Below are 144179 nucleotides of genomic sequence, written 5' to 3' on the forward strand. Positions count from 1 at the left end.
TGTTAAACCTCATCTGCCACTTATCTGCCCAAGCCTCCAATCTTTCCAGATCCATCTGTAGCAGTATACTGTCCTCTTCCATGATATTTTACTGTGCAAGCCTTCTACAAGATCATTAATAAATATATTGAAGAGAATAGGGCCGAATACTGACCCCTGAGGTACTCCACTAGTGACAGTGACCCAATCTGAGTATGTACCGTTAATAACCACCCTCTGTTTTCTATCATTGAGCCAGTTACTTACCTACATACGTTTTCTCCCAGTCCGAGCATTCTCATTTTATATACTAACCTTTTATGTGGTACAGTGTCAAATGGTTTGGAGAAGTCCAGATATACAACATCCATTGATTCGCCGCTGTCAAGTCTAGAACTTACCTCCTCATAGAAACTGATTAAATTAGTTGGACATGACCGATCCCTCATGAAGCCATGCTGATATGGCATTATTTGCTTATTTTCATTGAGATACTTAGATAGGTTTTCGAAGAAATGCTTCGAACAGTTTACCCACGACCGATGTTAAACTTACCGGCCTATAGTTATCGGGCTCTGTTTTTGGACCCTTTTTGAATATTGGCACCACATTTGCAATGCGCCAATCCTGTGGAACACTCCTGTCAGTATAGAGTCCTTAAATATCAGAAATAAGGGTCTGGCTATGACATTACTTAATTCTCTTAGGATATGGGGGTGTATGCCATCCGGTCCTGGCGATTTGTCTATTTTAATCTTTTTAAAACGCCGCTGTACTGTCACGGATGAAGTTAGCAGATAGCTGGAACATATAAATAAACGAGCGACTGGCTTGATCCCAAACTAAGGAGCTTATAGGTGAGCCCTATAAAACCCTAAGACCTCTCCCTGACTGCTATGCACATGCAAGGGTCTCTATGGTAGACGATTGCATGCCCGCGTACCTAATACTGTGTGACACCTGAAAACCCTATAATAGTGAGGGGACAAGACCACCGGCTCCCTGCACTTAACCACTTAAGGACCACAGGTTTATACCCCCCTAAAGACCAGGCCCTTTTTTACGAATCGGCACTCCACAAATTTAGCGGTTTATTGCTCGATCATGCAACTTACCACCCAAATGAATTTTACCTCCTTTTCTTCTCACTAATAGAGCTTTCATTTGGTGGTATTTCATTGCTGCTGACATTTTTACTTTTTTTGTTATTAATCGAAATTTACCGATTTTTTTGCAAAAAAATGACATTTTTCACATTCAGTTGTAAAATTTTGCAAAAAAAACGACATCCATATATAAATTTTTCTCTAAATTTATTGTTCTACATGTCTTTGATAAAAAAAAATGGTTTGGGTAAAAGTTATAGCGTTTACAAACTATGTTCCTAGAATTTTTTATTTTTTGTCACAAGTTAGCGGAAAATGATTTTTTTTTTTTTTTTTTTCTTACAAAGTCTCATATTCCACTAACTTGTGACAAAAAATAAAAAAACTTCCATGAACTCACAATGCCCATCACGAAATACCTGGGGGTGTCTTCTTTCCAAAATGGGGTCACTTGTGGGGTAGTTATACTGCCCTGGCATTTTAGGGGCCCGAATGCGTGAGAAGTAGTTTGAAATCAAAATCTGTAAAAAATGGCCGGTGAAATCCGAAAGGTGCTCTTTGGAATGTGGGCCCCTTTGCCCACCTAGGCTGCAAAAAAGTGTCACACATGTGGTATTGTCGTACTCAGGAGAAGTTGGGCAATGTGTTTTGGGGTGTCATTTTACATATACCCATGCTGGGTGAGATAAATATCTCGGCAAAAGACAACTTTTCCCATTTTTTATACAAAGTTGGCATTTGACCAAGATATTTCTCTCAACCAGCATGGGTATATGTAAAATGACACCCCAAAACACATTCCCCAACTTCTGGTATCGCCGTACTCAGGAGAAGTTGGGGAATGTGTTTTGGGGTGTCATTTTACATATACCCATGCTGGGTGAGAGAAATATCTTGGTCAAATGCCAACTTTGAATAAAAAATGGGAAAAGTTGTCTTTTGCCGAGATATTTATCTCACCCAGCATGGGTATATGTAAAATGACACCTCAAAACACATTGCCCAACTTCTCCTGAGTACGACAATACCACATGTGTGACACTTTTTTGCAGCCTAGATGCGCAAAGGGGCCCACATTCCTTTTAGGAGGGCATTTTTAGACATTTGGATCCCAGACTTCTTCTCATGCTTTAGGGCCCCTAAAATGCCAGGGCAGTATAAATACCCCACATGTGACCCCATTTTGGAAAGAAGACACCGCAAGGTATTCAATGAGGGGCATGGCGAGCTCATAGAAATTATTTTTTTTTTGCCACAAGTTAGCGGAAATAGTTTTTTTTTTTTTTTTTTCTCACAAAGTCTCCCTTTCCGCTAACTTGGGACAAAAATTTCAATCTTTCATGGACTCAATATACCCATCAGCGAATACCTTGGGGTGTCTACTTTCCGAAATGGGGTCACATGTGGGGTATTTATACTGCCCTGGCATTTTAGGGGCCCTAAAGCGTTATGGACTTCACAATAAATGGGTAGCTTATTTGAATTTAAAACATAACATTTATTAATGTTTGTAGATAAAATAATGGGCCCTACTATACTTGACAATACTAAATAGTTGCCACTAGTTACACTGTTCTCCTATAATAAATGGGCGGAGATGGGAAGGGACCAAAAAGGGACAGTAATAATGTGATCAGATAGGGTGAAGGGTAGCCAGGTACCAAGGTAGAAAGACACAGCGCTGGGTCAATATCCCTAAACAGCCCTGTCTCTCACTATATCCTCCCTCCTATCTGCCACAATATCCCTATTTGCACCCTCCCTAGTTGTGGACTGCCCAGCTTTGCCCGATAGCCAGAATATGGTCCTATAGATGGTATCCTTAACCACAAGGGGAAAGGAAGGGAAAGCTGGCAAAGGTGAGTGTGCTGAAACAAGAACAGGTGAAATCACAATGTAACGTCACCTGTGATGCCTAAGCAGATTCATACACGATAAAATATATAATCAAATATCATGATGTACCAAGAATGTACATATTCAAATGGTAGTAACGTCCCGACGCGTTTCCTCAGTGCAACCTGATTCGTCAGGGGACAAATAGATTATATCAAACGAGCCCCTCAGTTGGGCTCAGTCATTCAGACAAAACAGAGGGGTCATAGAGGACACACTAATATACCATACCCAATAAGCCTATACAGTCTCCCTGGTAATGGACAACTGTGCAGCAAATAGAGTATATAGGTAGGTTATTATGTGGCCTCCAATCAGCCAAACGTTATAATAGTAAAGGCAAAAATCACCCTCTATTTTGCATGGCCTGTGGTAGTTCCTGATATTTAAATTCAATAGTGTGTAATGTGTTCAGTGTTCAATACACACCAGTATCCAGGTTAGGGTGTCTAAGCCTGGAGATTAAATCAGGAATAACCAGAGGTCACCAGTCTCTATTTAGACAAGATGGTACTTGTCAGTAGGACTACAATCCAAACCTAGCAAACCAATGGTAGTATATTCATGAATGCATCACAATGACTAGAAGTATCTATTCAGTATACCTCCAATGATAAATGCATCGCGTCAATTGATAGTATCTACTTAGTGTACATTGTAGCCGATCTCCCACTAGTGGTGTCACTAGCGGACATTAAAAAAATCAGCGCAACGTTGCTCATCTAGTGCTTATGTCAATCTGATATACAAGCATCAAGAAATAAGCGGCTTATCTGTCCAGTCGTGATGATAACTGTCTCCAGATGGGAATGGATGGAGGGTGCTCCCTGGCGTCCCGCGTGTAGCAGTGGCAATGAGGCCATATTCGCGGGTCATTTAAAAAGCCGAGAAGCCCCGCCTCCAATCAACGCCCCCTCGTTGTCAAATCGCGTCATAGTCACGTGATGCATCGGCTGTTCCGCCCATAGTCACGTGCTTCTATAGAAGGTATACTGAATAGATACTTCTAGTCATTGTGATGCATTCATGAATATACTACCATTGGTTTGCTAGGTTTGGATTGTAGTCCTACTGACAAGTACCATCTTGTCTAAATAGAGACTGGTGACCTCTGGTTATTCCTGATTTAATCTCCAGGCTTAGACACCCTAACCTGGATACTGGTGTGTATTGAACACTGAACACATTACACACTATTGAATTTAAATATCAGGAACTACCACAGGCCATGCAAAATAGAGGGTGATTTTTGCCTTTACTATTATAACGTTTGGCTGATTGGAGGCCACATAATAACCTACCTATATACTCTATTTGCTGCACAGTTGTCCATTACCAGGGAGACTGTATAGGCTTATTGGGTATGGTATATTAGTGTGTCCTCTATGACCCCTCTGTTTTGTCTGAATGACTGAGCCCAACTGAGGGGCTCGTTTGATATAATCTATTTGTCCCCTGACGAATCAGGTTGCACTGAGGAAACGCGTCGGGACGTTACTACCATTTGAATATGTACATTCTTGGTACATCATGATATTTGATTATATATTTTATCGTGTATGAATCTGCTTAGGCATCACAGGTGACGTTACATTGTGATTTCACCTGTTCTTGTTTCAGCACACTCACCTTTGCCAGCTTTCCCTTCCTTTCCCCTTGTGGTTAAGGATACCATCTATAGGACCATATTCTGGCTATCGGGCAAAGCTGGGCAGTCCACAACTAGGGAGGGTGCAAATAGGGATATTGTGGCAGATAGGAGGGAGGATATAGTGAGAGACAGGGCTGTTTAGGGATATTGACCCAGCTCTGTGTCTTTCTACCTTGGTACCTGGCTACCCTTCACCCTATCTGATCACATTATTACTGTCCCTTTTTGGTCCCTTCCCATCTCCGCCCATTTATTATAGGAGAACAGTGTAACTAGTGGCAACTATTTAGTATTGTCAAGTATAGTAGGGCCCATTATTTTATCTACAAACATTAATAAATGTTATGTTTTAAATTCAAATAAGCTACCCATTTATTGTGAAGTCTATTACTTATTTAAGGGTTTAGCCATATGGTTTAATCATAGTTTGACCAACTACAATTGGTTGTGTAACAATAGCCCTAAAGCGTGAGAAGAAGTCTGGAATATAAATGTCTAAAAAATTTTACGCATTTGGATTCCGTGAGGGGTATGGTGAGTTCATGTGAGATTTTATTTTTTGACACAAGTTAGTGGAATATGAGACTTTGTAAGAAAAAAATAAAATAAAAAATTTCTGCTAACTTGGGCCAAAAAAAATTCTGAATGGAGCCTTACAGGGGGGTGATCAGGGAGTCTATATGGGGTGATCACCCCCCTGTCATTGATCACCCCCCTGTAAGGCTCCATTCAGACGTCCGTATGTTTTTTACGGATCCACGGATCGGATCCGCAAAACACATACGGACATCTGAATGGAGCCTTACAGGGGGGTGATCAATGACGGGGGGGTGATCAATGACAGGGGGGTGATCAGGGAGTCTATATGGGGTGATCACCCCCCTGTAAGGCTCCATTCAGACGTCCGTATGTGTTTTGCGGATCCGATCCATGTATCAGTGGATCCGTAAAAATCATACGGACGTCTGAATGGAGCCTTACAAGGGGGAGATCAATAACAGGGGGGTGATCAAAGAATCTATATGGGGTGATCAGGGGTTAATAAGTGACAGGGGGGGGTGTAGTGTAGTGGTGTTTGGTGCTACTTATTACTGAGCTGCCTGTGTCCTCTGGTAGTCGATCCAAGCAAAAGGGACCACCAGAGGACCAGGTAGCAGGTATATTAGACGCTGTTATCAAAACAGCGTCTAATATACCTGTTAGGGGTTAAAAAAAATCACATCTCCAGCCTGCCAGCGAACGATCGCCGCTGGCAGGCTGAAGATCCACTCGCTTACCTTCCGATCCTGTGAACGCGCGCGCCTGTGTGTGCGCGTTCACAGGAAATCTCGGCTCACGCGAGATGACGCCAATCGGCGTTAGTGTAGCCTGGGAGCGCCGCAGCAATGACGCCTCGGCGTTAGCGTAGCGGGAAGTGGTTAATATGGACGGAGTCAGGGTCACCTAGAATCAAGCCAGCAAGGAAACACAATAAAGTAAATGACTTATCTGAACAAACAGCAGAAGCAGCCTCCAGCAGTGAACACCTCATCAAGGAAGTAGTATAAACCGCAAAGTGAGGCAGTATGGGAGGGATTATAAAGGAAGACGATTAGTCGAAATAAGTGACACCTGGCAGAAAGAAAGGAGATGAGAAAGTGAAACCAAAACAAAGAACATCATACAAGAGGTAGAGATGTAGTCTGCTAGATCTTCTCACAGAACTGGCGGTGACATGTACTTCTTCCTGGGTCAGACAGGGCACTTTTAATGGGGAATTAACTTTTACATTCTGCATTTCATCTGACAGTTTTTTTTATCTTTAGTGAATACAGTGGAGAAAAAAATATTTAATAACTTTGCTTTCTCCTCATCGCTCTCTGCAACTCCCCCTCATTACTCTGTAGGGGGCCGACACCTTCAGATTTATACTTTTTACCATTTATATCATTGAAAAACATTTTAGGGTTAGTTTTGCTCTCTTTGGCAATTAATCTCTCGGTCTCTAGTTTGGCTGTTTTTATTTGTTTTTTACATATTCTATTTTTTTCAGTGCTTCCTTGCCACTCTCCCGTTTTAGTGATTTAAATGCTTTCTTTTTCTCATTTATTGCTTTCTTTACAGTTCTATTTATCCACATTGTTTTTTTCTTGTTCCCTAACCTTTTATTCCCATAAGGTATATACACTGCTCAAAAAAATAAAGGGAACACTTAAACAACACAATGTAACTCCAAGTCAATCACACTTCTGTGAAATCAAACTGTCCACTTAGGAAGCAACACTGAGTGACAATCAATTTCACATGCTGTTGTGCAAATGGGATAGACAACAGGTGGAAATTATAGGCAATTAGCAAGACACCCCCAATAAAGGAGTGGTTCTGCAGGTGGTAACCACAGACCACGTCTCAGTTCCTATGCTTCCTGGCTGATGTTTTGGTCACTTTTGAATGCTGGCGGTGCTTTCACTCTAGTGGTAGCATGAGACGGAGTCTACAACCCACACAAGTGGCTCAGGTAGTGCAGCTTATCCAGGATGGCACATCAATGCGAGCTGTGGTAAAGTTTGCTGTGTCTGTCAGCATAGTGTCCAGAGCATGGAGGCGCTACCAGGAGACAGGCCAGTACATCAGGAGACGTGGAGGAGGCCGTAGGAGGGCAACAACCCAGCAGCAGGACCGCTACCTCCGCCTTTGTGCAAGGAGGAACAGGAGGAGCACTGCCAGAGCCCTGCAAAATGAACTCCAGCAGGCCACAAATGTGCATGTGTCTGCTCAAACGGTCAGAAACAGACTCCATGAGGGTGATATGAGGGCCCGACGTCCACAGGTGGGGGTTGTGCTTACAGCCCAACACCGTGCAGGACGTTTGGCATTTGCCAGAGAACACCAAGATTGGCAAATTCGCCACTGGCGCCCTGTGCTCTTCACAGATGAAAGCAGGTTCACACTGAGCACATGTGACAGACGTGACAGAGTCTTGAGACGCCGTGGAGAATGTTCTGCTGCCTGCAACATCCTCCAGCATGACCGGTTTGGCATTTGGTCAGTAATGGTGTGGGGTGGCATTTCTTTGGAGGGCCGCACAGCCCTCCATGTGCTCGCCAGAGGTAGCCTGACTGCCATTAGGTACCGAGATGAGAGCCTCAGACCCCTTGTGAAACCATATGCTGGTGCGGTTGGCCCTGGGTTCCTCCTAATGCAAGACAATGCTAGACCTCATGTGGCTGGAGTGTGTCAGCAGTTCCTGCAAGACGAAGGCATTGATGCTATGGACTGGCCCGCCCGTTCCCCAGACCTGAATCCAATTGAGCACATCTGGGACATCATGTCTCGCTCTATCCACCGTCACGTTGCACCACAGACTGTCCAGGAGTTGGCAGATGCTTTAGTCCAGGTCTGGGAGGAGATCCCTCAGGAGACCGTCCGCCACCTCATCAGGAGCATGCACAGGCGTTGTAGGGAGGTCATACAGGCACGTGGAGGCCACACACACTACTGAGCCTCATTTTGACTTGTTTTAAGGACATTACATCAAAGTTGAATCAGCCTGTAGTGTGTTTTTCCACTTTAATTTTGAGTGTGACTCCAAATCCAGACCTCCATGGGTTGAAAAATTTGATTTCCATTTTTTAATTTTTGTTTGATTTTGTTGTCAGCACATTCAACTATGTAAAGAACAAAGTATTTCAGAAGAATATTTAATTAACTCAGATCGAGGATGTTATTTTTGTGTTCCCTTTATTTTTTTGAGCAGTGTACCTCTCACAATTAGATTTTAGGATGCTTTTAAAAATATCCCATTTTGTGGCTGTATTTTTTTTTAGGACTTTGTCCCAGTTAGTTAGGCCTATGGCCTCTCTTAGTTGGCTAAATTTAGCTTTTTTGAAGTTTGGTATTTTTGTTCCTCCCTTAAGAAACACGCTTTTGAGTGATAATTGGAAGGTTATTACTTTATGGTCACTATTTCCCAGGTCTATTGGTTAATATTAAGTCTAGTATGGCCATCCCTCTAGTCGACTCCTGAACCAGTTGGGAAAGGTAATTGTCTTTGGTTATTGCCAAGAAGCTGTTTCCTTTATAAGATATACAAGTTTCAGTTTCCCAGTCTATATCTTGGTAGTTGAGGTCCCGCGTAATAACCACCTCATTATGATTTGCCGCCTCGTCTATCTTGTTGAGTAGCAGATTTTCTGTGGACTCTGGTATATAGGTGGTTTATAAAAAAAACTCCTATTAGTAATTTATTATTGTTTTTGCCTCCATGTATTTCTAACCACAGTGACTTCACATGTTCATGTCCCTCACTTATATCTTCCCGAAGAGTGAAAGGTGATCCTTTCTAAACAGACTGTAACCCTATACATTAACTGCCCAGTCATAGCCATCATCCAGCCATGTCTCAGTTATTCCCAATGTCATAGTCCTCCTCACACATCACTAATTCCAGTTCCCCAGTTTTATTAGTCAGGCTTCTGGCATTAGCATACATACATTTAAGAGGTTTATGTATATTTTGTACCCTACACTATTCCTTCTGAGCGGTTCTAGTTCCTCCTTCCATTTCTTCCCCAGTCCCATTACCTTGCCCCGGTCTTCCCATTCTATAACGTAATTACTAGTGTGCTCGGGTAGAACACTTTGCGATGCTCGGGTCCTCTACCGAGCACAATGGAAGTCAAGGGGAGAACCCGAGCATTAAACCAGGCACCCCCTGCTCTGAAGATATATATATGGACTCATACTGAGGGATTCCCTCGCTGTACAAAGATCTTCTGCATAGAAATAGAGGCTAAATTAAAATTAAATACACTGACTCGAGCATCGTGCTCGAGCACAAGCGGTGTTCGGCCGAACTCCGCGATGTGCCGAGCATTGAGATGCTCGAGCCGAACTGCTGTTCGGTTGAGCATGCTCGCTCAACACTGGTAATTAAAGCAACCTTCTAGCCATCTTCTCCCCCAACACAGCTTCCCCATTGAGGTGCAACACATCCCTACGATAGAGCCTGTAGCCAACAGAGAAGTCGGCCCAGTTCTCCAGGAACCCAAACCCCTCCTTCCTACACCAGTTGTTGAGACACTTGTTGACCTCCCTAATCCCCCATTTCTTCCCCAGTCCCATTACCTTGCCCCCGGTCTTCCCATCCTATAACGTAATTACTAGTGTGCTCGGGTAGAACACTTTGCAATGCTTGGGTCCTCTACCGAGCACAATGGAAGTCAAGGGGAGAACCCAAGCATTAAACCAGGCACCCCCTGCTCTGAAGATATATCTGCATAGATAGTCACTAAAAAAAAAATAATATATAGAAGACCCCTACTGTATAGATCTTGGTAGAAGTACAGTAGAGTAGTAGTCTATATATATATATATATATATATATACACTCACACTGAGGTATTCCCTCACTGTACAAAGATCTTCTGCATAGAAATAGAGGCTGCCTTTCTTGTGTGGCTCGTGGTACCGGTAGTATTTCGGAAAATACTACCTTTGAGGTCCTTGCCCTAAGTTTTTGACCTAAATCCCTAAAATCATTTTTAAGAACGTTCCACCTACCTCTAAGCTTGTAATTGGTTCCGATATGGACCATGACCGCTGGATCTTCTCCAGCCCCTCCCAGTAATCTGTCAACCCGATCCGCGATGTGTCGAACTCAAGCGCCAGGAAGACAACACACCGTTCAACAATCCCGGTCTTTGTGACAGATTGCCCTATCCGTACCCCTAATATTTGAGTCTCCCACTACCAGCACCTGTCTGGCCTGCCCTGCTCTCCTGGTCCCCTGCTTACTGGAGCTGACATTTGCCTGACTGGCAGAGGAAGTGTGTCCGGCTGCAGCAGTGCTTTCCCTGAGCTGACATCCCCCTCATCTGCCAACCGTGCAAACTTGTTGGGGTGTGTCAGATCAGGGCTAGCATCCCTGGCACTCTTCCCTCTACCCCGCTTTCTGTTACCCAGCTAGCTACCTCATTTTCCTGAGCTTCCTCGCTACCACCCTTCCCCACATCTACCCTATAGAGTGCTTGCTCAGTGAGAAGCAAACTCTTTTCCAAATTGTTAACGCTTCTCAGTGTTGAAATTTTCCCGTTTAGGTACTCGATGTGTGATTTCAAACTGGCAATTTGCTCACATTTTCTACAAATATATGCACCCTCAAACGGCTGTTCCAGGACAGCATACATTAGACAAGATGTGTACTGGACTGCGCTGTCAATAATGGAACACATACTAAGTGGGGAATAAGCAAGAAAAGAGAAATATACAATATAGTGCAGTGAAAAGAATCTAACTTACTGTAGTCCCCTCCTAAAGTCCCTGAATCTGAAGTCACGTAATCTAAAGTCACACACTTAATACAAACACACACTTGAAATCAAACACGCAAACAAGGAAAAATTCCTATTTAATCCAGATAACATAGCAGAGCTGAAAGAGTACAGATATAGCAGAGCCAAATGTGTTTGCCTGCCATTTTCATGCCAAAACCTGCTGATGACCAAGATAAAGTTGGAAGAATGTTTCCTGATGGAAGTTTATTCAAGTAAAGCTGTGTTCAACGTTAATAAAAGTCTGGACTCAAATTCTTTCACCACTTATCACTACTATGACCCTATTACTGTCTAGACACAGTCCAATCAGCCATTACAACAAAACATTGAAGATGAAGTGAATAACATTGATTACAACAACAATGGCAACTATCAATATGTTGAAAGCAAGAAAAATGGGCAATATTATGAATCTAAGTAACTTTGACAAGGGCGAAATTGTAATAGCTACAAGTGGGCATGCTTAGGGGTCAAGTTGCAATACTGTGGGGAAGATTTACTAAAACTGGTGTAAAAGAAAACTGGCTTAGTTGTCCATAGCAGCCAATCAGATTCCACCTTTCATTTTCCAAAGGAGCTCTGAAAAATGAAAGGTGGAATCTGCTATCTTGCTTTGGGCAACTAAGCTATTTTCCATTACACCAGTTTTGATAAATCCATCCCGGTGCTCTAAAATTGCGACACAATTTTGGTGTAAAGTTTTGTCAGGCCAATAGGTGGTATTAATGTGGTTGTCAAGGTCAGTTCCCAGTGGGTGCCATGAATTTTGATGCCTGTCGTCAGCAATTTAGCCAAGAGAATTTAGACATGCTTAGAGAAAATCCAGGAGACTTCTATTCTCAAATTATTGTGGGTGATGAAACATGGGTCCACCACCACGATTCTGAGACCAAACAAGAGTCCATGCTTTTTTGGGATACAGAAGGCGTTTTATTACTAGAATTCATGCCACACAAAACAATTATTGGAGGCACCCAAACAGTTTTTGATTGAGAGTATTGTGCCTGACATTTTATTTAGCATCACAATTGTATTCTACTGTGTGTGGCCCTAATGGATCAATGGACAAACCCATATTCAGGAAAGATGCTGGAGTCAGGGCAGGCAGTGTACATTCAATCTAAAAATCAGTGCAAAGAGGCAGGCAGTAAAGGGTCAAATCCAGAAAACAGACACGAGTTCAGGCACAGGCTAACAACGAACTATAGTGCACCTTCGCAGAACTAGCAAGTTAGACAAACCCATTGCTCAGGCTGGGAAGATGTAGAGGCAGATATGCAGGTGCAGACTGCTGAAGCAGAACTAGGCACCAGAAAAAGAAAGGACTAGAGTTCTACCTGGCAATCTGCAAAGGGAAAAAAAATAAAAGGATTCCTTTTTTCAGACAAGTCCTCCCGCCCGTCCACCCAATGACGACAGAAGTCCGGTCAGGGGAAGGTTGAAACATTATGTTCAGGCCTGGGAAAGTATTCACACCTCTCCGTGGGCACTGTCTACAATAAAATCAGAATACCGGATGGAACTAGCAAACATTAACAACTCTTAAAACATTTTTTCGCCTGGCAATTGCAACAACCAGAAGAGTAATGAGAAAAAGAAAGGACGTTCAGAAACTAGGATGTAAGAAGATGTGTCCTTCAATATTTAGATACAACTAACACCTTCAGAAAAACAAATCAATTATTGGTTTTAATACCTCGGGTGAATCGGGGTAGAGCAGCTAGCAAAGTGTCCATAACAGGTTGGATTGAGTCTTGTATTATTTTGTGCTACAATGAGAAGATTGCGCCCCCTTTAGGACTAAAAGTCCATTCTACCCAGACCATAGCTACCTCATGGGCAGAGGGTGCCTCTGTGTCACTAGAAGACATTTGCCGGGCAGCCACTTGGTCAAACCCTTCTACTTTTTTTCAGACATTATAAACTGGATGTGCTATCCAACAAAGACTTTGCTTTTGGTAGGCAGGTTTTGTATGCGGTGGTCCCCCCTAGCCCCCCCCCCCCCCCCCCCAGGGGTTTCTTTATTATTCCTCCAGGTGGTGCCTTTGTGGAGGCCTGGGGAAAAGATGAAAATTACTTTTATCTGTAATTGGATTTTCCTTTAGCCTCCACAATGGCATGGGGAATTCCCACCCCCCTTTTTTTTTTTTTTTTAAACTTCTTCAATTTGCATATTTTTTATACTTCAGTTTACAATGTTATGTTGATTCACTTTATTAAACTGTACATCTATTTTTGAGTCCTAGGCTATTAACTGGTTAAGGTAAAGGGGAGGGGGTTTTTATACGCTGATCTCTGTTGTTTTCCTCTCCCTGAGGAGGCGGGGTAACCTCCAGATGGTGCCGTTGTGGAGGCTTAAGGAAAAATCCAATTACCGGTAAGAGTAATTTTCATATTCTTTTTTTCCACTAATCCTGGCCCAACAGTGTAGAAACCCAACTTGTGACACTTTGTGGTTTTTTTTTTAAAGATTTTTGGCACAAACATATTAGTAAATCTGGGCTAGTGTTTACAAATGGGTAATGTAAAACAAAAGACCCATGCCACATCATTTGCCAGGCTGGGTGGCAGTAGCGCAAGTAGCAGCAGCAGTACTGTCAGTACCAGCTGGAAGCAGCAGGCCACAGCTGTACTTCACCTTCAGTAGTCAATGGCGTAATTTTGCAGAGAAAGTCAATGACATTGTGGACTCGATGAGTTACTCATCAGATCAGTCATAGGTGAATGATGTTGATGCTACCTCTGAGTTTGATACTGACTTTGAGCCAGTGTTCAGCACATTCCTTCTACATAACAGTTAATTTGATTGACAAAAGCATTTCTTTTCTGTGTAGGAACCTACAGTCGTGGCCAAAAGTTTTGAGAATTACATAAATATTGGAAATTGGAAAAGTTGCTGCTTAAGTTTTTATAATAGCAATTTGATTATACTCCAGAATGTTATGAAGAGTGATCAGATGAATTGCATAGTCCTTCTTTGCCATGAAAATTAACTTAATCCCAAAAAAAACTTTCCACTGCATTTCATTGCTGTCATTAAAGGACCTGCTGAGATCATTTCAGTAATCGTCTTGTTAACTCAGGTGAGAATGTTGACGAGCACAGGCTGGAGATCATTATGTCAGGCTGATTGGGTTAAAATGGCAGACTTGACATGTTAAAAGGAGGGTGATGCTTGAAATCATTGTTCTTCCATTGTTAACCATGGTGACCTGCAAAGAAACGCGTGCAGCCATCATTGCGTTGCATAAAAATGGCTTCACAGGCAAGGATATTGTGGCTACTAAGATTGCACCTCAATCAACCATTTATAGGATCATCAAGAACTTCAAGGAAAGAGGTTCAATTCTTGTTAAGAAGGCTTCAGGGCGTCCAAGAAAGTCCAACAAGCGCCAGGATCATCTCCTAAAGAGGATTCAGCTGCGGGATCGGAGTGCCACCAGTGCAGAGCTTGCTCAGGAATGTCAGCAGGCAGGTGTGAGCGCATCTGCACGCACAGTGAGGCGAAGACTTTTGGAAGATGGCCTGTTGTCAAGAAGGGCAGCAAAGAAGCCACTTCTCTCCCAAAAAAACATCAGGGACAGATTGATCTTCTGCAGAAAGTATGGTGAATGGACTGCTGAGGACTGGGGCAAAGTCATATTCTCCGATGAAGCCTCTTTCCGATTGTTTGGGGCATCTGGAAAAAGGCTTGTCCGGAGAAGAAAAGGTGAGCGCTACTATCAGTCCTGTGTCATGCCAACAGTAAAGCATCCTGAGACCATTCATGTGTGGGGTTGCTTCTCATCCAAGGGAGTGGGCTCACTCACAATTTTGCCCAAAAACACAGCCATGAATAAAGAATGGTACCAAAACACCCTCCAACAGCAACTTCTTCCAACAATCCAACAACAGTTTGGTGAAGAACAATGCATTTTCCAGCACGATGGAGCACCGTGCCATAAGGCAAAAGTGATAACTAAGTGGCTCGGGGACCAAAACGTTGACATTTTGGGTCCATGGCCTGGAAACTCCCCAGATCTTAATCCCATTGAGAACTGGTGGTCAATCCTCAAGAGGCGGGTGGACAAACAAAAACCCACTAATTCTGACAAACTCCAAGAAGTGATTATGAAAGAATGGGTTGCTATCAGTCAGGAATTGGCCCAGAAGTTGATTGAGAGCATGCCCAGTCGAATTGCAGAGGTCCTGAAAAAGAAGGGCCAACACTGCAAATACTGACTCTGCATAAATGTCATGTAATTGTCGATAAAAGCCTTTGAAACGTATGAAGTGCGTGTAATTATATTTCACTACATCACAGAAACAACTGAAACAAAGATCTAAAAGCAGTTTAGCAGCAAACTTTGTGAAAACTAATATTTGTGTCATTCTCAAAACTTTTGACCACGGCTGTACACTAAATACTACCTCCACTGGTGCCATAACGGCCTCCACTGAATTCAGGTTCCACATACTGTACATGCTGAGCCCATACTGTAGTATACCTTTTTTTTTTGCCACTAATGCATTAGCATTAGTACCTTTTCTCTAGTATGGCACTATGGTGTTTACTTTATGATTTGTGTTTGCAGAGTGCTGTTGCATTGTGTTTGTTTTTGCTTTTGTTTGTTACCATTGGCTATCCTCACTTTACCTGTACCCAAGCACGACTAATGCGGTCGTGGATTTTAAGAGCTTGAAAGGGGTAAAGAGGTAAGATACAGTGCTAGGGGGACCCCAGAATGTCATATATAACTTTTCAGGGCAACTGCGGCACTTTTGGTTTGGAGGTGAATTTATTTGTACTGAATCAAAATGTGACAGCTAAATTGATAGAATCAGAAACTAAACATACTGTTTTTCAGGAAATTCTCTTATCTCTAGTAATAACCATTTATGACCACCATATTCCGCATTTTTCAGTCGCTGTGGACTCAAGTTTTACCGGAGATGAAAGCCCCTGAAAGCACAGAGACTTTCTATAAACTGCACACACAGAAGAGGAGCCTCAGCTGCCCTGTCTTTATCTCTGACACACAAAGAAGTGCAGCATAAGTGACATTATACAGGAGAACAGCACAGTGCTGTGGTAAATCCAGCCCTGGGGTATCATGATAACTTAATTCTGCAGAATGATTATGGCAATACAATATTTACATAGTTTTATATTTTTGCATAATTTTAAAAAGTTTTAAATTAACCACCTCAGCCCCCAGTGCTTAAACACCCTGAAAGACCAGGCCACTTTTTACACTTCTGACCTACACTACTTTCACCGTTTATTGCTCGGTCATGCAACTTACCACCCAAATGAATTTTACCTCCTTTTCTTCTCACTAATAGAGCTTTCATTTGGTGGTATTTCATTGCTGCTGACATTTTTACTTTTTTTGTTATTAATCGAAATTTAACGATTTTTTTTGCAAAAAAATGACATTTTTCACTTTCAGTAGTAAAATTTTGCAAAAAAAACGACATCCATATAGAAATTTTGCTCTAAATTTATAGTTCTACATGTCTTTGATAAAAAAAAAATGTTTGGGTAAAAAAAAATGGTTTGGGTAAAAGTTATAGCGTTTACAAACAATGGTACAAAAATGTGAATTTCCGCTTTTTGAAGCAGCTCTGACTTTCTGAGCACCTGTCATGTTTCCTGAGGTTCTACAATGCCCAGACAGTACAAACACCCCACAAATGACCCCATTTCTGAAAGTACACACCCTAAGGTATTCGCTGATGGGCATAGTGAGTTCATAGAACTTTTTATTTTTTGTCACAAGTTAGCGGAAAATTATGATTTTTTTTTTTTTTTTTTTCTTACAAAGTCTCATATTCCACTAACTTGTGACAAAAAATAAAAAGTTCTATGAACTCACTATGCCCATCAGCGAATACCTTGGGGTCTCTTCTTTCCAAAATGGGGTCACTTGTGGGGTAGTTATACTGCCCTGGCATTCTAGGGGCCCAAATGTGTGGTAAGGAGTTTGAAATCAAATTCTGTAAAAAATGACCTGTGAAATCCGAAAGGTGCTCTTTGGAATATGGGCCCCTTTGCCCACCTAGGCTGCAAAAAAGTGTCACACATCTGGTATCTCCGTACTCAGGAGAAGGTGGGGAATGTGTTTTGGGGTGTCATTTTATATATACCCATGCTGGGTGAGAGAAATATCTTGGCAAAAGACAACTTTTCCCATTTTTTTATACAAAGTTGTCATTTGACCAAGATATTTATCTCACCCAGCATGGGTATATGTAAAAAGACACCCCAAAACACATTCCTCAACTTCTCCTGAGTACGGGGATACCAGATGTGTGACACTTTTTTGCAGCCTAGGTGGGCAAAGGGGCCCATATTCCAAAGAGCACCTTTCGGATTTCACTCCTCATTTTTTCCTGAATTTGATTTCAAACTCCTTACCACACATTTGGGCCCCTAGAATACCAGGGCAGTATAACTACCCCACAAGTGACCCCATTTTGGAAAGAAGACACCCCAAGGTATTCCGTGAGGGGCATGGCGAGTTCCTAGAATTTTTTATTTTTTGTCACAAGTTAGTGGAAAATGATGATTTTTTTTTTTTATTTTTTTTTTCATACAAAGTCTCATATTCCACAAACTTGTGACAAAAAATAAAAACTTCCATGAACTCACTATGCCCATCAGCGAATACCTTGGGGTCTCTTCTTTCCAAAATGGGGTCACTTGTGGGGTAGTTATACTGCCCTGGCATTCTAGGGGCCCAAATGTGTGGTAAGTAGGTAAATGACCTGTGAAATCCGAAAGGTGCTCTTTGGAATGTGGGCCCCTTTGCCCACCTAGGCTGCAAAAAAGTGTCACACATCTGGTATCTCTGTATTCAGGAGAAGTTGAGGAATGTGTTTTGGGGTGTCTTTTTACATATACCCATGCTGGGTGAGATAAATATCTTGGTCAAATGCCAACTTTGTATAAAAAAATGGGAAAAGTTGTCTTTTGCCAAGATATTTCTCTCACCCAGCATGGGTATATGTAAAATGACACCCCAAAACACATTCCCCAACTTCTCCCGATTACGGAGATACCAGATGTGTGACACTTTTTTGCAGCCTAGGTGGGCAAAGGGGCCCATATTCAAAAGAGCACCTTTCGGATTTCACAGGTCATTTTTTACAGAATTTGATTTCAAACTCCTTACCACACATTTGGGCCCCTAGAATGCCAGGGCAGTATAACTACCCCACAAGTGACCCCATTTTGGAAAGAAGAGACCCCAAGGTATTCGCTGATGGGCATAGTGAGTTCATGGAACTTTTTATTTTTTGTCACAAGTTAGTGGAATATGAGACTTTGTATGAAAAAAAAAATAAAAAAAAAAATAAGCATTTTCCACTAACTTGTGACAAAAAATAAAAAATTCTAGGAACTCGCCATGCCCCTCACGGAATACCTTGGGGTGTCTTCTTTCCAAAATGGGGTCACTTGTGGGGTAGTTATACTGCCCTGGCATTTTCCAGGGGCCCTAATGTGTGGTAAGTAGGTAAATGACCTGTGAAATCCTAAAGGTGCTCTTTGGAATATGGGCCCCTTTGCCCACCTAGGCTGCAAAAAAGTGTCACACATGTGGTATCGCCGTATTCAGGAGAAGTTGGGGAATGTGTTTTGGGGTGTCATTTTACATATACCCATGCTGGGTGAGAGAAATATCTTGGCAAAAGACAACTTTTCCCATTTTTTTATACAAAGTTGGCATTTGACCAAGATATTTCTCTCACCCAGCATGGGTATATGTAAAATGACACCCCAAAACACATTCCCCAACTTCTCCTGAGTACGGCGATACCAGATGTGTGACACTTTTTTGCAGCCTAGATGCGCAAAGGTGCCCAAATTCCTTTTAGGAGGGCATTTTTAGACATTTGGATACCAGACTTCTTCTCACGCTTTGGGGCCCCTAGAATGCCAGAGCAGTATAAATACCCCACATGTGACCCCATTTTGGAAAGAAGACACCCCAAGGTATTCAATGAGGGGCATGGCGAGTTCATAGAAATTTTTTTTTTTTTGGCACAAGTTAGCGGAAATTGATATTTTTAATTTTTTTCTCACAAAGTCTCCCGTTCCGCTAACTTGGGACAAAAAATTCAATCTTTCATGGACTCAATATGCCCCTCACGGAATACCTGGGGGTGTCTTCTTTCCGAAATGGGGTCACATGTGGGGTATTTATACTGCCCTGGCATTCTAGGGGCCCTAAAGCGTGAGAAGAAGTCTGGAATATAAATGTCTAAAAAATTTTACGCATTTGGATTCCGTGAGGGGTATGGTGAGTTCATGTGAGATTTTATTTTTTGACACAAGTTAGTGGAATATGAGACTTTGTAAGAAAAAAAAAAAAAAATTCTGCTAACTTGGGCCAAAAAAATATCTGAATGGAGCCTTACAGAGGGGGGGGGGGGGGGGGGGATCAATGACAGGGGGGGTGATCAATGACAGGGGGGTTGATCAATGACAGGGGGGTTGATCAATGACAGGGGGGTGATCAGGGAGTCTATATGGGGTGATCACCACAGTCATTGATCACGCCCCTGTAAGGCTTCATTCAGACGTCCGGATGCGTTTTGCGGATCCGATCCATCTATCAGTGCATCCGTAAAAATCATGCGGACATCTGAATGGAGCTTTACAGGGGGGTAATCAATGACAGGGGGGTGATCAGGGAGTCTATATGGGGTGATCACCACAGTCATTGATCATGCCCCTGTAAGGCTTCATTCAGACGTCCGGATGCGTTTTGCGGATCGGATCCATCTATCAGTGCATCCGTAAAAATCATGCGGACATCTGAATGGAGCTTTACAGGGGGGTGATCAATGACAGGGGGGTGATCAGGGAGTCTATATGGGGTGATCACCACAGTCATTGATCATGCCCCTGTAAGGCTTCATTCAGACGTCCGGATGCGTTTTGCGGATCGGATCCATCTATCAGTGCATCCGTAAAAATCATGCGGACATCTGAATGGAGCTTTACAGGGGGGTGATCAATGACAGGGGGGTGATCAGGGAGTCTATATGGGGTGATCACCACAGTCATTGATCATGCCCCTGTAAGGCTTCATTCAGACGTCCGGATGCGTTTTGCGGATCGGATCCATCTATCAGTGCATCCGTAAAAATCATGCGGACATCTGAATGGAGCTTTACAGGGGGGTGATCAGGGAGTCTATATGGGGTGATCACCACAGTCATTGATCATGCCCCTGTAAGGCTTCATTCAGACGTCCGGATGCGTTTTGAGGATCCGATCCATCTATCAGTGCATCCGTAAAAATCATGCGGACATCTGAATGGAGCTTTACAGGGGGGTGATCAGGGAGTCTATATGGGGTGATCACCACAGTCATTGATCATGCCCCTGTAAGGCTTCATTCAGACGTCCGGATGCGTTTTGCGGATCGGATCCATCTATCAGTGCATCCGTAAAAATCATGAGGACATCTGAATGGAGCTTTACAGGGGGGTGATCAGGGAGTCTATATGGGGTGATCACCACAGTCATTGATCATGCCCCTGTAAGGCTTCATTCAGACGTCCGGATGCGTTTTGAGGATCGGATCCATCTATCAGTGCATCCGTAAAAATCATGCGGACGTCTGAATGGAGCTTTACAGGGGGTTGATCAATGACAGGGGTGTAATCAATGACAGGGGGGGTGATCAGGGAGTCTATATGGGGTGATAACCACAGTCATTGATCACGCCCCTGTAAGGCTTCATTCAGACGTCCGGATGCGTTTTGCGGATCTGATCCATCTATCAGTGGATCCGTAAAAATCATGCGGACATCTGAATGGAGCTTTACAGGGGGGTAATCAATGACAGGGGGGTGATCAGGGAGTCTATATGGGGTGATTAGGGGTGATCAGGGGCTAATAAGGGGTTAATAAGTGACGGGGGGGGGGTGTAGTGTAGTGTAGTGGTGCTTGGTGGGACTTTACTGAGCTACCTGTGTCCTCTGGTGGTCGATCCAAACAAATGGGACCACCAGAGGACCAGGTAGCAGGTATATTAGACGCTGTTATCAAAACAGCGTCTAATATACCTGTTAGGGGTTAAAAAAAACACATCTCCAGCCTGCCAGCGAACGATCGCCGCTGGCAGGCTGGAGATCAACTCTCTTACCTTCCGTTCCTGTGAGCGCGCGCGCCTGTGTGCGCGCGTTCACAGGAAATCTCGCCCATCGCGAGATGACGCATATATGCGTGACTCTGTGCAGGGCTGCCACCTCCGGAACGCGATCCTGCGTTAGGCGGTCCGGAGGTGGTTAATGTGCGTCACTGCAAGACCCATAAAATTTCAGTTTTTTCCAGCCAATAGAGCTGTGTGTAGGCTCACCTTTCCTAGACAAGTTGTATTTTTAATTGGTGCCATTTCATTAGTACAACTTTCTAATTATTTTTATTGCCTTTTTGAGAGATGGAATGAATCATTTTTAATTATTTTTTAAGTTTACCATACAAAGATAATGTGATCATTTTATTGTATGGCTTAAAACACATAAGGGGATACCAATTATGTATAGTGGGGTTTATTTGGGGGGGAGGGGGGGAGTAGTGAAAAACAGCAGAACAGCAGTCTTTGACATTACCTCATTTCTTTTCCCTACTCTTTTTTTCTTTGCTTTGCTAAGTGCCAGAAGGGAACATGCAGTTTTTCTGATTGCCCTTATAGTAATGCCCTGCATTTCTGACAATATAGTATGTTGTTAAGCATTAACAACCTGTCCCCAGTCGTGCAGATACAACATGCTATAACGCCCCCCCCTCCCTTCTTGATCCTTCTTTCACCTCCTTCATGGCCCTTTATTTTTTTGCAGCACACTGGAGTGTAACTGTTATGCTGACATCTAGTGATCAATGTGAAAACTGCATTTCAGTATTCTTTTATAGTACTTATTTTACTCACACAGCACTGACATAATCTGCAGCGCTTTACAGAATATGCCTAAAATATTACCTTATTCTCTTTTACTATTAAAAATACTGAAACATACCTTTTTTTGTAATCAGTCTTTTCCTCTGATTTTTTGTTATTTTATTATAAAGCTGGTGCTAATCACCTCTCGCACCACTTAGCTTCCAGCGAAATAGAACTGTACAGGTAAATCTGACTTGTCCTATACACTGCCCCTTGGCGAGAACCTACAAAGCTACATAAACAGTTTTTCAATGGGTCTACACAAATCAGTACTATCTGACCAATCTAAAGTACAATAGTAACAACAATGTACATTTTCCATTGCTTAATTTTAAGATATCATACTTGCCTTTTGCAAATGTGTAATAGTATACGTCTAAGCAAATGGGTATTCTTCTCAAATAAGAGAACTTTTGGAGAAGTTTCACTTTATACTTGTGTTTTGTGTATTGTCTTCCTACCACAGCATGTCTTGATAAAGAAGATAGATACTGTTATATGCAGATAAAAAAAAAATACTTTTCATACTTCCATGTTATTTTCGTTTTTTATTATTATCATCATCATTTGTTGTTTTCAATCTGACATTTCTTCTTTGGCAAAATTCCCTTGCACCCATTTTTGGCATCAGCAGAATGTGAATACACACACATTTAAGAGTAGAAATACACAGAACAAAGGCTTTGCACAAACACAATGACCTCTTGCCTGTCCGAGAAAAACTGCAGTCAACAAAAACATTTATTGATTTGTAATAAGGATCTTTGGTGCCAGAATGGCCGACTCACAGGTATAGTAGAAGAATAATACACAAGACGGAACCGTAGTTTCAAAATATACATAGCAAATGGTCATAAATGAATAGGAAAATAAACCGTCTCAAAGCAAGACAAGTAAGTGATCATCGTGGGCAGGGTGCATCAAGACTACCAGCTAGAGCATTTGGCAGAAGTAGATTTCAAAAAGCCCCAAGTTTTTTTAGGGTCTAATTCACACTTTTTATTTTTCATAGCAGCATGTTTTTCTTAGAGCATGTGTAACGATGGAGAGTGAGGCAGACATATTTTTCACAATATGATGTTTACTACATAATACACACACTGGGGCCTTTCTTTTAATGCATTAAGAAACCCAACATGGCCCACTTTGGATGCACATTATTAGCATAATCAAAATCTACTTGACAGTTCCCACAAATATCAGTGTGCACTAGTGTATTATATAATCCATACTTTATTTTAAAAGGGTTGTCTCACTATTAAATATTATATTCATTACAGAGATGATAAGAGTGGAAAATATTTGGCCGTTACATGCTGTTGAAAAGAAAAATGATCCAGTGAGGAGTTATGACATTTTACCAAATGCAACCTATTATTGTAAATGTGACAGGTCCACCAGACAACTTAATATTTGTACTGATGACCTATCCAGTATCCGTGGGGGTCTGACACCTGGGACCCCTACCGATCTGCTATTTGAGAAGGCACCAGCTCTTGCAGTAGCACTGCGGCCTTCTCTCCGCTTTCCCTAGGCCATTTGAGGTCACAGACATTGGTCACATGGCCTAGGGGCAAATCAACACCCTTGAAGTGAATGGGGCTGAGCTGCAATACCAAACACAGCCACTATCGAATGGACGGCGCCTTCTCAAACAGCTGTTCAGTGGGGGTCCCGGGTGTCGAACCCCCACAGATCAGATACTGGATAGGTCATCAGTAAAAATATCTCGGAAAACCCTTTTAAAAACTACTGAACCACAGTGGAACCTACCAGAGTAGATGGTTCTGAGAAGAGTAGACTGATCCTGGGGCGTTTCTTCCTGTATAAGAAAATACCCACAGCGCCGGCGGTGTCAGATACAGTTCCAGATAGTCTTGGGAGCAAGCCCTGGCCAGCAGCACGCTTCCCTTACTCCAAGCTCGTGCTCTGTAAAGTGACGTTACCAGCTAAGCACTAGCTACAGATGATCAAAAAGTAATCCAACGTGTTTCAGAAAATACTGTAGTTTTCCGTCATCAGGGAGCTATGAAATTTACTTACATAGTATGATATCACCTAGTGGTCAGAGTAAATAGCAGTGTGCGCATCCATTTACTATGCCGAGTGCTACTGGTCAGACATGCTCAGTCACTCTCTCCACCGCCAGGTCTCTGCATAGTGATCCGCTGTTCACTGCAGAGCAGCTAATAGAAATTGCCCAGTGTCCCTACAGAGAAACTTATAAAAATGTCTCTCTTCCCTGCAAAAAGATGATTTTATTAGCCAATAGGCAGCAAACAGAGGATCAGAGACCTGGCTATGCTGGAAGGTGACGGAGGTTGCCTGACCACTCATTAGATGACTATGCACTTTTCTACACTCTTACCAGCAAGCAGCGCTATACCATATAAATAAATACCATAACTCTTCACTGGATTATTTTAACAACATGCAAATGGGAAATATGCTTCATTTTTTAATGATCTATACAATGAATATGAACGTGTTATGGTGGGACAAGACCTTTATGTCTAGCCTTGTGCATTCAAGTTGTACAAAGTTATTCTATGCTGGTAGGAGAAAGTAAATAATTGGGGAGAAATCTGCCCCCACCTTGTTTTGGGATTTGCCAGAAATAATTTCAAATATCTACATTACATTTGAACAGACGGCCACTCAAGTGACCTAAAAGTGAAATGGGCCAGGTGCTTTAGTCAACAATAAAATGCATGAAGAGAGGGCCAAAAATGTCACTTAAAGGGGATGTCCAGAACTGAAATATTGATGACCTATCCTTAGGAGTCTGACCCCCACCGATCTGACACTGATATACTATCCTGGGGACAAGTCATAATCAATATTTCAGTCCCAGACAACCCATTTTTAATCGGTTTTCCCACTTTAGTAAGTTATGACACATGAATAAGTTATGGCATATAGTAGAGTAAATGCTCCACCTGCTGCACATCCATGGAAACCAAAAATGAAGAGAACATAACCCATACAGCTTCTTCTCTGAATAGCTTTCTTTCCAACCCTTGCTGTGCTTAAAATTGCAACACAGCCTAATTCCAGGATTCAAGTGAATTGTGGATGCTACACAGCACTGGGTGTACAGTGGTACTGTGCTTTAGGGGCCTTGCACACGACCGTATGCCCTCCGAGACATGCGGTCCGTGAGCTGGCCATATGTTCCCGAGCGGCATTGATAGTGTACACAGCATCATAGATTACAATGATCCTGTGCATGTCAGGCCGCCCGTGGTGCTATTGTCCTGCACTCATAAAGATCATATGGGTGCAGGACAATAGTCCCGTGGGCTGCCCGACGTGGCCAGTATCACAGTAACTTATGATGCCGCTCACGGACCGTATGTCTCGGAGGGCATACAGTCGTGTGCAAGAACCCTTATTAGCATAGTGGCCCATTTTGGCAGCAACTGATGGGGGCCCTGAGGTTGTACCACCATGATCAGTTATGACATATAATATTGCTATGCACAACTTACTATAGAGGGAAACACAAATGGATATACCACTATGCTGAGAGAAGTAAAACTGTATATACAACCCTATCTTCCCTCTCTCCATTTCTGCTAAACACAAAATAACATGTAAAAATTATTATTATAGAAATTGTACTTCCTATGTTTGCCTGGACTATACTCCTATTCTGTCAAGCACCAGAAATCAAATAAATCATACAAAGAACAGACCGATTAAGAACCTTTTAGCATAAAGGAAAAAATAAAATAAAAAAAAGAATAAAAAAATAAATAACTCAACTGTATAAATCTTTCAATGCACTTAAAAATGCAACTTATTCGATGGAAAAGGATGAATACAACTGGAGTTTTTGTTTGGCCTGTTGATTGATTAGTCAAAAACTATGACATATGATAAGGAAGTGAAGAATAATAAGAAAGGAAATTAAAAAATTATAAAAGTTATTACAACAAAGTAATACAACCAAGAGAAACGTTACCAGGTCTTCAACCATATTATGTTAGCATTTCCCTGCTCCTAAAAGACAGGGACCTTGTCTAGTCTGTTAATATAATAATAATGGATTCCAAAGAGCTGCCTTTGATAAATGTTTATAATGGCAGTTTTTCTTTTTTTAATCCTTGGTGCAGTCTTCTTCTTGGACAATAAAATGTAGACATTCAGGAGGTAGAGAGGATGCAGAGAGGAGCTATACACTCAAAATCAATAAAACGCCTAGGGTTTTCATGGAAATGGTTTATCGAGAGTGTGTTGTAGAGTGCCTCTTGCTACTGCTAAAGGCCTATTTAGTGCTTTTATCAAAAACAACCAGGCTAAACATAATGGCTTAGTTCCACAGACCAACAGTATGTATGTATATATATATATATATATATATATATCTATCACAGGGGAAGCCATTTCTGGAAGTGCCTTGGCAATATGCAGAAGAAACTCACAAGGAGAAAAGTGTATCAAGCTGTCTCCATGTAGTGTAGAAGATTCAAGCAACTTAAGAAGCACCCAAGTGCTAGATACTGTTATTGACCAGTTGAGTAGGGCCAATTAAAACTGCTTCCAGAAAGAAGCATGTCTCGAATAAGTGTCTCTATGGGAGTTTTGCCAACAAGCCTCATAAAAAACAGCTGGGAAATGAGGGAGGCAGGTACAGCTCTGAGGGCAGGCAAGCGCAGAAGCAGCCTTCCAAATCGTTGAGGTTGAGAAGGGTACTGAGCACGGACATACTCTGTGAGAGCAACTTGGGCTTTTTCCTGTAAACTCTCCACATGAGCTGGATCTGTAAGACCACAGGCATCTAAAGTAAAAGGAAAAAAAGGTAAAGAAATGATCATTTATAAAAAACTAAATCATTAAATTAAGCAAGAGAAAATGCACTAAAACAAAACGAACTGTATTGGAAGCAATAACTCTGGTATTAATAGGAACTACATTACCAGAAGTGAAGAGAGCGATGGCTTTCAGACAGGCATACTCCGCAGAATCCACTTGGAGACGATTTAGCTTTTCTACCTGGTCCTGAAAAACACGTATCTGGTCCATAAAGGAGACCACCCTTTCAGCAGACATTGGAGAAGCATGGAAACCAGCAGCAGCCAGCAGTGGAGCCATGTGTAGTGGAAGGGCTGACTGTGCTGCATTTAGGACAAACAGTTCGCTCCAACTTAATCTCAGCAGGGAAACTTGATCTGCCATGGTAAGCTCTGGAAAGTAGGGGATGTTCCGGGACCACTCCACTGTGCTAAAAAGTAGTCTGGCAGCCAGCTCACAGATGTTGTCAATGCCCATAACACTGCCCTGCTGAGCATACTGTGAACCATAACGTGATGCTGGGTAAGGCTCTGCTCGAAGAAGCTGAGAGATAAGTTCAGAAACTGGCTGTCCATTAAAATATTCAGCTCCCCCAGGTGCTGTAGTGGGGCTTGCACTGGAGTGAGAAGGAGGAATCCGTCCACGCTGGACAGCTAGAAACAAAATAAAGGGTAAGTGGAGAAATTCAGTCAATCTGTAAAACAATCGATTTTCTTGTTTCATTTCAGGTAAAATGAAGGTTTAGCTTTAGAGCCACACTATAGTTTAATACAGTCATGTTCCCTATGGCTGCCCTGTTAAGGGCTCTTTCACACTTGCGTTCTTGTCTTCCGGCATAGAGTTCCGTCGTCGGGGCTCTATGCCGGAAGAATCCTGATCAGGATTATCCTAATGCATTCTGAATGGAGAGAAATCCGTTCAGGATGCATCAGGATGTCTTCAGTTCCGGAACGGAACGTTTTTTGGCCGGAGAAAATACCGCAGCATGCTGCGCTTTTTGCTCCGGCCAAAAATCCGGAACACTTGCCGCAAGGCCGGATCCGGAATTAATGCCTATTAAAAGGCATTGATCCGGATCCGGCCTTAAGCTAAACGTCGTTTCGGCGCATTGCCGCATCCGACATTTAGCTTTTTCAGAGTGGTTACCATGGCTGCCGGGACGCTAAAGTCCTGGCAGCCATGGTAAAGTGTAGTGGGGAGCGGGGAGCAGTGTACTTACCGTCCGTGCGGCTCCCCGGGCGCTCCAGAGTGACGTCAGGGCGCCCCAAGCTCATGGATCATGTGATCACATGGATCACGTCATCCATGCGCATGGGGCGCTCTGACGTCATTCTGGAGCGCCCCGGGAGCCGCACGGACTGTAAGTATACCGCTCCCCCGCTCCCCACTACTACTATGGCAACCAGGACCTTAATAGCGTCCTGGGTGCCATAGTAACACTGAACGCATTTGGAAGACGGTTCCGTCTTCAAATGCTTTCAGTACACTTGCGTTTTTCCGGATCCGGAGTGTAATTCCGGCAAGTGGAGTACACGCCGGATCCGGACAACGCAAGTGTGAAAGAGGCCTAACTTACCCCAAATGCTTCCTCTCCAAACAGAATAAAATGATATAATTATTATATATATAGCAGGTTGATGTACAGTTTTATGGGAAAAGAGTCAGTAAAACTTGCAATTTATTCAAATAATTCTCTTCTCTGTCTGGGCGCAACAGCCAAGTGGGCGTCCTATCAGTGATTGGCTGCTATCTAAGTACGCACACTTTTCCAGGGAAGGCTGTCAATCACTTGGCTAGTGAACCCAGAAAAAGCAGAGATTTTCCTGAATCTTTTATTTAAGGGTGCATTTTTTCAATGTAGGTGTATGAGAACTTGTGTTCCCAACTGCACTATTTTACTTCCCTATTACTTACTGATTAGTTCGCATAGACTTTTTTGTGTGTGGGGGTGAAGGGGGTAAAAAATAAATAAATAAAAAAAGCACTGTTTAACGTTTTATACTTAGTGCCATTCCCCAACCATAAATAGCATGTTAACCTTTTTCTATGAGTCAGTACAATTATTGCAATACCAAATCTATGTAGTTGTTTTTGCATGATAAACTTTAGAGAGAGAAAAAAAATAATGTTTTTCCGTATCGTCATATTTGGAGAGCCATAACTAGTTTGTTATTCAGTCGACGGAGCTGCGTGAGGGTTTTTGGTGGGACAAGCTGTAGTTTTACGGAATTTACCAGGGTGGATAAATAGCTTAATATAATATAAAGGGCTTTGACGGCAAAGCTAGAACCGTTATTTTGAAGGTGTTTTCCAGGATTTCGATATTGATGGCCTATTCTTGGGAAACCGACTATTAGCACCCCAGGCGTTCAGCTGTTTGAAGAGGTGGAGTTGTCCAACTGGACAACTATACAACACAGGACAAGGGGTTAATGACAGCAAGCAGAAAACCAGAAAAATTACACACAAAAAAAAACTAACTAAAAACAGCACAACTTTGCATAGTTCAATAAATAAACTTTATTTGCTGAAAGTGGAATATTCCTATCAAGTAGCTTTATGGACAAATACTGAGTTAAAATATGCCAATGAGGTTGGAAAGCAGTGGTTCACTGAAAACGACTTTCTAGTATTAATGGCATTATTTAAAAGGGGTAAAACACCCTTTGTTGTATCGCTCTACAAAGCAGAAAGAAACTCAAAAAACTTTGCATCAGTCTTTTCCCTGATCCTGATCTAAATGAACAAGCCTATGTTGCATTAATGTTTTGCCACACATCAATGACACCAAACACTAGCCCTCATTAACAGGCCACAGGCAGAAACGTTCCCATTGTGAGAGGATTATTAGCAATGAATAAGACTGGCAGAAGGGTTCTGATGGAGGAAAAGGATTACAGAGTAACAAACAACTGAGCAAGTTGAAATCTGTGAGCAGTGATGGTAAAGTTAAAAGGACACTTCTGTCAAAAAGGTGTATCATTTCTGAACACAATATTCATAGGAAACAGTTTTTTAGAACCTTTGGCTACTTTTCAGCAGAACAATACACTGAAAATTATATGCAAAATGTTTTCCTTCTGTAGCACCGAGATAAACCTCTCATTCTGCTGTGAAAGATTATCTGATAGTATAATAGTAGACTGTAGAATGTGGATAACAGCATGACAGCTCTATTCTCTTGATAAGCCTAGCTAAAGATGCCAACAGAAGAGCATTGCACATATCAGTGTAATGCTCTAATTGAAGCTACTCATCTCGCTTCCCTCTCTGGTGGGAGTGAATGGTCTGATTGACAAAGTCAAGTGAGACTATCTGCCGTGCTAACAGTCCAAACAAAGAAGGAAGCTGAAGAGCCAGGACAGGATGTAAAATACAGTGGTCAGATTTACTAATGTGCCTGTGCCAAAAATCTAAAAATGGCACATCTAGGGTTTCTGCACTTTTTCCCCCAACATGCTTGACAAGTGGACGAGGGCCTAGTAGGAAAGGGGAAGCCTGAGATGTGCCATAATTTTGCCACAATTCTAGGGTACAAATTGGCCTTAAAATAAGCCGACCATTAGTTGGTATATAGCTGTGATGGCTACTCTCCGGCACTCCAGCTGTGGTAAAACTACAACTCCCAAGATGCATACTTGCTTGGCTGTTCTCAGAACTCCATAGAAATGAATGGAGCATGCTGGGAGTTGTAGTTTCACCAAAGCTGGAGTTCCGGAGGTTAGTCATTAGTGGTATAGAGTAAGAGAAAAGTGTCTATCCTTACACCAGATTTATCATCCTGCCTGAGCCCCTGTGATAAATTACAAGTATGGCATCCTCATTCACTTCTATGGGACGGCTCTGTAGTATTCACTTGAACAGACGGAGCCGTCCCAAAGAAGTGAATGGTGATGCCATACTTGTAATTAACCTGCTCACTGCTGCAATTGCAGCGTTGAGCAGGTAAACAGAACAGAGATGGCAGTGTTTGTACGAGTGCTGCCTTCTCTTCACACAACTGATCGGCAGGGGTGCTGGATATCAGGCCCCCGCCGATCTGAAATTGATGACCTGAGGATAGGTCATCAATAGTGAAAAAGCAGACAACTCCTTTAAGGACCAGTAACATTTCTCATCTGTGTTCTGGCAGTCACAACTTTTTTATTTCTTCTTCAATGTTGCAATAGCAGACCTTGGATTTTATAGGACGTGTTGTTTTTATTTGGAACCATTTTTGGGAACATACAGTTAAATGACTATTTTTTAGGAGGGAAGATAAAAGATACCAATTTTAACATTTTGCAGGATTATTTTTTATGCCAATCACTGTGTGGTCAGTATGATTACAATGATGCCAAATTTATACAGTTTTTATTAGGGCTGCAAGATATGGGAATTTTGTGCGATTGCGATTAGGACCCTAAAAATTGCGATAACGATATGCGATGCGATATTTTAAGGGAATTGTGATAGAGGTCTATTTGCTTGGATTTTCCCATATGAGCCGCTGACGCGGCTGGGTATGACATAGTTATGGGGGATCCGTGGATGATGCACTGTTATGGGGGACCCGTGGATGATGCACGGTTATGGGGGACCCGTGGATGATGCACGGTTATGGGGGATCCGTGGATGATGCACGGTTATGGGGGATCCGTGGATGATGCACGGTTATGGGGGATCCGTGGATGATGCACGGTTATGGGGGATCCGTGGATGATGCACGGTTATGGGGGATCCGTGGATGATGCGCTGTTATGCGGGAGGATCCGTGGATGGCGCTGTTATGCGGGAGGATCCGTGGATGGCGCTGTTATGCGGGAGGATCCGTGGATGGCGCTGTTATGCGGGAGGATCCGTGGATGGCGCTGTTATGCGGGAGGATCCGTGGATGGCGCGGTTATGCGGGAGGATCCGTGGATGGCGCTGTTATGCGGGAGGATCCGTGGATGGCGCTGTTATGCGGGAGGATCCGTGGATGGCGCTGTTATGCGGGAGGATCCGTGGATGGCGCTGTTATGCGGGAGGATCCGTGGATGGCGCTGTTATGCGGGAGGATCCGTGGAGGGCGCTGTTATGCGGGAGGATCCGTGGAGGGCGCTGTTATGCGGGAGGATCCGTGGAGGGCGCTGTTATGCGGGAGGATCCGTGGAGGACGCTGTTATGCGGGAGGATCCGTGGAGGACGCTGTTATGCGGGGGGATCCGTGGAGGACGCTGTTATGCGGGGGGATCCGTGGAGGACGCTGTTATGCGGGGGGATCCGTGGAGGACACTGTTATGGGGGACCTGTGGAGGACACTGTTATGGGGGACCTGTGGAGGACACTGTTATGGGGGACCTGTGGAGGACACTGTTATGGGGGACCTGTGGAGGACACTGTTATGGGGGACCTGTGGAGGACACTGTTATGGGGTGGATCTGTGCTATGACACATAGGGCCATGAGGGGGCCAGCATAAGACACACATATAGCATCTTATGCTGGTCCCCCTCATGGCCCTATGTGTCCCCTCATGTGTCCTAAACTGCGCACATAACTCTCCTATTGATAAAATGGCCAGCCTCTGTACTCACTTTCACTATGAATGCACGGTAGCGAGCGGGCCGGCCGGCGCGTGACTGACGTCACTGTCACGCTCCTCCCACTTAATTCAGGAAGCAGGAGCATGACTAAGTGCCGGCCGGCTTGCTCGCTCGCTGCATTCCATTCATCGTGAAAGTGAGTACAGAGGCTGGCCATTTTATCAATAGGAGAGAGGCCATTTTATCAATAGGGGCCCCTTCATATATAATCGCGGCATTTTCGGGTCAGCCAAATCGCCATATCGCATTATTATGCGATTATTTTTTCAATATATCGTGCAGCCCTAGTTTTTATTATGTTCTACTACATGCACAATAAAACAACTTGTTTTTACTAAATAATTTATTTTTGTGTAAATGCATTACAAGACCCAGAACATTTTTATTTTTCTAACCGACACAATGTATTAGATTCCTCTCTAGTGATGATCATTATCGCCATTACTGTAGCGTGTAATGGATATCACTAGAGAAGTTAGATAGAATATGGACAGGAGAAGCAGTGTAAAACATAAGCTTCATTAAAGTTTGTGTGTGCATGGGGGGAGAGAAGAGTGTTTGGTTTGACTTATTTGATGCTGTGATCCAGACACTGGTAAACAACTGGGTCATAGCTTCAATACATAACCTAATTTGGTGCAGATGGGAAAGCACAAATCTTCTCACTCCTTTCCTGGAAAAAAAAAAGACCCCCCCATATATGACAGACAGCAAGTATTCTTTCTGATTTAATGGAGGAGAGGGGAGATATGTAGTATGCACACCCAGGGGTTAGGAGAGGTTTTTTTTTTCACTCTTCCCTGTAGGTTCCCTAACGATCTCCCTCTCCTCCTCCATGCTGGCTAAGATCATAGCCAGCTTGGGGGTGGGGGTGGGTGCTTTAATCCTTCATATATCAGGCTAGTCTTGTTTGAAAGCTGTCAATCTAAGTTTTAAAATAAGACCAGGATCATAGCATTATATCTTGTATGTCGGGAGAGATACCCTTTAGAAATCGGGTCGGGAGTGATAGCAGCTGTAACTTGCTGAGATTGCCAGCTTTCAAACAAAACCAGGCCCATACGTGTAGCTAGTACACAGCCAGACATATGAAGGGTTCAACCAGCCCTCTACTCTTCAACCTGATGATTGGGCTGAACTATTCTTTTCTCAAAGCCCAAGACGAGCTCGGGCAAAACCGCTAGGGCCCTTGCAGAAGAGCGTTGGTCACGCTGCGAGTCCGCAGTGCAGCTCCCGGCCTGAACTCCCAGCACTGACGGGGTCATATAGCATTATATTGATTTATGATGCTATGTAACCCTTACAGTTCTGGAATGTATTGTACAACACTGGCATGATGCTGTCAGTTATATACAATACATTCCAGAACTGTAAGGGTTCAATATAATGCTATGTGACCCCCGGCAGCGCGACCAACGCTAGTCTGCAAGGGCCCTTAGGGTTAAATTTAACCCCTTCACAACCACAATGGGGGAGGTTTACTAAACAAAATGCACCTGAATTATACCTTAATTACACCTGCCCTGTGTATCTAGTCATGTCCTATTTGTATGTGTTCCATGCAGCTAGTTTGCAAATAAGAGTGCCTCAGGACACATCTTCTAATTGTAGGCTCACTAAAGATCAGCTGAATGCCAAAAGTGCATCAGCTTATACAGAGAGTGATTAGCTGATATAGCCGGGTTACTCTGTGGGCAGTCACACACCCCCTGCCAGGAAATCTAGCATTATATTCACCCAACTAGGCAACAATGCAATATCAGGATGTGCTGCATCCTTAAAGAGAACCTGTCACCACAAAATGAAATGCAATCTGCAGGCAGCGTGTTATAGAGCAGAAGGAGCTGAGCAGACAGATTTATGAGAAGATTCAGTAAAAAAAAAATAATCGGTAAGCCTCTGCCCTTTCTGAACTCCCCGCACCACTGCGATCAGCAGTTTGGAGGGGGCTGAGGAGCTTGTGCGAGCACGGCTTCCTCTCAGAGTTTACCTGTGCTCATCTCCTCTGTAGTGGTAGTGCAGGGTAATTGCACCTTCCTCATAATCATAATGCAAGGAGTGTATGAAGCAGGCTCAGAAGCGGAGGCTGTTCTATATGCAACTGTGCTGGCTGTCTAATATAGCTGACACTGGTTGGGATTGGAGAGAATGCTGATCCTGGCTATTTAACCTCAGATGCTGCAGCCAATTTCCACCACAGCATCTGAGGAAATAGAGGGAAGGTAATCTGTCTGTTCCTCTGCCACACACTTGCAGCATTTCCATCAGTGCTCATGGTGGGCCGAGACCTAAGGGTAGGGCTACACGCCAAAATGTCTCATGCAACAGCAAGTTGCAGACTGGATAACCTCTTTAGTCAGAGATAAAATATATACCGTATTTTTCGCTTTATAAGAAGCACTCCCCCCCACCCCCCCAAAAGTGGGGAGAAAATGTCTGTGTGTCTTATAAAACAAATACTAGTAAGTGCTTCCATTATGGAAGCGCTCACTAGTATGTATTAGGAGCGGGGAGCGAAGCGCCGCAAGTGCAGGTAATATTTACCCTCCCTGGTCTGCACCACGGCTCCTCTTCAGCTGTCGCGCTCACATCTTTCTGGCCTGCGCTGCACTGTCCTGACCCTGTACAGCGTCAGGACGTAGTGTGCGCACTATGACCTGACGCTGCACGCAGTCATGTGACAGTGCAGCGCAGGCCGGGAATATGGGAGCGCGACAGCTGAAGAGGAGACGCGGAGCAGGACAGGTAAGGTGATTTTTTTATTTTAGTCTAATCTGAGGTCTGGGGGTACTGATGGGCTAATCTCAGGTCTGATTGGGGGTACTGATGGGCTAATCTGAGGTCTTATAAGGCTCTGAGTGGGCTGATATGAGGTCTGATGAAAAATATTTTTTCTTATTTTTCTACTCTAAAATCTGGGGTGCGTCTTATCATCGGATGCATCTTATAAAGCGAAAAATACGGTACTTGCTCAATCTACCTCCTGTGCTCACTTTGATACACTTACGACAAGCTGCTCATAAATATAACGTTGTTACACCAGTCATTTTGTATAACTGGACCACAAATTATCCATCCAGAAAAATCACTGCACAAAGTTCAGAAGGTTTACGTTCCACCTTAGAAATCTAACCACTGCTTGAAAGAACGTTTTTCATATATATGTTATAGGCAAATGGCTATTTGCCGCATTTGTGTGAGGGGAGGCGGGGCTATACTGCTTATAAGCCGCAGCCTCCTCTTCACCTTACCGGCGGCTCGTTTCTGCGTCACTTCCAGGCGCCTGTACGCATGCGAGTATACGATCTCTGCCTCTCATCGGCATCGACGTCTACATCCCAGCGTTCACGTCTTCCAGCGGTAAGATCGGGGCCTTGCGGCTTCATTCGGCCTTGCGTCTTCATTCCTGGGCAGGGGGGGAGGGATCGGCACCGACACGCTGCACATTGTTACCTGCACATCTTGGCGGGCGGCAGAGCCGGCTTCCATGTGTTCAGAGCCGCGCTCTGCTGCCTTAGGTTGTCCCAGCATGCCATCTGCTGGTCGGCGGTGTTATTACAGCTTACATTTGCCTGTCATGTCTTGATACCATCTGTTTATGGTTATTTAGTATTACAGTGGTAAAATAAAAAAACTAAAAAAAGGGGGGGGGGGAGGTGTGTTACAGGAAAAAAATAAGATAAAATAATAATAAATAAAAAGGGGTTAAAAATGATGGAGTGTTTTATATGTATATCCGGTATTGTTACATCATAGGACGGGGCAGTACATAGGCTATAGTCAGTCCCATCAGTCTTATGTCTGGCTGCACAGGGACCTTGGTTGCATTGCTTTTCCTGATTCATGAATGTAAGTGACTTATTGCGGTCTTTCGTCCTCTCAGTCTGGCCGGCGGTGTGTCGGCTCCTTTAGGTAAGGGAGCACCACCGCACCGGAACGTTTCTGCCTGGCAGCATCAGCTCCCCACGTGGCAGTCTCTCAGGTTGCAGGAGTCAGCACGACTCCGCTCTCGACACATTGTAATGTATAGCACGGGCCGCTGTGCTCGTAGTGAGGCAGGGATGCACACAAGGCTGTTTTGCTTCTGGTAGGCTCTTGATTCATCTGGTCTGCTAGAGCCTCCAGGCAGCAGGTGATAGCGGTTCAAAAGAAGAAGAAAAAAATAAAATAAAATTGGGTGTGGGTTGAGAAAAAAAGAATAAGTGGCAGTTTAATAATAAAAAATAAAAAAATAAAAAGAAAATAAAAATAGGCTCCCCACACGGCAGACTCTCAGGTTGCAGTCAGCGCGTCAGCGCGACTCCTCTCTCGGCACATTGTAATGTAACGCATGGGCCGCCGTGCTCGTAGTGAGGCAGGGGTGCATGCAAGGCTGTTTTGCTTCTGGTAGGCTTTTGATTAATCTGGTCTGCTGCAGCCTCCAGGCAGCAGGTGATAGTGGTTAAAAAAAAAAAAAAGTGGGAGTTTGGGTTGAAAAAAAAAAAAGGGGCAGTTTGAAGAGGAAAAAAATATACACTGCTCAAAAAAATAAAGGGAACACTTAAACAACACAATGTAACTCCAAGTCAATCACACTTCTGTGAAATCAAACTGTCCACTTAGGAAGCAACACTGAGTGACAATCAATTTCACATGCTGTTGTGCAAATGGGATAGACAACAGGTGGAAATTATAGGCAATTAGCAAGACACCCCCAATAAAGGAGTGGTTCTGCAGGTGGTAACCACAGACCACTTCTCAATTTCTATGCTTCCTGGCTGATGTTTTGGTCACTTTTGAATGCTGGCGGTGCTTTCACTCTAGTGGTAGCATGAGACGGAGTCTACAACCCACACAAGTGGCTCAGGTAGTGCAGCTTATCCAGGATGGCACATCAATGCGAGCTGTGGCAAGAAGGTTTGCTGTGTCTGTCAGCGTAGTGTCCAGAGCATAGAGGCGCTACCAGGAGACAGGCCAGTACATCAGGAGACGTGGAGGAGGCCGTAGGAGGGCAACAACCCAGCAGCAGGACCGCTACCTCCGCCTTTGTGCAAGGAGGAACAGGAGGAGCACTGCCAGAGCCTTGCAAAATGACCTCCAGCAGGCCACAAATGTGCATGTGTCTGCTCAAACGGTCAGAAACAGACTCCATGAGGGTGATATGAGGGCCCAACGTCCACAGGTGGGGGTTGTGCTTACAGTCCAACACCGTGCAGGACGTTTGGCATTTGCCAGAGAACACTAAGATTGGCAAATTCGCCACTGACGCCCTGTGCTCTTCACAGATGAAAGCCCGTTCACACTGAGCACATGTGACAGATGTTACAGAGTCTGGAGACGCCGTGGAGAACGTTCTGCTGCCTGCAACATCCTCCAGCATGATCGGTTTGGCATTGGGTCAGTAATGGTGTGGGGTGGCATTTCTTTGGAGGGCCGCACAGCCCTCCATGTGCTCGCCAGAGATAGCCTGACTGCCATTAGGTACCGAGATGAGAGCCTCAGACCCCTTGTGAGACCATATGCTGGTGCAGTTGGCCCTGGGTTCCTCCTAATGCAAGACAATGCTAGACCTCATGTGACTGGAGTGTGTCAGCAGTTCCTGCAAGACGAAGGCATTGATGGACTGGCCCGCCCGTTCCCCAGACCTGAATCCAATTGAGCACATCTGGGACATCATGTCTCGCAATATCCACCAACGTCACGTTGCACCACAGACTGTCCAGGAGTTGGCAGATGCTTTAGTCCAGGTCTGGGAGGAGATCCCTCAGGAGACCGTCCACCACCTCATCAGGAGCCTGCACAGGCGTTGTAGGGAGGTCATACAGGCACGTGGAGGCCACACACACTACTGAGCCTCATTTTGACTTGTTTTAAGGACATTACATCAAAGTTGGATAAGCCTGTAGTGTGTTTTTCCACTTTAATTTTGAGTGTGACTCCAAATCCAGACCTCCATGGGTTAAAAAATTTGATTTCCATATTTTAATTTTTGTGTGATTTTGTTGTCAGCACATTCAACTATGTAAAGAACAAAGTATTTCAGAAAAATATTTAATTAATTCAGATCTAGGATGTGTTATTTTTGTGTTCACTTTATTTTTTTGAGCAGTGTATATATATCAAATACAAGGGGAATCTAAGGTTCCGCACCGTGTGTCGCAAGTTAATTGCCCATTTAGCATCAGGGTCAAATCAAGCTATTGTGCATCACGGGAGTAGATTTAAGACTAGGGGGTTGGTACAATTGCTAATACTGCGTTTTTAACATGTTCAGCTACGTTCAGTCATTTCATCAGCAAGGTAGCAGTTGCCAGGTACAGTAGCATTGTGTGTGCGTTCTCACATTCCACTTACAAAGTTGGTTATGGCAAGTCTGTCTGTCGGACAGGTCTCTCACGTGTCTATTATATCCTCGGTTAGGCTCTAGCCTGTCACGGCCACAGACTCGCTAAAAAACCCAAAAACAAAAAAAATAATAATAATTAAGTCCTGTCACGACTACAGGCATGAATTCGATACGTCTGTCACGTCTACAGACACGTTTAAGTCCTGTCACGTCTACAGGATACTGTCCTACACTGTATGCCTCGTCCACTCATGTCTCAGTCTACACTCGTTCGGGGCTTGCAAGGCTACTTAGGTCACATTCTATTCTGCTATGTACACATCTTCCCATATTCAGTCACTTCGGTGAAGGGGTGCTCCGCATGCTGGACGGCATCTCGTGTGCTGGTACAGCGGTTCTTGGCACATCGGTGGTCCGTGATACTGGTGAATTGCACAAACTGGTATTCATCTTCTGCATTAATCATGTTGTGTTTTAGTAGGATGTCTCAAGAATCATTGATGGGCAATACAACATCATCCCGTGGGAGCGTGGTGTCACATTCCGCAAGAGACTCCACAACATCATTAAGGTCATGGACTGTGCCCAAGTTGATGGCAGAGGTATCCAAAAGAGGCATTCCATTTCCAGCTTCTGCAAGGAAGGCGGAACTGTTCAGTCTTCTGTCTTTAGTTCCGGAGGTCCAAAATCCACACTATTCAGACCTCGCTTATGCAACTGCACGCGGCCATCAACTCCATGGCGTCATCAATGTTGAACTTTCAGACCAGGCTACAGTTGGTTGAGGCAGGCGATACAGCTGCCCGTTTGGTGTGCCAAAGTCCGGCAGGTTCTTCTAGCCTCCAGGCTAGTGTTGCTGGTGGGTCAGGTTCCGTACCCCCTATCGCACCGTTCCACTTCGTTCCAGCAAACATTCGACAGGAAATAATTGACGGCAAGGACGTGAACTTAGCGTCCTTACTCATAACAGCTCATGAGGCACCAGACAACAAGACCATAGTCTGTGGGGAGGTCTCGGTGGTCCTCAAATCTAAGGACGTGAGGTTGAATAGAAACTCTGCATACCAGAGTTTGCCTTAGCCTTTAGTCTGTACAGGGATGTTGTCTTATCCTGTTAGGGTCCCATCCACATGCAGACTGGGTACAGTATGTTATCAATGGTCTTTCCGCAGGTTTCCATACAGGGCTATTGGCTCTTCTCTTTTTGCAGGTCTCTCCACAAGCAGACCGCGTACCATCACCAGTGCCCAGGCTCGACCAGCTAGTGATGGACTAACGGTTCATCTCGCCACCGCCAGGTCCCTTATGACTAAAGCCCTGTCCTTTAACACCCTGAGGATATATAAGAAGGCATGGACCTCGTTCTATAATTTTGAGAGAACCCATTCTTCGGCAGGAGTGGGCAACATCTCTTACCTACTGGCCTTTACCGCATTTTTGCCACTCTCACCACAAGCTGTCATTTAGCACTATTAAGTTATACCCAGCCAGGATTCAACATCATTTGTAACTACGGCATCCTAATCAACCCTCCTTGTTTTCAGCCCATCCAATTAGAATGCTACTGAAGGGTATCCAGAAGGGGTCCGCTGTGGCCCGCCCTACATTTACAGGGTCAATGTTCAGATTGCTTTCAGATAAACTACGCAAAACCCCTTCAGTAAGCACACTAGTTTATTGATCAAGACAACCATGTACCTAGCCTTCTACGGCTTCCTCAGACCAGGCGAGTTCACCTGCGCCACAACATGCAAGAGCTATCTGAGGAAGAATCAGCTGTCATGGGATGGCTCATGCTAAGTTCTTACTTTAACGTCCACAAAGATGGCCCGAGTGGTCAGCTCACAGAGGTTAGATACTTCCCCACTGGTAATAAGTGGTGCCCAGTTATGGCAGTGCAGGAATAGACGCGCTTTACCGAAGCAACCTCAGGGGATGCTCTTCTGCTAAAGCTGGGTTCTGCGCCTTTGAGTTGTCAGAACTTTCTCAAATTCATCCGAATATTATTGAGGAATGTTGGGGTCAGTCCCAGTTCCATCACAGGGCATTCCTTTCGCATTGGCGCGGCTTCGCCGCCTCCAAGCACAACGTCTCGGTGCATGTTATTAAGAAGTTGGACAGATGGCAGTCGGCTTGTTATGCACGATATATACCAAATCCGCAGTGTGAAATGTTTAATGCTTTCAGGAATCTGGTATTGTAAGGGCTCTTTCACACTTGCGTTGTTGGGTTCCGGCATAGAGTTCCGTTGTCGGGGCTCTATGCCGTAAGAATCCTGATCAGGATTATCCCAATGCATTCTGAATGGAGAGAAATCCGTTCAGGATGCATCAGGATGCCTTCAGTTCCGGAACTGAACGTTTTTTGGCCGGAGAAAATACCGCAGCATGCTACGCTTTTTTGCTCAGGCCAAAAATCCTGAACAATTGCCGCAAGGCCGGATCCGGAATTAATGCCCATTGAAAGGCATTAATCCGGATCCGGCCTAAAGCTAAACGTCGTTTCGGCGCATTACCGGATCCGACGCTTAGCTTTTTCTGAATGGTTACCATGGCTGCCAGGACGCTAAAGTCCTGGTTGCCATGGTAAAGTGTAGTGGGGAGCAGGGGAGCAGTATACTTACCGTCTGTGCGGCTGCCGGGGCGCTTCAGAGTGACATCAGTGCGCCCAACGCTCAGGGATGACGTGTCGCATGGATCACGTCATCCATGCGCATGGGGCGCTCTGACGTCATTCTGGAGCACCCCGGGAGCCGCACGGACTGTAAGTATACTGCTCCCCCGCTCCCCACTACTACTATGGCAGCCAGGACTTTAACCACCTCCGGACCGCTGTACGCACAGACGCGTCCTGGAGGTGGTTGATTCATTCCGCCTGGACGCATATACGCGTCCTCTCGCGAGACGCGAGATTTCCTGTGAACGCGCGCGCGCTCACAGGAACGGAAGGTAAGAGAGTTGATCTCCAGCCTGCCAGCGGCGATCGTTCGCTGGCAGGCTGGAGATGTGTTTTTTTTAACCCCTAACAGGTATATTAGACGCTGTTTTGATAACAGCGTCTAATATACCTGCTACCTGGTCCTCTGGTGGTCCCCTTTGTTTGGATCGACCACCAGAGGACACAGGTAGCTCAGTAAAGTAGCACCAAGCACCACTACACTACACTACACCCCCCCCCCCCCGTCACTTATTAACCCCTTATTAGCCCCTGATCACCCCATATAGACTCCCTGATCACCCCCCTGTCATTGATCACCCCCCTGTAAAGCTCCATTCAGACGTCCGCATGATTTTTACGGATCCACTGATAGATGGATCGGATCCGCAAAACGCATCCGGACGTCTGAATGAAGCCTTACAGGGGCGTGATCAATGACTGTGGTGATCACCCCATATAGACTCCCTGATCACCCCCCTGTAAAGCTCCATTCAGATGTCCGCATGATTTTTACGGATGCACTGATAGATGGATCGGATCCGCAAAACGCATCCGGACGTCTGAATGAAGCCTTACAGGGGCATGATCAATGACTGTGGTGATCACCCCATATAGACTCCCTGATCACCCCCCTGTAAAGCTCCATTCAGATGTCCGCATGATTTTTACGGATGCACTGATAGATGGATCGGATCCGCAAAACGCATCCGGACGTCTGAATGAAGCATTACAGAGGCGTGATCAATGACTGTGGTGATCACCCCATATAGACTCCCTGATCACCCCCCTGTCATTGATTACCCCCCCCTGTCATTGATTACCCCCCTGTAAAGCTCCATTCAGACGTCCGCATGATTTTTACGGATGCACTGATAGATGGATCGGATCCGCAAAACGCATCCGGACGTCTGAATGAAGCCTTGCACGGGCGTGATCAATGACTGTGGTGATCACCCCATATAGACTCTCTGATCACCCCCCTGTCATTGATCACCCCCCCTGTCATTGATCACCCCCCCTGTCATTGATCACCCCTCTGTAAGGCTCCAGACATTTTTTTGGCCCAAGTTAGCGGAATTATTATTTTTTTTTTCTTACAAAGTCTCATATTCCACTAACTTGTGTCAAAAAATAAAATCTCACATGAACTCACCATACCCCTCACGGAATCCAAATGCGTAAAATTTTTAGACATTTATATTCCAGACGACTTCTCACGCTTTAGGGCCCCTAGAATGCCAGGGCAGTATAAATACCCCACATGTGACCCCATTTCGGAAAGAAGACACCCCCAGGTATTCCGTGAGGGGCATATTGAGTCCATGAAAGATTGAAATTTTTGTCCCAAGTTAGCGGAACGGGAGACTTTGTGAGAAAAAAATTAAAAATATCAATTTCCGCTAACTTGTGCCAAAAAAAAAAATTTCTATGAACTCGCCATGCCCCTCATTGAATACCTTGGGGTGTCTTCTTTCCAAAATGGGGTCACATGTGGGGTATTTATACTGCCCTGGCATTCTAGGGGCCCCAAAGCGTGAGAAGAAGTCTAGTATCCAAATGTCTAAAAATGCCCTCCTAAAAGGAATTTGGGCACCTTTGCGCATCTAGGCTGCAAAAAAGTGTCACACATCTGGTATCGCCGTACTCAGGAGAAGTTGGGGAATGTGTTTTGGGGTGTCATTTTACATATACCCATGCTGGGTGAGAGAAATATCTTGGTCAAATGCCAACTTTGTATAAAAAAATGGGAAAAGTTGTCTTTTGTCAAGATATTTCTCTCACCCAGCAAGGGTATATGTAAAATGACACCCCAAAACACATTCCCCAACTTCTCCTGAATACGGCGATACCACATGTGTGACACTTTTTTGCAGCCTAGGTGGGCAAAGGGGCCCATATTCCAAAGAGCACCTTTAGGATTTCACAGGTCCTTTACCTACTTACCACACATTAGGGCCCCTGGAAAATGCCAGGGCAGTATAACTACCCCACAAGTGACCCCATTTTGGAAAGAAGACACCCCAAGGTATTCTGTGAGGGGCATGGCGAGTTCATAGAATTTTTTATTTTTTGTCACAAGTTAGTGGAAAATGCTGATTTTTTTTTTTTTTTTTTTTCATACAAAGTCTCATATTCCACTAACTTGTGACAAAAAATAAAAACTTCCATGAACTCACTATGCCCATCAGCGAATACCTTGGGGTCTCTTCTTTCCAAAATGGGGTCACTTGTGGGGTAGTTATACTGCCCTGGCATTCTAGGGGCCCAAATGTGTGGTAAGGAGTTTGAAATCAAATTCTGTAAAAAATGACCTGTGAAATCCAAAAGGTGCTCTTTGGAATATGGGCCCCTTTGCCCACCTAGGCTGCAAAAAAGTGTCACACATCTGGTATCTCCGTACTCAGGAGAAGTTGGGGAATGTGTTTTGGGGTGTCATTTTACATATACCCATGCTGGGTGAGAGAAATATCTTGGCAAAAGACAACTTTTCCCATTTTTTTATACAAAGTTGGCATTTGACCAAGATATTTATCTCACCCAGCATGGGTATATGTAAAAAGACACCCCAAAACACATTCCTCAACTTCTCCTGAATACAGAGATACCAGATGTGTGACACTTTTTTGCAGCCTAGGTGGGCAAAGGGGCCCATATTCCAAAGAGCACCTTTTGGATTTCACAGGTCATTTTTTACAGAATTTGATTTCAAACTCCTTACCACACATTTGGGCCCCTAGAATGCCAGAGCAGTATAACTACCCCACAAGTGACCCCATTTTGGAAAGAAGAGACCCCAAGGTATTCGCTGATGGGCATAGTGAGTTCATGGAAGTTTTTATTTTTTGTCACAAGTTAGTGGAATATGAGACTTTGTATGAAAAAAAATAAAAAAATAAAAATCATAATTTTCCACTAACTTGTGACAAAAAATAAAAAATTCTAGGAACTTGCCATGCCCCTCACGGAATACCTTGGGGTGTCTTCTTTCCAAAATGGGGTCACTTGTGGGGTAGTTATACTGCCCTGGCATTCTAGGGGCCCAAATGTGTGGTAAGGAGTTTGAAATCAAATTCTGTAAAAAATGACCTGTGAAATCCGAAAGGTGCTCTTTGGAATATGGGCCCCTTTGCCCACCTAGGCTGCAAAAAAGTGTCACACATCTGGTATCTCCGTACTCAGGAGAAGTTGGGGAATGTGTTTTGGGGTGTCATTTTACATATACCCATGCTGGGTGAGAGAAATATCTTGGCAAAAGACAACTTTTCCCATTTTTTTATACAAAGTTGGCATTTGACCAAGATATTTCTCTCACCCAGCATGGGTATATATAAAATGACACCCCAAAACACATTCCCCAACTTCTCCTGAGTACGGAGATACCAGATGTGTGACACTTTTTTGCAGCCTAGGTGGGCAAAGGGGCCCATATTCCAAAGAGCACCTTTTGGATTTCACTCGTCATTTTTTACAGAATTTGATTTCAAACTCCTTACCACACATTTGGGCCCCTAGAATGCCAGGGCAGTATAACCACCCCACAAGTGACCCCATTTTGGAAAGAAGAGACCCCAAGGTATTTCGTGATGGGCATAGTGAGTTCATAGAAGTTTTTATTTTTTGTCACAAGTTAGTGGAATATGAGACTTTGTAAGGAAAAAAAAAAAAAAAAAAAAATCATCATTTTCCGCTAACTTGTGACAAAAAATAAAAAAAGTTCTATGAACTCACTATGCCCATCAGCGAATACCTTAGGGTGTGTACTTTCCGAAATGGGGTCATTTGTGGGGTGTTTGTACTGTCTGGGCATTGTAGAACCTCAGGAAACATGACAGGTGCTCAGAAAGTCAGAGCTGCTTCAAAAAGCGGAAATTCACATTTTTGTACCATAGTTTGTAAACGCTATAACTTTTACCCAAACCATTTTTTTTTTACCCAAACATTTTTTTTTTATCAAAGACATGTAGAACAATAAATTTAGAGCAAAATTTATATATGGATGTCGTTTTTTTTGCAATATTTTACAACTGAAAGTGAAAAATGTCATTTTTTTTGCAAAAAAAATCGTTAAATTTCGATTAATAACAAAAAAAGTAAAAATGTCAGCAGCAATGAAATACCACCAAATGAAAGCTCTATTAGTGAGAAGAAAAGGAGGTAAAATTCATTTGGGTGGTAAGTTGCATGACCGAGCAATAAATGGTGAAAGTAGTGTAGGTCAGAAGTGTAAAAAGTGGCCTGGTCTTTCAGGGTGTTTAAGCACTGGGGGCTGAGGTGGTTAATAGCGTGCTGGGTGCCATAGTAACACTGAACGCATTTTGAAGACGGATCCGTCTTCAAATGCTTTCAGTTCACTTGCGTTGTTACGGATCCAGCGGGCACCTCCGGCAAATGGAGTGCACGACGGATCCGGACAACGCAAGTGTGAAAGAGCCCTAATTTTGTTAATAACACTATGGCCCTGAGCTATGTTTCTTATTTTTGGCCCCTTTAGCCTACCCTCTGTACAGCAGTCTCGGCATACCCCTACTGCTTAGCATTGTAGGTAGGTAGGTGTACTTATCTTGAGCCGACCCGAATACAAAAAATATATATATATATATATATATATATATATATATGTATTAAAAGGTTAAACTTTATTTAAATTCTCATAAAAAAACGGAAAAGGAGTAACTCTATGGTCAATCGAACTTAACCCTTAAGGAGCCAGGGTGGTATAGGTCTGGTATCAGGTATGTAGCTGGAGGTCACCGCACTTGCGTGGTTGGGGTTCGTACAAAGTGAACCTGAATTGAAATAAAGTTTAACCTTTTAAATAAATATATATATATATATATATATATATATATATATATATATACACACACATATATATATATATATATACATACATACATATACATACACACACACACAAAAACAAACAAACATTCTTTTAAGCTGCCAGAACCAGAAAATAAACCATTAAAAGTGTTATCGCTATAATTTCAGCACATCCTTTCTGAATCTTCACCCAACATTAAATTCGGAAACATTCTTTTTACCTTTATTCACTCCATTTGTGGAACACAGCTAAACTATACCACTAGTAACCCCTGGTTTAGGACAATATGCATAATACGTATTTCATATATACTTTCAGGGGCCAGGCAACAGGCATTGTGAGAGCAGCTGTGGCCTACACCCCCTCTAATCTAATGTTCTTGGAGATGACCTTCCACCTCCTTGTCTCTGGGCAGATGCAAACAACTCCCATCCCTTCCCATCGTTACAGAAGTCGTTTTTTCCCACCATATTATGTGCAGTTTGAAAGCTAACAGTCTCAATACAGTTATGGACTTCATCCCTGAATAGATACAATGAGCCCCACTCAATAGGGCTTCAGACCTCTTGTATAAACACATGCAAACAGTGCTGAGGTTTTTTCCATTCCAGGCTGACCACTCCCCTGTGTGCACACAGGCAGTGCCTGCCTCCCCCTCCTCTCTGTACACAAGCAGCCCTGACCCCTTTCTACACTCCTCTGGGCTGATAAAAGCAGCAGTGACCTTTCTCTCCCTGCACAGATGCACAATATCAGCCTCCAGCAATTCTACAGTGTGCACCACCATGCTGCCAGCAGACATGCACCATCTCTGAATAGAAATGTGGAGACCCCATCTTCTCTCACAACCCCCCCCCCCCCCCCCCCCCCCCCCAAAAAAAACTGCCTAGCGATCACTATGATCTACCTGTATTCATAATAAAAATAGAAAACACACACACACACACTATAAAATATAAACGTACCATATATACTCCCCTACTATTATTAATATTGCTGCAACTCCCGGCATGCAAATATATTATAGGAAGAAGGTACAGGGATATAGTCTGCAATCTTTACACAGAATGCTCTCTTCTGTCCATTCAGGTCATGAGTATCCCCCCCCCCCCCCCCCCCTACAGCTCAGCGCTTGGTTCACTCCATGTTTGCTGAGCCCTGTGAGGAATGTGCTGAAGTGAGGAAGTGGCAGAGGAATGAGGGTGGCGAGGGGATAAGAAAGAGCTTTTATTTGCTTTCTGATGCCTGAACTGCCGCTTAGGATTCACTCAAGCAAAGAAAAGGGCACAGAGCGTTAAAGCTCATCAAAAGAAGGGCCTAATGAAAGAAACAGAGGCTTGGGTTAATGAGAGCAGCATGGACAGATAGCTGTGATGCTGGAAGACCGTGACTGGTGCAGGGCAAAACTGGGAAAAGTCAGAATGAGAACAGAGACCATGTGGGTCGTGTACTAACGTTCTACACCAGTTCTTCTGGTGTCAAAATGGAGCAAAATTTTAAATGTTTTTGTTTTTTCCCAAAAAATGTCCAGGGTGTGAGCAGTAGGAAGCGGGCTGCTGGAGGCCCAACTCATTTTACCAACATGTGCACCAGAAAACTGGCGCACAGACACCAGAAGATGCAACAAATTTCTTAAAAGGTCTGTGCGCCTTGTATTAAACTGGTCGCACCTTCAAAACACCCCTCCCCAAAAAAACTATGGTCAGGCTTTGCTCACATTAAGTATGCCTCCACTCCAGCAGAAGTCTTCCATGTATGACACAGCATACATCGCCCCCTGGTCAAACTTACAAAGTGCCTTTGTATATTATGTAGCATAGTATACTATTAAAAAAAAAAAGTATGCTGTCACATTTTGCATACATAAGGTCAATGGCGCCTTATGGATATCAAGATGCTGTTCCTTCACTACCAGCAAAACTGCAGTCACATGTGACTCACTGCCATGACCTTATCTGTAAAAAGGTCATGTGATCATGTGAGAAAGTGCCATTCCTGGTTGTCACCTGCCCCTTCCAGTTCATCTACATTAGCAACTCTTTCACCTTCCAAACAAGAACATCTAAAACACAACTAAAAGATCCTCAAGTGATATTGACATATCAACAAATACCCATTGCTGAGGAATGAGAAGGGAACATAAGGAATAACTACAACTTTATTACTGTTTAGAGCATAACATTCCTGGTTTGTAAAATAGGAGCACAACAATATAATGATAGTGTGATGTCCGAGTTGTATAGAGCAGTATTTCTGAGCCAAGCACTAAATCAACCAAACTGTCTCAATTAGGGATGTCCCGATACCATTTTTTTAAGACCGAGTACGAGTACCGATACTTTTATTTAATTACTCACCGATACCAATTATAACAGCGGCGCAGTTGCTGATAGCAATGAAAAAAATTAAAGCTGGAATTTGGTTGCTATGGACAACTGCTTTACTTTTCCTTTGTACAAGGGTTAATAAATTAATAAATGGGCATATAACAGTGCTTCCCAACCAATGTGCCTCCAGCTGTTGCAAAACTACAACTCCCAGCATGCCCGCACAGCTTTTGGCTGTGTGGGCATGCTGGGGAGGTGTAGTTTTGCAACAGCTGGAGGCACACTGGTTGGGGATCACTATTATATGCCCATTGCCCCCCACCCCACCACCACCTTATTTTATTATTCACTGTTTGTCTGTTTTAACATGAAATGGAGAGAAATTAACTGGATTTCTTCTCAATTTCATGCATCATACCCACCTGGCCACATGACCTCTCCAATATTCTTTACTTCATTACATATTTCCGGCATAAATCTGTGACAACCCCTTTAATGGCCAGCATAATGAAGGCGACTGAGTAGTGCTCCCAGTCTGGTAGATCCTTGGTGACAACCACAGCAGCCAGCATCACAGCAGTCATAGGGGTTGTCACCCACTTTCCCTGAAGTTCTCAATGCCAGCTCCTCCCACTTCTGCTCTGGATGGCTCTGCTTATGAGAGGCGGCCATATTGGCTGTCACACAGCTTTCTCAGAATCAGATGTGGCTGGCAGACATAAGAATGGACTGCAGTACCTGGGCTCCGGCAGCTCCTGCCATCTCTCCACCTCCGGCCCAGCTTCTTGCAGTCCCCTGAGGATAATATCCAGAACCCCAGCCAGAGGCGGCCTCCTCCTGCCGCTGCCAGGCCAGCACGTCCCCAGGTGTATAATATCCGCTGCCATCCCCACGCTGATCAGCTGGGAGCAGCGCCACCGCCGACCGGAAGAGAAGATGGGACATGCCGCTGCCCGGAAGAAGATGGGACACGCCTCCGCCACCGCTGATCTAGGGCCATGAGGTATCGGCCGTGGTATCGGCGACATTTGCACGAGTACAAGTACTCGTGCAAATGTCCGGTATCGGCCCCAAAACCGATACTGGTATCGGGACATCCCTAGTCTCAATGTACCCCCAAAAGCTATGCTCCTACTCTATGCTGCCTAATAAAGTCATGTGCAAAGTGTGGGTACTTCCTAAAGACAAAATACCTACCCTCTGGGGTATATATACAAAAGGTTAAAAAGCTAGGGTACTGAAAAAAAAAAAATCCTAATTTTATCGAATGGAGAACTGAAAAGCAAGATAAATATAAGAAATATATATAGTGCTCACTCTTCATAATATATGTTGTGTTAATATATGTACAACCCCAATTCCCAAAAAGTTGTTTCTTTGTGTAAAATGTGAATAAATGTACATAAAAACACAATATAATGATTTACAAAGGAGACATTTTACCATTTCAGGAAAAAATGACTAATTTATAACTTGATGGCAGCACCGCAGCTCAAAAAGGTTTGGGCCATTGTGTAGCATCCCCTCTTCTTTTCACAACAGTCTGTAAACATCTGGGAAGTGAGGAGACCAATTGCTGGAGTTCTGGGAGAGGAATATTGCCCCATTCTTGTCTGTTGTAGGATTCTTGCTGCTCAGCAGTCCTGGGTCTTCTTTGCTGGATTTTTCATTGCATGATCCACCAAATGTCTTCTACTGGTGAAAGGTCTGGACGGCAGGTAGGCGATTTCAGCTCCTGGACTCTTCTTCTGTGAAGCCATGCACTGCTGGGATGGATGTAGTATGTGGTTTAGCATTGTCTTGCTGAAATATACAAGGCCTTCCCTGAATGGGAGCATATGTTGTTCTAAAAACTCTATATACTGTTCAGCATTGATAGTGCCTTTCCTGATGTGTACACTGTCCACACTACAGGCAGTAATACAACTCCATACCATCAGAGATGCAGGCTTTTGATAAGCTGGATGGTCCCTCTCCTCTTGAGCTCGCAGACCAGTTTCTGTGGTTTTTAAAAATGATTTCAAATTTTGATTCATCTGACCACAGAACAGATTTCCATTGTGCCTCAGCCCTAGGGGCATTTGGTGATTGTTTTAACATATGGCTTCTTTGCATGATAGTGTTTTAACTTGCATTTGTGGATTGCACAACAAACTGTGTTCACGGATACTAATTTCTGGAAGTGTTCCTGACCACATGCAGTGATTTCCAGTACAAAATCAGGCCTGTTTTAATGCAGTGCTGTCTCAGGGCCCATAGATCACAAGCATCTAAGGCCTAGTTCACACAAACGTTTTTCTTTGCGAGTGTACGGGACTTTTTTTGTGTTCCGTATACGGAACCATTAATTTCAATGGTTCCGCCAAAAAAACGGAATGTGTTCCGTATGCATTCTGTTACCGTTTTTCCGTTCAAAGATAGAACATGTCCTATATTTGGCCGCAAATCACGTTCCGTGGCTCCATTAAAGTCAATGGGTCCGCAAAAAAAACGGAACACATACGGAAATGCATCCGTATGTCTTCCGTATCTGTTTCGTTTTTGCTGAACCATCTATTGAAAATGTTATGCCCAGCCCAATTTTTTCTATGTAATTACTGTATACTGTATATGCCATACGGAAAAACGGAACGGAAACAAAAAACGGAAAGGATCCGTGAAAAACGGACAGCAAAAAACTATAAAAGCCATACGTTCGTGTGAACTAGGCCTAATAATGACCATTGGCCTTGTCCTTTGTGCACATGGATTCCTCCAGATTCTCTGAATGTGTTGAAGATACGTACTCGAGATGGTGGGATATTCAAAGTCTTCACAATTTTACATTGAGGAACAGACAGTTTTTCACAGATTGGGGAATCTCTGCCATCTTTGCTTCTGACAGTTTTCCTCTCTAGCATGCTCTTTTCATACCCAATCATGTGACTAAGCTTCCTTTTACACAGATGAACTGGCAGATTATCGGGAACGAAGCAGCTGCTCCCGATAACTGGCAGATCATCAGCGGAGAGGAGGGCTGCATTTACATGGGGACAGTACGATCTTCTGCATAGGAACAATGGATTTTGGTGCCGGCAGAACACAGTCACCCAATAAACGAGCATTCTCTCATTTATCAGGTGACTGGTACCTTTTACACAGGCAGATTATTGGGAATGAGCATATATACAAACGCTCATCTCTGATAATTTGCCAATCAGTCTGTGTAAAAGGATGTTTAGTTGCAAATTGCTCCTCCAGCTGCTTTTTAGTACCACTTACTATTCCAGCCTTTTCTGGTCAGTCCTAGCTTTTTCTGAGATGTGCTGCTGCCATCAAGTTGTAAACGACAAAAAAAATTTCATGAAATGTTAAAAGGTCTCACTGTCAACATCTGATGTGTTTCATGTTCTATTGTAAATAAAATGTGGGTCTATGAGATTTCCACTGTTTTACATAGCGCCCAAACTTCTTTTGAATTGGTGTCTATATATATCTATATAGAAAGATATATAAAATACACACACACACACAAAGGCTGCAGATACAGTACCTTCTTTCCTCATGCCCACACGGAAGCATTTCTTAAGTCGGCAGTACTGGCACTGGTTACGGTGATGTTGGTCTATTTGACAGTCACGATTTGACCTACAAATTTATATAAAAAGAAAGGTAAATGAAGGGAACAATTTAGTTTACTATGACCTATGTTGTCCAAAATATAACACAGAGGTACAAAACCATAGTAGGTTCCATGCAATCAAGCCAAGCCATGGGAGGAAAATACAGCCATGCACACATTTTTCATAGCTGTCGAGTGATAAATAAATTACTTTGTGGCTTATTAAAATTTCATAGGTGATGCTTGCATAAAAATCTTCCCATTTCACACTGGGTCAGACATGCCCAGCATCTGTGCACAGGAGCATGCCCACACAAAGCCCTCTGCGTTCAAAAGAACTCAATAACCACTTGAAGTGTTATTTCTACAATAACATACTGGGGCCTCATTCAGGCAGATTGCAGCTGTATTTCACTACCCATACTCCAGATCTAACACATGGACACCCGGCGATTCTACTGGACAAAACCTACAGCACCATATAGTCCTCTAAAGTAGAACCATGGAAGAATCATCATGTTATATCCAGAATAAGGACATGGTCACACAGTTCCAACAGCTGCTCTGAATAAGACCTAACAGCTGGTTAAATGTACAATACGGCAAGTTATTCACTGTATATACACTGCTCAAAAAAATAAAAAGGAACACAAAAATAACACATCCTAGATATGAATTAATTAAATATTCTTCTGAAATACTTTGTTCTTGACATAGTTGAATGTGCTGACAACAAAATCACACAAAAATAAAAAAATGGAAATCAAATTTTTCAACCCATGGAGGTCTGGATTTGGAGTCACACTCAAAATTAAAGTGGAAAAACACACTACAGGCTGATCCAACTTTGATGTAATGTCCTTAAAACAAGTCAAAATGAGGCTCAGTAGTGTGTGTGGCCTCCACGTGCCTGTATGACCTCCCTACAACGCCTGTGCATGCTCCTGATGAGGTGGCGGACGGTCTCCTGAGGGATCTCCTCCCAGACCTGGACTAAAGCATCTGCCAACTCCTGGACAGTCTGTGGTGCAACATGACGTTGGTGGATAGAGCGAGACATGATGTCCCAGATGTGCTCAATTGGATTCAGGTCTGGGGAACGGGCGGGCCAGTCCATAGCATCAATGCCTTTTGTCTTGCAGGAACTGCTGACACACTCCAGCCACATGAGGTCTAGCATTGTCTTGCATTAGGAGGAACCCAGGGCCAACCGCACCAGCATATGGTCTCACAAGGGGTCTGAGGATCTCATCTCGGTACCTAATGGCAGTCAGGCTACCTCTGGCGAGCACATGAAGGGCTGTGCGGCCCTCCAAAGAAATGCCACCCCACACCATTACTGACCCAATGCCAAACCGGTCATGCTGGAGGATGTTGCAGGCAGCAGAACGTTCTCCACGGCGTCTCAAGACTGTCACGTCTGTCACATGTGCTCAGTGTGAACCTGCTTTCATCTGTGATGAGCACAGGGCGCCAGTGGCGAATTTGCCAATCTTGGTGTTCTCTGGCAAATGCCAAACGTCCTGCACGGTGTTGGGCTGTAAGCACAACCCCCACCTGTGGACGTCGGGCCCTCATATCACCCTCATGGAGTCTGTTTCTGACAGTTTGAGCAGACACATGCACATTTGTGGCCTACTGGAGGTCATTTTGCAGGGCTCTGGCAGTGCTCCTCCTGTTCCTCCTTGCACAAAGGCGGAGGTAGCGGTCCTGCTGCTGGGTTGTTGCCCTCCTACACGTCTCCTGATGTACTGGCCTGTCTCCTGGTAGCACCTCCATGCTCTGGACACTACGCTGACAGACACAACAAACCTTCTTGCCCCAGCTCGCATTGATGTGCCATCCTGGATAAGCTGCACTACCTGAGCCACTTGTGTGGGTTGTAGACTCCGTCTCATGCTACCACTAGAGTGAAAGCACCGCCAGCATTCAAAAGTGACCAAAACATCAGCCAGGAAGCATAGGAACTGAGAAGTGGTCTGTGGTCACCACCTGCAGAACCACTCCTTTATTGGGGGGGTGTCTTACTAATTGCCTATAATTTCCACCTGTTGTCTATCCCATTTGCACAACAGCATGTGAAATAGGAAGCAACACTGAGTGACAATCAAAGTGGACAGTTTGATTTCACAGAAGTGTGATTGACTTGGAGTTACATTGTGTTGTTTAAGTGTTCCCTTTATTTTTTTGAGCAGTGTATATCATGGCAGCAATTCGAAACATAGGATAGATATCAATACATACCAATTTTATAATACAATGTGTAATATTATATTACCCAAAAATTAATTTGTCCATATTTTTCAAAAGATGCCTATTTACAACAATACCAAGTTACTGATAGAGTAGGAGTCTAAAACTACCCATATGCCTGAGATAAAAGTGGGGCTCAATTTTGTTTAATTGGTCTGCCTATCATTTGAAAAATGAAGTCTTGTGCCATGGCCAACTGCAGATTGCCATGGCCAACTGCAGACTTCTGCCTGGTGAAAACGTGATCTGCCTGGTTGGAAACTTTTGGCCAAATCTATACGTGTATGGAATGATTGGCCAAATACAGTCAACTATTTGCCATTTTGAACAAGCCACAGGAAGTCAAGAACCTAGTGTCAGGTGAGTCTTTCATGGTCTCTAAACATAGAAGGTCTACCCCAATATACACGGATAGTGCTTACTGAATGAGTTCTATCGACAACACAGACAACTTCACGTGTTTACCATGACTGTCCAGACAATACCAATAGCAATGAAAACTTTATAGCGCCATGCTCTAAGACCATAGGCTATAATGGAATTCATTAGGTTTCCGTTCAGGGGATCGATTTTGTAGCGGAGACAAAAGTCCTGCATGCACAACTTTTGTCTCCGCTACAAAAACCTTCCCCTGAACGGAAACCTAACAAATTCTATTATAGTCTATGGGGTCCGTAGGCTCCGTTATGTGCCGAATCCGTCCTGTATGTAACAGAAGAAATGATAGGAGAATGCAGATGTGAAAATAGCCTTAGTTGTCGGCAGGGACAGCCAAACGTCCTCATTCTCAGGCCTCTTTCCCACGGGAGTGTGCGCCCCGTTGCCGTATTGCGGACCGCATATACACGGGCGCCGTTCCGTGGGCATTCTGCATCACGGATGCGGACCCATTCACTTCAATAGGTCCGCAAATCCGGAGATGCGGAACGGAACCCTATGGAAGCACTACGGAGTGCTTCCGTGTGGTTTCGTCCTTTACTTCCGTTCCGCAAAAAGATAGAACATATCCTATCTTTTTGCGGAACGGCCGGATCGCGGACTCATTCAAGTGAATGGGTCCGTGATCCGCTGCGGCTGCCCCATGGACTGTGACCGTGCATTGCGGCTCACATCTATTGGGGCACACACGCCCGTGTGAAAGAGGCCTCAATCAGTGCCCGTACAGTCGGCAAAAGTATAAGTGAAGTTCCCTCAATAGATCAAAAGAAATACTAAAATAAAGCAGACTTTAGACAGTAAAAGGTCAAGACTTTATAATAAATGAAGAACACAGTGTAAAAGGAAGCTACTGGATAGTTGAAGGCTACATGCTACCCTCTGAGAAAACAGGGGGAGGATTGCAAAGTTGGCTATAGAGCAATTATTTTAGGTGGCCAAAAAAGGTAGGTAGATTTCAGAGCAGGGATGATCTGATCCTGTGTGCAGGTGGCCTTAAACAGGCTTTGAGACATAACTTAGCATTACAGCCAATCAAGTACCTCATAAATGTATGTATCAAGGCCTGTTTAAAAGGTTGAACATTGAGTTATAGGATAGCAACCTTCCAAATAGTGGCACCAGATGCACAAGCTAATTTGCATACAGACTCCTTATGCCTACAAGGTGATCTCTGGCAATTAGTATGGGGGGGGAAGGGGGGGGGGAAGGGGGGGGAAGAAGAAGAAGGTGTTCATTTCTATCCACTAAACTAAATCTGGCTGTGCATCCTCCAGCAGAACTGGGACATTGAGCTGAATCTATGACCTGCTTGGCCATAATCAGCAATTTGGTTGCATTGTGAGAAATGGTAAGCCCATATGGGACCTAAAATCTGCTGCAGATACACAGCAGAACCAGACACAAACTAAATGCAGATTTTGCTGTGGATTTGCCACAAACTTTACCCTCAGCAAAAGGGTGAACTCTGCAGTGGATATTCGTAACATACATTGACATCTCTGGTGACATGGTGTGCATTTTGAGCACGGAAATCCATTGCGGAAAATCCACAGTCTATCTGCTGTGTATGGATGTAACCAAAAGCAGGATATCTAATCAGATATGTCCTTTATTTCCATTTTATGATTTTTTTTTCCTTTACTTTTGCATGATGTACACATCGACAATCACTAATATACTAATATTTTTTCATCTTAGTACAATAGAAAAAGTGTATAACAATATAAAGATTAAAAGTTCTACCACCCCCCCCCCTTTCTCTTCACACCTTATGGACCTGTTGATTGTCAGCATCAGCGTCCCTGACAGGGTTAATCCATTCTTCCACATAGGTAAAGGTAAATAGAGCAGGAGAAGGAAAAAGGGCAGGGTTGTATTTTAAACAAACACTGCAAAGGTCAAGAGGAATAATGCTGCTCCTCACAAAGGAGAATAGTGCCGCTTTATAACACCACACTTACCTATTTACAACACAGATTAAACTGCCATTTCAGCTGAGTACATAAGCAGAAGCATGGAGGACATTACACATCAGTAGGGAGAAGTGTAGCTGCGAACCTAGCACTGGGGTGATATATTAGAAACTGCTGAATTTCTGTCTCTCTGATAACTTTTTCACCTCCTCCCCTCTGCATAATTGTCCATAAGCAGCAACTGTAAACTGATCCCTCAGTGTACAGACTCCTGTCTATGGACTTTATCAGTGAATTCAGAGAGATCAGTACAGGAGGTGGGGGAGGAGAAGAGGAGGAAATTGGAGAAAGACTTTTTTCCAAAAAGTTTCATATCTTTGTTTATCTTGATCTATGGGAAGAAATGTAAACTTTATTCTTTAAAGGCTATGGACACCTAAAGATACTAGTTGGAACCAAAGCAGAGTTCGGTTTCAAGTTTTAAAGTGGCTTTCCACTTTAAAAATCAACTACTGAACTTATTCAACAAAGTCACCTGCGACTTTGTGAATAACTTACTTAGGCTCATCGGAGCCCATACATTCTAATACTGTACAGGGATGAATCTCCATACAGTATTATTCTGAAGTTTTTAACAAAGTGACTTCGGATGTAGTATCCCAAGCTCGCTTCGCTCAACACTAGTCATGACCACCCTACAATCCAGCAGTGGTGGCTGTACCTGCACACTATAGGAAAATGCACAGGCCTCTCTAGTGGCCAGGAACATGGTAGCGTGCATAGGCTGTCCCTATTTCCTATACTGTGCAGGCATGGCCACCGCTGCTGGATTGCAGTGTATAATGTGATGGAAAAACGAATGAAGCCAGCAAAGGAAGCAATAAGGACAATCACAGTACAATAGCAAGTGGCTTGTAGTAACTCTCTCTACATGATAAATGCCATTTGCTGAAGTGAGACAACCCTTTAATATCAATATCACTGTCCTTTTCAGATTAACTGCACACCATCTCCCTTTCAGCGGCACTGCGGCTACAACTGCATATCCCATTCAAGTGGCAGGATAAGGATGCATTTACACCAACAGATTATCTGACAGATTTTCTGACCAATAATTGGTCAGATGGCCGTTTACACACAGATCTTTTAAACCTCTGCTCTTTCTGAACTTAAGAACGCCCCCATGCATAACTATCAGCGACTGACATAGGGATGCTGAAAGAAATAACACTTGAAGACAGCAACAGCGTCCAATTTGTATTCCAGGATGCATGGCTATCAGTGGGCAGGTTCAAAAAAAAGTGTATGTAGCCAGAATCTTCACCTTGCATCTTTTATTTGATACCCACACCCTGTTGGTGTATTGATGGGTATGTGAAGATGCCAGTTTTCTTTTTTTACTTTTCATTTTTGTCCCACTAGGGGACCTCAACTTTTGGGGATCTGACTGCTTTTACAATGCAATATAGTACATGCTGTATTGTACTGTCAGTTTTAGGCATCCTGCACATGACCATATCCTAGGGATCGACCGATATAGATTTTTTAGGGCCGATACCGATAATTTGTGAACTTTCAGGCCGATAGCCGATAATTTATACCGATATTCTGGGAATTTTCATTTTTGAGAAAAAAAAAATTTTCCTACACAAATCTGCTGAAAATTAATATGTTTATTGTTAATGTGTATTTTTTTTTTTTTTTTTTAAATCTTTTTCATTTATACTTAATATTTTTGTGTTTTTTTTTTTTTTTTACTAACTTTTAACCCCCTTAGGGACTAGAACCCTTGTCCTATTCCCCCTGATAGATCTCTATCAGGGTGAATAGGAGCTCACACTGTCCCTGCTGCTGTGTACTTTGTGCACACAGCAGCATGGAGCTTACCATGGCAGCCAGGGCATCAATAGCGTCCTGGCTACCATGGTAACCGATCGGAACCCCAGGATTACACAGCTGGGGCTCCGATCGGAGGAGCAGGGGAGAGGGGATCCTGTGGCCACTGCCACCAATGAGTAATACTGGGTGGGGGGCGCACTGCGCCACCAATGTTTTTACTATTGGGATTGGGGTGGGGGTGGGGGGCGCACTGCGCCACCAATGATTAATACTGGGGGGCTTGGGCGGGGCGCACTGCGCCACCAATGAAGATAAGTCTCTCAATCATTCATATACAGGAGGCGGGAGCTGGCTGCAGAATCACATAGCCGGCTCCCGACCTCTATGAGCGGTAGCTGCGATCTGCGGCACCTGAGGAGTTAACTACCGCAGATCACAGCTACCGCTCATAGAGGTCGGGAGCCGGCTATGTGATTCTGCAGCCAGCTCCCGCCTCCTGTATATGAATGAATGAAAGGCTTATCTTCATTGGTGGCGCAGTGGCCACAGCCCCTCCCCTCCTCTTATGTTCTCTCATTGGCGGCAGCAGCAGCACAGGGGGAGGGAGACACTGCTTCCTTCTCCCCTGTGCTGTGGAGGGAACACAGAGAGCGCTGAGAGCAGCGCGATCTGTGTTCCCAATATGTTATCGGCATATCGGCAAAATAGATGCCGATAACGTTCAAAATCCTCAATATCGGCCGATAATATCGGCCAAACCGATAATCGGTCGATCCCTACCATATCCGTTTTGAAATCTGCAAAATAAGGCTGCAGTCCATGTGCATCCCACACTCTTCACGGGCCACGTTGTAGAAATGCCTATTCTTGTCCACAAAATGGACAAGAAAAAAACACGTTCTATAATTTGCAGCACGAGTGCAAACAGCACATGGATGACCTATGTGTGCTGTCTGCATTTACTGCGGCCCTATAGAAATGAAGGGATTCACAAAAAATGTTTAGAGAAAGGAAAACACTGCAACATAAAAACATGAAACCAAGTGGTTTGGTATTGTTTGGGCCCATTTTGCGGCATCTGGGCCAGGACTGCTTTCCATCATTGATGGGACCATGAACATCTGATCTGAATCTCAAGAGAATGTGGGGCATGCAGAAAGACAATGACCCTAAGCACACAAGTCGTTCTACCAAAGAATGGTTAAAGAAGAATAAATGGGATGTAAAGTAGAACTGGCTTAGGGTACTTTCACACTAACGTTATTCTTTTCCGGTAAAGGGTATCAATACCGGAAAAAAAACGCATCCGTTTTGTCCTAATGCATTCTGAATAGAAAGCAATACGTTCAGTATGAATCAGGATGTCTTTTGTTCTGTCCCTTCTACAGTATTGGAACGGACAAAATACTACAGCAATACCGCACAATTAATTGCCATAGAGATGTATTAATGCCGGATCCGGTACCAAGTGTTCTGGAAAACACCACATCGCCGGGATATAGGAGGAGCTAGTTTCACTTTTGATCTTTGAAAAAAATTCAATACCGGATCAGTGATTCCGGATGAGACTGATCCAGTCTATCACCCGATCTGTCTAACGGATCCGGAAAAAAAAACAATTTCTATACGGCTTGCCGGAACTGCCTGCCGGATTCTAACACTAATGTGAAAGTACCCTAAATTGTCCATAGCAACCAATAAAATTCCTCCTTTAATTTTCCAAAGGAGCTGTCAAAAATGAAAGGAGGATTCTGACTGGTTGCTATGGGCAACTAAGCCAGTTCTACTTTACACTAGTTTGCAAAAGTTTTGCAATGGCCAAGTCAACGTGTTGAACTTAATCCAATAGAAATGTTGTGGAAGGACCTGAAGTGAGCAGTTTATGGGAGGAAACCCACCAACATAACAGAGGTGAAGCTGTGTTAGGCCTCATGCACACGAACGTTTTTTTTCACGGTCCGCAAAAACAGGGTCCGTAGGTCCGTGATCCGTGACCGTTTTTTCGTCCGTGGGTCTTCCTTGATTTTTGGCGGATCCACGGACATGAAAAAAAAGTCATTTTGGTGTCCGCCTGGCCGTGCGGAGCCAAACGGATCCGTCCTGAATTACAATGCAAGTCAATGGGGACGGATCCGTTTGACGTTGACACAATATGGTGCCATTTCAAACGGATCCGTCCCCATTGACTTTCAATGTAAAGTCCGGAGTCCCTTTTATACCATCAGATCGGAGTTTTCTCCAATCCGATGGTATATTTTAACTTGAAGCGTCCCCATCACCATGGGAACGCCTCTATGTTAGAATATACTGTCGGATATGAGTTAGATGGTGAAACCTCATTTCCGACAGTATATTCTAACACAGAGGCGTTCCCATGGTGATGGGGACGCTTCTAGTTAGAATATACTACAAACTGTGTACATGACTGCCCCCTGCTGCCTAGCAGCATCCGATCTCTTACAGGGGGCCGTGATCAGCACAATTAACCCCTCAGGTGCCGCACCTGAAGGGGTTAATTGTACTATCATATCCCCCTGTAAGAGATCAGGGCTGCCAGGCAGCAGGGGGCAGACCCCCCCCCCCCCCCCTCCCCAGTTTGAATATCATTGGTGGCCAGTGCGGCCCCCCCCCCCCCTTCCTCCATTGTAATAAATCGTTGGTGGCACAGTGTGCGCCCCCCCTTCCTCCCTCTATTGTAATAATTCGTTGGTGGCACAGTGTGCCCCCCCCCGCCTCCCCCCCCCTTCCTCCCTCTATTGTAATAATTCGTTGGTGGCACAGTGTGCCCCCCCCCCCCCGCCTCCCCCCCCTTCCTCCCCCCCCTTCCTCCCTCTATTGTAATAATTCGTTGGTGGCACAGTGTGCGCCCCCCCCCCCCCCTTCCTCCCTCTATTGTAATAAATCGTTGGTGGCAATCATTGGCCCCCCTCCCTCTATAGCATTTTCAACATTGGTGGCCAGTGTGCGGCCTCCCATCTTGCGCCCCCCCCCCCCCCCCCCCGATCATTGGTGGCAGCGGGTTACTAGCAATAGTACAAGATTCATACTTACCTGGGAGCTGTGATGTTCGTGTTCGGCCGGGAGCTCCTCCTACTGGTAAGTGACGGTTCATTTAGCAATGCGCCGCACAGACCTGTCACTGTCACTTACCAGTAGGTGGAGCTCCCGGCCGGACACGAACATCGCAGCAGCAGGTAAGTATTAATCTTCTACTATTGTACTATTGCTAAGTAACCATGGCAACGAGGACTGTAGTAGCGTCCTGGTTGCCATGGTTACCGATCGGAGGCCCAGCGAATAAACTGGGACTCCGATCGGAACTCCGCTGCCACCAATGATGATGGGGGGGAGGGGGGGGGGGGAGATGGGAGGCTGCACACTGGCCACCAACGTTGTTAATGCTATAGAGGGGGGGGGGGGGCAATGGGGGGCGCACACTGTGCCACCAACGATTTATTACAATAGAGGGAGGAAGGGGGGGGGGGGCGCACACTGTGCCACCAACGAATTATTACAATAGAGGGAGGGGGGGGGGGGGCCGCACTGGCCCCCAATGATATTCAAACTGGGGGGGGGGGGGGGAGGGTCTGCCCCCTGCTGCCTGGCAGCCCTGATCTCTTACAGGGGGATATGATAGTACAATTAACCCTTTCAGGTGCCGCACCTGAAGGGGTTAATTGTGCTGATCACGGCCCCCTGTAAGAGATCGGGTGCTGCCAGGCAGCAGGGGGCAGTCTTGTACACAGTTTGTAGTGTATTCTAACTAAAAGCGTCCCCATCACCATGGGAACGCTTCTGTGTTAGAATATACTGTCGGTTCTGAGTTTTCACGAAGTGAAAACTCAGCTTTGAAAAAGCTTTTATGCAGACGGATCTTCGGATCCGTCTGTATAAAAACTAAACTACGGCCACGGATCACGGACACGGATGCCAATCTTGTGTGCATCCGTGTTCTTTCACGGACCCATTGACTTGAATGGGTCCGTGAACCGTTGGCCGTGAAAAAAATAGGACAGGTCATATTTTTTTCACGGCCAGGAAACACGGATCACGGATGCGGCTGCAAAACGGTGCATTTTCCGATTTTTCCACGGACCCATTGAAAGTCAATGGGTCCGCGAAAAAAAACGGAAAACGGCACAACGGCCACGGGTGCACACAACGGTCGTGTGCAATAAGCCTTAGGCCTCATGCACACGACCGTTGTGTGCATCCGTGGCCGTTGTGCCGTTTTCCGTTTTTTTTCGCGGACCCATTGACTTTCAATGGGTCCGTGGAAACAACGGAAAATGCACCGTTTGGCAGCCGCATCCGTGAGCCGTGTTTCCTGGCCGTGAAAAAAATATGACCTGTCCTATTTTTTTCACGGCCAACGGTTCACGGACCCATTCAAGTCAATGGGTCCGTGAAAGAACACGGATGCACACAAGATTGGCATCCGTGTCCGTGATCCGTGGCCGTAGTTTAGTTTTTATACAGACGGATCCGAAGATCCGTCTGCATAAAGCTTTTTCAAAGCTGAGTTTTCACTTCGTGAAAACTCTGAACCGACAGTATATTCTAACACAGAAGCGTTCCCATGGTGATGGGGACGCTTCTAGTTAGAATACACTACAAACTGTGTACAAGACTGCCCCCTGCTGCCTGGCAGCACCCGATCTCTTACAGGGGGCCGTGATCAGCACAATTAACCCCTTCAGGTGCGGCACCTGAAAGGGTTAATTGTACTATCATATCCCCCTGTAAGAGATCAGGGCTGCCAGGCAGCAGGGGGCAGACCCTCCCCCCCCTCCCCAGTTTGAATATCATTGGTGGCCAGTGCGGCCCCCCCCCTCCCTCTATTGTAATAATTCGTTGGTGGCACAGTGTGCCCCCCCCTTCCTCCCTCTATTGTAATAATTCGTTGGTGGCACAGTGTGCGCCCCCCCCCCCTTCCTCCCTCTATTGTAATAAATCGTTGGTGGCACAGTGTGCGCCCCCCCCCCCCCTTCCTCCCTCTATTGTAATAAATCGTTGGTGGCACAGTGTGCGCCCCCCATTGCTTCCCCCCCCCCCCCTCTATAGCATTAACAACGTTGGTGGCCAGTGTGCGGCCTCCCATCTCCCCCCCCCCCCCCCATCATTGGTGGCAGCGGAGTTCCGATCGGAGTCCCAGTTTAATCGCTGGGGCTCCGATCGGTAACCATGGCAACCAGGACGCTACTACAGTCCTCGTTGCCATGGTTACTTAGCAATAGTACAATAGTTGAAGAGTCATACTTACCTGCTGCTGCGATGTTCTTGTCCGGCCGGGAGCTCCACCTACTGGTAAGTGACAGTGACAGGTCTGTGCGGCGCATTGCTAAATGAACCGTCACTTACCAGTAGGAGGAGCTCCCGACCGGACACGAACATCACAGCTCCCAGGTAAGTATGAATCTTGTACTATTGCTAGTAACCCGCTGCCACCAATGATCGGGGGGGGGGGGGGCGCAAGATGGGAGGCCGCACACTGGCCACCAATGTTGTTAATGCTATAGAGGGAGGGGGGCCAATAATTGCCACCAACGATTTATTACAATAGAGGGAGGAAGGGGGGGGGGGGGCGCACACTGTGCCACCAACGAATTATTACAATAGAGGGAGGAAGGGGGGGGGCACACTGTGCCACCAACGAATTATTACAATAGAGGGAGGAAGGGGGGGGCACACTGTGCCACCAACGAATTATTACAATAGAGGGAGGAAGGGGGGGGGGGGGCGCACTGGCCACCAATGATATTCAAACTGGGGGGGGGGGGGGGGGGGTCTGCCCCCTGCTGCCTGGCAGCCCTGATCTCTTACAGGGGGATATGATAGTACAATTAACCCCTTCAGGTGCGGCACCTGAGGGGTTAATTGTGCTGATCACGGCCCCCTGTAAGAGATCGGATGCTGCTAGGCAGCAGGGGGCAGTCATGTACACAGTTTGTACACAGTTTGTAGTATATTCTAACTAGAAGCGTCCCCATCACCATGGGAACGCCTCTGTGTTAGAATATACTGTCGGAAATGAGGTTTCACGATCTAACTCATATCCGACAGTATATTCTAACATAGAGGCGTTCCCATGGTGATGGGGACGCTTCAAGTTAAAATATACCATCGGATTGGAGAAAACTCCGATCTGATGGTATAAAAGGGACTCCGGACTTTACATTGAAAGTCAATGGGGACGGATCCGTTTGAAATGGCACCATATTGTGTCAACGTCAAACGGATCCGTCCCCATTGACTTGCATTGTAATTCAGGACGGATCCGTTTGGCTCCGCACGGCCAGGCGGACACCAAAATGACTTTTTTTTTCATGTCCGTGGATCCGCCAAAAATCAAGGAAGACCCACGGACGAAAAAACGGTCACGGATCACGGACCTACGGACCCTGTTTTTGCGGACCGTGAAAAAAAACGTTCGTGTGCATGAGGCCTTATACTGAGGAATGGGCTAAAATTCCTCCAAGCCGATGTACAGGACTAATCAATAATTACCGGAAACATTTAGGCCTCTTTCACACGGGCGTTGCGGAAAAATGTGCGGGTGCGTTGCGGGAACATGCGCGATTTTTCCGCACGAGTGCAAAACATTGTAATGCGTTTTGCACTCGCGTGAGAAAAATCACGCATGTTTGGTACCCAAACCCGAACTTCTTCACAGAAGTTCGGGCTTGGGTTAGGTGTTGTGTAGATTTTATTATTTTCCCTTATAACATGGTTATAAGGGAAAATAATAGCATTCTGAATACAGAATGCATAGTAGGTGATCAATTGAGGGTTAAAAAAAAAAAAAAAAAATTAACTCACCTTCTCCTCTTGTTCGCGTAGCTCCGGGTCTCTTCTTTACTTCTCAAAAGATAAACTATCGGCTAGGACCTGTGGTGACGTCAGATCACATGCTCCAATCACATGGTCCATCACCACAGTGATGTACCATGTGATTGGAGCATGTGATCTGACGTCACCAAAGGTCCTTTAGCCGATAGTTCATCTTTTGAGAAGTAAAGAAGAGACCCGGAGCTACGCGAACAAGAGGAGAAGGAGAGTTAATTTTTTTATTTTTTTTTTAACCCTCAATTGATCACCTACTAAGCATTCTGTATTCAGAATGCTATTATTTTCCCTTATAACCATGTTATAAGGGAAAATAATACAGTGAATAGACAGTCACCTAGAAACCATGCGTGAAAATCGCACCGCATCCGCACTTGCTTGCGGATGCTTGCGATTTTCATGCAACCCCATTCACTTCGATGGGGCCTGCGTTGCGTGAAAAACGCAGAATATAGAGCATGCTGCGATTTTCACGCAACGCATAAGTGATGCGTGAAAATCACCGCTCATCTGAACAGCCCCATAGAAATTAATGGGTCGGTATTCAGTGCGGGTGCAATGCGTTCAACTCACGCATCGCATCCGCGCGGAATACTCGCCCGTGTGAAAGGGGCCTTAATTGCAGTTATTTCTGCACATGGGGGTCACCCCCAGATGCTGAAAGCAAAGGTTCACATCCATTTGATCCAAGGTCGCAATAACGTCTGTACAAGTGTCATAGACGCCTTTTCAGGCCATTTTACTCTAAAGCCTTCCAATACACCTTAGGCCCCTTTCAGACTTGTCTGACTGAGCACTCGCAGCGAGGCACGCGTCCTGACCTCCCAGCACTGATGGGGTTGCGTAGCAATCTATAGATTTATGATGCCATGTAAACCTTACAGTTCTGGAATGTATTAGATGACACTGACATAAGGCTGTCAGTGTTATCCAATACATTCCAGAACTGTAAGGGTTACATAGCATCATAAATCAATATAATGCTGTGTGACCCCTTCAGTCCTGGGAGGTCAGGCTGGGTGCCTCTCTGCCAGCTCGTCTGAAAACTTTTATAAGCGCAGGGAGCACTGTGAACTAGGGATCGACCGATATAGATTTTTTAGGACCGATACCGATAATTTGTGAACTTTCAGGCCGATAGCCGATAATTTATACCGATATTCTGGGAATTTTCATTTTTGAGAAAAAAAAAATTTCCTACACAAATCTGATGAAAATTTATGTTTATTGTTAATGTGTATTTTTTTTGTTTATTGTTAATGTGTTTTTTTTTATTTTTTTAATCTTTTTCATTTATACTTAATATTTTTGTGTTGTTTTTTTTTTACTAACTTTTAGCCCCCTTAGGGACTAGAACCCTTGTCCTATTCCCCCTGATAGAGATCTATCAGGGTGAATAGGACCTCACACTGTCCCTGCTGCTCTGTGCATAGTGCACACAGCAGCATGGAGCTTACCATGGCAGCCAGGGCTTCAGTAGCGTCCTGGCTGCCATGGTAACCGATCGGAGCCCCAGGATTACACTGCTGGGGCTCCGATCGGAGGAGCAGGGGAGAGGGAATCCTGTGGCCACTGCCACCAATGATTAATACTGGGATGGGGGGCGCACTGCGCCACCAATGATTAATACTGGGGGGCTTGGGGGAGGGGCGCACTGCGCCAGCAATGAAGATAAGTCTCTCAATCATTCATTTACATGAGGCGGGAGCTGGCTGCAGAATCACATAGCCGGCTCCCGACCTCTATGAGCGATAGCTGCGATCCGCGGCACCTGAGGAGTTAACTACCGCGGATCGCAGCTATCGCTGATAGAGGTCGGTAGCCGGCTATGTGATTCTGCAGCCAGCTCCCGCCTCCTGTATATGAATGAATGAAAGGCTTCTCTTCATTGGTGGCGCAGCGGCCACAGCCCCGCCCCTCCTCTTATGTTCTCTCCTTGCATTGGCGGCAGCAGCAGCACAGGGGGAGGGAGACACGGCTTCCTTCTCCCCTGTGCTGCGGAGGGAACACAGAGAGCGCTGAGAGCAGCGCGTTCTGTGTTCCCCATACGTTATCGGAATATCCGCAAAATAGATGCCGATACCGATAACGTTCAAAATCCTCAATATCGGCCGATAATATCGGCCAAACCGATAATCGGTCGATCCCTACTGTGAACGGCACAGGCAGCACAGTGTGCCTGAAATATCCAATAACAAAGCTCCGTACAGCAAGAAGCTTCGTTATTGGTTGGTTTGGGCAGGCTGCCAGAGCGATAGTGTCCTGCAGCAGGGGGAGGGGTCTGTAAGAAGGAGGGGCTAGCTCCCGAGAGTTGCTGTAGTAAGGGCAGCAGTGTGCTGTGCCCGAGGATTCCAGCAAACATGGTGGCAGTGGAGCTGGGACCTGCACCTATCTCTAAAACTAATCCAAACACAAAGCTGGCTGTTCCAGGTCCTGCCACCACCAAGACTTCCTATTGGCTCGCCCAAAATAGGCAAGTGATGCGCTCGGCTTTTTTCGGAATCCCCATAGAAATTAATGGGAGCGCACCGCGCTAGTGGGACCATCGCTCCCATTCATTTTTATGGGGCAGACAGAAAAGGCCGAGCCAGCACTCGGCTATTTTTGGTGGTCCCACAGAAATGAATGGAGGGAAGCTGTGCATGTACGGTGGGCCCTCCTAGACTTTGCCGGTCCTGTTTATAAGGCGGGACCCCAGACCTATCAGACAATGGCAAAAGCCCCAATTATCTGAGATGACAACCCCTTTAATTACAGTGATCCAGATACCATGAGGAAAACATTAAGGAGGAGATTTAACAAAACTTGTAGAAAAGCTAAGGTGTAGTCACACGGTTGTGTCTGTTTTGTGGACAGCAAAACATGGACAATGGCTGTGTGCATACTGCATTGCGGTTTGGACCCATTGACTTCAAGGGGTCCATGATCCGCATGTTACAGCCAAAAATAGGACATGTTCTATCCGTGTGCTTCTGGGTCCATGCAGCTGTGCCACAAAACATAAGGCATGTCCTATCTTTGACTGCAACATGCAGATCACGGATCCATTGAAGTCAACGGGTCCACACTATAATGCGTGGTGCACACGGCCGGTGTCCGTGTTTTGCAGATAAGCGGTTTGCAGTCTGCAAAACGGACACAGCCATGGGAATACACCCCAATACAGTATCAACTAAGTAGATCGGATTTTCAAAATCTCATCTACATGTTGTTGACATTTTCCAAGCAGTAATTGACCTGCGTTGTGGATTCTGAAATCCGCAGCATGTCAATTGTTTGTGCAGATTTTCAGTGCAGATCTAGGGCAAGTAACACGTGCGGAATTTGGTGTGGAAATGCAGCAAAATGTGGGTACCATAACTCTCCATAGAAACCAATTAGAGTGCAGTGCAGATCTCAATGAATGCTCCATATTCCATATATATATCACCAGTTTTGATAAGTGTATGTGCACACGTGGCAGTTATGCTCAGGATCTTCCGTCACAGAATAAATAAATTCTGCGTTGTGTTACAGTACCAGCAAAGTGGATGAGATTTTACCCGCACTAGCAGTAGCAGAGTCCTTTTACATGGGGTATCACAGTCCAAACACTAGCACTGATTCACGGTAGGCAAATTGAGCGGACACTCGCTGTTACACTGCCCTATGCAAACTGAATGGGGGACTAACAATCGTCACTACGATATTTTCTCCCGCTGGGCTATGCACTGCTAGCAAAAGATAAGGTTTAGGCTACATTCACACGTCAGTATTTTTCTATATCCCGATTTTCGGTCCGTTTTTTGCGGATCCGTTGTTCCTGAAAATGTTTCCGTATGTCATCCGTTTTTTGCGGATACGCAAAAAACGGAAACATGTATAAATTTCAATAAGCAAATAAAGTTGTTTGGATTTCTTTGAAAAAAAATAAAATAAAAAATATTAAAATGTAATTTCCAGGAACGGAATCCGCATAAAACGGATGACATACGTAATGACATCCGAATGTCTTCCGTTTTTTGCGGATCCATTGACTTTGCGGATCCATTGACTACCAGGATCCGAATTTTGCGGAAAAGAATAGGACATGTTTTATATTTAAACGGACATGCGGAACAGAACAACGGAAACTGACAGCACACATTGTGCTGTCCGTTTTCTTCCAGGAACCATTGAAAATGAATGGGTCCAGATCTGGTCCAGATCTGTTTTGCAAAAAACGGAACAGATCAGGAAAGAAAAAACGGACGTGTGAATGGACCCTAAGTCCAGCATAAAATGTCCAGTCAGGATTGTCAGAGGAGTGGTGGTCCTTCTACATGGGCCAATGATCAATTCCTTTCGGCTCAACATCACGTAAAAGGCCCCATAATGCTGATACTATAACTACCCACATAAGTATGTTTGAAGAAGTTCTCCAGGACTCCTACCAAACACCAGGAGTTTTGTAGACGCCTAATGGACTCCACCGACTGTAATGGCTCCAACAGGTTTCCGTCGGCACTGTTGAAGGAATCTGTAACATGGCCACTAACGAAGCAACCTAAACAGGAATCAACATATCAGACTGTAAACTGAATGACTACTGGCACCAGCACGATCAGTCCCATTGCCTTGCTGAAAACTTTGGGTGTACAGGACGACTTGCAGGCTCCACACACAGCACTGCAGATGCCCGCTGGTCACCTCCTTAGCAGCTGGTTTAAATTTTAGCAATGTACTGTGGGGGGAAGGGGGTCTGAACACAGGTCAGGAACAGCTGCACCATTTCTAAGTGACAGCATTAGAAGCGTCATGGGAATTATGTACAGCATAATCTTGTGCCACTTTGCTGTTTATACTCTCCCCTATAAAACCACATAAAAATGCTGGAAAAAAAAAAATCAAATATTTGTAAAATTATTGCTGAAAGTTGCTCTGCTGACACCACAATGGGCTGCTTGTCATATGACGCGCATGTGAACATACAGTAGTAAAAGCGCTCAGTTTTTGTTGCTTCCCTCTCTGCAGACGAAGCTGGAGGACATTGCCCCTGTAGGGCATTTGCAGGAAGCAATTTTTAACCAAATGATTAACAGGTACCGGCCCATAAAAACAGTTCAGAGCATTTTTTTGGGCATGTAAAATAAAGCCAGAAAATTCAAGCTTTTTTATTTTTTTAGTTACACATTTTAGCCACACCTTTTTGCTTCCTATAAGGCTGTCTGCACACGATGCGGATTACGTGTGGTTAAGTTGCAGTGCAATACAGTACGAGTAAAGTGAATGTGATCAGACAAATCTCATGTACACTTTGCTTTTTTCTTAGGTGCAGGAATGGACCTGCTGTGAGGATTTTGAAATCTGGAGCATGTCAATAATGCCTCATTCACACATCAGTGTTTAGGTAAGTGATTTCCATCAGTGATTTTGAGCCAAAACCAGGTGTGGCTCTAAACACAAAGCAGGTACAGATCTTTTCCTTATACCTTATGTCTGTGGAGGCTCCAGTCCTGGTTTTGGTTCACAATCACTGATTGTAATCACTGACCAAAACACTGACGTGTGAATGAGGCTTAATTGTTGCATTTTTCTTGCGCAGATCTCACACTTTTCAATGGAAGGGTGAGGCGTGCAACAAAACCGCAGCAAATACACACCAAAAACTGCATTAAAAAAAAAAACACACCAAAAAAACATAATTTGACTTACCGGTAATTCTGTTTCCTCGAGTCCCCCATGACGGCTCTTACTATGAGATTGACCCCTTGACCTCTGTAGGGGCAGGAACACAGAGTTTAAAAGGCCACCACCCACTCTCACCCTCAGTGCTTTCCAAATTACCAAGTGGGTGCAGCCTTAATTTAGGCATTTTTATATTTTGTTTGTATTAATTCATACTCAACCCCTCCTTACTTCTCAGGGGGGAATCTGGGCCGTCATGGTGGACTCAAGGAAACAGAATTACCGGTAAGTCTAATTACGGTTTTTCCATTTCGTCCACCATGACGGCTCTTACTATGAGAGCTACCAGATTACTAAATAGGGTGGGCAACTGCTTGCAAAACCTTCTGACCGAAGGCCAAGTCTGCAGAAGCCGAAACATTAATGCGGTAATGTTTGATGAAAGTATTTATACTTGACCAGGTGGCCGCTCTACAAATTTTGTCTAAAGGAGACACCCCCTTTTTCTGCCCACGAAGAAGCCATAGCTCTTGTAGAGTGGGCTTTTATATTTGTAGGGCTGTTTAGGCCCGATTTTTGATAGCAACAGACAATGGTAGACCTAATCCATCGTCCAATGGTGGCTTTGGATGCCTTTTTTCCCCTTGTTTGGACCTGCATATTGAACAAGAAGATTATCATCCTTTCTAAATTCCTTTGTTGAATCTAGGCACTGTATGATAGTATCCCGAACATCCAGGAGCTGGAACTGATCGTGTGATGGACAATCTTTGGGAAAAAATGGAAGGACAATTTCCTGATCTCTGTGAAAGTCCGACACGACCTTTAGCAGGAAACCCGGATCCAGACGTAAAACTATTCTGTCTGGAAAGATAGTGAGGTATGGTTCCCGGCAGGACAGTGCCTGGATTTCGCCCAATCGTCTGGCTTAAGTTATGGCTACTAGGAAGGCCGCTTTTAATGATAGGTGTTTGAGTGAGATATCCTGAATAGGAGAAAATGGTTATCTTGTAAGACTTCTCCGGACCAAGTTCAAGTCCCATTGAGGCATCCTAGGGGTTAAGGATGGCCTTAACCTGGAGGCGGCTCTTATAAACCTCCTTATCCACCTATGACTGGCTAGGTCAGTATCATAGCAAGCCCCCAAGGCCGAGATCTGTACTCTAAGAGTACTTGGTCTCAGACCCAGATCTAATCCTCGTTGGAGAAAGTCCAGTACTTTCTCAATATTTGGGGTAGAGTCTACCGACGGGCTCTGGCCTAGCCAGCTACAGTATTTCTTCCAGATTTTTAGATAGATCGCAGAGGTGACTTCTTTCCTGCTGGATTTGAGGGTATTTATAACCTTCTCAGATAGCCCCCTGCTTTTTAGGACTTCGCGTTCAGGATTCAGGCTCATAATTTGAACAGACCTGGATTCTGGTGAAGAATTGGGCCCTGAGAAATGATGTTCTCCTGTGGGGGAATTCTCCAGGGTTCTTCCAGAGCTAGTTCCCTTAGTACTGGGAACCCATTTCTTTTTGTCCAGTATGGGACAACCAGTATTACTGTTACTGGGTCCGACCTTATTTTTTGCAGCACTCTGGGTATTAGCGGCCAAGGGGGAAAGGCATAGGCTAGACCCCAAGTCCACCTGACTGAGAATGCGTCCACTGCCCAAGGATTGTCCCTAGGGTTTAGAGAGCAGAAAGATTGGACTTTTGCATTTTTTCTTGACGCAAACAGGTCTATCTGGGGGCCCCCCCATCTCCTGGTGATCTGATGGAATACCTCTGAGTCTAGGGCCCATTCTCCTGGATCTATGGTCATCCTGCTGAGGAAGTCCGCCTGTATATTTTCTGTACCCTTTAAACTGGATAGCTGTGATGGAGGGAACATTTGTTTCTGCCCAGAAGAATATTTTCTCTGCCAGATTTTTTAAGCTTGGGGATCTTGTGCCCCCATGATGCTTCAGATATGCGACTGCTGTTACATTGTCTGACAGGATTTTAAGGTGTTTTCCGGATACCTTGTCTTGTGACGCTTTCAGAACCTCCCAGATCGCCCTCAGTTCTCTGTGGTTTGATGACTTTGTTCTTATGATGTCCGACCAAGTGCCCTGGTAGCTTAGCGAGCCTATTTTTGCTCCCCATCCTGTGCCGCTTGCATTTGTATATATTTGTATTTCTGGATTCTTTATCCAGGGTACACCTCTTAGCAAGTTTGTTTTCGTCCACCAGTTTAAATCTGATCTTACGTGGTTTGGAATGGGGACTCTTTTCTAGAGAGCACTGCCTCTTGTCCCAGTTTTTCAGGATCCACGACTGGACAATCCTGGTATGAGCCTGTTATACAGAAAGTCATCATACCCAAGAGGCTCATGGCACTGCGTATGGAGCACTGAGACTGACTCTGGAACTTTCTTGTTTTGTCTACAAAGGATGTTATTTTCTCCTGAGGGAGGGATGTAATCTGGGAAACCGAGTCCAGGATAACTCCTAAAAATTTCATTCTGGTTGATGGGATTATGAAAGATTTCTTTAGGTTTATTATCCAGCCTAGGTCTGAGAACCTGTGTATCAGGTCGTTGGTAAGGCTGGTTGTTTCCAGTTCTGAGGATCCTAGAACTAGGAAATCATCCAAGTATGGAAATATTTGTATTCCTTCTGCTCTCAGGGGGGATATCATTTCCACTACGAGCTTTGTGAATACCCTTGGGGCAGAGGAGATTCCAAAGGGTAACACTGAACTGGAAGCGTTTTATTTCTCCCAAGCTGTCCACTAGGGTGAATCTGAGGTACTTCTGAGATGTCTTGTTTATGGGGACATGATAGTAAGCGTCCTTTAAGTCTATGGACGTCATGAAGTCTCCGGCTTTGATCAAAGGAATGATGGATGTTAAGGATTCCATCCTGAACTTTCTGTATGTGACAGCTTTGTTTAGTCCCTTTAGATTTATAATAGTGCGGAAGGTACCGTCTGGTTTCTGCACCAGAAATAAACTGGAATAGTAACCCCTTCCTCTTTCCATACTGGGGACTTCCGTTACCACTCCTGAATCTATAAGCTGAAGGACCCCTTGCCAGATTTTTTCCAGAGTTTTTGGGCTGTGTGATGTTATTTTGAACTTTTTTGGAGGGGCTGAGGAAAATTCTATCCGGTAGCCATTTTGTATGATGTCTAAGGTCCACGGATTTTTGGTGACAGATTCCCACCAGGACAGAAAATTCTAGTAGTCTTCTGCCTACTCTGGCGTCATTGTTTATCTGACTGTTTATTCTGGGGGTTGAGAAGGAAACCTCTGCCTTTCCCCCCCTTCTGGTAACTCCACCTACCCGACTTTCCTTTGCCCCTATAGGGTCTAGTCTGGGAATTGAAGGAACTAAAGGGCTTCTTTTTATTTTCCTCCGGAAAACCCTTCTTTTTATCAGCAGCCTTCTCAAGAATGGAGTCTAACACGGGTCCAAAAACGTATTCCCCGTTAAAAGCTATAGAACATAGCCAGGCTTTTGATGTCCTATCCCCTCCCCAGGCTTTCATCCACAATGCCCTTCTAGCTGAATTGGTGAGGGCAGCATCCTTGGCGGCGAACCTCACCGACTTCGCCGAGGCATCCGCCAAGAAGGCAGTGGCTGATCTGAGGAGTGGAATAGAGTTTAATATTTCCTCTCTTGGGGTTTTGTTTTTGATATGGTCTTCCAACTCATTGAGCCAGAAACACATGGACCTAGCAACCGACGTCGCAGCTATGTTGGTTTTAATACCAAACATAGATGCCTCCCAGGATATTTTTTAGAAGTGAGTCAGCCTTCCTTTCCATTGGGTCCTGTAGTTGTGACGAGTCCTCGAATTGAAGGGAGGTCTTCTTGACTACCTTGGCTACCTGGATGTCAATTTTTGGGGTCTCATTAAACAGTTTGACGTCCGCCAGATCGAATAATAGCCTATTCCTGAATTTTCGGGATACCCCCAGTCTTCTTTCAGGGTCCGTCCACTCATCCAGTATCATGTCTTTTATGTTTTCGTTCATTGGAAATACTTTTAGTTTTTTGGCTCTGAGTCCCCCAAACATCTCATCCAGGACAGATAGTGTTTTTTTCACCTCAATACCCATGGTTGCTCTGACAGCGCCCAATAGCTCCTTCATGTCCTCGAAAGAGAAAAAATATTTTTTACTATCTTCCACAATTTCACCCTCTGATAGAGCGTCAATATCAACGTTCTGTCTAGAGGTGGAGGCCTCCTCGTCCATATCCTCTGAATCAGAGGAGGATGGGACAGACATTCTAGGTTTTTTCACCGGAGGTGTAGGAGGGACTGATCTGAGAGAGGCCAGGGAGGACTTAATTTTGTTTTGAATTAGTGATTTGACCTCCAACAATATGGATGGTTGCTCCTCTTTTACAAGATCATTGATGCAAACTTGGCAGAGTTTCTTCTTATGATTTTCAGGAAGTCTCTTGCTACAAGTCGCACACCTATGAACTTTAGTTCTTGTTCTGGGCTCTTTAACTCCCTAAAAGAGAGGCGCAACCAGGTATCAATAGACATGATAATGAAACAAGTCAATATGATACATCATTTTTCTCTCTCCCCACAGGGGAACACGGTTGGAGTAGCCGAGGGGGCTTCAGATTCCATCTGGGCTGCATGGGCGTTCGGGGACAGACATCTGTGGTTTGTCTGCTCCAGGAGGAAGACCGGTTGTATGCCAAAGCTATTCAAACTTACCGCTTTTAATGCTCAGCGCAGCGTCTGACGTCATCGCGGTGTGCCCCGGTCCAAGCTCCGCCCCATTCCGCCTCCTGCCGGCCCGAAGCAGAGTGCAGCGCTGAGGCTTTATCCAGGAGTCGGCATGCAGCGTGTTCTGCTACGCGTGGTCAGCTTCCTCAATGCAGGGAAGGGGGACCGACGCTATGGGGGAGAGATGCAGGCTCCTGCAGACAGGAATGGGATCAGCTCCGCATGTATCCTCTGCCCAGCTTTGGACTCGACCGCAAGAGGGCAGAGGAAGAGGACACAAATCCCCAGGTATCTTTTAAAACAATAAAAAATTCTTCACCTCCATCAGGAGGGCTCTCTGTGAGGTGCCCCCGCAGGGACAGGAAACACTGAGGGTGAGAGAGGGTGGCACTGGTGGCCTTTTAAACTCTGTGTTCCTGCCCCTACAGAGGTCAAGGGGTCAATCTCATAGTAAGAGCCGTCATGGTGGACGAAATGGAAAATATGATAAAGGCTACATGCACACCACCGTATGTGATTTGCATGCATGAGGCCAAATAGTGTGGATTTATGCATGTTTTTTTGTGTAGTTTTCTTGTGCATTTTCTGCACATAAATCTGCTCTGTCTGCGGTCACCCTAAAAAGGTCCAAGAGAACAACACTACACCCAGAGCATGAGAAATCAGGTAACATCTGACTGAAACAGTTTTTGCAAAATAAATTTAAAGAAATACCGACAAAAAAAAAGCTGCATTTTTCAATAAAAAGTATGAAGGCACCACTACAGCTGTGAAATGTATTCAAACTATACACGCACATATTCAATAACAGCAGCAATCGAGAAAATCTGAGATAAAAAAAGATAAAAGAAAATTGCTTCTAAATGGCCCACGGCTGGCTGTTCAGAAGCAATGACCTGATGCATACCTTCACCATAATGTTGGTGCCATTCACTGGCCTCTGATCACATGCTGTTCATGCGCAGGTGACTAACTGGCCTCTGCAGTCATGTAAAGGTGAATGAGATGTCATAACTTCTGGACGATGAGGACCAGAGTGGTAGGCCTTTTCAAAACGTGAGGTAATAGCTTATTTCACAATTTTCTAAGGCTTCCTGGTTATAGCCTTTTTTAGTATGGTGACCAACTACTTTAAATTTTCAGTGAGAAATACTGTAAAGGGAATCAGTCACCTAATTTTATTCTATGTAACCCGTGGCAATGCTATGTAGTACTGCCTAGCACAGTGGTCGGCAAGCCGCGGCTCGCGAGCCACATGCGGCTCTTTACACACTTTAATGCGGCTCTTCTGCAGGGCTCCAGATGCCATTTGCGACTGGACCCGCCGCCGCAGCTCTGCTCAATACAGCGGCGGGCACAGGAGATGATCGTTCTCAGCAGCGCAGGAGGAGTCTCTCCCTCCCCCCTGTGCTGCTGCTGCCCCCGCCGCTGCCAATAAGAAGAGACGGGAGGAGGAGGGGAGGGGCTGTGGCCACTGCGCCACCAATGAAGAAAACTGACCTGTTAATACAAATACAGGAGGCGGGTGCCGGAATCAAATAGCCGGCACCCGACCTCTATGACAGGGAGCTGCGATCCGCTGCAGTTGAGTTAACCCTTCAGGTGCGGTACCTGAGGGGTTAACTGCCGCTGATCGCAGCTCCCTGTCACAAAGGTCGGGTGCCGGCTATTTGATTCCGGCACCCGCCTCCTGTATTTGTATAAGAAACGTTGGTGGCACAGTGCGCCCCCCCCCCCCCCCCCAGTATAATAAACGTTGGGGGCACAGTGCGCCCCCCCCCCCCAGTATAATAAGTGCGCCCCCCCCCCCCCCAGTATAATAAACGTTGGTGGCACAGTGCGCCCCCCCCCCCCCAGTATAATAAACATTGGTGGCACAGTGCGGTTCCCCCCCCCCCCCCCCCCCCAGTATAATAAACGTTGGTGGCACAGTGAGAAGTGCCAATGAGGGTTAAAAATAATAAAAGAAAATTAACTCACCTCCTCCAGTTGATCAGGTAGCTGCCGGTCTCCTGTTCTTACTTCTTTCTAGTTTCTTCAGGACCTGTGGTGACGTCACTGAGCTCATCACATGGCCCATTACCATGGTGATGGATCATGTGATGAGCACAGTGATGTCACCACAGGTCCTGCGTCCTGAAGAAACTAGAAAGAAGTAAGAACAGGAGACGATCAATTGGAGGAGGTGAGTTAATTATTTTTTTATTTTTTAACCCTCATTGGCACTGCCCACTGCGCCACCAATGTTTATTATATTGAGGGGGGGCCGCACTGCGCCACCAATGTTTATTATATTGGGGTGATGGGGGGGCGCACTGCGCCACCAATGTTTATTATACTGGGGTGATGGGGGGGCGCACTGCGCCACCAATGTTTATTATATTGGGGTGATGGGGGGGCGCACTGCGCCACCAATGTTTATTATATTGAGGGGGGGCACACTGCGCCACCAATGTTTATTATATTGGGGTGATGGGGGGGGGCGCACTGCGCCACCAATGTTTATTATATTGGGGTGATGGGGGGGCGCACTGCGCCACCAATGTTTATTATATTGGGGTGATGGGGGGGCGCACTGCGCCACCAATGTTTATTATATTGAGGGGGGGCGCACTGCACCACCAATGTTTATTATATTGGGGTGATGGGGGGGGCGCACTGCGCCACCAATGTTTATTATATTGACCTTCTACTATGCATTCTGTATTCAGAATGCTATTATTTTTCCTTATAACCATGTTATAAGGGAAAATAATACAGTGAATAGACTTTCATCCTAGGAACCATGCGTGAAAATCGCACTTGCTTGCGATTTTCACACAGCCCCATTAACTTCTATGGGGCCTGCATTGCGCGAAAAACGCACAACAGAGCATGCTGCGATTTTCACGCAACGCACAAGTGATGTGTGAAAATCACCGCTCATGTGCACAGCCCCATAGAAGTGAATGGGTCCGGATTTAGTGCGGGTGCATTCCAGTATTTTGAATGCCGGATCCAGCACTAATACATTCCTATGGGGAAAAATGCCGGAGCCGGCATTCAGGCAAGTCTTCATTTTTTTTCGCCGGAGATAAAACCGTTACGGTTTTATCTTTTGCCTGATCAGTCAAAATGACTGAACTGAAGACATCCTGATGCATCCTGAACGGATTACTCTCCATTCAGAATGCATGGGGATAAAACTGATCAGTTATTTTCCGGTATAGAGCCCCTGTGACGGAACTCAGTGCCGGAAATGAAAAACGCTAGTGTGAAAGTACTTTAAAATATTAAGTTTAAATCCCCCCTTTCCCAATTTTACATATAAAATATATAAACAATAAATAAATAAACATATTACATAGCCTTTTTAGTCACCTTGTCACCCCAAAAAATAGGATAGGACTGTTCTATTATGGGCCGAATGTTTCATAAAATGCGAAATGCACGTGGCTTTTTTTGGTGTTTTTTTTTTTTTGCACGGTATTGAGTATCACAATACTTTTTTATGGTGACGAAAGCGAATCAAAATTTTGGTTTCAAAACAACCCTACGCCGATCTGATCGGCGTAGCGTTGTCACGATACCAAAATTTTGATTCAGTTTCGATTTGGCGACTAAAAATTTGATTTGGCTCCTAAATCTTTCAGTTCAGGAGCCAATGGCTACTAGGAATTTTTTTTAGTCTGGAGCACTGTTCTGTGTGCCGGGCGCCCGCTGCCCTCCCTCCTCTCGGGGGCGGCAGCCTGCGGCTGTCCTGCCTACATGTGTGCCGTGCGGCGCTCAGGCCAAAGGAGGCGTCACTGACTGTATTTTCGGTTTTAAAAATGTGGCTCTCAAAATAAATTTCAATCGTGGTTTTGGCGAGATTTGGCTCAGTTGAAAAAAAAGGTTGCCCACCACTGGCCTAGCACAATCAAAACCATAACTTTCCTGAACTTCAGAAAACAAAGTTTTATTGGTATGCCAATAAGGCCTCAAAGTGACCAGCGGGATGAGGATGACAGTTCCAGAAGCCCCATCCCGCCCCCTTCAATCAACCCAGTACCTACTCTTGTACCATCCAGTCTGCCCCCTCCTCAGTGACGTCACGAATCATCATACAACTCCGTCCACCTTGACAGCATGCTCCTCAGCGAAATCTTGTGCAAGTGCAGAACTGGAAGCTGTCTGCGCTTGCAAACGAAAGTAGATTCAATGCAATTTAATAATTAGTTGATGTTTTACATCATTTCATATTCCATATGTTCACATATATAATCAATACATCCGGGTAGGAGCAGTGTACAGTTGTATAGTGTGTCGGGACACACTATACAACTGTACACTGCTCCTACCCGGATGTATTGATTATATATGTGAACATATGGAATATGAAATGATGTAAAACATCAACTAATTATTAAATTGCATTGAATCTACTTTGGTGTGCCACGAATTTCTTCACTTACTACGTGACGACCCCTCGTCCTCCGTGGGCACCCTTCACTTAATAGGGAGTGCGGATCTCATTACCTCCTATGCGCTTGCAAACGGACTTCCCTGCAGTGGGAATCGGCCTCACTTTACTTAAGATGCATGCGCCGAGCCACAGGACAGACTGACCAGGAGGGCTTAACATTGAAGAGGGAGGGTGCAGACTGGATGACACAAGGGGAGGTACTGGGATCAAGTGAGGAGTCGGGCTTCTGGAACAGTTATTCACGTCCTGCTAGGCACCTTGAGGCCACATGAACATACCAAACTGTTTTCTGGAGTTCAGGAATAGGGGCAATCAAGGGTATGGTTTTGATTATGTTAGGCAGCACTACACAGCATAGAGTAAAATCAGAGATAAAATAAATAAACTTCACTTACCTCCCCTGCTCTGACGGTCTCTTCAGCAGTCGCGCTACCTTGTCTTCTTCGGTCCGCAATGCACTGTTACCAGATTTCATGCAGCACAAGGTCATAGTGCGCACACTACATCCTGACGCTGTACGAGGTCAGGACAGCGCAGCCCCAGGGAGGGTGAGTACCAGCAGCACTTCACTCCCTCTTAATGCATAATGGAGGCGCTAGCTAGTATTCGCTTTATAAGACACACTGTCATTTCCCCCCCCCCCCCCCCCACTATGGGGGGAGTGTATTTTAGACAGTAATTCTCTACCAAACCGCTCCCACTACTATCAATAAGCTAAATCAATGTATATATCACATTGTACATGAAGTACAGGCCAGATGTTATAGAAGTTAGACTTTGTTCACATTTGGGTCAAAAATATGTGACGACAGAGCAGCATCCGGCTCTATTTTGTCTGGTAAAATGCCAGACTCCCAAAATGAAATACGGGGACCCCATTAAAGCCAATGGGGCAGGAAAAAACAAAACAAGATTGGTGTGAAGTGAACTCATGCTTATAACAAATCTATTTATCATCCTGCTCAGCTCCTCCTGTTCTATACTATAAGGCCTGCAGAAGGCGCCACATTTTCATGGTGACAGGTGCCCTTTACTGGAAATGCAGCTTGTCACATTCAAGAGAAGAATGAATGGGATGAGCTACGGCATCAGTACTGCTGTTTTTTAAAGCTCTAACTGGCAAACCCCCACTGATGAAATGCTGATGGTGGCAGGATCCCAGAGGTCAGACCCCCACTGATGAAATGCTGATGGTGGCAGGATCCCAGAGGTCAGACCCCCACTGATGAAATGCTGATGGTGGCAGGATCCCAGAGGTCAGACCCCCACTGATGAAATGCTGATGGTGGCAGGATCCCGGAGGTCAGACCCCCACTGATGAAATGCTGATGGTGGCAGGATCCCGGAGGTCAGACCCCCACTGATCAAATGCTGATGGTGGCAAGATCCCGGAGGTCAGACCCCCACTGATCAAATGCTGATTGTGGCAGGATCCCGGAGGTCAGACCCCCACTGATCAAATGCTGATTGTGGCAGGATCCCGGAGGTCAGACCCCCACTGATCAAATGCTGATGGTGGCAGGATCCGGAGGTCAGACCCCCACTGATCAAACGCTGATGGTAACAGGACAGTCATTCTCCGCAATTTCTAGATAAAGGGGCATATCATTTCATTAGGGCTCATGCACATGACCATATGTATTTTGCGGTCCGCAAAGAACACGGACAACGTCCATGGAAATGGAATGCACACTGAGTACCTTCCGTTTTTTTGCGGACCCGTTGAAATGAATGGTTTCACATAAGGTTTACCAAAAAAAAAAAAAAAAGACGGATTGGAAACGGAAAGCAAATACGTTTCTGTGCATGAGCCCTTACTGGTAGCTTGATAAGCGAGTGCCAGACACTTCTATAATCCAACTTTCAGATTTAAACAAACCCTCATAAAAATGATGCAGCGAAAAAATACCATTAAAATTGTCAACAAATATCTTATATGCGCAAATTGCAGATCCGCAAAACACAGAAGCCGCCCATGTGCCTTCTGCAATTTGCGGAACGGAACAGAAGACCCATTGTAGAAAGGCCTATTCTTGTCCGCAAAACGGACAAGAATAGGACATGTTATATTTTTTTTGCGGGGCCACGGAACGGAGCAACGGATGCGGACCAGATCAACGGTCATGTGCATGAGGCCTAATTAAGATGCATGTCTGAAACTTTTATGAACATTTTTAAAACGTTAAAATCTGGCACAAGTGTTGAGCGAACTTGTGTTTTAAGTTTGGCGTCTAAAGTTCGGGTTATCGAAGAATCGCGTTATGGATTCTAAATTCCGTTATGGTCCGTGGTAGCGGAATCAATAACGCGATTCTTCGATAAACCGAACTTTAGACGCCGAACTTAAAGAGGACCTTTCACTAGAATAAAACATCTAAACTAACTATACAGACATGTAGAGCGGCGCCCAGGGATCCCCCTTCACTTACTGTTATACCTGGGCGCCGCTCCGTTCGCCCGGTATAGCCTCCGGTATCTTCATAGTTAGGCTCCATCCAGGGGAACCTGCCGGCATCCCATTCTCCCATGCTGTAGCGCTGGCCAATCGCAGCGCTCAGCTCATAGCCTGAGAGAAAAAAAAGCCTCTCAGGCTATGAGCTGAGCGCTGTGATTGGCCAGCGCTACAGCATGGGAGAATGAGACGCCGGCAGGTTCCCCTGGGTGGAGCCTAACTATGAAGATACCGGAGGCTATACCGGGCGAACGGAGCGGCACCCAGGGATAACAGTAAGTGCAGGGAGATCCCTGGGCGCCGCTCTACATGTCTGTATACACTGCGTGCAGAATTATTAGGCAAATGAGTATTTTGACTACATCATCCTCTTTATGCATGTTGTCTTACTCCAAGCTGTATAGGCTCGAAAGCCTACTACCAATTAAGCATATTAGGTGATGTGCATCTCTGTAATGAGAAGGGGTGTGGTCTAATGACATCAACACCCTATATTAGGTGTGCATAATTATTAGGCAACTTCCTTTCCTTTGGCAAAATGGGTCAAAAGAAGGACTTGACAGGGTCAGAAAAGTCAAAAATAGTGAGATATCTTGCAGAGGGATGCAGCACTCTTAAAATTGCAAAGCTTCTGAAGCGTGATCATCGAACAATCAAGCGTTTCATTCAAAATAGTCAACAGGGTCGCAAGAAGCGTGTGGAAAAACCAAGGCGCAAAATAACTGCCCATGAACTGAGAAAAGTCAAGCGTGCAGCTGCCAAGATGCCACTTGCCACCAGTTTGGCCATATTTCAGAGCTGCAACATCACTGGAGTGCCCAAAAGCACAAGGTGTGCAATACTCAGAGACATGGCCAAGGTAAGAAAGGCTGAAAGACGACCACCACTGAACAAGACACACAAGCTGAAACGTCAAGACTGGGCCAAGAAATATCTCAAGACTGATTTTTCTAAGGTTTTATGGACTGATGAAATGAGAGTGAGTCTTGATGGGCCAGATGGATGGGCCCGTGGCTGGATTGGTAAAGGGCAGAGAGCTCCAGTCCGACTCAGACGCCAGCAAGGTGGAGGTGGAGTACTGGTTTTGGCTGGTATCATCAAAGATGAGCTTGTGGGGCCTTTTCGGGTTGAGGATGGAGTCAAGCTCAACTCCCAGTCCTACTGCCAGTTTCTGGAAGACACCTTCTTCAAGCAGTGGTACAGGAAGAAGTCTGCATCCTTCAAGAAAAACATGATTTTCATGCAGGACAATGCTCCATCACACGCGTCCAAGTACTCCACAGCGTGGCTGGCAAGAAAGGGTATAAAAGAAGAAAATCTAATGACATGGCCTCCTTGTTCACCTGATCTGAACCCCATTGAGAACCTGTGGTCCATCATCAAATGTGAGATTTACAAGGAGGGAAAACAGTACACCTCTCTGAACAGTGTCTGGGAGGCTGTGGTTGCTGCTGCACGCAATGTTGATGGTGAACAGATCAAAACACTGACAGAATCCATGGATGGCAGGCTTTTGAGTGTCCTTGCAAAGAAAGGTGGCTATATTGGTCACTGATTTGTTTTTGTTTTGTTTTTGAATGTCAGAAATGTATATTTGTGAATGTTGAGATGTTATATTGGTTTCACTGGTAAAAATAAATAATTGAAATGGGTATATATTTGTTTTTTGTTAAGTTGCCTAATAATTATGCACAGTAATAGTCACCTGCACACACAGATATCCCCCTAAAATAGCTAAAACTAAAAACAAACTAAAAACTACTTCCAAAAATATTCAGCTTTGATATTAATGAGTTTTTTGGGTTCATTGAGAACATGGTTGTTGTTCAATAATAAAATTAATCCTCAAAAATACAACTTGCCTAATAATTCTGCACTCCCTGTAGTTAGTTTAAATGTTTTATTCTAGTGAAAGGTCCTCTTTAAAACACAAGTTCGCTCAACACTACTTGGCACAAGTCTTTCATGCTGCACAGGCTAAACCTGGAAATTTTGGCAGGACCAGACCAGCTGACCCTCTATTGTGTATCGGAGTGTCTTGACTCTTCCACGACAGCAGGTGTTGGGGGTAAAAAGGATTGGACATGTTGTATTTGAACATACCCAAACCTATGTTCTCACAGGAGGGAGGGCCTCATACTGAAGAGTGGAATGCCAACCAAACATGTCAAAATGACCCTCTCATGGCATAACGCTGGCACCATTCAATGCTATTAGACTATGGTGTGAAGATAGCCTAAATAAACACAGGCTTTGCCAAAGGCCATGGTTCCAGGATCTAGCCGAGAGGATTGAATTTCTAGGCCTGATATTAAAGGGGTTGCTCAATTTTTTTCTTTTTTCTTTTATGGGGGGGGGGGGGGGCAAACCTGCAAAGGGAAGCATACTTACCTGCCTCCCACCGCCAAATGGCAGGTCATCGCTTTGGCGAGTTTTCGGCTGTAGCTGCGTCAAAGCGGATGTTGACAAGCATGGGGTCTGAGTAAGGGCTGTTTCACACGAGCGAGTCCATTGCGGAAATCGCGCTCCGTGTGCGAGTGTCATGATTTATAATGCTATGTGCCTCTGCTTGACCTTATTTCTACAGAATCATACTGACAGCTTTATGTCACTATGATTCTGTGGAAAAAAGGCCAAGCAGAGACACACAGCATTATACATCATGATAATGCCGTGCGGTCCTGAAAGTCCAGAGCGGAGGATCACACTCACACACTGAGCGCGACTCCAGCAATGGACTCGCTCATGTGAAACAGCGCTAAGGCTACTTTCACACTTGCGTTTTGGCTTTCAGTTTGTGAGATCTGTCATGGGCTCTCACAAGCGCTCCAAAACGGATCAGTTTTGCCCTAATACATTCTGAATGGAAAAGGATCCGCTCAGAATGCATCAGTTTGCCTCCGATCAGTCTCCATTCCGCTTTACTGTCCCCCTGATGAAGCGGAGCTAAACGGATCTGGCACACAATGTAATTCAATGGGGGCGGATCCGTTTTCACTGACACAATAGAAAACGTATCCGTTCTCCATTGACTTTCAATGGAGTTCATGACAGATCCGTCTTGGCTATGTTACAGATAATACAAACGGATCCGTTCATTACGGATGCAGACGGTTGTATTATTGTAACTGATCTGCCCAAAACGCGAGTGTGAAAGTAGCCTAAGGCAGCGGCGGCTGGAAAGCGAAGGAGCCTGGACCCAGCAGCGGAGAGCGGGTAACAATGCTTCCCTTCACAGGTCCGGCCAGGCTGGGTGTCTGCCCACCCCCAAAAAAGGTGAACAACCCCTTTAAACTATTATATTAGATAACAGGGTTTTTGCAGAGAGCAAGATATCACCTGATCCATCCTTATCAGCTTATTTATAGGTCTTGCCACTTCTCACCCTATAGATGAAATAAGGTACTGGCACTGGACACATCCTAGCACCAGAACCAATATACCTGCAGCGGGCATGTAACGCGAGTTACAAGGATGATGTGGTGGCGGCAGAGATCTCATTCTACGGCGGGATACATGCCAACATATAGCCGCTCTTCTGTAATACTTAGACCGCTTTCACACAGTCAGTGTTTGTGAGCCCAAACCAGTAATTAATACACAGAGATCAGGTATAAGGGAAAGATCTGCACCTGGTCTGGGTCTTTGACCCGCACCTGGTTTTGGCTCACAATCACTGATGTGTGAAAGCGGCCTGTCACATTACACAGAGTCTGACACAGTTTCATAGGTTCAGGAACCGCCGACACTCCAGCTGTTGTGAAACTACAACTCCCAGCATGCTTCATTCACTGCTATGGGAGTTCTGAGGACAGCCGAGCAAGTGTGCATGCTGGGAGCTGTAGTGCCCCTGTTCTAGTGTACCGTATATAGTGAGGATCACAACACACAGGTTGAGAACGTGACAACTGTGACCCTTCCCTAGATGTCTACACATCACACCCTTTGTATACTGGTACTTATTCTGGATACACACGGCTGTGTATTTTACGGAGATTATCCACGCGGATCTTTGCACCAACATCTGCGCTGAAAACCCGCACAAACAATTGACGAGCTGGAGATTCCAAAATGTGAGACTTTGAAAAACGTATCTACTTAGCTGCTACTGTATTAGGGTACATTCACACGACCGTATGTACTTTGGGGTACGCAGATGACGGACTACAAAGAGTCCGCGAACCATATTTTACTGCCAACTATAGAACAAGTTACGTCTTTTGCTGAACTGATATGCGGAAAGCACATGGATGCCTTTTAGCATCCATATGTCAGTTCCGCAAAAAAGATAGAACATGTCCTATTCTTGTCCGCAGATGTGGACCACTGCTCCATCGAAGTCAATGGGTCTGCAAAAAAAGAAAAACTGACCGTATGGTTTTTTGTGGACCTCAAAATACAATGACATCCGTGTTGCATCCATTTTTTTGCGGATCCACTGTAACAATGCCTGTCCTGGTCTGCAAAACGGACAAGAACGTGACATATTCTCTCTCTTTTGCGGAGCGGACACGGAGAGAACACAGTCATTTCAGTTTTTGTTGTTATTACAGTGAATGGTTCTGCAAAAAAACGGAATGGAAACCAAAGACGTTCATGTGCAGGAGCCCTTATGCTCGCCATATGCCCTACAGCAGAGAAACAACCTAGCACAGAGGTACTTACCTGCAGGTGTAACTAAGATTTCGGCGAATACTCCTTTTGAAGAAGCTCTTGCACCCCTCGCAGGTGAAGACGCCATAGTGCTTGCCACTGGATTTGTCACCACACACCACACAGTCCACCTGGATGCCAGGGCGCTCCTCATCAGCTTGCTCTGGGTCACTCATACCCCCGGGCGGTGAGGCCTCATCCTCCTCTGAGTTTCTGGGGTACCCCTTCCCCATCCCATTAGTGTCACCGTTGGGGTCTCCCCAGCCCCCAGACACCATGGCCATAACAGCACCAAAATCAAGGAAAGTTAGGAAAGGAGCAGAAGAGAAATCCGGGTGATGCTTCTAGCCAGGTCTGGGCATTATGTAGAAAATGCCAGGCTGCCAGCACTTGTGCCCTTCTCCTTTGGGACTGTCTGGGACACAGGAACAGGACAGACCGGTTGTGTAGGACCGAACAGAATGAAATGCCCTGAGGGGCGGTGAGGGCAATGACAGAGCAGCTGTTATGGCGACTCTGTAAAGGTGAAACCAACGGCGGCGAGGAAGTTTAGTGTGTGCGGAGTGTCCTGTGTGCCCCGGATGTGCCGGACTGCTCCAAGTGCTTGGGGGCAGCGGACGAGACTGGCGTGCTGTAGACAGATGGATGCGCGCCCTCTGAGGCAGTAACGCCTGCCACCCGATAGAGGAGTGTGTGAGGCCCCCTGCGGGGTGCAGTTACCCAGCAAAGCCCCCTTCCGTTCGCCCCATGCCCAGTGCCCGGTCCGGAGTGCGGCCGATGGGAGCGGGGAGGGCGGGCAGTTGGGGCCCCTCCTACCATGTGACACCCGGGAGGAGGGTCCTGGACAGAGGAGGGATTCTGCGGCCGGAGGTGGGGGCGGAGGGGAAGCAGGAATTACCTCACAGGACAGGTGCCTGTGTGCGCGCCGGGACTTCACCTCACACCGAAGTCGTGGTTCCCTCATAGGTCTCCAGCTGTCTCTAGTTCTGGGTAGTGGAGGGCACAACGTGTGAGGGGGCAGTTATACCAGAGGACATGGCATAAGACCGAGGTGAACAGGGGCGTAAGGACTAGCACCCGGCCATGATGCCTGAGGGAGACCAAAGTCTACTCTGCGGTGTAAGAAGACACGAGTGGTGGAAATGGGACGTGATAATGTCGTTTCTGAACTGACAACATAGTGTAGATCCATCCCCTGAGGGAACCTGTTCTAGTCTAATGGCCGCTCTTGGTTTCAGTTATGTGCCAACCAGGGGGCATACTAAAAGGAATGACAGAGTGGAATGCCCATAGAGAATAATGGACCGGAGCGGAATGCCCATAGAGAATAATGGACCAGAGTGGAATGCCCATAGAGAATAATGGACCAGAGCGGAATGCCCATAGAGAATAATGGACCAGAGTGGAATGCCCATAGAGAATAATGGACCAGAGTGGAATGCCCATAGAGAATAATGGACCGGAGCGGAATGCCCATAGAGAATAATGGACCAGAGTGGAATGCCCATAGAGAATAATGGACCAGAGTGGAATGCCCATAGAGAATAATGGACCAGAGTGGAATGCCCATAGAGAATAATGGACCAGAGTGGAATGCCCATAGAGAATAATGGACCAGAGTGGAATGCCCATAGAGAATAATGGACCAGAGCGGAATGCCCATAGAGAATAATGGACCAGAGTGGAATGCCCATAGAGAATAATGGACCAGAGTGCAAGGCCCATAGAGAATAATGGACTAGAGCGGAATGCCCATAGAGAATAATGGGCCAGAGTGCAAGGCCCATAGAGAATAATGGGCCAGAGTGGAATGCCCATAGAGAATAATGGACCAGAGTGGAATGCCCATAGAGAATAATGGACCAGAGTGGAATACCCATAGAGAATAATGGACCAGAGTGCAAGGCCCATAGAGAATAATGGGCCAGAGTGGAATGCCCATAGAGAATAATGGACCAGAGTGGAATGCCCATAGAGAATAATGGACCAGAGTGGAATGCCCATAGAGAATAATGGACCAGAGTGGAATACCCATAGAGAATAATGGACCAGAGTGCAAGGCCCATAGAGAATAATGGACCAGAGCGGAATGCCCATAGAGAATAATGGGCCAGAGTGCAAGGCCCATAGAGAATAATGGACCAGAGTGGAATGCCCATAGAGAATAATGGACCACAGTGGAATGCCCATAGAGAATAATGGGCCAGAGTGGAATGCCCATAGAGAATAATGGACCAGAGTGGAATACCCATAGAGAATAATGGACCAGAGTGCAAGGCCCATAGAGAATAATGGACCAGAGTGGAATGCCCATAGAGAATAATGGGCCAGAGTGCAAGGCCCATAGAGAATAATGGACCAGAGTGGAATGCCCATAGAGAATAATGGACCAGAGTGGAATGCCCATAGAGAATAATGGACCAGAGTGGAATACCCATAGAGAATAATGGACCAGAGCGGAATGCCCATAGAGAATAATGGACCAGAGTGGAATGCCCATAGAGAATAATGGACCAGAGTGGAATGCCCATAGAGAATAATGGACCAGAGTGGAATGCCCATAGAGAATAATGGACCAGAGCGGAATGCCCATAGAGAATAATGGGCCAGAGTGGAATGCCCATAGACTTTAATGGAAATGTAATATTTGAATGAGAGACAAAACCATTTGACATATCTAATAATTATTTAGCAGGCTTACTCTCCAAGTTTAGTGGGATTATTTAATGTTCAGATTAAGTGGAAGTATCACTGTTTTCTGCAGAATGACGAGGGTGAATGGCACAATGGAATGCCCATAGACTATAATGGAAAGTGGAATGCCCATAGAGAATAATGGACCAGAGTGGAATGCCCATAGAGAATAATGGACCAGAGTGGAATGCCCATAGAGAATAATGGACCAGAGCGGAATGCCCATAGAGAATAATGGACCAGAGCGGAATGCCCATAGAGAATAATGGACCAGAGTGGAATGCCCATAGAGAATAATGGACCAGAGTGGAATGCCCATAGAGAATAATGGACCAGAGTGGAATGCCCATAGAGAATAATGGACCAGAGTGGAATGCCCATAGAGAATAATGGACCAGAGTGGAATGCCCATAGAGAATAATGGAAATGTGATATTTGATTTAGAGACAAAACCATTTGACATATCTAATAAATATTTAGCAGGCTTACTCTCCAAGTTCAGTGGGATTATTTAATGTTCAGATTTTGTGGAATTATCACTGTTTTCTGCAGAATGACGAAGGTGAATGACACAAAGGAATGTCTATAGACTATAATGGGAAATAAAATATGAGCTTATTTGCAGGTAAATCTGTGTTATGTAGGACATTAACCTTTACCGCAAGTGTTCCCTGGGTAGAGTAGCATATTGTAAAATTAAAAATTACCTTGGATTATAACAGTTTTCTATAGAATGCAAAGGTGAGTGACATAATGGAATGCCCATAGACTATAATGGGAAGCAAAATTTTATTTGGAGCCTGAACCATTTAATACATCAAGTAAATCTTTAGCAGGCTTACTCTTCAAATTCAGTGTGATTATTTAAAATTGAGATTAAAGGGGTTGTCCGGGTTCAGAGCTGAACCCGGACATACCCTTATTTTCACCCAGACAGCCCCCCTGAGGCTAGCATCGGAGCATCTCATGCTCCGGTGCGCTCCCTTGCCCTGCGCTAGATCGCGCACGGCACGGGTTCTTTTGTTTTCAATAACACACTGCCGGGCGGAAACTTCCTCCTGGCAGTGCGTTCGGTGATGTCACTGGCTCTGATGGGCGGGCTTTAGCGCTGCCCTAGCCATTTAACTGGCTAGGGCAACGCTAAATCCCGCCCATCAGTGCCGGTGACATCACCGGGGTTCCTGGCAGCCCCATGGAGAACCCGGTACGCCACTGGATCTCCAAAAAATGTCTTTGCCGCGATTTAGCGCAGGGCAAAGAAGAGCATCGGAGCATGAACTGCTCCGATGCTCAAGTCAGGGGGGCTGCCGGGGGGGAAATGGAGGGATGACCCCTTTAAGTGGGATTATCATTGGTTTCTATGAAATGACAAGGGGAATGACACAATGGAATGCCCATAGACTATAATGGGAAGTAAACTATGAGCTCATTTGCAGGTAAATCTGTGTTATGTAAGAAATTAACCTTTACCACAAGTGTTCCCTGGGTAGAGTAGCATATTGTAAAATGAAAATTAACTTGGATTATAACCGTTTTCTATAGAATGACTGAACACAACGTCAAATCTACAGCATCAAATATGTGCAGGATACAGTACGGTTGAATACACGCTTAGGGTAGGGTCACACAGAGCGCATGCGAGAAATGTGCCGGACAGCGGGAAATACACTACGTATGAGCAGACACACAGGGCTTTCCCTTCGCGGCCCTGTGTGTGCAGTAAGGTTCGGAGGCGGGCTGAGCGCACCAACGTAACTGACGTGCGGGGCCACATCCAAACCTCACTGCAGACAGCGGAGAAAAGCCCTGTGTGTCCTAGCGCATACACAGGGTATTTTCTGCTGCCCGGCACATTTCTCGCAGCGTCAAATATGCTGCGTATGCGCTCAGTGTGACCCTACCCTTAATTTGTAAAAAAAAAAAGCCTCTGAAAAATTAACGAAGCAATCTGTTTGGTTGCTATGGGCAACTGTCAGCTGTTTCTCTGTACAGATTTTGATAAATCTCCCCCTATGTTTTTAGGTTTATCAATTTGTTGTACCATTGTTCTTGGTTTGTTTACCCTTTTCTCTGACAATGTACTTTGCTACTTCATACACTCCCCTATGGCGCTGCCATTGTTTACCACGGCGTTCTTTTTGTCTCGGAGTGATGTTTTTCCTGCTGGGACATAACTGTCGATGTTTATTTGTATACTTTTTATTTTGACCCCTCCCCACTTCCCATCCCTTCTTTGTTTTTGCCTCCCTCCTATTTTTGATTCCTGTTCTACAAAAAAAAAAAAGTTCAATAAAAGTTATGTTGAATGCAAAAAAAATTAAAGAAGGTTATTCGGGAATAAAAAAAACAGCTTATTTCTTCCAAAAACAGCACCACACCTGTCCTCAGGTTGTGGGTGATATTCACTTGGCAGAGCTGCAATACCACACACAACCTGAGGACAGGTGTGGTGCTGTTTTTGGAAGAAAACTGTAGTTTTTCTAATCCTGGATTACCCCTTTAACCCCTTAAGGACTCGGCCCTATTTCACCTTAAGGACTTGGCTATTTTTTGCAAATCTGACCAGTGTCACTTTAAGTGGTGATAACTTTAAAACGCTTTGACTTATCCAGGCCATTCTGAGACTGTTTTTTCGTCACATATTGTACTTCCTGACACTGGTAAAATGAAGTAAAAAAAAATTCATTTTTATTTATAAAAAAATACCAAATTTACCAAAAATTTCTCTACTTCTATAATACATAGTAATACCTCCAAAAATAGTTATTACTTTACATTCCCCATATGTCTACTTCATGGTTGGATCATTTTGGGAATGATATTTTATTTTTTGGGGATGTTACAAGAAGTTTAGAAGCAAATCTTGAAATTTTTCAGAAATTTTCAAAAACCCAATTTTTAGGGACCAGTTCAGGTCTGAAGTCACTTTGCGAGGCTTACATAATAGAAACCACCCAAAAATGACCCCATTCTATAAACTACCCCCTCAAGGTATTCAAAACTGATGTTACAAACTTTGTTAACCCTTTAGGTGTTCCACAAGAATTTATGGAAAATAGAGATACAATTTCAAAATTTCACTTTTTGGGCTGATTTTCCATTTTAATAATTTTTTTCCAGTTACAAAGCAAGGGTTAACAACCAAACTCAATATTTATGGCCCTGATTCTGTAGTTTACAGAAACGCCCCATATGTGGCCGTAAACTACTGTACGGGCACACGGCAGGGCGCAGAAGGAAAGGAATGCCATACGGTTTTTGGAAGGCAGATTTTGCTGGACTGTTTTTTTTTTACACCATGTCCCATTTGAAGCCCCCCTGATGCATCCCTAGAGTAGAAACTCCATAAAAGTGACCCTCATCTAAGAAACTACACCCCTCAAGGTATTCAAAACAGATTTTACAAACGTCATTAACCCTTTAGGTGTTCCACAAGAATTAATGGAAAATAGAGATCCAATTTCAAAATTTAACTTTTTTGGCAGATTTTCCATTTTAATAATTTTTTTCCAGTTACAAAGCAAGGGTTAACAGCCAAACCAAACTCAATTTTTATGGCCCTGATTCTGTAGTTTACAGAAACACCCCATATGTGGTCGTAAACAGCTGTACCGGCACACGGCAGGGCGCAGAAGGAAAGGAATGACATACGGTTTTTGGAAGTCAGATTTTGCTGGTCTGTTTTTTTTTACACCATGTCCCATTTGAAGCCCCCCTGATGCACCCCTAGAGTAGAAACTCCAAAAAAGTGGCCCCATTTTAGAAACTACGGGATAGGGTGGCCGTATTGTTGGTACTAGTTTAGGGTACATATGATTTTTGGTTTCTCTATATTACACTTTTTGTGAGGCAAGATAACAAGAAATAGCTGTTTTGGCACCGTTTTTATTTACAACATTCATCTGACAGGTTAGATCATGTGATATTTTTATAGACCAGGTTGTCACGGATGCGGCGATACCTAATATGTATACTTTTTATTTATTTATGTAAGTTTTACAGAATAATATAATATTTGAAACAAAAAATAAATCATGTTTTACTGTCTCCATATTCTGAGAGCCATAGTTTTTTCAGTTTTTGGGTGATTATCTTAGGTAGGGTCTCATTTTTTGCGGGATGAGATGACGGTTTGATTGGCACTATTTTGGGGTGCATATGACTTTTTGATCACTTGCTATTACACTTTTTGTGATGTAAGGTGACAAAAAATGGTTTATTTAGCACAGTTTTTATTTTTTACGGTGTTCATCTGAGGGGTTAGGTCATGTGATATTTTTATAGAGCCGGTCGATACAAACGCGGTGATACCAAATATTTATACTTTATTTTTATTTATGTAAGTTTTACACAATAACAGCTTTTTTAAAACAAAAAAATGATGTTTTAGTGTCTCCTTATTCTGAGCTATAGTTTTTTTATTTTTTGTTGTTTAATTAGTTTTATTACGGAAGTCGTAAATAAAGCAGCATCATATCTGACATACAATATTTCTGACAGATTGATAACAAAATACATATAGACCACACTACTGTGTAGAAATTGTACAGCATGACTCTGCAATAACTTCTTATGAAGTAGTTAATGAAAAAACAACTATCCCATAAAACAATAACACTGAAGACGGCGACAACAACAAGACGACAAGGGAAGGGAAACACAAGAGGAGAGGTAACACTATGTTAAGGTGGATAACTGACAAATTTACCCGCAACTATCTGTCACGGCGGACAGGATATCAAATACATAAAAAAAAAAAAAAGTTTCTAGGCGAGAAGCTAGGGATCAAGGTCACCTCCTGATAAATCCTACCAGCTCTCCCTATACTGCTATGCCCACATTCAGACCCTTAAGGTGGGAATAATGTGTCCTCGTGCCTGGGCTGAAAATACCCTAGAATCCCTGAGATGGTGAAAGGGGAATAGAGGCAGCCTGCTCCCTCAGAACCTGGAGGGGCAGGCGTCTCTCTAACAGCCTAGAAAGCAAACCACAAGAGAACAGAAAAAACACTTATCTTTTCTGAGCAGGAAAAGCCAATCCTTCTTTCCTTACTTCCACAGAGCCTGACAGAAACTATAACCCGCAAGGAACAGTGGGAGTGGGTGTTATTTAAAATGAAACCAACGACCCCACCCAGTGCACTTGAAGGAAGGCAGATCTAGCTTGACTCCAAAACAAAAGACTAGATACGTGCTGCTAATCTAGCAGACCTCCGCACATAGCCTGAGCAGGGCATGACACTATCTGCCCGAGCTAACCAACTAAAGAACGCCGGAGTGTCCCTGAACAAGATCCAGAGGGTCCAAGTCTTAAGATACTTCCTATTGGAACCTTCATCTTCAGCTATTAGTTCCTCCATTCTACGTATGCTTTCAAAAGTGTCTAACCATTCTTTTATGTTTGGAGCTTCCTGAGACTTCCAATGTCTAGGTACAATCAAACGCGCGGCTTGCACAAAAAATCTCAGAAGGCCTTTCTTTAAAGTTTGAATGGAACCAGGGAGAATAGATAGCAGACTCCCCTCCAGGGACCACTTTGCTGAGGTACCTGTGACCTGGTTATATAGACCATTCAAAACCTCCCAAAATGGGGATACTTTAGGACAGTGCCACCAAATGTGGGACATTGTTGATCCAATGGCCAGGATCTCCACAGTAGAAGCACTCTCCGCGTCTGCGACGAAGATTACCCCGGGTCATGCCAACCTGCATGGGTCCCTCGGTGGAGACCTCAGTGTTGTCCCTGGAAAAGGCCTCTGGCTGGACCACCATCTGAGAACAGAACTGTCGTTCTTGTCGTCTCTCTCTAACTCGTCTGTCAAGTCGGACAACTAGGGTCATCATCTCTAAGGTCTCAGGAATTTGGTAATTGACTAATAGATCTTTTAAATTATCAGATAGACCAGACCTAAACTGACTCTTCAGGGCTGGTTCATTCCATCCTGAGGGGACACACCACCGTCTGAATTGGGTGCAATACTCCTCCGCAGGGAGATGGCCCTGAACCAGTGCCCTAAGAGCCGTCCCGGCTACCAGGGCCCTGTCTGGTTCGTCATAGAGGGTACCCAGGGCCTGAAAAAAAACCTCCACAGAAGTTAGACAACTGGCCCAGGAGGTAACAAAAATGCCCAGTCCTGGGGATCACCCTGTAGTAGAGAAATGATACCGGAGGACACGGGGCGCAAACGGAAGTAGAGTTTGCAATTCTCCTTAAAGGAGAGAAACCTCTTCCGGTCTCCAGAAAAGGGTTCTGGGAGCTTGATCTGGGGTTCAAAATGTGAACTGGAGGACAGAGGAGTGGAAGAACCTTGCCCTAACTCACAAGAACTGAGTCTCTCTCCTAGCTCCTGCACCATCTGTGTCAAGTTAGAGACATGGTCAGTCAGGGTAGTAAGAGGATTCATGATACAGTGGTTATTGGGCCTGTTAATCTGTAACGGTCACGTCCACACACACACAGGGGGAAGGATAGTGACCACTGCGCTCCACCCTCACCCCTGGCCCTACCTACTTGCCTCACGAGTCCTGATGACAGGGGACAACTGGACGATAGTCCCTAACTTAGGATACGTGCAGGGAAGACAGACAAGACAAAAGATGGAACATGAACGGACCGGGTCAGAACCAAGAGAGCTACGCAGTACAAAGGGTTAAGCAAAGAATGGTCAGGAGAAGCCGGGGTCAAATACCAGGAGAGTAGAGAAGTACAAGAGGAGTCCTAAGAGAGTAGTCAGGTGAGAGCCGAGGTCACAATACCAGGACGGATGCGCAGTACAGGAGGAGCAGGCAAAGGATCGTCAGGGAACGGAATCAGTTGAGTATTCAGTAGTCCAACAAATAGCCAGGAACCTAGAAATTAACAGGCAGCCTGTGGCTAGCAGGCTGCCTGTATTTATAGTGGGGAGTGAGGGTCATGTGACGTGGCCAGCGTCACATGACCGACAGACCAACCAGTTGAGCACTGAGTGATCAGCTCGGCACTCAAGGCAGACTTAGGAGCAGGAAGCCACCCAGCAGTAAAGCCGCCCTGGGAATGAGGTCAAACACAGATCCTCATTCCCAAAGCTAAGCAACAGTTCTGCGGGCAATGCGGTACCGAGTGCACCTTCGGAACCCCGTTACAGTTGCCATCCATATGGGAATAACCCGGACAGTCCGGGTTTGTAATCCTGTGCCCGGGTACAAGCCTTTCTCAGACCCGGGCACAGGATTCATTTCAAACTGCAGACTTGCTCACCTGACAGCTGGCGGTGAGCGGCGGCGAGTGGTGACCGCAAGCGGCCGGCGATGAGGTGTCAGTCAGCGGACGATCAGCTGTCACTGCCGGCGCGGCGATTAGCTGTGAGTGATGCTAGCGCAGGGTGGCGCTGTCTTCAGACACTCCCTCCCTCCTTCTCTCTGCTAGTGAGAGGAAGGGACATCAGAGAGAGAGTGAGTGTGGGAGAAATCATTCTCCGGCAGCCTGCGCGTGGAGCAGTTTCTTCTTCTTTTCGTCTGGGAGTCGACCTCTGCGACCAACGCCGTGACTGCCGTCCTTCTCCACACACCTGGACCTCTGAAATTCTAAAAAAGGTATTTAAAACATTTGAAGTGTTTAATAAAAAATATTAATTGGAAGGGGGGCACGGCACTTGTTAATATTGCCAACCTACGGCCCGCGGGATAAATCCGGCCCGCAAAGCTGTGTTATGCGGCCCGTGCAGTGCCGCCGGCATCAGGCAGCGAACTATGTGTGAGCGCTCCTCTCGGCCGGCCATTGCCATTCAGTGAATCATTAACTGAATGGCTCAGGCGGGATGAGCGCAGCCAGCAGTGACAGACAGAGGAGGGGAGGTCACGTGGGCAGGGCCGCAGCAGGGGGATCAGCCTATGACGTAGCGTGCGTGCTCTGAGTCAGGAAGTGTGCGCGCACCTATCTCGCTCACTTCTGTGCTTGCCGCCGGCCGCAGCTCACCCTCCTCCAGGTAGGAAAAAACTTTCCATCTTTGCAGCCACTCGCTCGATCCAGTGCTCCTCTCTAGTCCTCCTGAAAACCGCTGTGTGCCTTGTAGTGTACACTGAGCCTGCTGCTGCTTCAGTAAAAAAAAAAAAAAGCACCCCCTGTGGTGTGTGTGTGTCAGGGCATTATTACTGTGAAGGGGGCACAGAGGGCATTATTACTATTAAGGGGGCACAATGGGCATTATTAGTATGGAGGGGGCGTAATGGGCATTATTACGGTGAAGGAGGCACAGAGGACATTACTACTGTGAAGGGGGCACAGAGGGCATCACTACTACAAAATGCCCAGATGTGCCCCCCTTTCACAGTGGTAATGCCCAGATGTGCCCCCCTTTCACAGTGGTAGTGCCCCCCTTTCACAGTGGTAATGCCCAGATGTGCCCCCTTTCACAGTGTTTGCATTTCTTTCTGGCAAAGCTACCTGGTTCTGGGCCGCAAAATTTATACCATGTCTAGTGCGGCCCTCAGACGAAAAATGGTTGGGCACCACTGCTCTAAAGGATTGAGACAATTTTGTCCATAAGGACAGAACTCCAAAGTCTGACGTCTTTATTTTGTGTGTTGCTATATTTTAGGAGCCATAACTTTTTTAAATTCTTTTTGGTAGGCGAAGTGGCCAAATAATAACGATTCTGTCAAAGATTTTTTTAATGGAGTTCACTGTACAGGGTAAATAACATGCTAACTTTATTAAGTGGTTTGATGCGATTAAGACTATGTCAAACTCATGTAGCTTTTTATGTTTTACTACTTTTGCATTATAACAATCATTTGCATTTTGCATTGTCATATTTTAAGACCCATAACTTTTTTTTTTTTTTATGGCCGCTGTCTGAGGGCTTGTGGTGTTTTTTTTTTTTTTTTTTTTGTGGGGCAAGCTAATTTTATTTGTACCTTTTTGATGTACATATTACTTTTTGATCACTTTTTATACCATTAATGGGAGAAGAGGTGACAAAAATCAGCAATTCTATCCTATTTTTTTTATTTTTTTGCATTTTTTTTCTGTACATATTTTAATGATTACATACTTTTGAATACAGCAATAATTTGTAGTTTTTTTTATTGTATATAAAAAAAAGGTATCAAGTCCCACTTAGAGACTTTAAGTTACATTCATCTGATCATTGTTAAAATACTATACTTCTGTATGGTAATATATTTTCCATGTCTGTTACACTTGTAGTTTGCCAAGGGTCCTAATAGGCTTTCATATATGGCAACCCAATAGGCCACTGTTAGACCTCCCAGTTGCCATGGCTGCCATTGAAACTCTCTGCTTGCATTGTGGTTGCCCGAAAGCTCACAGGGGGAACCTGATCCCTCTGTCAACCTCTTAGATGCTGTGTTTCTGAGAGGTTAAATGGCCAGGATCAGAGTTAACTCCGATCTTGGCCATTGCAGTGTCCAGCTCCCACTTGTGGATGGCTCTGGCACAGCTCCTGTGCCCACTCCATCCACAGTGACATAACTGTACCATTTGTGGGAATATATCACAAAAATGGATGTTCAGTTACATCCATTTGAGGCAAGGGTTTAATGGATTTTTCCTCTATAGGGGATGTGAAAACGCCTAAAAAGCAAGAGCTACAGCATGCTGCATTTAAAAAAAAAAAAAGTGCCAGTAGCAAAAAATGTCTGTGTGCCCTGCAATTCACATTTGCCATAGACCATCAGCTAATCTCTGGAACTGGCATTTTTACTGCAAAAAATAATGCTGAAAAATGCCTCCAATCTGTGAAAGCACACTAAATGTATTATACTTTTCTAGCAGCATTTAAAGAGCTTGTAAATATCAGCGATTTGCATTTGTAACGTGATATATTCTAACTCTTCCCTTCTCCTCCCCCTCCAGGGGAATGCCAGGTTGTTTTCCTAATACACTACAACCCTGGCGCTATTTGATCTTTTGACCTCTCCCTGAAAAATCTGGGGATTTTCCTCTTAACTATTTTGTTGCCCTTTTATTAAATTCCAATACGTAATTCTGAATAATATTGAAAATGTGTAGAAAACAATGCATAGTGATTGTATAAAGTAGCATCGCTACAGAAAAGCACTGTAGAATATAAGCATACAGAATACTGTAGAATATAAGCATACAGAATGCCACTTTGTTTTGACTGCCACGTGTAAACAGCATTCCTTTAAAGTCTTTAGTATAGGGAGGACTAGCCTTCGAAAGTCAGTCAGTAATGTGAAGGAATTTTTGTTGCTTTCTGTAGGAAAATCAATGTACAGTTTTTTTGTAACACTTTGTACTTTATGGTAAATTTTGATCAATATATTTAGTTTTTATTTATAAAAAAAAAATGAAATGCACAGAAAATATTGCAGTATTTTGCAGCGCTTTACAAACCTTCATTTTTCTTTTTATTAGGATTATTATTCTATTCCATCTAAGAGGGGGGTTCACATAATATATAAAAACACAAGTACAATAAACATGAAACTTATTAACAGACTTTTACAGGAGGAGAGGACCCTGCCCACAAGAGCTTACAATCTACAAACAAAGTAGAAAGATACAGTATGTGAGGGTAAAAGCTGCTCTTCTGGCTGTGTGGTGGAAGCATACTTATTGCAGGTGGTAGGCTTGCCTGAAGAGGTGGGTTTTCAGGTTACTTTAGAAGGTTTGGATGTTGGGGGAGAGTCTGATGTGCTGGAGTAGTGAGTTTTAGAGTAGGGGAGATGCATATGAGAAATCTTGTAGACAATTGTGTGAGAAAAGGACAAGAGGAGAACATAAAAGGAGGTCAGAGATTACGTGTGGGGAATGGATGGGAAAGCAGGTCAGAGATGTAAGGAGAGGAAAGATTGTGGGCAGCCTTATATGTAGTTAGTATTTAGGTTGAATTCCCTGGGCAATGGGGATCCAGGGAAGGGATTGGCAGACTGTCCTCAGTGGAGCTAATAAAGTAACTTCCCTATCAGTACAGTATGGCTTTGGAGTGTGACAGGAAACCCATGCAAACATGGGGAGAACATGCAAACTTGATGCAGGTGTTGTCCTGGGTCAGATTTAAACCTAGGATCGCAGAACTGTGAGGCACTCTATCACCATGCTTCCCACTGCTTTAAAAAAGTCATACCTCACAAATAAGTTAAAGGGGTTATACAATCCCTATAATGCCTCCCCAAATGCCCAGGCCCCTTACGCAGATTGTACTTACCTCACTCCCCGGCACCCGCGTCTATTCTGATGCCAGCACAACCGCCACTGCATCTCCCCATCACACGGATTAAAACATCGGGAGATGCTAGGAAGGCTCATTCCCATCGCTGTTTTCATCCGCATGACGGGGAGATGCAGTGGTGGCCGTGTGGACATCAGAAGCAATGCGGGTGCCGGGGAGCAAGGTAAGGGGTCCGGCCATTTGGTAAGGCATTATAGGGGTTGGATAACCCCTTTAATAATGATTTTTCAAGCATACTGTACTTTTATAGGGATATTAGAAGGCATACAAGTTTAGAAGTAATTTTTGAAGACAATTTACAAAAGCTGTGTCTTTTTAAGGATCGAATTACTTCTGAAGTGGTTTTCAAAACACTGTATAAATCACTCCATTTTTAAAATTGCACCTGGTAAATTATTTAAAACGGTAATTGGGAAGTTTGTTAATTCTTTATGGGTTTCACAGGAATTAACACAAATTTGTTTCCCATTTTTTTTTTTTTAAGATTCTTTGGATGGTCTTTCAACAAGGCCATTGGTTTGAGGATAGTAGACAGAAGTGTGCAAGTGCTTAACCCTTATCAGTGGACATACTGCTATACCCTGGTAAGACTTTCCTTTCGCAAGCCTTTTCCAGTGAAAACTTGGATATCATCTGGTTGTCCAGGACTACAAGAATCTATTGGTGACCTTTGGCTGATTTGACTAGGGGACACCTGAGATCTATTGCTGTTGATTGGGGTTAAGGGGCTGCAAAAAATGTGTCATTGAGGCACTCATTTGGGATATGTCTTTTGCTTGTGTAAGATGTGCTCCTGTGTTTTTTTCCACCCTTAGATGGTCCTCCTAGAACATGTGTGAACTGGCTTAAGGACCTTGAGCCTATATATTTGAGGCACCACTACTAGTTCCATAACCTCTTAATTTACCATACCCACTTTGTACAGTAGGAGATTGATTAATACAAAGTATAGGGCTACTTTCACACCTGCGCTTTCCCTATCCGCTACTGGGATCTGTCATAGGTTCTCAATAGCGGAGGAAAACGCTTCAGTTTTGTCCCCGTTCATTCCGTTCCATTTGGTTGCGTCCCCATCGCAGACAGAAAAACGCTGCAAGCGGACACAAAAGAAAGCGGTTCCGTCCCTCATTGACTTAAAATGGTTTTAGAGATGGATCCATCATGGCCATTTTAGAGATAATGCAACCGGATCCATTCATAACGGATGCAGACAGTTGTATTATCATGACTGAAGCGTTTTGCTGAACCCTGCCAGATCCAGCAAAAACGCAGCTGTGAAAGTAGCCTAAGTTATGTATAATTGCCGTATGCGCCTCAGGCACTCCATTCAAGATTTCTATATTTTTAAATGCCATTTTTAGATTCTGATCTCTTAAATGAGCAGTCCAAAATTTCTTCTGGAAATTTCCAAGTCGGGTAGCTCCTGCTCTGCGAGAGAGTCCTCAGGATTTAAGTCAGCAAAGACACAAAAGTGAAAAGCATTTATTATAATCACCATTAAAATTATCATCTTTACCATTTGCCAAGTCTTATTTTTAATTTTATTTATTTTTTGTGTCCGACTATAACATGGGCCGGGGATTATCCCATAGTAGCAAGCTTAGAAGAAAGTTACAGCTGACAATCAGTAGTCTAAGTACGACCCCCTCCTTACAGGTAATGGTTCCAGTGGAATTTTCCACAGAGACCTGAGAAAAAGGGTATTCTTTTGTGTTTCTGTGTGCACATTGTACCCTCAGTTTCTTCTCAGGGTGCACCACGTTAAGGGGAATCGGTCAGCAGTTTTATGCTTCTAGGTTCTAGTAGCTCCAGCACATGCCAATGAGTCCCCATATTCATGAGCTCACGGCTCTCCCAGCCCACTTGCCTCTGACAGTTCTTTTGCATATGAATCAGAGACAGGTGGGCTGGGAGAGCCATGGGCTCATGAATATGGGGACTTATTGGCATGTGCTGGAGCTACTAGAACCTAGAAGCATAAAACTGCTGACCGATTCCCCTTAACGTGGTGCACCCTGAGAAGAAACTGAGGGTACAATGTGCACACAGAAACACAAAAGAATACCCTTTTTCTCAGGCCCTGTTGAAACTTCCACTGGAAGTTTGACATGCGCTCGAGCTGTTTAGCAAACTATGTTAGCAAAGTCAATTAAAGAAGGTGACCCAGCATTTTGCTAAAGGGATCTGTCACTAATTTAAGTTGCCCTTAGTTAGGACACCATAAAACTGGTGATAGATTCCCATTAAAAGTCATGTTATCGCATGCCTATGTCGACGAGGGCTTCCACCCGGCTGCTGTCTACCCACATGTTATAACTCCAGCATGGATCTTGTTCCATTTCTGTGACAGAGCACACAGCGCAGACAAACAAGGACTGCCGAATGGTGACACTACAGTCCTCAGCCTCTGTTATCGGGCTTCAATGTGCTCAACTTCATGATATCTCCAACAGAAAAACTTAGGAGGTTGTTGGTGTGGTGAGACCCTAGGCTTTGGGCCTGTGTTAGACCGGAGAGGCAGGCTTTTGACTGCTGGGGTTCTCCACAATGTTCCTGGGCCCTGATGGCAGTAGAGTATTACTCCAAGGTGATCAAACACCACCATGTTCCCCAGTATGTCTCTCAATTACTGCCTTTGCAGGACACAGATTATTTGCTCAGTGTTCCAGCAATAATTTTCCATTACGCAGTATTGTAAATCCCTGGAGAGAGCACAAAAAAGGCATTCCACAATGGCACTATCCAACCTGTCTCAATCAAGCTATTGATAAGCCAAAATGATCAGATCATGCACATGAGAGGCTTACTAGCATCATATTGCTACTAAAGAACTATGTTGCCACAATCAGCCAAGGTGGCAGCCAGCCAAGCTAGCATTTTTGATTTTTCATGTATAGCAAACATTATAAGCTTTTAACAGCTCACCTGTTAGTAATGTACATAGACATAATGATGCAAATGATTGCCTATATTGTTTACTTTCCTCCAGAGGATTGGCTACCCCTTGAGCTGAGGACCTAACGTCACCGGCGGTACCGACCTGTTGCATTTATATGCCCTTTACTAGTGATGGGCCTATGCTTGCACAACACCCAATGCTTAGCCTAATCATCTGGTTTTCAATTCCAATTTATCATACTTATCACCCAATGAGCGCCTGTTTCTTTTTGTCTTGCCACAATCTGCTAGTAATGTGCCCAGGATTTCAGCCCACTAGGACTATGGCAAATGTTCCCCTTCTGCAGTATGTAAAAAAAAAAAAAAAAACAAGGTAGGCTACAACATCCTCTCACTTGACCTCTTGCAATCCCCTCTGAATCAACTTTCTGGGGTTGTCTTGGTCAACAGTCTAAGAGGGGAACTGTTTGATAGTCCCAGTCACCTTTAATGCTGCCATAAAGCAGTGAAGACCAACAAACAAAATATCACAAAACACAAAGTTAGTCAACACATCCAGCAAATGAAATAAAAACACAAGTGCACATTGCAATGGCCAAAAACACACAGCAGTGAACACAATGCAAAAGCATTGCCCCCCACCCAAAAAATGAGTAAAAAGTGATAATTAATTTATATGTACCCCAAAATGATGCCAATAAAAACTACAGTTTGTCCTACGAAAATTAAGACCTCACACAGATTTGTAGACAGAAATATAAAAAAGTTATGGCTGTCAAAATATGGTGATGAAAATAAAAAACATTTTTAAATTCAGTTTTGCCGTAATGATACTGATCCACAGAATAAGGTTATTTCATTTTTTATCACATAGTGAACGCCATAAGCACAAAACTGAAAAAACATGGCAGGATTGCCACAATGATTTTATTTATTTTTCCTATTTTTTCCGGTACAAGCTATGGTAAAATAAATGGTTGAAAAAGATAACTTGTCCTGCAAAATTAAGCCCTCATATGGCTACATGAACAGTGAATTAAAAAAGTTATGACTCTTGAAAAGCAGAAAGGAAAAATCAAAAACACTAAAATGAAAATTGGCCCAGTCCTTAAGGGGCTTTAAGGGTTATGCTATGAATTAAAAACTTTTTTTTTCTCACATATCTGGAGGGCTTGCTTCACTTTCTCTTAAGGAAAGAGAACCATGTTGCTAGCACCACCTTGTGGAAGTGGCTCCTTATGGGTCAAAATCTAACTTTTAACAATCCATGTAATATAACAAGGGAAAATACCAAGCCAAATATCCACTTGTAGACAGCGGTTTTCAGGGGGCTTGCCCTTTGTAAGTACATAGTAGGATCCTGGTTCGCCTGGTGTTTGATGCCTTGAATGCGGCTTAGGCAGGGTGCTGAATCTCCTTAAAGGGGTTCTCCGCTTATCCTATATTGATATCCTATCATATAGCAGATTGGCAGGGTGCCAGCAGTTGGGCCACACCAATCTGACATTGATGACCTATTCTAAGGATTCCCTCTTCTGCCATAGACATGCACAATATCTTGCGGTCTGTGTCCAATTCATGACCTTGTGGGTTCTAGACCTTCTAAAATGTCTGGTCTCTTTCCTTAAGGGATTCTCTGGTTGCTTCTCAGGCAGCGGTAGACTCAGAGTCTGAGGTTCTCTGAGCTTGGGCTTTGAATCTGCAGGAACTCTCCACATACATCCTTCCTGTAGCTTCCCTCAGACTAGACTCCTGGTAACCTAAACAGTCTGCCAAATGTTAGCTGCTAGGTTGCTGCTGGAGCTTCACATAAAACGCAAAATCTAAACATTTAACTTTTCATTATCTCTTTTGGTATTCATTAAGCCTTTGCAGTAGTCCTCTGGGGTACTGCATGTGCTTTAGGGTTCTTAAATGGCCACTGCATCTTGCTCCGGTCCTCAAAGTGCCAGTATGTGCATCCTGAACTAGACTTTAAGGGTATTTAAGGTGCTTTCCCCATGGAAGAATGCCTAAACAATAGTGTTTTTAGCTTGGTAGTTCCCTGCAAAGGTACGCTATTTTATACTATGCTATGATTTCCTGTGCCCAAACTTTGCCTTATTACCAGATTTGAACCTTTCCCGCCTGAATTGACCTCTGCCTGACTCCCGTATTGACCCTGTGCTGCTCGCCCTGACAGTTGGCCTGATTACTGGATTGAAGGTACTCTGTCTACCCTGATCTCAATGTGTTACTTGAGTTTGGTGCCATGTACCAGTGTCTCTTGACTCCCTTAGGTCTTCAGCCACTGAACAGACACTATTCCAAGAGGTAGCTGTCTAATATTTTCCTTCCAGATCTCTGTATAGGGGTTAAATGGTGAACACCAGGGAGGACTACTGAAATTTTTGCCCGTTCTTTGCAAAATATCACAAGCTCAGTCACATTGGATGTAGAGCATCTGTGAAAAGCAATTTTCAAGTCTTGTCCCAGATTCTCAATGGGATTTAGGTCTGGGCTTTGACTGGGCAATTTTAACAAATGAATATGCTTTGATCTGAACCATTCCGTTGTAGCTCTAGCTGCATGTTTACAGTTGTTGTCCTGCTGAAAGCTGAACCTGCAAGTCAAGTTCCTCAAGTCTGTTGCAGCCTCTGCCAGATTTTTCTCCAGTATTGCTCTGTATTTAGCTCTATCCATCTCCCATCAACTCTGACCAGCTTCCCTGTCCCTGCTGAATAACAGCATCCCCACAGTATGATGCTGCCACCACTATGTTTCATGATGTAGATGGTGTGTTCCAGGTGATGTGCAGTGTTCGTTTTCTGCCACACAGCGTTTTGCATTAAAGCCAAAAAGTTCAACTTTGGTCTCATTTGTCCAGAGCACCTTCTTCCACATGTTTGCTGTATCCCCCATCATGGCTTGTGGCAAACTGCAAATAGGAATTCTTTATGGCTTGTTTTCAACAATGGCTTTCTTCTTGTCACTCTTCCATAAAGCCCAGATTTTTCTTGTCTAATAGTTGTCCTGTGGACAGATTCTCGCACTTGAGCTGTGGATGCTTTCTTACCTGGGCTGTTAGTTTAGGTAGACAGCCATGTCTTGGTAGGATTGCAATTGTGCCATACTACTTTTATACTACTTTACATTTTCGGATGGTGGATTGAAAAGTACTTTGTGAGATGTTTAGAGCTTTGGATTTTTTTTTTATAATCTAACCCTGCTCCACAACTTTATCCCTGACCTGTCTGGTGTGTTTCTTGGTTTTCATAATGCTGTTTGTTTTACTAATGTTCTCTAACAAACCTCGGAGGCTTCCACAGAACAGCTGTGGTTATACTGATAATAAATTACAAACAGGTGGACTCTATTTACTAAGTAGGTGACTTTTGAAGGCAATTGGTCACACTGGATTTTATTTAAGCTTATCAGAGTACAGGGGGCTGAATACAAATGCACATCACACTTATTAGATTTTTATTTATTCAAAATTTTGAAAACCATGTCTCATTTTCTGTACACTTCATGCATATTTGCTACTTTGTGTTAGTCTATCACATAAACTCTAAATAAGATACATTTACGTTTGTGGGTGTAATGTGGAAAAGTTCAAGGGATATCTATACTTTTTCAAGGCACTGTATGTATTTTGTATGATTTGTTACTAATCATCTTCAACCAATATTTGAAATGTTGGAATGTAGCTCATGTTCACACAGTCCATTTGGTACACGTTTATTTATTTTTTTCTAGCCCACATCAGGAATAGATCCAAAACGAGAGAGAAATAATGAAAAGGCACATACATTTTTTACATCCAGGCCTGAGGTGACAATTGTATCTCCATACATCGCCTCCCTCATTTCCGTCTACTACCCTACTCGTGCTCTCCGTTAGTGACCCTAGATTAATGTCCTCCATATTACCTACCTCTCACTCCTGTCTTCAAGGCTTTTCTCGAGCTGCACCAATACAGAGAGATTAAAGTAATCCGACTAAACAAAGAAAACTGAAGAAAAGTCTTTTCAAGATCTTCTGTAAATGTCATTCTACAAAAATGCCTATTCTAACTGAGGAAAAAGATAGGACACCCTTGCCCTAATAGCGAGTGTTACCTCCTTTGGCTGAAATAACTGCAGTGAGACGGTTCTTGTAGCCATCTACCAGTCTTCGACATCGGTCTGAGGAAATTTTACCCCACTCCTCAATGCAGAACTTTTTCAGCTGTGAGATGTTTGAGGGTTTCTTGCACGTACAGCCCTTTTCAAGTCACCCCACAGCATCTCAATGGGATTCAAATCTGGACTTTGACTTGGCCATTCCAGGACTCTCCATTTCTTCTTTTTCAGCCAATCTTTGGTTGATTTACTAGTATGTTTTGGGTCATTGTCATGTTGCATGGTCCAGTTCCGCTTCAGCTTTAATTTTCTAACTGATGGTCTCACATGTTCTTCAAGCACCTTCTGATACACAGTAGAATTCATCGTGGATTCTATGATGGTGAGCTGACCAGGTCCTGCTGCAGCAAGCAGCCCCAAACCATGACACTTCCACCTCCATGCTTCACAGTTGGTATGAGGTTCTTTTCTTGGAATGCTGTGTTTGGTTTACGCCAAACATGTCCTCTGCTGTTGTGTCCAAATAATTCAATTTTGGACTCATCTGTCCAAAGAACATTATTCCAGAAGTCCTGGTCTTTGTCAACTTTATCGCTGGCAAATGTCAGTCTGGCCTCGATGTTTCTCTTGGAAAGCAAAGGTTTCCTCCTTGCACACCTCCCATGCAAGTTAAACTTGTACAGTCACTTTCTGATTGTAGAGGCATGTACTTCTACATCAACAGTAGCCAGAGCCTGCTGTAGTTCTCGAGATGACACTTTAGGGTTTTTGGATACCTCTTTTAGCATCTTGCGGTCTGCTCTTGGGGTGAACTTGCTGGGGCGACCAGTCCTGGGCATGTTGGCAGTTGTTTTGAAAGCCCTCCACTTGTAGACTATCTTCCGGACAGTGGAATGGCTGATTTCAAAATCTTTTGAGATCTTTTTAAATCCCTTCCCAGACTCATAGGCTGCTACAATCTTTTTTCTGAAGTCCTCTGACAGCTCTTTTGCTCTCACCATGGTGCTCACTCTCAATTCAACAGTCAGGAGCACACCAAACTAAATGTCTGAGGTTTAAATAGGGCAAGCCTCATTCAACATGCAGAGTAACGATCCTACTAATTATGTGCACCTGGTGTGATATACCTGTGTGAGATCTGAGCCAATTTAAGAGGGAATACATGTGAGGGTGTCCTATCTTTTTCCTCAGTTAGAATAGGCATTTTTGTAGAATGACATTTACAGAAGATCTTGAAAAGACTTTTCTTCAGTTTTCTTTGTTTAGTCGGATTACTTTAATCTCTCTGTATTGTTGAAACGGAGATGAAATAACCATTTATTAAAAATGTTACAAAAAACCACATGCTTACTCTCTGGTATACTAGGCCCCGGAATATCAGGTCAATTTACAACTTCTCCACCTTCAAACGTGCCTTGAGAACACATCTTTTCAGGCAGGCTTATCAAGCTTCCTAAAATGACTGTTCCACGAGTAAACCCCCTCCCTCATCAACTCCTCAGTCCTGAACTCGATCCTCTAAGGCCCCTTTCACACGAGCGAGTATTCCGCGCGGATGCGATGCGGGAGGTGAACGCATTGCACCCGCACTGAATACTGACCCATTCATTTCTATGGGGCTGTGCACACGAGCGGTGATTTTCACGCATCACTTTTGCGTTGCGTGAAAATCGCAGCATGCTCCTCTTTGTGCGTTTTTCACGTAACGCAGGCCCCATAGAAATGAATGGGGTTGCGTGAAAATCGCAAGCATCCGCAAGCAAGTGCGGATGCGGTGCGATTTTCACGCACGGTTGCTAGGAGACGATCGGGATGGAGACCCGAACCTTATTATTTTCCCTTATAACATGGTTATAAGGGAAAATAATAGCATTCTGAATACAGAATGCTAAGTAAAACAGGGCTGGAGGGGGTTAAAAAAAATAAAAAATCATTTAACTCACCTTAATCCACTTGCTCGCGATGCGGGCATCTCCGTCTGACTCTTTTACTGTATAGGACCTGTGGAGAGCATTAACTATAGTTTAAGGACCTGGGATGACGTCACTCCGGTCATCACATGGTACGTCACATGATCTTTTACCATGGTGATTCACCATGGTAAAAGATCATGTGACGTACCATGTGATGACCAGAGTGACGTCATCCCAGGTCCTTAAACTATAGTTAATGCTCTCCACAGGTCCTATACAGTAAAAGAGTCAGACGGAGATGCCCGGCATCGCGAGCAAGTGGATTAAGGTGAGTTAAATGATTTTTTATTTTTTTTAACCCCCTCCAGCCCTGTTTTACTTAGCATTCTGTATTCAGAATGCTATTATTTTCCCTTATAACCATGTTATAAGGGAAAATAATACTATTTACAGAACACCGATCCCAAGCCCGAACTTCTGTGAAGAAGTTCGGGTTTGGGTACCAAACATGCGCGATTTTTCTCACGCGAGTGCAAAACGCATTACAATGTTTTGCACTCGCGCGGAAAAATCGCGGGTGTTCCCGCAACGCACCCGCACATTTTTCCGCAACGCCCGTGTGAAAGAGGCCTAACTGTCCCAAACCCAAAGCAGATCGACCGGCACCACTCCATTCAGTACAATAATGGCTTGAATCCTACTTATCACAATCAACTAATTTATATATCACCTCTAATTCCTCATAGATTATAAGCTCTTGCGAGCAGGGCCCTGACATCTAGTGTTTCAGTTGTATATTAACCAGTTGCTTTTGTTTTGTACATGAAAGCGCTGCGGCGCTATATAAATAAATATTATTATTGTGCCTTGTTGAGAATCGTGCAGATTATTCTGGACATGGTATACTTTCAGCATTCATTTTAGGGATGCAAAGGTTAGAAGGTCATAAAAATCATGGATTATGTCCAAAAGTCTCTGAGAAATCTGAACTGGTAGACCGCCAGGTCTTGTGTCACTGCACAGCTTGGAGAACAGTGTAAACATCAATCTCTTCTGCCATGCCTGTTTTACTTTTATAAATTCTTTCAAATAGGGTTAAGACACTCATGCCCCTTTCAGTTTGTCCAGTGCATATCATTAGTTTACTCCCCCTCCTCCTCCAGTACTCTAACCTCTGCCCTCTCACACTCACCCCCCTCTAGCCCTTTCCTGCTCTGGTATTAACCTGTGACCTCCTTCTCAGTTAGACAAGCAGGACATGGAGCTGAAAATAGTGACTGTAGGATTCTGGGAAAGTTTAGGTGGCCATAACAGCTGCCATACTATTACCAGCCTGGGAACATCTTCACCCTGTGCTCACCCTCTATTTCTCTTATAGGAAATCACAAGCCCTTCCTACGTATCTGCTTTATAACATATCACCTCTGCCAGCTGCTCTTTTATGAATGTCCTTCCTTTTCGTTTTGAGATTTTGAATTCAAGCTCTTATATAACAATTTAAAAGATGTGCGTTAAATGGGATATTCCAACAAGTGGAATCATGTAATTTAAAACCTAAGAGTAAAATAAATACATTGCAAAAAATATTATTCTCTTAAATCACGCTGACATATTCATTATGACCTGCATGATTCTACAGCTACCAATCAACTGTTTTGCTAACCCCTATGACTGCCCTATTAAGGCTACTTTCACACTTGCGTTATGAACGGATCCAGTTGAATTATCTTTAAAATGGCAATGACGGATCCGTCATGCATAACACTGAAAGTCAATGGGGGACGGATCCATTTTCTATTGTGTCCAAGAAAACAGATCCAGCACCATCGACTTGCACTGTGTGATGCCCGCTTGCTGCGGTTTGCTCTCCGGTATGGGAACGCAACCGAACGAAATGCATTTTGGAGCATTCCGTTCTGTTCAGTTTTGTCCCCATTGACAATGAATGGGGACCTCCGATGTTAAAGGGAACCTGTCATGTGGATATTTGATTATAATCTAACTAATTATATACAATCATTAACTACTAAAAAGTGTCTAAGGCTACTTTCACACTTGCGTTCAGAGCAGATCCGTCTGCTGTCTGCACAGACAGATCCGCTCCTATAATGCAGACGTTTGGATCCGTTCAGAACGGACCCGTCTGCATTATAGCTTAGAAAAAATTCTAAGTGTGAAAGTAGTTCAGACGGATCCGTCCAGACTTTACATTGAAAGTCAATGGGGGACGGATCCGTTTGAAGATTGCACCATATTGTGTCATCTTCAAACGGATCCGTCCCCATTGACTTACATTGTAAGTCTGGACGGATCCGTTTGCCTCCACACATTACCTAAAGGGGATATAAACAATAATGCAAAAGGTACAAAGCCCATATTGTAAATATTATACTGACCACACTAGCTCCTGAAACCCCAATGCCGTTTCACAGTCGCTTCCTCCAGGGGGACTGCCTATAGTTAGCTGAGCCCACAATATATACCCCCAATAACCAATAGAAGCATGATAGCACATGTGTTTTTAAATGGAGCAAGTACCAATTCCTTGCTGGACACAACATAGTGCCAATCACATCATCCCAAATAGAACATCATCACATTCACAGTATAAAGTCAGTTGTAGTGCTGCCTACTAAATTATATATTCATGTACAAAATCATTAAATTAAATATGTGAAAGAAGGGGACTGACCTAAAAACCCAGCATTGATGGACCTGCTGCACCCCGATCAGGAGTCGTATCGATGTGCAGAATGCAAAAATGATGTGCCCTGGCTCCTTTAGTATAATTTTAGCTGATATGGTGAGGCATTCTACATATTGACAACCGTTTTATATATTAATGTTGTAAGCACCTTTTCCTCTACACCTTGAAGCCAAGCATCAGTCTGGATGAAGGAACAAAAAGTGTGAAATGCTGTTTTTTGTTTATACACCACAAAGAGAGCAAAATAAAAGGGAAAAAAGGGAAGTCATCACGCACCAATCAAGTTCTGTCACAGCTCCATAGAAAGAAAAAAAAAGTTATGGGTCTGAGGTGGCAAAAACATTTTCTTTTTAACAAAAAAACAAAAGTACTAAAATGTAAAAAAGAAAAAAAAACGGCATATTTAGTATTGATGTAATCATACTGACCCGAAGAATAAAGTTATCATATATTTATGCTAAAAATGTAATGCTGCAAAATTTATGATGTAAAGGCCTCTTTCATACGAGCGTATTTGCAATCAGTGTATGGCCCAGATTGTATGTACCGGAATCCGCTGCTAATGTTAATGAATAGAGCTATTCACATGGGCGTATAATTTCTGTTAGTATTTGAATTGCATAGCATGTCCGAGTTTTGTGTGTGTTTGTTTCCAAATATGCACATTACAGTCTATGGGAATGCAACAAAAATGCCCCGAAAAAGTGAGCCATTCAGCTACATCAACTGAAAATTAAAAAAGTTATAGCTCTTGGAATGTGATAATGAAAAAAATTGCTTGATCACTAAGGCCCAAAAGAGGCTGGCCTGTAAGGGGTTAAAATACGGGCGGGGGAGGGATGTATGCCATCTGGATGCTATTATTTGTTATTTAATTTTTTTAAGGGGGAGATGACCTTCTTTCTGGATTAGACAGACATATAATGGAGGAGTGATTTATCGCTCAGCATTTCACCTGACATTTCATTTTCCTGTGAGTATAGTGGGGAAAAAGCCACCTCCACAATTCCTTCCTCGTTACTTTTTATAATGGCCAACATTTCAGTTTTAACTTTGTTTCTATTTATTCACTATAATTGAAGAACTCCTTAGGGTTTGTATTTACTCTGTTTAGTAATCAATGCAGTTCAATATACAGAATACCACAACCCTTGCTGGCAGTTCTTGAAGATTGCCCAGAAAGATGATTAACCTTAGTTGACATGACACAAACGTTTTATTCAAACTGAAACAACATGTTTTGGCACTGGACTAGTGTCTTTATGAACTACTTGGCTCAAGGGATGACTTTCAGTAGATCACAGTGAAGTAACTTATCTGCTACTAGCGGTCAGCAGTGAAGTGCCAGCTGAACAGTCACATTTGCGTGTCTGTTTGAAGGTTTTCTAAGAGATGCTGTCTTGAAGTACTTCCATGAAAATAAGCAAATAAATCTGTATCAGCATTGCTTCATGAGGGATCGGTCATGTTAAACTAACGTATTTTTTGCCCTATAAGACGCACTCCCCCCCCCCCCCCCCAAAAGTGGGGGAAAAATAGCAGTGTGTCTTATGGGGCGAATGCTGCGATTTTGCAGAATTTTCAATTATACACCCGCCGCAATGCCGTGCGGCGGGTGTATCAGCTGTAAGGGAGGAGGTGCTGGGGGCCGGCATCTGGTTTTATAATGACAGCGGGGCCCGTGCAGTGACTGTATTCTACTACATGGGCCCCGCTCACTGTATAATCGTATCTGTAATAGTTAATTGTTATGTATATAATCGGGTAATCAGCGCCTGTATACATACAACTACAAGTGCTCGGTAGCAGAGAGGAGGGAGGAGGCAGGCCAGGAGGACGGGCTCTGGCAGCATGAGTCACTACGTCACGCGCCTGCGCCGCCCACTTTATGAATGAAGCAGGCGGCGTGGGCGCATGACGTAGTGACTCACGCTGCCAGCGCCCGTCCTCCCGGCCTGCCTCCTCCCTCCTCTCTGCTACCTACCGAGCGTTTGTAGTTGTAAGTATACAGGCGCTGATTACCCGATTATATACATAACAATTAACTATTACAGATACGATAATATACAGTGAGCGGGGCCTGTGTAGTAGAATACAGTCACTGCATGGTCCCCACTGTCATTATAAAAGCAGATGCGACCCCCACCCCCTGTATTGAGGGTCATTCACTACAGGGACACTGTTATGGAGGGGATCTGTGCATGACACATAGCATAAGATGCTATATATGTGTCATCCACAGATCCCCCCCCCCCCCATAACTGTCATACACAGATCCCCATAACAGTGCCATCCAGAGACCCCAATAAGTGTCACCCACAGATCCCCCATAAGTGTCACCCACAGATCCCCCATAAGTGTCACCCACAGATCCCCCATAACAGTGCGTCACCCACAGATCCCCCCATAACAGTGCACCATCCACAGACCACAATTAGTTCAAAACCCACCAAAAGCACACCTTTTGGTTCAAAATATTTTTTTTCTTATTTTGCTCCTCAAAAACCTAGGTGCGTCTTATGGGCCGGTGCGTCTTATAGGGCGAAAAATATGGTAATTTAATCAGTTTCTATGAGAAGTAAAGTTCTAGACTTGACCGGGGTAAGTCTCCAAAGTGTTTGATTCTGTGCCACATAAAAGGCTAGTATAAAAATGAGAATGATTGGACTGGGAGAAAATGTGTGTGTGTATGTGGGTAAGTAACTGGCTCAGTGGGTGGTTATTTGCAGTAGCGTCATGCCCTCCTCCTCTCCTCCTGCCATGCCCCTCCACGTCTCCCGCTGTCTGGTGGTAGGATCTGCTCTGAAGCCCTAGACCGTCGGACTGACTCTGTGTGGCGGCTGTGCTTCCTGAACATAGCGGTTTGCTACTGTGGCTACTTCAGAGGCTGGTGAGTCCGCCCCCCTGCTGTATACTCTGCTACCTGGACCCACAAGGCTTTTCCATTCTCCACTGCTTCCCCCGCATGAAGGCCCATGTGATTTGAATGGAGCTAGGAGTTCTCAGAAGTTTTTTTTTCTATCTTGCCTCCCCAGGGGATCGTCTGTTCTTCTGCTTTTCTCCATCTCCCAGACCCCATTAATCCTGTTCCCAGTGCGCCCGCTGGTTTTGCCATCCTGCCTGCCTGCCTGTCTCGCGGATTCCTATGCTGGTTCCCTTCTTGTGCTGTGTTTGCCGTGTCTCGCTTACCTGCTGTAGCCTGTTGATCAGTGAGGTCTTTCTATTTTGGACTTATTTTTGCTGTTTTTACTCCTGTGCTGTGCTTAAGCCATTTCCCAGAGAGGATTAATTTACAAGTAGTTTAGTTGGAGGGAGGAAAAAAAAGAAGGAAAGCAGGAAAGTCTATAAAAACCTCAAAAGGGAAAAAGAGGAAAGAAAAAGAAAGCGAAGAAAAAAATAGGCCCTAAGCAATATAGGCACTCAGCGGATTTCTCTGGGTTAAAAACAACCAAGAAAACTTTGGAATCTGCAAAAATTTAACAGTTCTTGAAATCTCCAAAGATCAGCACGAGAACAGGACAGAAAGGGATGCAGGATATTAATCCTAAAAAAAAAAAAAATTCTGCAAGCATGCTATAAGAAATACTGGATGAACACTCCCAAGGTGAGGGGATGGAGAGAGTGGAGGAAGGAGATTTATCCAACGCAGATTCTTCCACTTTAAAAGAAATATTGATGGCGGGGGGAAAAAAATGGGGAATTAATATATATTTAAAAAAAAAATTGTAAATACTTTTTTTTCCCATTTATATATCAATGACGATGTACATTTCAATGACAATCAACAAATATCCATTGCATTCATGAGCAACAGTTGTTACAAGACCTATATGTTGTACGTGTTGTTCAAGAGAGTGTTATTTGTGTTGCCAAAACACGCATATCTTGCCCTTCTTCGATACCTGTCCCCAATTATACACATGTAACTATCGTAATCAGGAGCATAATAGTAACAATCGTCAGTAGAACCTTGAGAGGTACATGTGGTGATGGATGGTAGTGAGTGGGGGGGGGGGGGGGCGGTAAGGAGAGATAAGCAGTCATTTATTCGTTACTTCTTTCAGTCAAACTTTTTCCATGCTTCAATTTGCTTCAACATTCTCACACTCCTATGTAGTACTATACGTTAGCCCTCACAAACTCCCAGAATCGCCATACTTTCAGGAAACTGTCATGGCTTCTGTTTATCCAGTTAGTCATTTCCTCAAACAGATATATTTGATCCACTTTGGCTTTCCACTCTTGAATTGTGGGAGGCCGTGTATCTAGCCAATGCAGTGGTATGAGTGTCTTAGCTATTGCTATCAGGTGTTATTAGGTTTTTCTTTGTACGGGTGTATAGGCTAGAAGGTTTTGAGAGAATGACCATCTCCAGAGTGATGTTGAAATTTGGCGTGGTGATTCTCTTGATTGCTTTATTTACTTCTTCCCAGTATGTTTTGATCTGGGGACATGACCACCAGATATGTGATAAGGAGCCCACTCCCTCCCCACATCTCCAACACCGCTGGGATTCTGAAAGCCCTCTTTTAAAGAAGAATGTCGGCATTCTGTACCACCTAGAAAGGAGTTTAAAATGGTTCTCCTGTAGGTGGACACATTGTGAGAATCCATGTGAGGTTGCCAGTATCTTTTTTTGTCTCCTGTTCTGAGAGTACAATATTTAGCTCTTTTTTTCCCATGCCAATAAGTACAGTTGTTTTGCTATCTCACTCAGACCTCCCAGCATCAAGTAGATCTCTGAGACCCCCCTTTGTTTACTTAGAGTTGTTGTCACCAGTGTCTCTAAGTCGGTTAAGGGTCTCTGAAACAGGTATTTCCCTGCCGCTCTCCGGCACACAGCTCTCACATGGGAGTCAGCTAAGATTTTTTAACTGATTCAGTGAGCTTTTCTTTCAAGTGATGTTCTGTGTCTTCCATGAATTCTCCAATTCTAGTCTGTGAAAGGGACGACCACAGTTCCAGAAATAGTTTTACTGGATTTTTAAAGTCTGGGAGGAGACTCGCGGGCATCAGTGGGGATGGAGCAGGAAGCCCAGAGACCCCCTCTTGAGCTCCACATCTTATATACTCCTTTGAACATTGGATTCAAGTCCTCTATTGCATCTGTCTTTTTGTTTAGGAGCCAAAAGAATTTTTGAAAAATGTACCTACACTATACTCCCAAAGCTCTAGACACTCTTGTTGTCTTTTTGGTTCTGCTAGTTCTAGCCATATATTAGTTGTATTTCTTTTATAGTATATGCCTATGTCAGGAAGTCCTAAACCACCTTTCTCTCTGCTCTTTATCAAACTTTATATGAAGTGCGCGGTCTCATTTCAGCCCAGAGAAACTTGGAGAACATGTGTTTTATATCCGAGAAGAATCGCGGGTGGTAAGTGTATGGGCACCATTTGCCATTGTGTATAAGATCTTGGGTAGTACATAAGCCTTAACCCCTTAAGGACTTAGGACGCACCAGTACGCCATGTTTGCCGAGTCCTTAAGGACCCAGGGCGTACCGGAACGTCCTGTGTAGTTTTGATCACTGCCGCACGGCTGGCAGTGATCGGAACGGGGTGCCGTTGAAATCATTCAGCAGGCACCCTGTGACAATGCCTAGGGGGGTCCTGTGACCCCCCCCCCCCACATTTGCCGATCGCTACAAACCGCAGGTCAATTCAGACCTGGGGTTTGTAGCGCTTATGCAAGTTTCTGATCCCTGCGGTCCGTGACCACAGGGATTCAGAAACATCAAAGTGCCTATATTTCGATGTTAACCCCCCTCCCCCCCTGCAGCCCACTGTGTTTTTGTGCCTGTGGGCGCAGCGCGGGGGGAGATTGTGGGCGGTGCGGGAGGCAGGCGGGAGGCGTGCGGCAGTGTGGGGGGGGAAGGGTGCGCAATCTTCTGCCCGCCCCCCGTTTATTCTCAGGATGACCGAGCAGTATTGAATCAGAGTGTCAGCTCATTGCTGACACTCTGATTCAAACGGCTGACATCTGTGCCGATGTCAGCCGTTTTAACCCCTTCCATGCCGCAGTCCGTAGGGACCGCTGTATGTAAGAGGTGAAGAGGGAGGGAGCTCCCTCCTCTCCCATCGGGGACGGGCTGCTGTGCCTTTGCAGCCCCCGGACAGGATGGGGTCACCAGAGGGAGGGAGCCCCCTCCCTCCCCCTTCTCCGTCTGCCTCTGTTGTGGCAGACGGGGAAGGTTCCCATGGTAACAGGACGCCTTCTCAGGCATCCTGCTGTCCATGGTGCTGAACAGATCTGTGCTAAAGGCAGAGATCTGTTCAGACAAAGTGTGAGTAAAAAACCGTTGCAGTACACTATATAGTGTACTGTACTGTATTATACAGACATCAGACCCCACTGGATCTTCAAGAACCAAATAAAAAAACACATTATCCCTGATTAAAAATTAAAAAAATTAAATTCCCTACACATGTTATATATCACCGCGTCCGTAACGACCCGATCTATAAAACGGCCATGTTACATTCCCCGCACGGTGAACGCCATAAAAAAAAAAACTATGATGAAATTGAATTTTGCCACCTTACTTCCCCCAAAAAAGGTATTAAAGTGATCAAAAAAGTCGTATGTACGCCAAAATAGTACCATTCAAACGGTCGTCTCATTTTTTGGCAGATTTTCCATTTTTTCCCATAACAAAGCAAGGGTTAACAGCCAAAACAACTCAATATTTATTGCCCTGATTCTTTAGTTTACAGAAACACTCCATATGTGGTTGTAAACCTCTGTACGGCACACGGCAGGGCACAGAAGGAAAGGAATGCAATATGGATTTTGGAAGGCAGTTTTTGCAGGACTTGTTTTTTGACCCCCATGTCCATTTGAAGCCCCCCTGATGCACCCCTAGAGTAGAAACTCCAAAAAGTGACCCCATTTAAGAAACTACACCCTCAAGGTATTCAAAACTGATTTTACAAACTTTGTTAACCCTTTAAGTGTTCACAAGAGTCAATGGCAAATGGAGATGCAAATTTCAGAATTTCTATTTTTTGTTACTTTGCTTCACAAAAAGTGTAATATAGAGCACCAAAAATCATATGTACCCTAAAATAGTACCCAAAAAAACTGCCACCTTATCCCGTAGTTTACCAAAATGGGGAAACGTTTTTGGAGTTTTCTCTAGGGGTGCATTAGGGGGCTTCAAATGGGACATGGTGTAAATAAACCAGTCCAGCGAAATCTGTCTTCCAAAAACCACACGGCGTTCCTTTCCCTCTACCCCCATTACGTGGGGCCATACAGTGGTGTACGACCACATATCGGGTGTTTCTGTAAACCGCAGAGTCAGGGCAATAAATATAGAGTTTTGTTTGGCTGTTAACCCTTGCTTTGTTAGTGGAAAAAATGGATTAAAATTGAAAATTTGGCAAAAAATAGAATTTCAATCTCCATTTGCCATAAACTCTAGGGGAACACCTAAAAGGTTAATAATGTTTGTAAAATCAGTTTTGAGTACCTTGAGGGGTGTAGTTTCTAGAATGGGGTCACTTTTGGGTGGTTTCTATTATGTAAGCCTCACAAAGTGACTTCAGACCTGAACTGGTCCTTAAAAAGTGGGTTTTAGAAAATTTCAGAAAATTTTCAAGATTTGCATCTAAACTTCTAAGCCTTGTAACGTCGCCAAAAAATAAAATGGCATTCCCAAAATGATCCAAACATGAAGTAGACATATGGGGAATGTAAACTAATAGCTATTTTTGAGGTATTACTATGTATTATAGAAGTAGAGAAATTAAAACTTGGAAATTTGCAAATGTTTCCAAAATTTTGGTAAATTTTGTATTTTTTTATAAATATAAATGAATTTTTTTGACTCCATTTTACCAGTGTTTGAAGTACAATATGTGATGAAAAAACAATCTCAGAATGGCCTGGATATGTAAAAGCGTTTTTAAAATTATCACCACAAAAAGTGACACTTGTCAGATTTGCAAAAATGGCCAAGTCCTTAAGGTGAAATAGGGCTGAGTCCTTAAGGGGTTAATGATGTTCTTTCTGCCCATCCATGACAAGAATGGCAGATTGTATTTTTGTAGCATTTGTTTGATGTTTATCCCGTGTATGGTTCGTAGTTATGTTTAAATAAATCTCCTAAACTTCGTGGAATTTTTATTCCCAGGTATTTTATGGGGCCCGTGGACCAAAAAAAGGGGGATGATTTCTTTAGTTGTGCTACTTTATCTTCAGGGAGTGTGATATTGAGTATCTCTGACTTGGTGGAGTTTACTTTGAAATCTGAAAGCTTGCCAAACTCCTCTATTTTTTTTTTTCTAAGCTACCTAGTCCTTCTTTTGGGTTTAGTTACTGGGAACAGGAGGTCATCGCGAATGCTGTGCATTTAAGCTCTGTCTCTCTGTATTTAATACCTGTGATCTCTGTATCCTGTCTAACTGCTTGTAAGAGGGTCTCAGCTACCAGTATAAATAAGGACAAAGAAAGGGGGCAGCCCTGCCTAGTGCCATTTATAATTTCAAACGTTGGCGAAAGTGTGCATTAACCTTTAGCCTAGCGTTCGGTTGTTCATACAGGGTGAATACTGCATCAATAAAGGGTTCTGGAAAGGCAAATTTTTTGAGAGTCTGCTCTCATGTAACCCCAGTTCACCCTGTCAAATGCTTTTTCAGCGTCAACTCCCTAGTAACACTAATGGCAGGATTTCTTGTTCGTGCTAAGTGGATGGAGTGAAACACCCTATGAGAGTTGTCCCTCCCCTTTTCTTCCCTTTTACAAACCCTGCTTGTTCGCACCCAACCAGATTGGGTAGAAGCCCGCTAAATCGAATAGCCAGGTATTTTCGCCCAAATTTTAAGGTCTAGTTCAGTAATGATATTGGCCTATAACTGCCACAGTGTTGTGGGTCTTTACCCTCCTTACTCAGGGCTCCAGACTAAAAAAATATCAAGGAGCCATTGGCTCCTAACTGAAAAATTTAGGAGCCAAACTAAAAAATTTGGGCGCCAAACTTAAAATACATATAATTACGGTATAAATAAAAAAATAAAAAAACACCGTCTTACCTAGGGTTGTCACGATACCAAATTTTGATCTATTTCGATACCATAAAAAAGTTTTGCGATACTCGATACCACGTGAAAAAAATTAAAACACAAAAAAGCCGCGTGCATTCCACATTTTATGGATGCCTGACCCATAATAGAACAGTCCTAACCTAATTTTTGTTGGACAAGGTGATAAAAAAATGGCAAATTGCAAGTTTTTTTCTTTTTTTTTCTGTTACGGCGTTCACCGCATAGGAGATATTTTTAAATATTTTAATAGCTCACACTTTTTCGGGCGTGGCGATATGTAATTTTTTTATTGTTTATATATTTTATATGTACAATTGGGCGAGGGGGTGATTTTGATAATATTTAGATGTTTGTTTGTTTTTTAACCTTTTTACTTTTTATTTGATGCCTATTTACCCCATTAGGAGCTAGAACCTGGGGTCTTTTCATCCCTTGTCCTATTCACCTTGATAGAGCTCTATCAGGGTGAATAGGACATCACACTCTCCCTGGAGCTGACTATGGCAGCCAGGACTTCAATAGCGTCCTGGCTGCCATGGTAACCGATCGGAGCCCCAGGATTACACTGCTGGGGCTCCGATCGGAACTGCCACTGCCACCAATGATAATACTTGGGGGGTTGGGGACCGACTGCACCCCCAATGATTTTACTTTATAATACTGGGGTTGGGGGGTTCGGTGCACTGCGCCACCAATGATTTTACTTTATAATACTGGGGTTGGGGGGAGGGGTGTTCGGTGCACTGCACCACCAATAAATATATCGTTTATGCGGGACCTTTCATTACGATAAAAAATCTAAACTAAGTATGCTGACATGGAGAGCGGCGCCCAGGGATCTCCCTGCACTTACTATTATCCCTGGGCGCCGCTCCGTTCTCCCTGTATAGCAGGCATCCTCAAACTGCGGCCCTCCAGCTGTTGTAAAACTACAACTCCCACAATGCCCTGCAGTAGGCTGATACCTGTAGGCTGGTCGGGCATGCTGGGAGTTGTAGTTTTGCAACAGCTGGAGGGCCGCAGTTTGAGGATGCCTGCTGTATAGGCTCCGGTATCTTCAGATTTTTGGCTCAACTGGGAGGAGCCTGCTCTTGTTCTCCTAGGCGTCTCCTTCTTGCAGGTTGGAGTGCTGGCCAATCGCAGCACTCAGCTCATAGCCTGTGAGAAAAAAAACTCTCAAGATACCGGAGCCTATACAGGGAGAACGGAGCGGCGCCCAGGGATAATAGTAAGTGCAGGGAGATCCCTGGGCGCTGCTCTCCATACCAGCATACTTAGTTTAGATTTTTTATTAATACAAACGCAGGTTGCCGGACATATCCCATACCTGGCACCCAGCCTCTATGACTGTGCGCTGCGATCCGCCGCTATTAACCCCTCAGATGCCGCACTCACTCCAAGCACTCCACTTGACACCGTACGCACTGCAGACCCCACAAACCGCCGAAGCTTGGTGGAGGTCTCGCCGTCTCCTACCCACCCTGGACCTACGACAAGGCTCCAGGCTCCAGTGGGTGAACCTCTCCTAAATCCAGAGACAGAAACCAGGAGCAAGCTCTTACAAGAGCTTATACTCAGGGGAGTATTGTGATATAGCAATCCCCAAGAGTGTAGTTATTCCATCCCCCAAACATGAGCCAAGACTTTATATAAAACAGGAACTCTCTTTATTTTAACAAAAGCATTGATTTATACACATCTACCAACAAGGTTACCACCCCCAGGGTTTTGTAAAAACAGCCAATAACCACGTACAATACACTCAGACACTCCCACACAAAATCCTCCCCTCTGCCCGCGATAGAATTACCTCACACTGGGTTGATGCAATCATCACAGGCAGACGAATACACAATATCCTCTGTCCTGGAGACAACCGAGAAGTAATTCAATTATCTCTCAGGACAAAGGACATCGCCAGTACACACAGAGAGACAATGGAACAGACCTCCCTACTCAATGTATACAATGTCCCACCCTTTTCAATACACATAGACATTTAACATCCCAAAAATGGCCCGAATTAGACCAGGGTTCAAGTTAGTCCAAGTCCTTTGTGAACAAATGAGGCCTGGCTGATGAGAGGGCCCATAATCCTGGGGCAAGAGGCTAGTAGCCAGGCCCCTCCAAAACCCAGTGGCAAGGTTGGTTTCGCCACAAAGAGTTTCTTCAAACTCTGAGCCTGGTCTTTTTCCCGGAGGGAAGCTATTTATTATTTGTCTGATCTCATCAGGTGAAATCCGGCTTGTTAAGTAAGATGCTCCTTCAGAAAATATACTGGGTAGGTTTAGGGAGCTTAAGAATTCAGTAGTGTTCTCCCGCCTTGCGTTTGTGCTGTCTAGGTCTTCTTCTTTCTGTTTAAATTATATAACTCTGCATAGAACTCCTGGAACGCTTTTGCTATAGCAGGGGTGTCAGTACGAATGATTCCGCCTGCATCTTTGATATTTGGTATATACGTCAATTGTTTAGTTTTTTTAAGCAGTGAGGTCATCAATTTTCCTCCTTTATTGCCATGTGTGTATATTTGTATGTTGGAAATATAACATCTGTTTCGTAGGTTTTTGGGATAAGATATTGCGTAATTGGAGCCTGAGATTCTTGAGGTCTTCTTGGAAGGCCCTACTTAGATTGCTTATTAAGTTTCTCTAGGGAGTGAGTCTATCTCCTTTTGTTGTTCTTTTTTTTAACCTTAGTGCCAAGAGCTATGAAGATCCCCCTAATATAAGCTTTATGGGCTTCCCATATAACCGGGAGCTTACTGTGTGCAGGAGAGTTAACCGCAAAGAAGGTCTCTAAATGAGATCTAACCTGTTCCGAGTGTTGCTTGTTGTTCAGGAGTGATTCATTTACAGTTGTGTTCCAAATTATTCAATGCTGCAAAGGGTTTTAGGGAATTTAGTGTACATTTGTAATTGTGTTCAGAATGAAATCTTACAAGGACTTTTTAAAGAACCAAATGCAACTAAAATTACATCAATTGTTTTTGTAATACAGTATTAAATGTTTTTTTTTGTGATTTCTTCATTGACACAATTATTCAACTCCTTAAAGACTACCACTCTTAAGAACAGAGGTTCATTCAAGTGTTTTCGATCAGGTATTGAAAACACCTGTGGATGTCAAGGAGCAGCAATCAAGCATAATAAGCACCAATTAGGCATATTTAAAAGGACTGTGATACTCTGCTCCTTCTAGACATTTACTGGTGTGTTTACAAACATGGGGAAGTCAAGAGAATGGTCCAGGAAGACAAGAGAAGAGGTGATTTCTCTTCACAGGAAGGGCAATGGCTATAAGAAGATTGAAAAGATGTTAAACATACCAAGAGACACCATAGGAAGCATCATTCGCAAATTCAAGGCAAAGGGCACTGTTGAAACGCTACCTGGTCGTGGCAGAAAGAAGATGCTGACTTCGACTGCTGTGCGCTACCTGAAGTGCAAAGTGGAGAAAAGTCCCCGTGTGACTGCTGAGGAACTGAAAAAAGATTTGTCAGATGTGGGTACTGAAGTTTTAGCTCAGACAATAAGGCGCACACTGCGTAATGAAGGCCTCCATGCCAGAACTCCCAGGCCCACCCCCTTGCTGTCTCCAAAGAATAAGAAAAGTCGACTGCAGTATGCCAAAAGTCATGTGGACAAACCACAAAAGTTTTGGGATAGTGTTCTGTGGACTGATGAAACAAAATTAGAACTGTTTGGGCCCATGGATCAACGCTATGTTTGGAGGAGGAAGAACAAGGCCTATGAAGAAAAGAACACCTTGCCTACTGTGAAGCATGGCTGGGGGTGTCATCTTCTCATTTCATCCATTTTCTTTCTCTTTTTCTTTTCATTCTTCATTTCTTTTTTCATTCTTTTCATCACATTCATGTTTTCTTTTTCTTTTTCTCTCTTTTTCATCTCTTTTTTTTTCATTTCCATCTCATTCAATCATGCTTTGGGGCTGTTTTGCTTCTACAGGTACAGGGAAGCTTCAGTGTGTGCAAGGTACCATGAATTCTCTTCAGTACCAGGAGATATTGGATGAAAATGTGATGCAGTCCGTCACAAACCGAGGCTTGGGAGACGTTGGACCTTTCAACAGGACAATGATCCCAAGCATACCTCCAACACCACTAGAGCATGGTTGCAGATTAAAGGCTGGAACATTTTGAAGTGGTCATCGCAGTCACCAGACTTAAATCCGATTGAAAACCTCTGTGGGACTTAAAGAAAGCAGTTGCAGCGCGCAAGCCTAAGAATGTGACTGAACTGGAGGCTTTTGCCCATGAAGAATGGCGAAGATACCCGTAGATCGCTGCAAGACACTTGTGTCAAGCTATGCTTCACGTTAAAAGCTTTTATAACTGGAAAAGGATGTTGTACTAAGTAGTAAGATTGAATGTCACTTGGGGTTGAATAAAACTGATAATGATGTGAGCACAGAAAAGACATTTAAGGTTATTTCATTATAAATGTTATGTTATATTTGTCTGACTTACAAGTGCCTCTTTGATTTAATTGTAAACAAGATGACTGAAATGATCAAAATCAATGTCAAACTGGCCAAAACACTCAATTTCAGTGGGGGTTGAATAATTTTGAAAACAACTGTAGCCTCCAATTCAAGTCTCGCTTGGGCAGGGAGGCCAGGGTGAGATTCGCTGTATAGGTAGCATGATCTGAGATTGTGATATTTCCTATGCCAGCGGCGCTAAAGAGAGGCAGAGGTTACTTGTGCGGAGTAGAGTAGAATGAGAAATCCCTGACTGTGGGGTTAAGGCACCTCCACACATCTACTATGTGTATGCCTTGTAGTTTTTTTATGCAATTTATCTACAGTTGCAAGAAAAAGTATGTGAACCCTTTGGAATGATATGGATTTCTGCACAAATTGGTCATAAAATGTGATCTGATCTTCATCTAAGTCACAACAAAAGACAATCACAGTCTGCTTAAACTAATAACACACACAGAATTAAATGTTACCAACTTTTTATTGAACACACCATGTAAACATTCACAGTGCAGGTGGAAAAAGTATGTGAACCCCTAGACTAATGACATCTCCAAGAGCTAATTGGAGTGAGGTGTCAGCCAACTGGTGTCCAATCAATGAGATGAGATGGAGGTGTTGGTTACAGCTGCCCTGCCCTATAAAAAAACACACCTGTTCTGGGTTTGCTTTTCACAAGAAGCATTGCCTGATGTGAATGATGCCTCGCACAAAAGAGCTCTCAGAAGACCTACGATTAAGAATTGTTGACTTGCATAAAGCTGGAAAGGGTTATAAAAGTATCTCCAAAAGCCTTGCTGTTCATAAGTCCACGGTAAGACAAATTGTCTATAAATGGAGAAAGTTCAGCACTGCTGCTACTCTTCCTAGGAGTGGCCGTCCTGTAAAGATGACTGCAAGAGCACAGCGCAGACTGCTCAATGAGGTGAAGAAGAATTCTAGAGTGTCAGCTAAAGACTTACAAAAGTATCTGCATATGCTAACATCCCTGTTAGCGAATCTACGATACGTAAAACACTAAACAAGAATGGATTTCATAGGAGGATACCACAGTGGAAGCCACTGCTCTCCAAAAAAAACATTGCTGCATGTTTACAGTTTGCACAAGAGCACCTGGATGTTCCACAGCAGTACTGGCAAAATATTCTGTGGAGAGATGAAACCAAAGTTGAGTTGTTTGGAAGAAACACACAACACTATGTGTGGAGAAAAAGAGGCACAGCACACCAACATCAAAACCTCATCCCAACTGTGAAGTATGGTGGTAGGGGCATCATGGTTTTCGGGCTGCTTTGCTGCGTCAGGGCCTAGACGGATTGCTATCATCGAAGGAAAAATGAATTCCCAAGTTTATCAAGACTATTTCCAGAGAACTTAAGGCCATCTGTCCACCAGCTGAAGCTCAACAGAAGATGGGTGTTGCCACAGAACAACAACCCAAAGCATAGAATGAAATCAACAACAGAATGGCTTAAACAGAAGAAAATACGCTTTCTGGAGTGGCCCAGTCAGAGTCCTGACCTCAACCTGATTGAGATGCTGTGGCATGACCTCAAGAAAGCGATTCATACCAGAAATCCAAGAATATTGCTGAACTGAAACAGTTCTGTAAAGAGAAATGGTCAAGAATTACTCCTGACCGTTGGGCACGTCTGATCTGCAACTACAGGAAACGTTTGGTTGAAGTTATTGCTGCCGAAGGAGGTTCAACCAGTTATTAAATCCAAGGGTTCACATACGTTTTCCACCTGCACTGTGAATGTTTACATGGTGTGTTCAATAAAAACATGGTAACATTTAATTTTTTGTGTTCTTAGTTTAAGCAGACTGTGATTGTCTAATTGTTGTGACTTAGATGAAGATCAGATCATATTTATGACCAATTAGTGTAGAAATCCATATCATTCCAAAGGGTTCACATACTTTTTCTTGCAACTGTATATGTTTCTGCGAGATGTGTGTTTTGGTTTTGTCTCTATTCCACCACCTTTTCCTTATATGTACTTAACTCTGTTAACTTTTATGGAGCAATGGCCTGAATGTCCTTCGTTAGTTATTGGGACCTTAATTGTGTCATCAATCCCACTACAGATAGGATCTCCATGGGGAATAATGCCCTTAGCACAGTTTTGTCAGGAATCTGGCTTTTGGGAAGCTTAGGGCGAGGGGGAAGAGTTTATTCCTGCGTAAGCAAATCTGGAAAATCTATTTCTAGGATAGACTGGCCTTAATAAATGAAAAATATGAGTTACATAAAACGGATGAAATATGAGGTCAGATCTCTCTCGCACCATGTACCTTTTCTCCCTTGAGCTTTGCATGGCATACGATAAAGATATGGTAAGACCCCCATTTAGATTAAATCCTTACTGGATGTTGGTAATGGGTAATCATGAATTAATACAACAGAAAATTGTGCGTTTTGGGGAGATTAACTACAATTCAGCTAAAATCCAAGTAGTGTGGGATGCATTTAAAAGGAACCTGTCACCGGGATTTTGGGTATAGAGCAATCACAAAGGAGAGCGTCACAGCCAGGGAGAAAAAAAAAATAACCTGCTACCCGGCTGTGACGCTCTCCTTTGTGATTGGACCGCGCTACAGCCAGAGAGAAGGAAACGCCCATTGAGAAACCCTTGCGTCTCCTCCTCCCTGTTCCGATGCTATTAATTAGCATACCAGATGGGATAATTTTACAGGGGCACAGCGGGTGAACAGAGCGGCAACCAGAAAAAATAGTGAGCACTATTAGATCCCTGCTTTATGCCTTACATAACGTGCTACTTATTTTATAATGTCTGGACCCATGAAAGGTCCTCTTTAAGCTTACACATACCAGAGGAAGGAGCAGGAGAGGATGCAGCAATATGCCTGTTGCTGTTTGGCACTGGAAGATATTCATTGTTAAGGAGGTGGATAAGTGCTTAGTGTTAGACTCAGATCTACACAACAGATTGCTCTGTATATGTCTATCTATATGTCTATCTTATCTATCCTATCTAATCTATCCCTTTATAATTGAATCGTTCCCCACCAGCACTCTGTGAAAGTGGTTCCCTAGGAGTCACAATCTGACTTTTTAACAAGCGTGGGAATTGTGATTCATAGGGAGCCACTTCCACATGGTGGGGCTAGTCAGATGCTTCTTTTATCTCAGTAGATACCTCTTTGCATATTGTTTTTCCATGGAGCATTGCCGATAAGTCTCCATACCATGGAGCACTTCCAGCAAGTCTCCATTTAGGGTTGATCCCCTTAGGGCTGTTTCACAAGAGCAAGTCCATTGCAGGAATTGTGCTCCCTGTGTGAGCGTTGTCCTTTCTGGACTTGCAAGTGCGCACGACATTATCATGATTTATAAGCTATAGTGCCTCTGCTTGACCTTAGGTCTACAGGATCATAGTGTCATAAAGCATGGTCCATGCAGAAGTAAGGTCAAGCAGAGGCACATAGCTTTATAAATCATGATAATGCCATGTGCTTCTGCAAGTCCAGAATGGAGGATCACACTCACACATGGAGCGTGATTCCTGCAATGGACTCGCTCGTGTGCAAGGAGAGCCAGCACCCTGCCTAAGCTGCATCCAAGGCATTGCACCCAGCCAGCCAGAATCCTACTTGGTACTGATAAGGGGCAAGCACACCGAAACAGCTGTCTAAGGATGGATATCGGGCCTATTTTCCCTTGGCAAGCCCCAAGACTTGTTAAAAAGTTGGATTTTTACTCATAGGGATTCACTTTCACAAAGTGGTTTTCTTTGCATATTGTTTTCTCAATAAGTACTTCAAGTAAGTCTGCACTCAGGGCTGGTCCCTTTAAAGAGGGCCAGTACCCTGCTAAGCTAACTTTGTAAATAAATGTGCATTAAAGGGTTGTCTGATTAAGACAACTTATCTCCTATCCACAGTGTCTGACAACTGGGTGGGCCCCCCACGGATCACGAGAACGGTGGCCTGTGCTCTCCTGTTTTAACGGACCGGCAGTCACACATGCGTGCTGCCACTCTATTCTGTGGGGATGCCAGATATAGTCAAGTACTTTTAGTCAGTTCATTTGAAGGGGTGATCTGAAGATCTCACATTGCAGTGGTGATCAGGTGTAATTGAAGCTCCACCTTCCCACTCACTTCAATGGGATAGCGCCATCCTATCCACTTGAATATGATGGAGCTGTCAACCAGATTTTGGACCATTATCTACAGTTATACATGGGTAGTACTGCAGATAAGGAGTCCAGACCACTATTTTTATTTAACTAATGTCCTCTGTTTCTCCACTGTCAGTGCTCAGTGCTGTTGTGAAATTGTCAGGACTGCCATGCATGCACACAGAAGTCCTCTGCATTATGTTAGCATGACACAGCAGTCCGGACTGTGTATTTCAGTGCAGCTAGAAGGAAAATAAAAAAAATTGATATCTGAGCTCCTTATCTGCAGTACTACTCACTTATTACTGTACATAATAGTCCAAAATTGGGGTGACCATATTCAGTTTAGTAAGGCAATATCTGAATCAAAGTCTGTCTGTGCTACTGCCATAACCCAATAAAGAGAAATTTCTCTGAAATTGGACATACCATCCCTCTGACAATGCACAGTACCACTATCACACTGCCAAATACCAGCTGCTCAGGGTTCAGATTAGTTGGTGCATTCCCCTTCAAATAAATCTGTATTGTTCAATAGACATCACAAAGGTCCAGGCTGGCTGTCAAACACCACCCCATCTAAACAGCTGAGACTCACATTGCCCCAATGACCTTGGTCAGCTGCTCATTGACTCAAGGGTTTAACACTTGACCTCAGTGGAGCCACCTTAGAGATATTGTTTGGGAATAGAGAAATTAAATACGGTATATATCTCATTAACTACAACTGTGGAGAGTAGGGCTCTAAAAGGCATCATTCCAATGTTTCGTGTCCTACCCGTCACCCAGGACTGCACTCCCCTTCTATTTCTATTCTTTATAAAGTAAATCCTGCATTAGTTACAATCCTACCGTTACCTCCATTACACCCCTATGTAGTGGTTTACCTGAATGGTAGGCAATTGCATAGGTATTCTGCTGCACTGTACCATGTGCATGATGCAGTATTTTGTGTTAGCCTTTACAGTATCAGTGTTCTTACGCCTATTAAACATCTTTTAGTTTTTTTGATGTTTGTTTTTACTTTTTACCTTTACTGGCTTTTTTAATGTCCCAGACATTGTCATCTGCTTTCCTTCAACTCGACAGATTTACTTCTCTCACAATCAATACTCCCTTCTATACTTATTAGATTCATTTGGCCTCAGTTCACCCTTTAACTTTCCCACACATGTGCTTTCCCAGCCTTACTTTTCACATTTATTCACCATAAACCCACTTGCACCGTCAAATTCACCACAGTCTTGATACATTAATGGAGTTAACCCACAAAAAGTATGTAATAGTGCATTTCAAATAAAGTATTATTGCAATATGCATATAATAAAAAATATTGTTATTTTTTTTATGTACATTTTTCTATCTAGTCTCTCTTTCTGTGTCTTATAAGGCCTCATGCACACAACCTCCAGTGTTTTGCTGTCTACAAACCGCGGATCCGCAAAACACAGATCCTGCGGATTGCAGGCCACCATTTTTGTTAACTGCTGTAGAAATATCCTATCCTTTTCCACAAATCGGACATTAATAGGACATGTTCTATTTTTCAGGCTGGCGAAATGGACAAACAGATGCGGACAGCACACGTTGTGCTATCCTCCATCTTTTGCGTCACTATTGATATGCATGGGTCCGCATTCGATTTGCAAAAAATGCAGACCGAAAATAAGGTAGAGTGCATGAGGGCTTAGGAAATTCTGGTCCAGCGCTCTTTGCATTAAGGGGTGGACTAAGATGCTCCCTTCCTTCTCAGCGCCAGTGTAGTGATCTCATAGTGAAGCAGCCCAGATACCTTTCACTCATTAATCCCTTCTTTTAAATTCATAAAATATATAGCTATATCTCTTTCTAGACAATGGATAAGGAAATTTGATGGAAGGGTGAGGGACAGGCATACACTATATGGGCAAAAGTATTGTGACATTCCACTTAATCATTGAATTCAGGTGTTTTATTCAGTCCCATTATCACAGGTGTATAAAATCCAGCCCCTAGCAATGTAGTCTACCTTTACAAACATTTATGAAAGAATGAATCATTCTAAGGCCTCATGCACACGACCGTTCCGTTTTTTTGCAGTCCGCAAGTGGGGCCAACTCTATATTAATGCCCAAAAATTCTGAAAGGGATGTCATTAAAGTTCCTGTAGGTGTAAAGTGTAGTTGTCCCAATACCTTTGTCCATAGAGTGTACCATTGGTGCTGCCGTTGTAGCTGCACAGGGGCCGTATAAGCAAGAGGGTCACACACCACCATAAAAAAAAAAAGAGTACCACCGTTCCCTTGGTTCAACATTACCGTATACTCTGATCCAGTAGATTAAGAATTAACTAGAGAGTCATAGTAAGGGACAAAAAGCATTATGATAATCACTCTTCATAAATTAATTCTTAAACAGCGAAGGGCCCACACACTATTTTTGCACAGGGGCCTTTTACTGTCTATGTCTGCCCCAGGGGGATTGGGGAGGTGTTGTGTAGAATAGCGTCATTATTTAGTGGAATCCCTGGAGCTGTCTGTGAGGGGCTATTTTCTATGCGTGGGAAGAAGATAGGAGTTTTGGCAACTGTGGAGGTGGAAAAAAAATCACCAAAAAAATGAATGAAAATAACTTACATATGTATGAAGATCCAAACAACTTATTGTAAGTATATATAAACATATAAACAATACATACATATATAATAAAACAGGCAGCACAAGGCGGGACACACAGATGAGTAGCAGGACCCAAGGAGAGGCCGGGAGATCGATGCATGAAATAACAGGGAAAAAGAATGCTAGCTGAAAGAGCATACCTCAAAACCTCATAGCAGCAACGCCCCAAACAAAGTGCAAAGGAGGCGATTGTAGAGATTGAGGTTGAAATAAAAAGGACAAAGTATAAACATACCCTGGATGGTGCAGAGATCTCTCGGCCGACTCCTGACCCCGAGGAGGTGGGGTTAGCAACAGCTGACTATAATCTACTCCAGGGAGATGCAGTTGCTGTATGATCATATGGGATGAGCTGCTGCGAAGGGACAAGAGCTGCAGAGAGGTGAGTAAAGAAGCTAAAAATGGTGACAATTGCAATGGAGAGCAGCATTTTTTTTATTGATATAGTCAAAATAATGGTGTGCATTACTCAGATACTAAGATACTTAAAATTTTTTATTTGTGGGCTAACCCCTTTAATGCACAAACTTTGCTAATTGTCCCAAAAAGGAAACTGTCCTAGAAGAGCTAGAAAATCTCCAGGTTGCCCCACCCCTGAAGATCATACTCTCATATCTCCATTCATGCACTTCTCTTCACACCAGAGCACTGCAGCATTGAATTTTTGAATTCTGGAGTACATGGCACGATAAATTCCCCCTATTGTTTTTGACTGAGCTCAGGAGCAAAGAAGATTGTGTGTAGAGGATGGTCTAGTCTGGGATCAATATCTTTATTTAGGGGGTCTGGTTTGTAGTATGTATTTATTTAAGGCCCTGGTATGTTGTCTGTATGGTGAAGTGAGTCATATGCACTATTTGTGATTGAAATGCTGTAGGTTGGGGACACGCTGTATATCAAACTTTTTTTGCATTGCACATCACTTTTTATTCTTCTTTTTGCAAATGCCCTTATGTCCTTTCTCAATAGGACCACCCATTAATAACACGTGTTTGTGTTCTGAATGTCGGCAGCATATCATCCCTAAGAACAAAAGGATTAGGCATGTTTAAATCCAAAATGCTTAACCCTTCAGCTAGGACACCCCTATACACAATAAATAGTCAGCCAGTCTAACTGAAATGTGCAAGTTCATCCAACATTAATGTGTATGGTCACTCTAAGATGTGAGTTGCCACCTTTATGGCTAAGTGGCTTACCTGAAAAAGTCCAAAGGACGGGGAATGGCGGATAATGCTTTATCCCTTTTATCTTCAAAGCTCATCAGTGAAGATGTTGCCCTTGATGAGTGTAGGTACAGGGTAGGAAGTGTAAGCTAGCACATAATCGCTGTGATATTTTTTGTGTGTTGTGTAAAGTCTTTTGGTGCAGCTTTGTGCCTGACAGCAGTATGTCAGCTGGTGGGGAACATAATGCAGGCACATAAGGAAGGGATCAGGGTGAGGATTGGGTGGCTTTGATGAGGAGGAGCTGAAGAAGCAGAACAGGCAGCCAAATGCGGCATTTCAGAGCTCTGCAGATCTGCCAGGTAAATGAGACTGGCTAAGTGCTGCCCCTTGTCCACTCCCTGCACCTGCTCACAATTCTGGGACTTGTGTTGCTTACCCCAAGTGTCTTTGATACCATCGAACAGTCCTTAATTTCTCAAGTGTCCCATCATCCATCCGGAATGGAGCATCAGATCCCGTAAAACCATCGGTGATCCTTGTTAATGCTGTGTTCACACCTCCGGTTCCTTTTTTAATATCCTTTTTTTTTTCTCATACAGAATCCTTCGCATGTTGCTGCAAACACTTCTAGTATACGTGCGCAGGAGGAGCCTGTGGGAATGTTGCAGTATGGTGTGAACAGAGCCAAATAACTGGCAATATTCATAATGCAGCCAGCAAAGTGCAGGGTTGTTCAGTGATATTGACTTATAGAAGGATAAGATTGGAGCAGGGAGGAGGGCATGTGGTTTGGGTGGAAGAGGATGTGACTATTACTGATAGCGAGGGGGGGGGGGGCCTATGGCTGTTGCGTTTGGGCAGAGAAAATGTGGCTACTTTAATGGGGACATCCTATCCTAACGATTGGTCATCAATAACTTACCCCACAGCTTTAAAAAAAAATTCGTACACTACAGCACCCCACGTTGTACTCCCTCAGGCTATTGCTCCCTGGGGGATCGGTGCAGTGGAATTATAGTACTAAAGAAGGAGGCCAGAGTCAAACACAACAAAGTCCTTTCCACTAAGTGCAATGTCGACCCTGAAACACACACAGTACCGTAGCAGCAGGTTTTAAGTGCAACTCTTCCCTGGCACCAGCATGGATGTGGAAGCAGGTTCGTTGGTGGTGATTCAGCACTTAGATGATACTGGCATAGTGGTTGTTTGGTGATGGGTGGCTTTGCTGCATTCCCCCACCTTACAGCAGTGTCTGTAGATGCAGAAGTAGCACATCACTCTGCTGTCTGGACTCTCAAGACTTTACTTGAGGACAAATTTAAGTAGTTAACTCTGTGGAGTCTGTAGAGGGAGCAGGAGCCCTGCAGCCTGAGTCTTCTCCTCTCTGTAGCTACACAAGAACTCCCCCTCCTGGCAGGAAGCAGGATCAGCCCACTCACCCACCTACTAAAAGGGAACAGGGTGATTAACCCTATTCCTGCCAACTTTTGCCTTCATTCCTTGCTGGTAGTAATGACCAGAAGCAAACAATAGAATGCATAATAATAAACAATATACAATTTGTAGTACCCCCAGGTCTGGGGTACTACAATATAACAGTAGAATTCATTGCACGTTTCTAGATCCCAAATGATCGAGGGGTTGCTAGCAGTCGGACCCCTACCAGTCTGATATTGATGACTCCTGTTAAAACCCCTTTCATTGTCGTCCTCGCTAGAGGAGATGTATTGAGGCAGTTTGTACTTTTTTCCATTTTATGTTTTACTTTTTCTATTTTTACATAGTTAATACGGTTGAAAAAAGACATAAGTCCGTCAAGTTTATCAAGGGATAGGTGACATGAATCCCAGAAGGAAGTGAGACTCAGATTTCTACACATATACAGTCAGGTCCATAAATATTAGGACATCAACACAATTCTAACATTTTTGGCTCTATACACCACCACAATGGATTTGAAATGAAATGAACAAGATGTGCTTTAACTGCAGACTGTAAGCTTTAATTTAAGGATATTTACATCCAAATCAGGTGAACGGTGTAGGAATTACAACAGTTTGCATATGTGCCTCCCACTTGTTAAGGGACTAAAAGTAATGGGACAGAATAATAATCATAAATCAAACTTTCCCTTTTTACTACTTGGTTGCAAATCCTTTGCATTCAATTACAGCTTGAAGTCTGGAAAGCATAGACATCACCAGACGCTGGGTTTCATCCCTGGTGATGCTCTGACAGGCCTCTACTGCAACTGTCTTCAGTTCCTGCTTGTTCTTGGGGCATTTTCCCTTCAGTTTTGTCTTCAGCAAGTGAAATTCATGCTCAATCGGATTCAGGTCAGGTGATTGACTTGGCCATTGCATAACATTCCACTTCTTTCCCTTAAAAAACTCTTTGGTTGCTTTTGCAGTATGCTTTGGGTCATTGTCCATCTGCACTGTGAAGCGCCGTCCAATGAGTTCTGAAGCATTTGGCTGAATATGAGCAGATGATATTGCCTGAAACACTTCAGAATTCACCCTGCTGCTTTTGTCAGCAGTCACATCATCAATAAATACAAGAGAACCAGTTCCATTGGCAGCCATACATGCCCACGCCATGACACTACCACCACCATGCTTCACTGATGAGGTGGTATGCTTAGGATCATGAGCAGTTCCTTTCCTTCTCCATACTCTTCTCTTCCCATCACTCTGGTACAAGTTGATCTTGGTCTCATCTGTCCATAGGATGTTGTTCCAGAACTGTGAAGGCTTTTTTAGATGTTGTTTGGCAAACTCTAATCTGGCCTTCCTGTTTTTGAGGCTCACCAATGGTTTACATCTTGTGGTGAACCCTCTGTATTCACTCTGGTGAAGTCTTCTCTTGATTGTTGACTTTGACACACATACACCTGGAGAGTGTTCTGGCCAACTGTTATGAAGGGTGTTTTCTTCACCAGGGAAAGAATTCTTCGGTCATCCACCACAGTTGTTTTCCGTGGTCTTCCAGGTCTTTTGGTGTTGCTGAGCTCACCGGTGCGTTCCTTCTTTTTAAGAATGTTCCAAACAGTTGTTTTGGCCACTCCTAATGTTTTTGCTATCTCTATGATGGGTTTGTTTTGTTTTTTTCAGCCTAATGATGGCTTGCTTCACTGATAGTGACAGCTCTTTGGATCTCTTCTTGAGAGTTGACAGCAACAGATTCCAAATGCAAATTGCACACTGGAAATGAACTCTGGATCTTTTATCTGCTCATTGTAATTGGGATAATCAGGGAATAACACACACCTGGCCATGGAACAGCTAAGAAGCCAATTGTCCCATTACTTTTGGTCCCTTAAGTGGGAGGCACATATGCAAACTGTTGCAATTTCTACACCGTTCACCTGATTTGGATGTAAATACCCTCAAAGTAAAGCTGACAGTCTGCAGTTAAAGCACATCTTGTTTGTTTCATTTCAAATCCATTGTGGTGGTGTATAGAGCCAAAAATGTTAGAATTGTGTCAATGTCCCAATATTTTTGGACCTGACTGTGTATATATATATAATATGTATGTTAAATGTATTTTTTACCTGATCTGCACTTTGTTTACTGTCTCTTTGCAATGTTCACATTTGTTTTCACATATGATTGTTATGATTTGTAACACACCCACTGGGTGGAGTGTGATCACATGTCGATATGCTAATTGTTTCACCTGTATATAATGTGTGATTTGAGTTGTATCTTTGCTTGAAAAAGGCTCAAGTGTAGAGCCGAAACGTTGCACCACCTGGGTGAATAAAGGTTCACTTTTTTTATCTCTTGGAGTGCCGCCCGTTTTTCTGGATATACATTGGGGTAAGAAGCCTATTCCCCTTGGGACGTGCACCCTAACTTCGATCTTGTACCAGTGCCGCCTTTTTTCCTTGGAATATTGTGGCCTATTGGCTGAGCACGGCATTATCCTCCAGTTTCCTTTCTTTTTTTTGCATCATGTCTACTTTTGAACCTGCTTCACCCAGTGGTTGTGTATACACGACTGAAGATGCCGAACGCATCCTGCGTGACATAGGCGGAGATGCCACCTTCCTCAACACCCCTCTACCAAAGAACTAAAACGTAAGTTTGAGGCTATCTCTAAACGTATGGTATCCCTCCGTCTACATATGACGACACTTGGTGAATATCATAGAACACAGAAGATTCCCAGAGGGATGCGATCCAGCATCCGACCTAATCTTTTTTACAACAATCCCCTTTTTTGCAAAAAATTTGAAGCTCTGTCTAATCGATACTCACTGGACTTTATTTTACTTAATATTGAATATCTACAACATGAACTCTCAACTTTGCTTTCTGAAATAAGGGACTTGGAGGCAGCTCTACAGTCTCTTTTATCCCCTGAGGATTTCAGCAAATATATGGAAGATACATCCACTTCAATGAAGCAGTTCCAGCTGGAATCGGAGGAGAGTAAAAGAACGAAGTGGTGCAGGGACACAGAGGACTATAAAAAAGGAAATGTCTACAATTGGCAAACTGAGAGACAACACAATACTCAACAGCGAGACGTGAGGAGGTGGAGGAAAACGACCCAGGCATCTTCAAATGAAAAGCAGTCTTTTTTAGACCTAAATCCACAAATACCGGAGAGACGCACGACGAATCAGGAGAGGTGGCCGTAGACACGGGAGGACCAGGCAGACTACGGAGCAACAAGAATCGACCCATGGTAACCAAGACGAACACAGTGAGGAGAAAATGACTGTAGTCAACTTATCCTCCAAAGAGTTAACCCCTGCTCAAGTGAGTGTTCTTTCAAAGGGGTTTTCATTTTGTCCCACTTCACGCACAGATTGGTTTGAGTTGGAATCTAATTTATTTTCTTTCTTCCGCCGTATTAAATTAACAATATGGTCTCACAAAAAGGATAGAGTTGTTAAGCCCCAGATGAGTGAATTCACCATGGGGTCTCTCAACTTATTCCAAAGGAGCAATTTTGTACCAATTATCAATGAACCAGCAGTGGATGCCTATATCAGTGTTGTCCGACGGGGGATTTCTGAGCTCCGGTCATCCTCCAGTGGTGACCTGGACTTCAGATACCCCAATCTGACCACCTCTGAGATTGAGGCTCTCAAGTCCCTCAGATCCGACCCCACCCTTACCTTGAAACCTGCGGACAAGGGGGGTGCGGTCGTAGTGATGGACACTGACAAGTATGTAAGTGAGATTATGCGACAACTGGGGGACCCGCTTGTTTACAGGGCCCTTGATCGGATCCAAAATTTAAGATCACTGATATCATACGCAGATGTCTGAGGGAGGCCATGACCGCTGGTATCATCGATGGGGGTCTTTGTGATTATCTTGAGGTAGCACATCCGGTCACTCGGTGTTATATATGTGCTGCCCAAGATACACAAGACCCTCATCGATCCCCCGGGACGTCCGATTGTCTCGGGCAGTGACTCCATCTTCAGCGGCATTTATCTTTTGGACAAAGTCCTGCGGGATTTTTCAACAGGTGGGTCTTCTTACATACAAGACACATCTGATTTTCTTGTCAAGCTTCAGGGCATTGACTTAACACAGGTGCCTCCATTATTACTTGCATCATTCGATGTTACGTCACTATACACCTCAATAGTGCATGAGAGGGGCATCCGTGCAGTGGAGAAAATGCTAATGGGGTCCACATATACCCCACAGGCCTCTGAATTCATCATTGATTTGCTCAAGATTATATTGCAGTATAATTACTTTCTGTTCAGAGATACATTTATCTGCAGCAGCGTGGCGTGGCGATGGGGTCTCACGTGGCCCCTACCTACGCAAATATCTTTATGCGTTGTTATGAGGAGATGTCGTCTTTTTATCCCACCACTTCAGACATGTGCTGAGGTGGTGGCGATACATCGACGACATCTTCCTCATATGGACAGGTTCTGAGGCTGAATTGGTCGATTTCCATGGCTTTCTCAATAGCCATGATCCGGATCTGCAGTTCACCCTTATTCACTCCACGACTGAGATCCAGTTTTTGGACACCAAAGTGGTGCTCAAGGAAGGAGTGTTATATACTGAATTGTATACGAAACCCACCGATACTAATACCTTGCTTTGCAACAGTTCCCATCCAAGGAAAATGATTCAATCATTGCCTTTCTCCCAGTTTCTCAGGGTCAAGCGAGTAGTGTCGGATGAGACTAAATTAGATGAGACCTTGGGCTCCATGGCCCTGAAATTTCAGGATAGGGGCTACCCCAAACGATTGCTGAAAGAGCATATTAACAGAGTGCACAATTTGGAAAGGGCGGATTTACTGACAAAACGAAAAACTGTCCGCAACGCGGACAGGATTCCGTTTATCTCTGTATATGGTGAGCATAGTTCCTCAGTTAATAGAATCCTAAAAAAGCATTGGGGCCTGCTAGGCTCATGCTTCGGTGACATCCCAGAATTTCAGCGTCCACCTCTTCTCTCCTACCGTCGATCCAGAAATTTGAAGGATCAGTTAGTCAAGGCGGATATTGGCTCAAAAGGATCCTTGAGACAGACCACGTTGGCGCAATTGGGTTTGGGTTGTTATCCCTGCCTCAATTGCGTTAACTGCAAATACATCCGCAAGGGGAGGAATTTCATACATCCTGGCACTGGGGTATCTTTCCAAATTTTATTTCACCTAACCTGTGACTCCAGTCACGTTGTCTATGTACTATCCTGTCCATGCAACTTGATATATGTAGGCGAGACGACCACTGAACTTAAGACACGCCTAAATAACCATCGCTTGAGTATCCGTAAAAAACGGCTGGACCTACCGTGTCCAAGCATTTTACGGAACTCAAACATAGGGAAGCGACCTGAGATGCTGGATAGTGGACCATATTCCCCAGCCCAGACGAGGCGGGGACAGATCGAGGGCATTGAGGCGTAGGGAGCTCAACTGGATCCACAGGTTGGGCAGCCTGAAACCCCATGGGTTAAATGTAGAGTATAATTTTGGGGATGTTCTGTAGGGATGGTTTGCCTCCTGAGTCACGATGGATGCCAGTAGGTGTCACGTGTATACACTAAGAGAGTTATATAACTCAAAAAATGTTTTTCTTGCTTTAAAATATAATAATGTTTTTTTCTGTTCTTACACAGATTACTCACACTTCACTACAGGAGGAATGACAGATCTGATTGGGGTGATCGCGGCATACCGTATAGGAGAGGGTTATTTTGGACGTTTCGTCCTTTTTTTTTTTATTTTGATGGTTGTATTTTTTTCTGTGTATTTTGTATGTTTTTTAATTTTACAAGCACCTTGGGATTGGTCGATCAAGACAGCAAGCCTGGGCGACACGATATGTATACGCTATCTGCATTCTGTGGCATCTGTGTGCCCACAAGAGGAGACCCTCTCGGATAGGATGGCTCTCAGTAACCCTGGTGATCCCTGCATGGGCCGCGGTTCCGTGGTCGATGGGGCTTCACTTGGATAAATACAGATGGACACCCTGGTTACCAGGTGACCCTGTCTTTCTGAGTTGCCTATACCGTTATGTGGGACTGATGCACTACACTGAATGCTTTGATAGTGATCCTTTTCCCTTAAGCAAGATGGCGCCGTCAGCAGGTTTCTCCCCACTGAGCATGCGCCTGGGGTAGACGTTGACTGAGGGAGATGACGCTGCAGCCTGGCCTGATGACACCGGACGCCTGCGACTTATATCCCTGATTGGTGCTGCGCTACGTCTGCGCACTGAATGTAAACAACGCCGAACAGCGGCATGACAGGAACCACCTCGCCTCTTGGTATGTTTGTTCGATCGCCCCTCATCTCTGTTTCCCTCCTGTATATAAATATATCACAAATTGCACTGATCGGAGATCAATCCGTGTTCAGATATTTGTGGCATGTGCCTCCAGTCACCATATATATGACATGTATGTACATGTATTTTACTGATCTGCACTTTATTTACTGTCTCTTTGTGATGTTTACATTTTGTTCACATTGATTGTTATGATTGTAACACACCCACTGGGTGGAGTGTGATCACATGTCGATATGCTAATTGTTTCACCTGTATATAATGTTGTGATTTGAGTTGTATCTTTGCTTGAAAAAGGCTCAAGTGTAGAGCCGAAACGTTGCACCACCTGGGTGAATAAAGGTTCACTTTCTTTTATCTCTTGGAGTGCCGCCCGTTTTTCTGGATTATCTATTTATATATATATATATATATATATATATATATATATATAAGCATTAATGTTGTTAACTTTAAGGAATTCTTCTAAACCCTTTTTAAAACTGGCCACTGTTCCTGGTGTGACCATGTCCTGAGGAAGTCTATTCCACAGATTCACAGTTCTTACAGTAAAGAAGTTTTGACTCTTCTGGAGACTGAACTTTTTCTTCTCCAGTCGGGGGCAGTGCCCCTTTGTCTTTTGAGGGTATTTAATGGAGGGACAGTTTTTCACAGTATTTTTTGTATGGCCCATTTACAGTTGCAAGAAAAAGTATGTGAACCCTTTGGAATGAGATGAATTTCTGCACAAATTGGTCATAAAATGTGATCTGATCTTCATCTAAGTCACAACAAAAGACAATCACAGTCTGCTTAAACTAATAACACACAAAGAATTAAATGTTACCATGTTTTTATTGAACACACCATGTAAGCATTCACAGTGTAGGTGGAAAAAGTATGTGAACCCCTAGACTAATGACATCTCCAAGAGCTAATTGGAGTGAGGTGTCAGTCAACTGGAGTCCAATCAATGAGATGAGATTGGAGGTGTTGGTTACAGCTGCCCTGCCCTATAAAAAACACACACCAGTTCTGCGTTTGCTTTTCACAAGAAGCATTGCCTGATGTGAATGATGCCTCACACAAAAGAGCTCTCAGAAGACCTATGATTAAGAATTGTTATTTTAAATTACTATTACCTGTAAAGTGAATATCCATGATTTTTCTGTTACCTTGGTTGATGTTTGTATGTAACAGGTTCTTACCAGCAGCTCTATTTTTCATCATTGTATAGTTTGCCCAGTCTTCTCCCTACTTTCCTCACTTACCCCAGCCCCCCCTAAATCCCCACTGTCCCCTCCTATATCCCACCTTCTATCTAAACTATCTAACCCTCTTATTAGTATGACCCCCACCCTCCCCCGAGATCCTAGTTTAAAAGCTCCTTCAGCCATCTAATCATTTTTATATGTAAAATTGGGGGAACTTATTTAAAGCTGCACTCATCACATGCTTATCTGAGCGTCCTCTATTTAAAGAACGATGCCAGGAGACACACGTGCACTCCTGGGCAGGCTGGCTCCTCACATTGAGTTGAGCTTCCCGTGGGCAACTGGCCCTGCTACCAGGGAAACCCCTACAGGATGAACATATCATCTACAAGGGTGATTACTGGATTATAGTCAGCCTGGGCAAGGTAAGGGCTTATACTAATGATGCTGCCTGGATTATAACTGCTGCATATATCTGGCACCCCTTGTGTCTTCTGCTATGTGTATATCACACACTTCCAATAGGGGCAATTTCTGTCCTCTAACTGCTGTACATCACACATGCAACCTGTTAAACGTCTCTAGGGTCTCCCATATTGCCTTCGATTTTAGTTTGTATATACCATACATGTTCCATCTAGTCTTGAGATATTTATCTTGGTGGTGGTGGTGGTGGTGGTGGGGGGTGTTATCTAAG

At 44.1% G+C, this 144179-nt stretch overlaps 1 protein-coding gene across 1 annotated transcript; it reads right to left on the bottom strand.

Moving 5' to 3' along the window:
• Nucleotides 1-23524: 23524 nt before the first annotated feature.
• On the bottom strand, nt 23525-88294 carry NR2F6 (nuclear receptor subfamily 2 group F member 6). The gene is made up of 4 exons (XM_040417474.1): nt 87480-88294; nt 52193-52287; nt 26806-27333; nt 23525-26666 (listed from the first exon to the last, which is right to left on the bottom strand). The coding sequence occupies exons 1-4, from the start codon at nt 87749-87751 to the stop codon at nt 26392-26394; spliced, it is 1170 nt and encodes a 389-aa protein (XP_040273408.1). The 5' UTR covers nt 87752-88294; the 3' UTR covers nt 23525-26391.
• Between the last annotated feature and the right edge of the window lie 55885 nt (nt 88295-144179).

The sequence above is a fragment of the Bufo bufo genome, chromosome 2 (genome assembly GCF_905171765.1).
Source record: "Bufo bufo chromosome 2, aBufBuf1.1, whole genome shotgun sequence".
Lineage (NCBI taxonomy): Eukaryota > Metazoa > Chordata > Amphibia > Anura > Bufonidae > Bufo > Bufo bufo.

Coding starts and splice junctions, on each gene's coding strand:
- NR2F6 (XM_040417474.1), bottom strand. CDS start 87,751: ATGGCCATGGTGTCTGGGGGCTGGGGAGACCCCAACGGTGACACTAAT. Junction 52,288..87,479: donor AATCTTAGTTACACCTGCAG/GTAAGTACCTCT, acceptor ATAAATTTGTAG/GTCAAATCGTGACTGTCAAA. Junction 26,667..26,805: donor CATCGCTCTCTTCACTTCTG/GTAATGTAGTTC, acceptor CTTTTACTTTAG/ATGCCTGTGGTCTTACAGAT.